At 38.3% G+C, this 120,228-nt stretch overlaps 3 protein-coding genes and 1 long non-coding RNA gene across 4 annotated transcripts; 2 read left to right on the top strand and 2 right to left on the bottom strand.

Moving 5' to 3' along the window:
• Positions 1–17,481: 17,481 nt before the first annotated feature.
• On the bottom strand, positions 17,482–24,590 carry LOC131684499 (cytochrome P450 4c21-like). The gene is made up of 6 exons (XM_058967432.1): positions 24,000–24,590; positions 23,690–23,933; positions 23,506–23,632; positions 18,481–18,648; positions 17,990–18,413; positions 17,482–17,933 (listed from the first exon to the last, which is right to left on the bottom strand). The coding sequence occupies exons 1-6, from the start codon at positions 24,346–24,348 to the stop codon at positions 17,722–17,724; spliced, it is 1,524 nt and encodes a 507-aa protein (XP_058823415.1). The 5' UTR covers positions 24,349–24,590; the 3' UTR covers positions 17,482–17,721.
• Positions 24,591–42,299: 17,709 nt separating this feature from the next.
• On the top strand, positions 42,300–43,715 carry LOC131681553 (uncharacterized). Its single transcript, XR_009303956.1, has 3 exons — positions 42,300–43,058; positions 43,146–43,472; positions 43,531–43,715. It is a non-coding gene; the product is annotated as an uncharacterized LOC131681553 (long non-coding RNA).
• A 13,532-nt stretch (positions 43,716–57,247) lies between these two features.
• Positions 57,248–119,183, top strand: LOC131680745 (cytochrome P450 4C1-like). Its single transcript, XM_058961453.1, has 10 exons — positions 57,248–57,683; positions 57,752–58,004; positions 58,065–58,191; positions 71,776–71,955; positions 72,017–72,440; positions 72,499–72,702; positions 117,344–117,604; positions 117,664–118,043; positions 118,110–118,289; positions 118,602–119,183. Exons 1-10 carry the CDS (start codon positions 57,326–57,328, stop codon positions 119,181–119,183), a joined length of 2,949 nt encoding a protein of 982 aa, XP_058817436.1. The 5' UTR covers positions 57,248–57,325.
• LOC131684496 (cytochrome P450 4V2-like) lies at positions 72,787–74,646 on the bottom strand. The gene is made up of 6 exons (XM_058967429.1): positions 74,328–74,646; positions 74,013–74,268; positions 73,749–73,875; positions 73,497–73,691; positions 73,012–73,432; positions 72,787–72,944 (listed from the first exon to the last, which is right to left on the bottom strand). The coding sequence occupies exons 1-6, from the start codon at positions 74,614–74,616 to the stop codon at positions 72,787–72,789; spliced, it is 1,446 nt and encodes a 481-aa protein (XP_058823412.1). The 5' UTR covers positions 74,617–74,646.
• Positions 119,184–120,228: the final 1,045 nt, after the last annotated feature.

Raw genomic sequence — 120,228 nt, 5'->3', positions numbered from 1 at the left:
CCACAGGTACAGAAAGCCTGCCGAATCAGATATTTCTGTGCAAACTTCGACAGATTCAAATGCTTGAAAATATCGGTCACTTTTCCCTTCCGGTTGGCATTACACTGCTGGCAGTTGAATGACTACTTTTAAAGATTTCGCTTACAGGGCGTACAAGTAGTTTGGGTTCAGGCGATACGTGAGCAACATTTCGCTGTGTTGCTCCTCTTGCTTGGACGACACTTTTATAACTGAAGAGCAAGTGTCAAAATCACAAAATAAAATAAGGGTTTCTCAGATTTTTTTGAATATCGTGCAAAGAAATGCGTCAAGCTTCAGTCGACCAAATTTTGATCTTGAATCCTTTTAAATATCTCTCGGAAATTTTTGGTGATTTTGAAAAGAGCCGATTTACCAATAATTCATATTTATCCAGGTGTCGGTATTGCATGGATTTGTTCGGATCTTTGTCTAGTTTCTCTTAGAATTCATTAAAGAAAAACACATTCGGACAAGTCGGTGCGCACAAGATTGCCAGCCTCCGGAATACATTGCAATAACAAAATGAAAACACAATAAATTAAAAAAGGAACAAGAACATTCAATGAAAGTAGAATTTAAAGAGAGAAAAACAAACAATAAATAAATAAGGAAGAAGCGAGAAAAAAAATAATAAGCAGATAAGGAACAAAACGAGAAATCTGAAAAGTGATTTTAAAATAATGAAAATAGATTAATAAAATACAAATAGTCAAATGCCTACCAATATCAAAAATAATGAAAATCCAAAGCGGAAAACGACAGAAAATGGACAAAATTAAGACAAAGGAAAAGTTAGAATTTGGAAGCTTGTAAAAAAAATTAAATAAATTAATAAAACAGGTTGAATAATTGAAACAATAAAATTAGACGAAGGTAATGAAAAAAGGAATTAGACTAAACTTGAAGAAATAGAAAAAATATCGCAAAATGGTTAATGAAAAATGAAATGAAAAACGGGTAAATGACATAATGAAAAATAAAATATCATAAGTTTGGAAAACAGGAAAAGGTGACAAAAGGAAGGAAAATGAACATTACAAAAAAATAAAATCAAATCTGCAAAAAAAAACAAATATTTAAATGAGCGAAATGGATCCACTGAGTTAGACGTAAAAATTACAATAATACAAAATGTTTAAAATATAAAAAATAGTAACAAAATAAAAAATTAAGAGAATGAAAACATGAAAACGGATAAAATATTGAAAATATTTCAAAATAAAAGGAATAATGAAGAACGACCATAGAATAAATAAATTTTTAAGCTATGGAAAAAAATGGACACATCCTTTTTTTCAAATGAACTAATTTAAAACTGAATGAGTGCAGTGGAGTAATAGAAGTAGAAATAAATAGAAACAATTGGATGGAATAGATTGAAGGAAAAAATAGAAAACAGAGACAAGTGGAAAGAGCCCAAAAACAAAAAAAAGTTAAATCACAGAAAACATGTAAAATCAAATTGGTTTAAAAAGGGAAAAACAGAAATGCTAGACGAAATAGGAAATATAGTAATATTACAATAAAGAAAAATCAGAGTAAACTAAAAAAATAAATATGTAAAATAATAAATAAATACATATAAATTGAAATTTAAAATAAGGTAATAAAACAGAAAAAATGCACAAAAAACAAAAGGATCAAAAAAAAATATTAGGAAAAATGTTCAAATAATGAACAAAATAGAAAACAAAAATTCAATAAAAAAATCATTCGTTATCGAGCACTCAGTCGAGATAGAAATCTTTTGTTGTCAGTCCGTACACTCTATGAGCATGAGCATGAGCATGAGCATGATGACCGTACAATTCGTAGTTGCTACTCCGTGATTGACCAGAACAAGCGAAATTGCACAAAGAACCAACGAATGGAGCCTGGGAGTAGCTTCCCATCCTCAGTGTGCACGTTTCGAGAGTTTCAAATTTTGAAGTGTCAATAACGGCGCCGGCCACGTCCTTACAGTCATCGGGGAAGGAAGGGAATGTTAGTGTGATAACCGTTGTTATGGAGACCGTGTATACCTCTGCATCTCCACGGTTACCACGGAAAGGAGGTTTTGTTAGTGGGATGGGATACATAGTTACATAAATCTGGATTCACCTTGGTATGTGATACAATCTATGCGACTCTCAGAAGCGTTATAAGTTAATAATTGCTCTGGGCAGCCGGCTGCCGAGAATTTCAAGAAGATTTATCGTTTGTTGTATTAATTTGGGAATTCTAGGCTTAAAGAAATGCAACTTAAACTCCGGACAGCCGGCCATCGGGAGTATTGCTTTTCTTTGATTGAACAAATATTTTTATAAGACAAGGGAACTTTCAAGTTTCTTTATTCCGACGAAGATCGAAAATCTTAGAACAATAACATAGAATATGATACGATTGTCTTAACTCTCCGGAGATACCCGTCGTAATGGAAAAGTTGTTACTTGACTGAATATTACTATCTTACTATCTTAGTATAATTATCGAGGTTAAATCGCGATATAAGCATATATACTTTCTTTATACAGTAATGAGGAACAAGCCGATTTTTTGTAACTATTATTCACGCGCGATGTTATGCTATCTCACGACGAATTCGCGCTGGGGTATGGTAATGTTTGTTTTTATTTTTCATGGTTCATCCCAAATGAAAAACCCTAATTTTAAGTATTGAAAGGTACCTTGAAAGGGGGCCGAGAAGTCGCCGCTGGGGGTCCGCGAAGCAAAATATCCCCTCCGAGTGGATATAAAAAATCAAGTCTTGCTTCTCAACAGACTGAAAATGATATATTGACAGCAATGTTTAACCGTGGGGGTCCACAACATCGCAGTGTGATTTCTAAGGGGCCCGTGGCACGAAAATGCTTCAGAACCGCTGATATAGACCGATGCAAAGAATCCCTTCTCAATCCAATATTCCCAACGTTACTCTCAATGGAAGCAAACTACATCCCATCGACTTACAAAATTTTGGACTCTATATACAGACCCGCGAATCGTAAAAAACGCAACCAAAAAGGAAAAAAAACGTTTTGACAGTCCTTCTGGACGTAATCCCCGACACCTCGCAAGACCGGGCGCAAAGAGTCTATAGAAAATCATATCCGCAGAAAACCGTTAACAAGAAAATACATAGGTAATACATGTAGTAATGGATTTTTTACACGATTCACGCATATAATCGATTAATCATTATAGCAATCAAAAAAATCAATAATCGGCTGTCAGTTTTCCGAATATCCAGTAACTCAACCAACTGATATCCGTTAAGCTCCACAAAATACCACAAAGAGGCCACCACCCAAGTTTGAAAATCGCAAAACAAAACGGGAAGACTGTCCAAAAACACCAAGCCACTCATACCTGTACGCAGTAATCGGTTGTTACGGTCTACTAATCGAATACACCAATCGGGCTCTCGAAAATCACTCGACCAGCAGATAACAATTTGTCAAAATCGGACATCACTAAATCCAAGAATTTCGCACAACTTCTATGTCTACTTTCACCCGCGGTACACCCTACACAACACCAGACCAGATGACTCGCAAGCCATCAAAAATCTCGACTCGCACCTCTCCCATGTCGCTTTCGTCCCTGACAGTGCACTACACCGGTGTAGCAGTGCACTACACCGGTGTAGGTGTAGTTTTTAGCTTCCGATGGCCCTACATTTTCTGACAAAGTGAAGTTCAGGAATATTGAGATTTTTATCACTGTTTAGGAAAGCAAAAGTATCATAAAGCTAGTGTCAGGCCTTCATGAGACCTCAAGAAGTCACTTTTGGAGGTATTCGTTAATGTAGATTTGTCGGTAGACGGTTCCAGATTTAATTTAAAAAAAACTAATTTAACACATCTACAGATCGCTTGCAACATAAAAAACTTTTTGTGCAATTTGACAGCTCCATCTTAGGCCAATTCAATAAATTCCCTACATGAAAGTTTACTTTTGTTAAAAAACGGTTTTAAACCAAAGCTGGAGGTTAAACCTTGGCATGGAAGAGCCGGTATATTAATATATGCTATTACTTAGTGTAGAATTAGATTTTGCCCTTTACGGCTATTATACAGCCGCCAGAAGAAACTTAAAACGTTGGTACACAATCGAGAATAGCGAACCAGAAAAGCTGACTATATATCAGTGATTTACTAAATACAGAATGGATAATGGTTATGATGTAAAACCTTAAGGTCCGTCCAGGTTAAGTCTTCGGTACGGAGCAATACCTCGACCTAGGAACTCCTAGCATGTTGTTAGTCGCCTCTTACGACATGGGAGCAGTCCCCAGAGGTTCTATTCTTGGCTGAAATAGTGCAAAAAGATTTCAGCCCGCCGGACACCACACGGCTTATTTGTTGTCGGTCCGTACACTCTATAGCGACAAATAGTGCTAATCCGCGTTCAAGGTTATTTCGCACACTCTACGCCTTTTTGGATACGTGATATTACTTTTAAACTTTTAGCCTGTACACTTGTCGGCTGTTTAACATAATGTGTTTTATTCCATTTTAAAATCTTACGAGCTAACCTAGCTAACCTGACGTAAACTATTCTATGTACATCAAAATGGGAGGAGTCAGTTACAATTTCAAATACATAATTATGTACGGGTAGCGTAAAAAAGGGAAAACAAATCAATGAATAAGTATGGGTGCATCGGTTGCTATCGGTGCTTGTTTGGTTACGCAAGGCTGTTTATTTGTCGCCTCAGCATAATAATGACCTAGTGAGAATGTTGCTATAACAAGTGGTGCGACCCAGAATGGTTTAACTGGAATGCGCCCATCTGGTTAGGCAAGTTGGATTTGAAAACGATCGTTCAAGTAATTTACGATCTGTGCGAAAATATGAGTGTGGCCTGACTAAAGGATATGTTAAATTTGGTTTTTATGACCTGTGACCTGAGAAGGATTCACATTGGTGCATGTAGGGATTGGTTTTGTGGGAATAATTTGTGATGCTAGAAAGTAAGTCCGTTACAGCCTAGTCGAGGTTTCAGTATTTTTTCCCTTCTTTTGTGTTTCTGTTTCTGAGTACCGCTGGCCGGTCAGTGACAAGTGAAGCAGTGTTCTTCTAGTAAGCTGTCTGGATACCGTTACAAACACAAGTTAAATATTAGTTACGTTTCCCCTTCTTGGTTGTCTTACTAACGTGCACTGGGCAATAGACCCGTGCAAAATGACTTCCCCTGACGGAGGTTCATCTTAATGTGAGATGGACGTCGAAACAAAATCGGCTCCCCGGCTCAAACTATATCCAAGCACGGCCACCGGGCCATTGGTGATCTTCTTTCGAACCAAAGATAAAAAGTGTTTGCCGTGACAGAGATATCGAAAATTCGCCCTGATAAGCTTCGGGTGGTTGTTAACAGTTTAAATCTGGCAAATGATATTGCTGGCTACGGGCCCTTTACGAAGGAGTAAACGGGTGTATATTCCAGCTAGCAGGATTGAAGTCAGTGGGGTCGTTTCCGATTCGAGTCTGAATTGCCGTCGAGGACCTGCTAGAATATGGGACTGGATGTTTCAAAGACCCATGCTTAAGCCAGAGAAGATCCTGGTGTGCAAACGTTTGCATTCAGCATCAGTCGCAACTGACGGGAAGGAAACATACGTCAACTCAGACTCTTATCGGGTGACCTTCGCCAGTTCTGCTCTACCCAACTACCTCCTCTTTGACAAGATTCGTCTACCTGTTCGCCTCTTTGTGCCGCGGGTCATGAACTGTACTAATTTCAAACAATTGGGACATACAGCCTCCCGTTGTAGCAATAAAGCCCGTTGTGGGAAATGCGGTGGGAATCATGCGGATGATTCCTGTGGTAGAGATGTCGAAAAGTGTCTCTACTGTGGGGGAAACCCACATGATCTCCCTTCATGTCCCGCGTACAAACAGCGCGAGGAGAATCTTAAGCGATCCCTTCAGGGACGCTCTAAGCGATCTTTTGCAGAAATGCTTAAGATAGCTACGCCACCTGTCTCTACGAACATCTATACCAACTTGTCTACTGACGAAGGCGACTGTGATGAACTCCAGGACGAAACATCTTCTGCTGTGCCTAGAAGCAATAGAAAAAGGAGGAACCTTTCCTCTCCCAAGCTTCGTCGTAAAGGCCAGAAGGTGTCTCTTCATGGTCCCCCTAAAATAACTACTGAAGGAAGTACTGGTGCGAAACCGAAGCAAGTCGCTCCCTGAGCTCAGAAAATGAATTCTCAGCACTTCCAGGAACATCAAAAACCCCAACTGTTCCCATATCTCAGCCAGAGAAAGAAAACAGTGCTGGCCTAATAAATATCTCTGACATCGTGGACTGTATTCTTACAGCTTTAAATATTTCCGACCCCTTTAAAAGCATCTTTATAAGTTTTCTTCTCGCAGTAAAAACATTGTTGATGCAATTCGCTGCAAATTGGCCCCTCCTTTCAGCGATTGTATCCTTCGATGGCTAATTCATCAAACGAGGTCACGGATTTAATCACTGTGAAATTTCAGAAGCATTATCCCGAAAATCGATTCGTTTAAAATCTTACTAAATAATTTGAAATGCGATGCATTTGCCCTATGCGAGACATGGCTCACTTCAGAAATAACCCTACACTTCCACGATTTTAATATTATTCGATTGGATCGAGAAGACTCTTACGGAGGAGTACTTTTGGGGATCAAAAAGTGCTATTCTTTCAATCGGATCGACCTCCCCTCGACACCAGGCATTGAAGTTGTCGCTTGCCAAACCAGAATAAAAGGCAAAGACCTTTGCATTGCTTCCACCTACATCCCCCCCTAGAGCCTGAGTTAGCCACCGACGGCTTTGCGATATTGCGGAACTCCTCCCCGCACCGAGGCTAGTTTTAGGTGACTTCAACTCCCACGGCACGGCATGGGGTTGCCTTCATGACGATAATCGATCTACCCTACTCCATGAGCTTTGCGACAACTTCAATAAGACCATTTTGAATACTGGTGAAATGACACGGATTCCTGCCCTCCACCGCGTACGAGCGCCTTAGACCTGTCCCTCTGCTCGACATCGCTGCGGTTAGATTGCATGTGGAAGGTAGTCTCTGATCCCCACGGCAGCGACCATCTGCCAATCGTAATTAATATTGCTAACGGTTCAGGGCCACCGAATACAATCAATGTTTCGTATAACCTCACACGAAATATTGATTGGAAGAGCTACGCGTCCGCGATATCCGACAAAATCGAGTGTACTCAAGAGCTTCCTCCGGAGGAAGAATACTGGCTGGCTTGATTCTCGATACCGCGATTCAAGCTCAGACTAAACGCGTACCAGACGTGAACTCAAGCGGACGTCCTCCCAATCCATGGTGAGAAAAAGAGTGTCCCGACGTGTATGTGGAGAAGGTCGCTGCGTATAAGACCTTCCAGGACGACGGGCATGAAGCAGTTTGATGAAAGTTAAAAAAATAGCTACTGGTGCTGGTTCGTCGACTGACTAACGAGAGAAACATCGATGAGCACTCTTTGGAGTACGGCCCGGCGTTTACGAATCCGAAACAGTACTAAGGAAAGCGTGGAATATTCAAACCGTTGGATATTCGATTTCACCAAGAAGGTTTGTCCGGATTCCGCCCCGGCACAGAAGATCTACCGCGCCGCGTCCCCTCACGATAACGCGATCGAAACACCGTTTTCGATGGCGGAGTTCTCACTTGCTCTCTTGTCATGTAACAATAAAGCCCCAGGGCCAGATAGAATCAAATTTAACTTGTTAAAGAATCTGCCAGACTCTGCCAAGCTTGTTGAATTTATTTAATAAGTTTCTTGAGGGCAATATTGTCCCTCATGACTGGAGGCAAGTGAAGGTCATCGCCATTCAAAAACCAGGAAAACCAGCCTCCGATCACAATTCGTATCGACCGATTGCGATGCTGTCCTGTATCCGAAAGTTGTTCAAGAAAATGATCTTGTTTCGCTTCAACAATTTGGTTGAAGCAAATGGCTTACTGTCAGATACACAATTTGGTTTTCGCAAAGGTAAAGGGACGAACGATTGTCTTGAATTGCTCTCAACAGAAAGGCAGCTTGCAGATGACGGTGTGATCTCTATTACAGAACCCAAAGCCGTCAATCTGCAAGGACCATTGCAAGATACCTTGGACAATTTGTCTGCTTGGGCCCTCCAGCTGAGTATAGAGTTCTCCATGGAGACAAAGGAGTTAGTCGTATTTTCAAGGAAGCGTGAACCAACGCAACTGCAGCTTCAATTGATGGGTCAAACTATAGCTCAGGTTTCAACTTTCAAATATCTCGGGGTCTGATTCGACTCTAAAGGAACCTGGGGATGTCAAATTAGGTATTGGCGGGGTGGGTGTGTTAATCTTATAAATCCCATTGGCCGGCTGTCGCATTATGAAAAAAAAGTTTTCTGCGTGTGCAAACCATTCAAACAACTTAAACAAATGAAAAATGAAGACTTTCTGTTTAATTGTTGTACGGATCGATAACAAATTCATTTGATTCTACCGACCATAAAACACTAAATCGCTACGAATGCAAACACAGTTCAACAGTCTTGATTTCGTTCACACAAAGTAGGGGAGAGAGGGTAACAATGAAACACATTTTTTCTACAATTTAATTTTGATGATAATACTTGTTATTTGTGTAATCAAAAGTGATACATAGTGCCACTCTGTTGTTAACTAATACATATATTTTTTCCAGCTGGTAAAATTCACGGGAAATAACATTTTTTGGATAATAAACAGTCGGTGGTAAAATGTATCAGTGTGCCCCATGGGTAGGAACTATAAAACACGATGTCGTCTATAGTGAAATATTCTACTTATAAATTTTATTCTTTTGTTTTGACGAAGAATGATCCTAACGCTTTGAATTAAAGTTATATTGAGGCGAAAATCGTTTGTTTACGAAAGAATCCACTATAACATCGCGTAACATTGAACCACCATATATACATATCAGCTGCAATCCTGAAATAAGAGACAATTTCTACAAAACTTGCCCAAATTTACTAATTTTGCACTATATGAGTAGTATTTACTGTTGAAAATCGGAACCCATTCACATTTTGAGACAGACCATAAAAACAAAAAATTATCACTGTTCCCCATACGCCTTCGTTCCACAGTTACCCAATGGGTCTATTCATGAAAATTGTGAAATTACACAGAACCATGAGAGGTTACCAAAAAACTTTGTTCGCGGCATATGTTGAGCATAAAATTTGCTATAAATAGCAATAGACTAAACATTTATTCAATGAATGGTAACTCATAAAGATGGAATAATGTTTTTCATTGCAAATTTACTCTGGCTATCACAAAACAAACAAATATCCATTAAAAGAGATACAGTTATCAGATCTCTTCCAAAATATAGCAACACGTGTAAAGAATTAGAAATCGTGAAATATGAGAGAATGAGACGATTCTGATCATGCATTATGATTTTATTGCGAATGTTTCATAGTTCCTGCTGATCCACTGTTACTCTCTCTCCCCTATGTGCACAAACATGTAGCGTTCTTCGCCCGCAGAACTGCTTAGTGCGTAATCCGAATTGTAATCCCTATCACCGTTTACGATGCACTCAAATTTCTATTGATACTGGTAATCCGAGGTCAAACTTTCACAGTTTGTATACAATCAGAATTTTCACGTCTTATGCATCCCCAAGGCCTAGTTTGAAAGTCATCTGTTAATACATTCATTGTGTACGAAAAAAAAAAAAATTTCTGTCACGCAAAGCCACATATACGAGCGTTCCAAGAGTAGGCGTCCAACCACTTCCACGTCGAGGAGCGCTGCGGCGAACACGATAACTCTTCATAAAATTGTCTGACACAGGAAAATCAATAAGTTTTGTAAAACTTAGACTTGTAGTTACTCGATGAACCAAAAAAATTGAAAAAATAATCGAGTTTCGGATAATGGCTTCATGGAAACCGAAAAATCTCGCATTTTGCTTTAAAATTCGCTCACTTTTCTTTGAAATAATAGGGAGAAAAAAAAATTGTATTCAGTTTTCTGTGGTTCGTCGAGAGGCTACACATTAGACCGGCAACAATTTCGACTTTTTTCGGAACACTGTTAAATCGAACGGTAATTGGCTTCACATGCCATTTACCAAATACGAGCTTTTTTCGAAAACTCTAGTTCACTCACAAGAGTTTGTATGTGAAAATATATGAACAATAGGCAATAGAGACAATAAATTCAGTACAAAATATCAGTATCATCTTGTGCATCCCAAAATCTGCAGATATAAGGTGCAAGGATCAACATTGCCGAAGACTACAAACTGCTCCAGTTTTGCAGTAAAAAGATATTCTCTAATAAAGTTATGTGTTGCCTCTCTTTCTCGCACATGCTTAGAATGGGAAAATTAAAAAAAAATGGTTGGTCTTCAAAGTTAAATAACTTTTTAGGGAAACCTCCAATCAATATGCGATCTTCAACATAGTTGTTGGTTAGAAAATAATCTACGCGACCGTAAATTTTGAGGCATGCAGGGATACTGTTCAATTATTTATTGGAATATGAGTTTTTATTTCCGAGTTTCCATATATATATTACTATAGAAACTTGAAACCTCTTGTGGGTGAACCAGAGCTATCGGAAAGAGCTCATATTTTACATGGGATTACCATTACCAATTACCATTTGAATTAGCAGTATTCAGAAAAAAAAAGTCAAAATTGTTGCCAGTCTACTACACATATTGTGCATTCTCATAAAAAAATCAAGTCAATCCGTTGATTAGATTTTAAGTTATAAGTCGTGTCCCACATAAAAGGGCGTCACGGAAAAAAACGCTGTAGAAAATAACCCAGTGGGTATTTTCACTTTAAAAGTGGGTAGAAGTAGTTTAGAGTGCATTGTTTACACTGTATTTTTATCGTTGGAAGTTATTCGAAAATTGTTGCCGATAGATTGAAATCTGCATGTGTTAAAGCAAATACGCGCGAGGAATGCATGCCTGTTTAAAAGAACTGAAGTTCAGCTTGGCCACCGAGATTGTGGGAATTTATTCTAGAGGTTCAATAGTAACTATTAAGCGGATAAAAAAGAAGTCTACACCAGACGCCCCGTTTAAGCCGTTTGGCAGTCCATAAATCACATTCATCACATACATGTTTGTATAAACATTGACTATATAGATTTTGAATAATGTTGGTTTTTGCTTATCCTGTTATTGTAAAATTTTGAAGGAGGTAATTGCATCAAGAAATTATTGGGTTCCTTTGAAAAAGTGTCAGTGGTTAATCTAGTAAGCCACAGGCGAACTATTAAATGTTGCTATCTCAATTACAACCAGTCCAAATTCATCTACAATAACCCTCCGGCAGTCGCGCAAATGGCCCACTGAACGAGCAGCCGCTGGTGCGCTAAGACGATTTCGCTAGCTTTTGAGAGGAGCGTGCTCAGTGCACTAGCGCGACTGCCGGAAGGTTAAAGGTTGAAACGTTCCCAGTAGTTCTGCTGATGAAAGTCACTGGAATCAGCAAAGCGTGTTTCTAATCATTGTAATAATTGATTTTCTGCTCTAATTACGGATCAGACTGATAATTTCCATTTGCAACTATCGTATACTCTGTAGGAAAGTACACGTGGCATTTCTCACTTTTCATCTTAATTGAAATTCTTTTCACCGATATCCGTGATGCTGCAATACACAAAGCCATGTACCCCGTGAGATAACACATGTACTGGCTGCTGTAAGCTAATCAACCTAAATGAAAACAACCTGCGGTACTAATCGTGATACCGTGGCTAAAGTTAGCTTATAAAAATCTCCTATAGGGTGATGAGCCCATTTTCACCATGTTCCCATTGTCACCCATTTGAAGCTGTTGGTTAGGGCATTGTCTGCCATCTTTGTTCAACGCATTGAGTCAGATGGTAGCGCAACAACAGGGGCACTCGATTCGAGTTTTTGTTGCACTCAAACACGACAATTTCACTGTTTTCAGCGCATTTGTTATAATATTGGTTCCTAGCAAGGAAGTAAAGCTGTTGATGTCAATTTTAGGCCTTCCATTGATTGTAGACTGAGAAATTAATTAATTAGTGAAGCACCCTGCCTAGTATGGTGAAAATGTGCACTTTACCCTATGTAAAAAACACTATTCAGCCCAGACTATGATGCGTTAGTAACTGGAATGATAATCGTCATTAAATTACCTTGTTAGTTGAGTAAAAATCTCGCGAGTGTGCAAACTATTTTTCGTCGGTCGAATTTATCTGGTAAAAAAAATTATGGGTTTACAACGGAAAATAAAATAAAATGGAATGTTTTTCGAAATAGTGTTTATTTTTAAAATCATGGCTGTTTATTTCTTTTGTATGCGTTTGGATTTTATTCAATTTATCGTGATTAGTAACATCGTTCCTGCTCATGATGTGTTTTTCCAATTAAAACTTTATATGACGAAAAGAAAAGATAATTGCAAAATATTTTAACAATTATTATAAACAAATCGAAATGAAGGATACTTATTCGTTTTACGATGTCGGTTTGGTCAAGTATTGTTGTATATTCCATAACAAATCATAAAACCTCCTGCAATCCACCTAATAATTAGATAAGACCTTTCTTATAGATAAGACTGTATGCATGGTTTTTATGTGAACAGAAACCACTCTAATCTAACTATATCGTAGTTAGTTTCTTCAGTAGGGCTAGAACATCACTCCTTGAAACACCACCATTTTTCGACCATCCATGTTTGGATAGCACATCCAGAACCAAAAAGAAATCATTTATCTGTGATCTAGCGCCACAATACTCGTCTCATGACCAGACAACATGTTCGATGTCGTGATACTCCTTCGCCACTAGTTCAAAGACCGTTCTCCACAAGCCCACGGAGGGACTCTATGCAACTTATACTATCCGTAATGAAGAAATAATGGTCTGAAGGCAGGGTGTCAACGATCCCAAGGATATCCATCATCACTCCATAATCTGCAAGTTGCGCTACCGTGTTAAAATTTAGAAAAGATTGATAGATGTCGATTGTAAGCAAATTTTACAAAAGGGGTCTAAGATATGAACGCTGAGGAAGACGCATGCTGCTTGCCTTTTTAATTTTATAAAAATTGTTAAAGATTGTGTGAAATGATAAAGAAACAAGCAAACAGCAGCTTTCTATTTATCCGAATAATCGTTTTTAATTTTTTGTCGGTTTACATGCGTTGGGATGCTTATAGTGAGAAGAATCCAGCAGAACTAGAATATATGAAAGGCGTGTCTAATAAAATAGCAATAAATTTGCTAAGCATGAACAGTTTCCGCTTAAATTATTGAATAATCTGAAGTAATCCCAACAAGAACTCGCTTTGTTTCCAAGTAATCCAGGGTACTCGAGAAATTTTACAGTAATCGAGAAATTAAATATTAATCGGTTTTTCGAAGGAGTAGTCTTCATAACCATGAAGTAATCTAGATATTTTTTTTCGGGAGTGACATGCAATCAAAGCTGTCGGAAACCCTTTGTAATAGCAAATGAAACTTGCTTTTAAACCACAGCACCTAAACCCCAAGTAACAATTTTTGTTTCAACAACTATTTCATAACCAGTTGGTAACAAAAAATAAGTGCTGTTGTGACTGGCATCTAACTTCCTGCGCGATCCAAAAAGTGCAGTTTTAGGTCGATTTTCAACATAATTATGATTGAGCAAAACAGTAAAAACTTGTTTCTTTTCGTTGCAATAACAATACGAATATTGCTAAATGAAGTTTTTATCTGCCGATCGCAGTCTCAATCAATAACGGCTCAAGGCCATTGGAAACAATCAATATTTCGTATGATCCTTACACGAAATATCAATTGGAAGAGCTATGCTGCCGCGATATCCGACAACATCGAATCTACCCAAGATCTTCCTCCGGAGGAAGAGTACAGCTTTTTGGCTGGCTTGATGCGAATCAAGCTCAGACTAAGCCAGTACCCGGCACGAACATACAAAAACGCTCTCCTGACGTGTACGCGGGGAAGGCCGCCGCGTATAAGACCTTCCGGGACGACGGGTTACCCGCTAGCTATCGACAATATGCGACGTTAGAAAGGCGAATGAAGAGTTTGATGAAAGCCAAGAAACGTAGTTACTGGCGCCGGTTCGTTGACGGACTAACGAGAGAAACATCGATGAGTACTCTTTGGGGCACGGCCCGGCGTTTGCGAAACCGAAACAGTACTAAGGAGAGTGCAGAATATTCAAACCGTTGGATATTCCGCCCCGGCACAGAAGATTTACCGCGCCGCCTCCCCTCACGACAGCGCGAACGAAACACCTTTTTCGATGGTGGAGTTCTCACTTGCTTTCTTGTCGTGTAACAATAAAGCTACAGGGCCAGACAGAATCAAATTCAACTTGTTGAAGAATTTGCCAGGCTCTGCCAAGAGACGCTTGTTGAACTTATTTAATAAGTTTCTTGAGGCTAACATTGTCCCACTCGATTGGAGACAAGTGAAGGTCATCGCCATCCAAAAACCAGGAAAACGAGCCTCCGACCACAATTCGTATCGTCCGATCGCAATGCTATCCTGTATCCGGAAGTTGTTCGAGACAATGATCCTATTCCGCCTCGACAATTGGGTCGAAGCAAATGGCTTACTGTCAGATACACAATTTGGCTTTCGCAAAGGCAAAGGGACGAACGATTGTCTTGCGGTGCTCTCAACCGAAATTCAAATGGCCTATGCTAGCAAAGAGCAGATGGCATCAGTTTTCCTAGATATTAGGGGGCTTTTGATTCAGTTTCGATCAACAATTTTGCAAAGAAGCTGCACCAGCATGGTCTTTCAGCGACTTTAAACAACTTTTTACTGAACTTGCTGTCGGAAAAGCACATGCATTTTTCGCATGGTGACTTATCGACATCACGATTTAGCTACATGCGCCTTCCCCAGGACTCATGTCTAAGCCCCCTGTTATACAATTCCTATATCAACGACATTGATGAATGTCTTGACAATTCCTGCACGTTAAGGCAACTTGCAGACGATGGCGTGGTGTCTGTTACGGGATCCAAAGCTGTCGATCAACAAGGACCATTACAGAATACCTTGGACAATTTGTCTGCTTGGGCTATTAAGCTGGGTATCGAATTCTCCACGGAGAAAACCGAGCTAGTTGTATTTTCTAGGAAGCGTGAACCAGCACAACTACAGCTTCTATTAATGGGTCAAACTATCGCTCAGGTCTTGACAGTAAAATATCTAGGGGTCTGGTTCGACTCGAAAGGTATTTGGAGATGCCATATTCGGTATCTGAAACTGAAATGCCAGCAAAGGATCAACTTTCTTCGTACAATAACCGGAACATGGTGGGGTGCCCACCCAGGAGACCTAATTAGATTGTATCAAACAACGATACTGTCGATAATGGAATACGGATCTACTGAATCTACTGTTTTCTTCGACACATCCATGAAAGACGAGATTAGTGAAATTCCGGACCACATACGCCCACAAGTGGTTCCAAACATTGTTTATAAAAAATTCCGAGAAGTCGACTGTTCTAAGATGTTTTATACTGACGGATCAAACCTCGAAGGGTCCACTGGCTTCGATATTTTCAATCAAAAATTCACTGTAACCCCGCTACAGTTTACGCCGCTGAACTAGCTGCAATTCAGTATACCCTTGGAGTCATTAACACATTACCCGCAGACCATTACTTCATCCTCTCGGATAGTCTGAGTTCAATTGACGCTATTCGCTCAATGAAACATGGAAAGCATTCCTCGTATTTTTTGAGGAAAATACGAGAGCTACTGAGTGCTTTATCTGACAAATTTTTCCATATTACCTTGGTGTGGGTCCCTTCTCATTGCTCCATTCCGGGCAATGAGAAGGTGGACTCCTTAGCTAAGGTGGGTGCCCTAGAAGGTGACGTTTATGAAAGACCAATTTGCTTCCACGAATTTTTCAGTATTACTCATCAGAAAACCCTTGAAAGTTGGCAAACTGCATGGAGCAATGGTGAACTAGAAAGGTGGCTACATTCAATAGTCCCTAAGGTATCGACGAAACCTTGGTTCAAGGGGATAGATGAGGGTCGTGACTTGATTCGTGTGATGCCCCCGACTCATGGAAAACCATTACACGCTGGATGCACATCTCCGGTGTATTGGGCTCGTGGATAGTGGTATCTGCGCTTGTGACGACGGCTATTACGATATCGAGCACATTGTCTGGGCGTGCATCGAGTACAGTTCCGCCAGATCTTGGCTTATGGACACCCTCCGGGCCCAAGGAAGACCACCCAACAGGGGAGTGGGCGTAGCGTATTGGTAAATCGATTGCCTTGTACGCAGCGCACCTGGGTTCGGGTCCCGACCCCGCACATAGGGTTAGAAATTTTTCCTAAGAGATTTTTCTAACCCGAAGAGGCGAATGACCTTAAGGTTAAAACCTCTATAATTGAAATAAAAAAAAAAAAAAAAAAAAAAAGACCACCCAACGTCCCGGCTCGAGATGTTCTGGCAAGCCGTGAACTTCTCTATATGTCCCTCGTATACACCTTCCTGAAAACCATCACTATACAAATTTGAACTACCTCTTTTTTCTATCATTCTCAGAAGTGCCCTTTTCCCTACACCCACGAGGGTTTGATGCGACTCCAAGGCGACACCAAATATCTCTGTCGAATGAGCCAACAAACACGGGACCGACGTACAAACCATACGCGAAACTCGAAGTCTTTCCGATCCGCATCTGAGCCGTACTACGGAATTGTCTGGAGAAACCCCTGCCGACTCGAGGAGAAATACCCGGCGTCCCAGTAGATAATTCCTCCTGATGAAGGCCACCCGATTCTGTAACCTATGCCGTTGATCTCCCGATGCCTGAAACTGAAATTCTCCCTTGCCATCTTTGTCCACCCCCCCCCTCTCCTGACTCTTATAACCATAAGTATCACCCCCCATCACCAAATATCTTCCCGAAGCATTTAGCTTTTCCTGTCTCTTCTAATTCTAACTAATATATTATATTATTTCATTGAAAATGCCCAACTCTACAACCACAAAAAATAACTCTAATTAATCTCCCCGAATCTTTACAAAATTAAATCACGCCCTCTAGTTATTCCTAGTTTGAAGATAGTTATAAAAATTGTCCCCCTTAGTTAAAAAATATTTGCTTCAATAATCTCCCTGCTAAAAATTTCAAACCATATTGCCATAAAAACTAAATGACACCCCTAATCTTACGAAAATTATATTACCCCCTTGTGTATAAGTATAATATAGCAATAAATGCTCCTCAATTTCATTTAGAAAAAATCAATATGTAATCCCCTAATTTTAAATAATTTATAATGTAAAACAAAACAAAATTGGTACCTTTAAGCTAACGCAAACCTGCCCTATCAAATAAACGAATTGAATAAAAAAAAGTACAAAGATCAAAAACGTTTCAGGTACAATTACAGCTCTACACAAGAAATCGACCTTGATAAGATGGAATGTGTGCAATTAAAGTTGACATTGAACTACCAACATTTTTCCCGCGTGCGACACCTAAACTTCTTAAAATCTCGACCGCTAATCCGAGCTGACTGGTGCTACAACTGTCGCACACACTGAACAATAATAGTCAACCCAATCCCACTACCGCCAATTATACTCCCGAGATTGCACTGGATTAGCATAACGCAATTGATAGTTAGTGAACGCAAGAAAAGGGTAGAAGAAAGATTTATTCAGCTGATTAAGACGTAACGAGCGGACGCAATTCACCGCCCTCGGCATTTTTTGCACCCGTTCTGCGTCGTTCCAGCGAGATTTCCGGCTCAGTAGATAACCGTAGCATGGCATCGAACTTGAACTGCAGGTCTTCGATGTGCGCATTTGTTCGCAGTTTGAAATTTCTCACCAAGTGGATGGACATAATCTTCAAGCTGAACATGGCATAGCGAGAACCTGTAAGTTTAGAGATGTTAAGTTTTGTTCGTCAATGTAAAAAAAGTGTAATCTACCGATACAATTCCGCGTTCCTCCACTGAACGTAAGATACGCAAACGGATGCCGTCCTTCGACACGCTCTGGAGAAAAATTTTCCGGATCAAACTTATCGGCATTCGGTCCCCAGACTTCCTTTCGCCGATGGGCGTTGAATATGCTAATGCACAAAAAAGTTCCCTTTGGCACTATTAACCCATCCAAATCTACGTCCTTTATTGGTGTTCTCAATATATTCGGACCGACGGGGAAAAGCCGCATAGACTCCTTAATGAACATTTCCGTATACTGCAGCTGTTTCAGTGCTTCGGGAGTGATGATTGGATCGCTAGAGCCTGGGAAGACAGTCATTATTTCTCTGTACACTTTTTCCTGCAAGCCCGGATGCATAGCGAGCATCAGTGAAACGTATCCCATCTCGTTACCGGAAGTATCGCTGCCCTGTGAAATCAGTGTTACTTACAATCACTGTACATACAAATAAGAACAGTTTTGAACAGTATCGTACCGCCGTAATCATCGTGTACACGTTATGAATGATTTCCATTTCCTCGAACTTTTTCCCGATCTGATGGTTCAGCAGTTGGTCAATGAAAATCTGAGGTTTTCGGAACTCGTCACCGTCGTTGCTTTCGATCGTTTCCGTAGCTTTTCGAGCTCTGACGTCACGCAAGATCTGCAAAAGATTTAGTACAAAGCAGCTGTGTTATTTTTTTAAAGTTTGAAAAGGGACATCTTTCTATAGTTTTCGAATAACTCGTTAAGATTTTAAATGAATGTTGGTTTAAAATGCTGAATGTTCGTGAGTACGGTTCCTACCATTCATAAAAATACTAGTTCAGAAATAACAAGATTCGCAGTCAATCGATGTTATTTGCACCAACTGCCGGACATAACAATTACAACAATTTCTTTAGTTTTTCATCGATTATGTATCTCGATACGAACTTGCGCGAAGAAATAGTCGAATGATTGAAAAATGTTGCCGACTTCATATTCAAATCAATTAAATTAAATTTTATTATATTTGTACACATACTATCGATAATGCCAAACGAATGTTACGTTCAGTGATTCTTGGTCTTTCTTGCAAATTCTATTGGTCCCATGCAGGAATTGGAAATCTATTTTTTCATAGTTTACTTCAATGCAGAGGAATTACACGTGTACGTGGTTAATCGTAAAATATGACAATGGCCGATTCGCAGTTGTGTTTGGTTCATGAATTTACATGACTTTCTCTGGCAATTATAATATTTTGACATAAGAGCATTTAAAAAAAAATACGTAGATGATTTTGCATGTAGTATTTTCCAAAAAAAATATGCGGCTACACTAAATCAGTCGCATCTAGACCACCGGATAGAGCAGACGCTTGCTAGTGTATATAAAGAAAGTAAAGTGAGTCTTTTAGAAAGTGACCTTCTGGAACAGAAGGAAATTAAACAATCGAACACACACACCAACACTCGTACCAAAATGGCAACAGCAAACCCGACATTGTCGTCTCCATCTATGTCCACCAGTTTTCGAATCAACACATTTATGATAAATTTCTCGGAAGCATCAAAGAAACCTAAAGTTGATATAGTAGCGGATTTGATTTTCAACAAAATTAGAATGCCATCGGAACGTGTAAAATCGTTCCATTTCAACGGTTCAAGAGGAGTCACATATGTCGAATGCGATAGTTTAGACTATGCTTTAGAAATAGTCAAAAATCATGACAGAAAACACGAGGTTTCATACGACAACATTAAATATACTGTTCCCCTTTTGATGGACGACGGAGCCACATTAGTTCGGATTCATGATTTACCTCCAAGGATGGATAATGAAATTATAAAAAAGTATGGAACAGTATGGAGAAATTTTATCGATCAAAAACGAAACATGGGAAAACCCAACTCAACTGAAAGGAATTCCAAATGGAGTGCGAAAATTAAGAATACGCCTTGCAGCAACAATACCATCCTACATTTTCGTGGCAGGACATTCAACTCTGGTATCATATGAAAATCAGCAAATCACGTGCCGTCACTGTGGACGTCAAGTACACTATGGAGTTAAATGCGCCGAACTAGCTCAGGTCATTGGTGGACAACACAAAAGACTCGGCAGGATAGTCACTGTACAGCATCCAGTGAAGCCATGTCAATCGTGGATTAGGTACATTGACCCTGAAGTGGTTCCATAATCACCAGCTAGAGGAAGCACTCAATGAAATCATCCCACTATAGTTATTGATGTTTCGTCATTTCCCTTTTCATGGGTTCGCGGATTTACAGTAAGACGAAAAAATGCTACTGGAAAGAGAACCCAAGTAAAAGCAAAGTCCCCAAAACGTCTTCTATTTGTATTCTCAGAGGCGCAAAAGGAAATCCTTGGATCCTGGATTGAAAGGTAATTTTAGTCGGGAAGAAACTCTAGTTAACATTGTTTCATCGGCCAGAGATTGGTCCACAACTGGAACCATTTCGATTTGTTCGGCTGCCAAATTTCCTTGAAAATGGATCACTCTGCCGTGATACGCGTAAGAGTCCCATTTACTATCGATTTTCTTTAAATATGGGACTGTTATGCTTATCACGGTAGCACAGGTCATTAACATGTTATGTATGAACGCCTCATGCTTTTTCTCTTCATTTTCCACGTAAGAGAAGAAAGTTGAGAGATTGAAAAAGACATCGGATGGTACAATTGAGGGATTCGAGTATTTAAAATTTTGTTTGTCGTATTTTGCTTGACGGTGAATTTACGTTGCAATTGAGCGACCGAAAATAAAAGTCGCAAGGATAGAACATGCTTCGTAAAACCCGTTTCAAATATATTAGAATATAAAACCCGGATATAAACTTCAAGCATAAAAATCGGACTGGGACTTTCGTTTGTAAGAGTCGGATAAAAAAACATTCAGTGAAAAAACCGGAAAATAATATATCCGATTCTTACAAAGTAGTTTTTGTTAGCCGAATTTTAATCTTGAACATCAAGATATACGGATGCTCCTACGAGCGAATTATTTATTTTTAACCGGTTTTTATACTGGAGGTTCATCCTTGCCGAGTTTTACGGGTGAGAACTTTTTAAACGATTTTTATACTGAAGAATTTCTGTCCGATTTTAATGATTGAAGTTTATTTCCGATTTTTATATTCTAATATCTTTGAAACGGGTTTTGCGAAGCATGTACTATCCTTGCGACTTTTATTTTCGGTCGCTCAATTATGGTTGTGATCGGTCATAACAGCGATTTGAACCAGAGAAAAAAAAGCGAAGACTCAGTAAAGACAAATATTTTACGCTTACAGGACAAAAACCAGGACAAATCAAGCGTTTTCCTTGACATACCAGGACGCCAGGACAATCAGTGAAAAACAGGACATTTACTGGGAAACCAGGACGTATGGTCACCCTAGTTTAAGCAGGAGCAGGATATTTATTAGAATTTTACACCAAATTTAATTGAAAATAGGACCATGATTCTATCGGCATCTTGAATAAATCATAATCTTCAGCAGAATTCTTTCTTGAGAAGGATTCCACCATACCTGTAAGAAGTTTTTCTCTAGATTTTTGCATCAAAATTCAAAGAAAAAAAAGCCGTAGATACCGATAAGGATACAATCGAAATTCTGAAATAAATTCTATTGGAATGCTAAAACCCTGGAATGTATCTAAACAGAATCCTGAGAAGCATGTCATCAATATCCCAAGAGACTGCCAGAAACCGACCGAGCAAAGTAGGAATAATGACATTTTATGCATCAAAAAAGCCTGCAGTAACCGATATGGGTATTACGAGAAAAATGAACTTTTAGTTTAAAATCAAAAGTTGCATATTTGGCAACACTGCCGTTAAAGACTAGGTTTTTTTCTAGATTCTTTGAACAAATCCTTCAAAACCATCTCGCTGATTGATTCTAGTGCGAACAGTACCAGAAATATAATCTGAGGAAAACTTTTTTTTAAACAATTTGTTAAAATTAAGAGTGTTCTAGTTGAAATTTGAATTTTTTTCAAAACACCCGGATAATCGAATCATTTTCCCCGGTTAATCGAATCACGGCTAATCGAATCCCCATAATCGAGTCCGACCTGTATACAGTTAAAGATGTGCGGCTGGAATTTAAATAAAATATACGACAGTCAATCACACGAACACACTAACCCAGCCCAAACTTTTTCAGTAATTTCTTTTGACGACTTGCTCAGTAAAGTGATATTTTTAAGGAGCTGTCAGCAAATTGTTTAAAAATTTGCAGAATAGTTTTCATTTTTTAGCGGTTTTCAGTAATTTTTCGAATAATTTACTGAAACCCGCAATATTTTTCACTGGATTTATCATCTCTTCTGTTTTTTTCGGTACATAAACATTATCCAGTAAAATACTGACTGATTGTTCGGTAAAATTGTACCAACATTACCGAACCTCGTCAAAAACTTACAAAACAGGTACAGCAAATCATCTGTCAAGTCGCCATTTTCAGAGAAAACTGCTGACTGACCAGTGTTTTTTGACGTTTGGATAGAACGGATAGCGGAGAGGTAGGTACCAAATTGTTTTACTGAATTGATTACCGAACGGTTTACTGTTCAAAACTTCAGCAAAATTTTACTGTACCCAGTAATTTAAATTAAGTGTAAACGTCAGTCGAATCTTTCGAAAATTCAGTTTTTGTTTTTTTACAAGTGTCCATCATCGGAATTAAATTTAACGGGTGGTAAAAAAAACAAATATTTAAATAGATTCTTCGGATTGCTGAGTAATAGAGGTTAGTTGAATACCACAATAAATCGTCTGCTCAGTAAATCAATCCACACGTAGAGTTTCTCAGGAAATCCGTCACCTTCAAACACCTGACTTAAAATGATAATACATATATGCATTGAACATTTATGAAAAATTTCACAAAACATTAAACATCAGTGTTTCTGTTGGTGCTTCACGTTAATCATTTTACCCGAAAAAGGCTGAGAAAATTATATTTTCCATGTGGCTTGCAGATTTTCAAAAAAATAGTTTTCGTATTTTTATAAAAGCTGTACATACTTCAAAATTGAAAAAAATGTGAAAAATATTTCCGACTGATGTGTTAAATTTGAAAAATTGAGCAATTTGTGAGGAAATGAGCAAAATATAAGCTTGGTGCATTTTTTATGTCTGCTATTATACATCGTAACGGTAGGGCAGGTTTATTAAACTTTCAATGAATGTGCTGATTTTTGGATTGAATTCAAATTTCAATGATTATACATGATGCTTACTCTGAGTGCTTAGTCTGCCTCTGAGGTGGAGAATCACGGTGAATAAAGGGAAGATACAGCGAAAGGAGTTTTTAGGTTTAGAAGAGAAAACCCAGTGAAATCAGCGTTTTTCTCGAATTCCCAAAATATTGGAACAGACAGTTAAAAACCAAAAATCTCTCTCAGCAATCATTGCGATCAATTGTTCACAAATATCAGTGGATTAAGTTGAAGAAAACAACGTTTCTCTAGAGCTTCTCAGCCAAATAATCAACGATCAACTCACCTCGTTAGCGTACTTGTATGCTTCCTTTCGAATCCTCTGTTCGGTTCTATAATCCTGAGTAAGCCGATAGACGTACTCCAAATGAATAAATACACTCAGTATTCTTCTGGACACGAAATGGAAAATCCTACCGATAACATATTTTAGCAGGTATAGGAGGCAGAATTCATATAAAAAATCTCACTTGTCTATCAAGTAGGACAATTTATCCGCACCCTCCTGCCGATTAAGATCAGTTCCAATCGTGGTAGCACAAACCATCTCCAACGTGCACCGTTGTATAAATGGTATGATTTGAACCGTTTTATGGTTCATCAATCGTTTCGTCAGATTCTGGGCGCAAGTGTCGAAAATCGGAATAAATCCGTTTATAATCTTCTGATTGAAGGTAGGATTCAATGCCTTGCGTTGTCCTTTCCAAATGTCATCTGAGGATGAACTCGAAGAAATTAAACGATATTACAACTTCTCGCTTCGCTCGGTTCATAACTTACAGTGCGCAGAAAACACTCCATATTCCAGCTTAAAGAAATCATAGAAGTATGGCTTTTGCATGCAATCCGGATGGGTAAGGATCTTTTGAGCCATGTTTGTGTCATTGGTGCAGATCATCGGTACGAATCCTATCCACATTTTGAACAACTTGGCGGGATGGCTCAAAGCTGTGTTGACATTAACAAACCTCTTCTCATCACTTTGACCGAGGAATAGCAATCCGTTACCGATGATTGGATAACAAGGCTCAACACTCGGTAGGTTTCGAGCGAAGGACATAGTTCGTCGGATCCTAACATATTGCACCACACTCGCTATCAGAACCACCAATAGCAACACTTCAATCATCACCAACTAGAACAACGATTTGCACCAATTGTCGTAAACACCCGGAGGAGTCACCTTTAATACTGTGTTGATATTCAACTAACTAGGATTATTTATTGTCTCACCACCGACCAGGCACGCGGATGTTGGAAATAGGTCACTCAATAATTAGCTGATGCATTGACCTAGGGTGCCGAACATCACGTTTGCTGATTGAAAAAGATCATCTCCAAATCAGCCGTTTTCCACTGATGCTTTCACAACATTGCACATGGGAGGGTAGATACTTACTATCGTTCTTATATCACCGACTAATGTGCGCTCAACTTCTGTTTGTACTGGAGACCTGTTCTCGTTTCTATGTAATTAAAAATTTAATGACAAACCAGCACGCGACCTTGCAGGAGATATGTCGCTGGCTTTACCCCTATGGGAACCGAGTTCGATCGACGGTCTGGGTGGAGAAATAAAGCGCTTCGTTTGCGATTCGAGTCCACTTTCGTAATATATGAGAGATGGGACGTCCGAAAATTCCTTGTACGCGAGGACTCCTTCGCGTACATGTCTGAGTACTGTTTTCATCCCACCACGGGGTGATAAACCCATTACTGGTGTTCGCACAGGGTATTTATTACATCTGAGTAGCACTTTTTGGTCCCTAAATATGCTCCTTCCTGGTAAGGTGAATTCGATAAAACAAAATATTTTCTCAATTGTTGCATTAACTGCAGTATGAAATATTTGAAAATAACCACCCGGCGAATGCAGCAATTTGATAACAAATGTGCATCTTTTATCTCTTCTTCATTCATATATTAAAACAAAAATTAACACGATTAACCGAACCGAAATGAAATCGCACATCACCCGATAAAAAATATCATTAGGTTCCACTGTTAAGGGGAGCGTCTGGTGTAAAATACTCAAAACGAAAGTTATTTTTTGGTTTTATTGGTCACCGCAAAATTGTTATGTATTTGGTTTAGTGATTTTTTTTCGGTGAAATTAAAAAAAGAAACCTTCTTTCTTCGTTATTACTTTACGTTTCGGCCTACTACGCTTCAGCCATCGCCGGACGCCTACAAACATTTATTTCAAATAATTATTCACATTCACAATAATTACAACGTATTTACAATACATTACAAATTAACAATCAAACTGACATAAATTCGCTCCAAACACACTCCATTCATTCACATCTTCTGCCGACTGACGAACGATTTGTCTTATTCGGCTGTTTGCTTTCACACACTGTCGAAGCTTGGTTACCAGCCCGTCATACCTACGTTGTGCAGAACGTTCAACATTCTCTCTGTAGGTTTACGGTTTTATCTTCCCCCAGCATTTTGATATGGAACATTTCAGCCGTCGCACAGGGGAGTAACTAGAACAAATTTCTGGCCAAAAACCAAAATATTTTTTTCTCGATTTTTAGTTTCGTTATATTTTTTTACATACCTGGAAGCCTACTGAATAACGTGGTAAAATTGGGAGTATGTCAAAAATTGTTACAGAATTTTTGCATGGGTGCAAATTGGTGATATTTTAAGGGGATTCTTAATAATTTTCATTATATATCCAGCAATATCGCTTTCTAGTGATGATGACTGTATTAAATAAGACAATATTATTACAAACGTAGTTCAACACAGCCGTTTATATAACTTAAGCCTAAAATTAACTAAAAATAGTGGTGTTACTGTACATTGCACCAACTTTCAAAAATACGTTTCTTAAACATTTTATTCGAAACTTGAATGAAAAAAAGTTATATTAATCGCCGAGATCCGGCAAAGTTTCCGAAGCAGAATTACAATACAAGATTTCAGATATCCAAAAAACATAAGAACTCTTCCGGACTTGTCCGATCCACAAATTCCAAGCGATTTGAAAATATTGAATTTTTTACTAATTAGAGGTACACAGAAATACTGTAGGGCCAAATATTATGTTTTGAAAAATGTATCCCTATGAAAACCTACACAGTCGTCCCTTGCCCTCTCCCTTTTTCTCTGATTATTTATTTATACAACTAGAAAATCAATTGTATTCACAAAGATTTCCTCGAAATTACTAGTACATATTCGAAAAGATGTAGAAAATTGCCTTTGCACTGGTAGGTGGATATATACCATATGGTTCCAAAATCTAGTTATTGTCTATTTTTTTGTATTATCATATTGAGGCATAATAACAGCAATAGCAGCAGAAAATCAGTCTACTTTCTACTTCTGCCGCAGTCAGACGTACAATCGAGCCAAGTGAACAACAGGCCTCTCGATCTAGTGTGCATTGTCTCGAGAACAAAGGAAATATCGGATTATTCTTGTCATCATGAGTAAAGTTGACGAAAAAGCGCTACTCCGACCCAACGCTGCGGTCGTTGACTTTAAATTTTGTTTAAAACGACCGAGTTTTAGTGAAGTGGAATACCTTCTGAAGGTAAAAATGCAACTTAGGCTTGCGGAAGTCTTGTACCTTCAATATCATCATCTTCGCAATGTAGTGTTAATATCATTCAACACGTTAGCACAAGCCGAGCGTTTCGTTTTGAAGAACAACTTAAAACACGTGGTTGAAAGTGACAACGTTGGAATTAAGATTCCCGTATACATGGAGAATGATTATATAGATGTAAGGTTATATGACCTATCACCTCGTACCCCTCCTGAACCAATTGCAAAATGCATGTCGCAATACGGAGAAGTAGAATCCCTTACTTCTGATACTTGAAGAAACTTCTTCCCGGGTACTCCTAACGGCGTTTTTGTAGTGAGGATGCGGGTTGAAAGGCCTATACCCTCCTACTTGGCAATAAAATTCAATACTCACGGAACTACAATTATGCAAACTACGCTATGCACCCATGAGGGGCAAACTCCTACGTGCAAGTATTGTAATCAGACAGCTCATCATGGACAACTTTGCGCGGAAGATGCAGAGGAAAATGCATCTCAACCGATTGCCAACTCATCTACGGCAAACCAACCTAAAACAGAGTTTTCAATACCAATGCCTGAACCACAAACGGTGGCCAAATTTGTGGCAGCAGTTCAGACCATAATGACAACCGCAAAAGAATCATCCAGCACCCCAAAAGCAACTGTAAGCAACATCGGCAACGAATGCAGTAACAATGACGACGGATTTACACTGATCAACAATAAGTGCAAGAAGCAAGGGAGAACATCTGATCCCGGACACCAAGCCAGCTTCGACCGGGACGTGAAAAACAAGAGAGAATTAAATGACCCCCCTGACGTTGTTTGCCAACAGACCTCGCGAAAAAAGGTCTCTGCTCGCAATAAAAAGTTGCGCGCACGAGATCCAATTAATTAATTCTTGTTCGTATTTTTATTTTTACATGTATTGTAAACGTATAAAAGATCCACTGCTCCGTTAAGCTACCGCTATGAGCCGTGTCAAATAAACGAATTAAAAAAAAATAGCAGCAGAAAATAATTTTAGCCAGGATTCGACCCCAGTTACTCCTCTGTGTGTCGTTCTGCTGTCCTGGTTTTCTATTCGAAGTCGAAGATTGACAAACAGGGAGGAAACTGGAAACGAGGGTAGTGGAGCACAAAAATGACACGAAGACGAAAGATGCCAGAACCGGACTATTACTAAGACGGACACATCTTCGACTTCGCTACTACGCAGATAGTCGTCTACCTTTTCTAGCTTCTCGAGACCTGTACACACGTGCAGTGCAACGCAAAACCATGAAAGGGTTTCTACCTGAGGCGCGCTTCTCGAGCCGAAAACGTCGCATAACAGCCAGCACGCCTCACAGTGGCGGATCTTCAATCAAAAGTCGGACAAAACCTCAAATGTTACCTAATTTGGCTGAAAATCACAATTTAAGCGAATTTTGAGGTGTTGAGCTCATTTTTGATGTCAAAAGTCGTAAAATATTAAATGCATTTTTCGATACAGTGTCATTGAACCTTTCTTATAACTATGATCCCGTTTTCATGATAGATTTTCCGTTACTGTTCACCATTGTCAGCAATATCATAAAAAATGAAGAATACTACTTTAAATCTATTGTATAACATGGTTTATGGTTTACTGTAGATTATCTAACTATTTTAAACAAAACACCATGCGTCTCCATATCAGCAACAAAGCTTCAAAATCTCCTTAAAACTTTTTGCGCACCTAGGCGCAGAACGAGATCATGATATTCGAAAAGTAGAGGTTATTTCCCATAGAATGTATACTATGTGACCGTTCCGAAATGATTCCGAAATTTGTACAGAATACATTAGTGAAAAAAGTATTTTTGACCTGACCACCTCAAACATATTTAAACTAAAAAGTCATAGTTCCAAGCAAATTTACCAAATATATTTTATTCACTAACCAAGTTCTTTCGTTCCTCTACACAATGAAACTAGTTGTGCTAAAATCGGACTAAAATCAAAAGAGCAACATGCATTTGAAGTGAACAGAGCAATGGTGGTTCCGGAAATGAAAATCATTAAAAATTCCGGACTTTGCTACGTTTAAACTCATGTTAAAAATCGTGTTCTTATCCAATGTTCATAAAATTTTGAATATACATCATTCAATATATGAGATATTTAGGAAAAATATAAAATATCAATATTTCAGAAATAAATTTTTGAGGTTTTGGCCAGCCTCCAGCCACTGTGCGCCCCTTCGAATCTGGCCTGAAGAAACTTTGTTTATGCGCCAATCGATAAACTTTTTTAATACAATATAAAAGACACTTATGCCTTTCAAAAAAATGCAAAGAAAAAAAAATATTTTTTTTGAAAATTTTGCATTAGAACCTCCGCTTAAGGGGAATAAGGGTTTCAGCGTAAAAAACACTTTTTTGTGACTTTTGGGTGAAGCGAATTGATCGAAGCTTTTGTACATTATTACATTCTGTAATTTTTCCAGGCAAAAATGTTGACAAGTGACTCGGTGGCGAAGCTTTTTGTAAAATGTCTCTGAAAATTGTGCACATTATGTAAAAAATACCTAACCCCTACGTTGAGTTCATTTTTCAATTGGGGGGGGGGGGGGGTTACTCATTAAATGGCGGAATTCCCATTTTTTCAAGAAAAATTCCGCTATTTTCTGAGTAGGAAGCCCCCTTAATTGGAAAATTATCCAGAAAACTAAACGTAAGGGTTAGGTATTTTTCACATAGAATGTGTATGCAAAATTTGAAATAAATCGGTTAAGTAGTTTTTGAATGGCAGGTAACGCCGCAAATCGTTTTTTTCCCGAGACGTTCCAAAAAAACTTCGTCACTGTGTCGCTTGTCAATATTTTTACATAGAAAAAATACAGAATGAAATGATGCAGTATAATGTCCAAATGTTTCGATCAGTTCGCTTCACCCAAATTTCTAAAAAAACGCAAAGAAAGTGTTTCTTCTACGCTGAAACCCTTACCCCCCCTTAAGCAAACTAAGCACTAAACTGCCAATGATTTAAAAAAAAAAGGAAATGAAAGCTAAAAACTAATATAACAAACAAAATGAATAAAAAGAATGAACTGAATAATTGAGTAGAACGAACAACATCAACAGAATAAATACTAGCTCGATTCCCAACCCCGCACATAGGGTTAGAGATTTTTGCAAAGAAAATAAAGGAAATTAGACAAATAAATAAAACAAATAGAAAAAATTAAATGAATAATGGTATTGACAATATGATTAAACTTGGGGGATTTTGCAAAATAAATTCAACCAATTTAATCATTATAAGTAAAAACAATGAATTGAAGAGTGGATGGATAACATAAATAATCGAATACATTTAACAAAATCAATTAACGTAAAATAATTTCGGGAGAGATGCCGCACTCTCTAGATCTCGTATATAGGGTCGCTTTTATACTGTAATATGATATTGTGAGTTTGTCTTTCGAAGAATTACAACACTGGTGGTGTAAAATAATTCTTATTATTAACTAACGAAACCTTTAGAGTAGAGTGGCTCGACATATGACATTTTTCAGCACTGCACTTTTTGAGTTCCTTTTGTGGTACCAAATGCATGTGCAAAATTTGGGAGCGATCGGTTGCTTGCCGGGTTTGCGCATTGCGTTCAAAGTTTGTATGGGATTTTATATGGGGAAATCAATTATTTTTCATTTACGTTAATAAAGATCGCTATTTCACTCAATATGAAAAACCAACTTTATAGAACTATAGGTTAAACCTTGCTTAAAAGCTTTTTCGAAGCGGTAGCTAGCTACGAATTTTCAAAAAATAGTTTAAACGATTTTAAAACTTATGGTTCAAAGCAAATGCAATTTTTTCCAACACTGCCAGTGCACCACCGACATCGACATTTAAAACTTAAACAAATGAGAATATAGTCATCGCGGAGACTTGGTACCGTTGAATGAAATGTTCAGAATGACAAAAAAAGTTTTCAAATGACTTTCCGAAAAAAATTTGCGATATTTTTTTTTTCTTTTCTTCTGCAAATTTCATAAGTTATATTTATGAAATTTGCAATTATTTGAAACAAATTGAATTTTTTAAAAACTGGCCCAATTTTTTTACTTATTATTTTCTTTAAATATAAAGAATTATATTAAAAAGATTGTGTAAAAATTTGGGAGTGGATATCAAAATACTTTGCGAGATATTACAATTATAAACTTAAAACAAGACAATTTCACACTAAACGCTCAGTGATAGGCCTGTTATAGTTGAATAATAACTCGTAAAATACTTCGAGTTCCATTCTGAAATTTTCACACAATCTTCTGGATATAATTATAAATTATTTGAAAAAGCTGCAAAAACATTTTTTTTTCGGGCTGCCTTAAAAAATTATTTGCTTCTATCATTTGCAGAATACATAAATTACATAACAAAAACAATTATTTTAAAAAAATTCCGGTGAGATCAGGCGAAAACGCAACTTTTATTATTTAATGCTTTTTTCCACTAATCTAATAATTTATAAGTTATCAAGGGTTAAAAAATATCTAATTTTATAAAATTTAAAAATATTTTATAAAATTTCAAAACTTATAATTTGAGTTTCATATGAAATTCAGCTAAAGCCTAAAATTCGTGTCAACAATTTTTAGCTAAAGAATACAAAAAAATTGGAGAGAACTGAAATTGTAGTTGTTAATCTGACGTGGAATGACCCGCATTCTGCAAATTTAAGACTTTTTTGGTAGTATCCAAGTGTTAAATGCAAATATATTTTTTCAAAAGTTGCCCTGAAAACCACTTTTTTGATAACATAAGTATATTAAGAATATTATGTGAAAGTTTCAGAATGGAACTCGGAGTATTTTACGAGATATTTCAATTATAACAGGCTTATCCCTTGGCGTTTAGTGTAAAATTACCTCTCAATTTTTTACACAAACTTTTCTACATGATTCTTTATATTCAAAAATAATAAATAAAAAATGGTCCAGCTTTTAAAAAATTCAATTTGTTTCAAATAATTGCAAATTTCATAAGTTATACAACAAAAAATAATTTATTGCAAATTTCATTTGGAGACCCATATTTAAACGGGCGATATGTATCTAAGTATTGGTTACTTCGGTTTATTCTTTAAAGTTTTAGGCACTAATTTTTGTGAACGCATTGATTTGCAGTGATGTCAATATTGGGATAAATACGAAAATTTCAACGAATTGATGCTTTTCCAAATTGAATTTTTCAAGAACAAACCTAAGTTATATAAATAGAAAATGTTTCTAGAAATGGCAGTTCTCCCTTAAGAAAAGTGAAGGTGCTAGCCGATTTATAGGTGTAATCAAGCTTCATGAAACTCAGCTGAAGACACATAATCACAAAAATATCAACGATAGCTAAAAATACTTTTGTTCGGGTGTACCCCATTAGGCATAAATACGTTAGGTATACGGACGTTTGGCATACGTACGTTAAGCATAAAAGACGTTAGGCATAAAGACATTTGGCATAATGGACGTTAGGCATAATGGACGTTAGGCATATTGGACGATTGGCATAATGGAAGTTAGAGGCTTAAATTATCACATTGAAGTATTTTTAAGGAAATCACTTTTTGGTGGTGATAGCCTCGGGTTGTAAGAGTGCATTTGTTGTAATTTTTTTTGAATTACTCTGGAGGCTGATAAAACTCGATCAACATTTTATTTTATGGTATATACCTCAATAAATCTTCACTCAAAAAAAAGACGCAGAATGAATGAACATCGAATGAACGAATCAACAAATCGCACATCCCTAAAATAGGCTATATACTCTTGCTTAAAATCAGTCTATTTTGTATGAAGGTATGAATAAAGAACATCCACCCCTTCATGCCCATGTTGTTTGTAAACAACAACGTTTTTAAACTGCTAAAGCTTTTAATTTAATTAATCATCCCGGGTTTTTATTTTTGGGTTTTAACCGGGTTTTTTCCCAAATCATTTTAACCCGGACGAAATATGGGTTTTTTCGATTTATCGAATGTATAATGTTCATTTAATGTTTTTTATCCTTTCGGCAGTCGCGCTAGTGCACGCTGCTCTGAAAATCTAGCGAAATCGTCTTAGGGCACCAGCGGCTGCTCATTCAGTGGGCTATAAGCGCGACTTCCGCAGGATTAAAGAATCTTGCATTTACATTTGAGAGACCGAAAATAAAAGTCGCAAGGATAAAACATACTTTGTAGGATCCACTCCAGATATCTTAGCATGTAAAAATCGAATAAAAACATCAAGCGTAAAAATCGGACAGAGATCCTTGAGCATGACAATCGCTTAGAATATTCTCACCAGAAAAAGTCGGCAAGGATGAACCTCCAGTATAATTCGCTCACAGGAAATTCCGTACAACGTTACATTCAAGATTAAAAGTTGGATAAAGAAAAGTCCTTTGTAAGAACCGGATATACTTTTTTACGGTTTTTATTCTGTAGGACATAATCGAAAAGCTCCTGTCCAATTTTGAAACTTGAAGTTTAAATTCAATTTTCACATTCTAATATATTTAATACGGGTTTTACGAAGCATTTTCTGTTCCTGCGACTTTAATTTCGGTCCATTCCATATTCCAACTGGTTTCATATAATACTGGGAACAATAGTCATTGTTACTCTGACAAGTGAAAATTAGAATAATTGTGTGATGCCCAAACTACTTTTATTCTGCTTGTTACTCATTTAGGGGTTGCTATACTTTTAGCGAAATGAGGTAGGTATTCACACAAAATTTAGAAAATACCTATTTAGTTCGGTGAAAAGTGAGTCATATGCAGAATGCAAGTGGCCTTGACATTCGTCATTAGTATGAACCGTAATCAGAACTCTCACAAATCACAATCCGAATTTTTTCGGCATCAACTACATCAGTAACAGTAGAAAAAATGTTTAGTTCGTTTAGGTGGATTCACAGTAAGAAACACAATCGATTTAGCCCAAACATTGAAAAGTTTTATCACTTATTTAACCACAATATTTATAAAAAAAATGTTAGATCACCGCTATGACAATGATTCAATCGAGGAAAACCATTCAGCATTCATATACATGCAAAACTTTATGACAATAATGCTCATAAATAAAATAAAAATGTTTGGATAACAATACATTAATGTTCAATTACCAAAATATCAAAAAATGCAATAAACCCAATCTTTCCGCGAAAAAACCATTTTAACCGGGAAAAAACCTTGCGTTTTTCCCCAAAATTATAAAAACCCGATTTGGTACATCACTGCATGTGAATGATCTGTACTACCGTGATAAGCATAACAGTCCCATATGCAGGCCCGATGAGAGGGGGAGGCAGCCAGGGCAATTGCCCTGGGGCCCGGGTCATATTTGGGGGCCCGCGTTTTTACCCGGAAGATGAACGAACACGTCCGGTATTCACAGAAAAGCAATAAAATAGCAATAGTAATTTCTTTGTAATCATTCGCTTTGTTAAATTGTTATACGATAAAAGTATAAAAACTGCCAACTTTATTTGATAGTTGACATTTGTTAAAACAAACGTTCTTAAGGGAGTTGCTTACTTTGTATACAAGTTAAAAAACGAGTTTTTTGCTTGAATCGACGGAGTACACTACAAAATATTGAGAAGCCAATTCAAACTATTTTCGAAGAAAGCAATAGGGACCATTCATAAATTACGTAACGCGTTTAGGGGGGAGGGGTAAGAGAAGTTGTGACATATTGTGACATATGGTAAGCTAGATCGTTACGTAACATGTTTTTACAGAACAAAAAATTTTTTTTCGAGGAATTTATTACGTAATAGGGGAGGGGGGGGGGGGTTTGTAGAGAATGTTGTGACAATTTGTTACATGGGGGAGGGGGGAGTCAATTTTGGGCGATTTTCGCGTTACGTAATTTATGAATGGTCCCATAGAGCGTCATACAAAAATACGAGGGCACGAACAAACGCATCCGTCTTCTTCTACGTTCGCTTCTTTGCTGGTGGTGCCGGTTGTTGGCTTGGAGACACTGGGCGTGATTGTTTTTGAGTGAATATTTATTCCTGTCAGATCCGTAGATATTGGTTTTGTAGCTGTTTGTGGTTTGGCATAAGATAACGGTGTGCTGTTTACGGTTATAGTTAGTGGGCTGTTCTTAGCTGCTTTTGCACAAAGTTTTCCGTGGTGCAGTGACTTTCTGTAGAATTCCCGCATAGGAATCTACCATGGTTGCCTAACCAGTAATGTCTGATGAAACATCCCATTTTCGGTTGTTCCGCATAAAATGGTGCTGCACGTTGTTCCGAGAAACAAACGACTGTGCTCCTTAATGTTTTATATGGTGCATTTGCAGGGCGTTAACTTCTCCCGGACTGAGCACAATCTACACATTTAGTAATTGTTTCACAAGTAGCTGGTCTTACAGGACATTTCCAAAAATCAACAGCAACACAATCGTCTGCAGTCGTTTTTGCCATGTATCTTTGGCGGAATGATTTTTAGTTTCTACTGTGGGCGAGATGAGAAGGTAGACTGACCTTAATTAATCGGTGATTAAAATGGATAATTTTTGTATTTTTATAACACGTTCAAGGAATTTTTCTTCTAAAAGTGCATTGTATTGAGACGGTTGTACGGTGATTTTGGGCCTCGCCCAAGTAACCACGAAGCATTATTTAGTGGCTTTAGATATGTCCTATATTTGCATACAAAACATATGCTTTACGGCTTCATAGTTCTATATAGATCATTAAAGCACACTTAGTGTGCCAGAATAGAGCTAGTTCAAAAGTACCTTAATGGCTGTCAGTAATGTTAATATAGAGCCGCTTAAAAATAAATTTTCCTTCTTTATCGATACAGCCAAAGAAAAAATAAACGTTTGATAACACACTCACCATTTCGCTCTTTTTTAGTTTGACGTGTCGACTGTTGAAATTGACTATTTAGTGCCTATTGAAATGTGGTTCAATCCAGTCAAAAAGCTCGTCTCAGTGTGGTATACCCGTTCGATCACTGATCTGTGAGAAGATTTGCTTGTATATACGGTTTATTCCAAACTCTATCTAGGTGATTAGTTGATTTTTTTTTCGAAGAATCATACAGAATTTACATTTTCAATTTTACGTTTATTGCACCATCATTTATTACAGGAAGGCATAAGAGTTTAGGTGATTATTGGAATGCATAGGTATATCTGTTATTGTCTGGTGTCTCAAAGCACTATAGTACGAGTGTATGTTCTGTATGTCGATATAGTGCTAGATTTAAAAATACTTGTATACGGCTAGTTAGCAATAAGAATGCTAACTTATAGTCAATCTAAAGCTTTAAATTAGTGCTTATGGTAACTTGGGTGATCAAACGCTTATACCAAATTGAGACGAGGTTTTCGACTGCGGATGGAATCCTATTTCTATAGGCACTAAATCGTCAATTTAAAGTCGGAATGTCAAAAAAAAAAAAAGAAGAGAGGAAGGGTGGGTACATTATCGACAGGTAATTTTTTTCTTTTGCTGTGTCGATAAAGAAGGGAAGTTATTTTGGAAAAGAACACTCTATGGTAACATTGCTGACAGCCATTAAGGTGCTTCTGAAGTAGTTCTGTTCTGGCACATTCTTTCGTCTTTTTCGACACTAAGTTTGCTTTAATGATCTCTAGACAACTATGAAGCCGTAAAGAATATGTTTTATATGCGAATATAGAACATATCCAAAGCCATTAAATAATGCTTCGTGGTCTCTTGGGTATATTCCTCACCCCTAACCTTACCATTTTCCCAATCCTATCCGTCAGAAAAAGCTTGAAAAGACGATTCATGACAAGGCACAAATCTCCGATCAACATGGGGAAAGTACCATTTGAGCTAAAGGCTATAGATTTCTGCATAAACGCAAATTGAAAAACTCGTATCTATGGCAATCTTACCCGATTTGGATACCACGGAATAGGAAGCTGACGAAATTCACCTGTCTGGTACGCAATCTGTAGATGTGGCAATATGAGTTAACCCGAGACTAATGGAAACCATGGTCTCACGAGTTTCTTATGGCTGAAGATGTACTAACTCATACTGAACTAGAGGGCTTAGGTTTAAAAGGACCTGGCAGTAATACAAGCCTTGGGGCCCGACGCGGCTCTCGACGGCTCTGCCCATATGTATAAAAAATCGATAGTAAATGGGACCCTTCTGCGTATCACGGCAGTGTGATCCATTTTCAAGGAAATTTGGCAGCCGAACAAATCGAAATGGTTCCAGTTGTGGACCAATCTCTGGCCGATGAAACTGAGAATACAAATAGAAGACGTTTGGGGGACTTTGCTTTTACTTGGGTTCTCTTTCCAGTGGAATTTTATCGTCTTACTGGAAATCCGCGAACCCATGAAAAGGGAAATGACGAAACATCAATAACTATAGTGGGATAATTTCATTGAGTGCTTTCTCTAGCTGGTGATTATGGAACCACTTCAGGGTCAATGTCAGCAGTACTTAATCCACGATTGACATGGCTTCACTGGACGCTGAACAGCGACTATCCTGCCAAGTCTAGCATCCTACATAACAGGGAGTATGAAGGTCGCGCTCAAACTGATATTATTTACACCAACCAATCCGCTATTTTTCATATAACAATTGATACACTGGACGTGTTTCTAATCAATGGTTGTTTTTGCAGCTGCTTCGATCATAGTTCTCAGATCGAGAGTTAATGATTGTCATTGGAGATTTCCAGCTACTTAACTTAAAATCAAGAATGATGTAGGAATCTTACTTAGGACCGTTGATGTTTCTGCTTTACTTCAATGACCCCACGCCGGTCCTGCACCGATGATTTCAGAATATTTCGTATCATCCGCTAAATTGGTGATAGCCGATGTATCCAATATCATGTTACCTTTGCTGATGGTAAGGTAACAAGAACTGCGTGTGTATAAATCCAAAAAAAGAGCTCGATGATCGAATTCTCATGCAAGACTCTTTGGCTGAGCTATGCCTGTAAGACCCCACAACTGTTTTACTGTCGAATAGAACGTTTTAGCTGCCGAACACGTGGGGAGAAGGCACAATCGATTAAGAGGTGATGGAGGGTGGAAGTCCCTTTTGGACTGTCCTGGGTTTTCACTCACAAAATGTAGCTGAGGCTTCAAACTAACAATTAGGACCTTTGACTGATAAATTCTTTCACATCTATCCACCTAAATAGCGGCTTGCTTAGGTAGGTCCGAATAGCCCCCATTTCATTTATAAGAGATGTAAAAATATCGATTTTCAGAAAATAGAGAAAAGTATATAACTCCTTAACCAGTTCGATTATGTTCAAGCAAGCTATTACGATAAATTGCCCAAGCCATGTGAGGTGATGCCATATGCCATCACGCACGGGAAAGAAATTTGCCTAGCCGACCACTGGGAGCGACGCCATTGCTAAAACTCAGTTCCATTTCTAAATGATGTAACCTTCGATGGAAACAGTGCGTAGGTATACGAATCAGTCGCATACCAAACAACGATTGGAATGAAGCGGCTCAAAGAGACAGATAGTTATTAGAATGTCTGGTTTTTCCACATTGTAACCATGTTACATATTCAGCACATGTGGTCAACAATGGAAACTACCTGTAAGCGCTGGGGCAAGTATGGAATCAGTTATCCGATGGTGATGGGGCTTACCTACAATGCAAGCTCGAGAACTTTGATCGGATGAAACGGACCGGTTCTCGCCTGTGTCATTACCGATCGTGTCCACGGAATGGCGTTAGTCGATTATGGTTGCGTTGCTAGTTTAGTAGCCATTACTGACCAATTAAATGCATAAATTCCTGGAATTTTTTACATCCGATTAGGTTGATGCAGATGGCTTATGGATTCTCGAAATAATGCCCCTTTATTACAAACAATCACTGCTGATGGCATTGTTTGTAGGGAACTGTGCTTAAACCACTCGAAATTTTAGTTAACATTATTCAATCTTGTTCTCCACAGATCATTACATGGTTTAAATATGTTATACTTGGAAAAAAGTGTTGGGGCTAAAAATATGTAATGCTTATTTTGAAATGTGGTCAAAGTCGGCATATAAAGATTAGTTATAGATTTTGTTTTTCGATTTACGCATTTCGCTAGATCTTCATCGTGCAAAAAATGGAAAGAACTCTGATATATTTTTTTTATAAAAACAGTCTACACGAGTGGTTAGAAAATTTTATTTACTGGAGAAGTGTACTGTTGCTTTTCGTAGGTGAATTGTATTTTCTACTAGCTTATACCCATCGCGCGTTGTTGCGACTTTCAACGAAATAGGAGGAAAACACAATTTGTTCCGAAGTGCCATCTGGCGGGCAGATGATCCTCAACCAATAGCACGCCAACACGCTCCATAATAAATGCCTACTATGTACAAATTTTTACGGCAATCGGTTGAGCCGTTTAGGGGTCCATAAATAATATACATGCAACCATTGATAGTTAGATTTTATAATTTGATAACTATTTACAGAGCCGTCTTAAGACCACTCGGGGCCCCTGGGCACAACTGAACTGAGGAGCCCCAATAATTCAACAGGTATAAAATGCTGTAGAGCAGGATGATCTAAAACTAATCCCCAGCATCAGGGAACCATCTACACCACTTTGAGATTTATTTAACTATGTGAAAGTATTAAAAATACTGTAGAAATCAAAATATATGGAGAAAAAAAATTTATGTTTCCATAGTTGTAATTGTCCAGGTACCGACGAAAAACGGAAGATAATTTTGATAGATTTTTAAAAGATATTAGCACTTCTGACCAATTTGGCCGAATTAGGAAAATGACCTAACACACTACATACGGCTGTGGCAGTTCGAACTAAGGTAAGCTGCGCATAGAGCTGCGTTATTTGGGCCCCATATGATATAATCTGACCTTCATTGATCTAAGTCTAAGACGATGTTTGAGGCTGGAGATTGTCTCCGTCGATAATGAGGGATGATGGAGTAAGGCGGGTTAAACGTCAACACTACAATGTCGACGATTCATTAAATAATTGTCCTTACACTATGACAATTTAGGAAAAATATTTAGTAATATGCCAATAAAATCCTATTTGTTAATAGATGACGACTACGTGATTTACAAAAGTTATATTGATTCGTATAATGTTGTTCTCAATTTCTTGCTGTTCCTGGTATGATGCAGCTGGATAAAGTCAACTGCCAGCTTTATAAAAAGCCACATTTTTTCAATTATGATTCAACTACATTTACAGATGACAATATTGAATATTGCAGCCATTGAAACCAATCGATTTTATGTTAAATCAAATTGTGCGATTCGAGATTCATCCATTTTCGATATTCGCATTTTTCCCCGCAGAAATAGAACGATTCTTTGAAATAGTGTCTCTTCCTACAAAAATTGTTGGTGAAGTAGATTTTTGTTACATATTCTGACAGAAGTTTTGTGCTTTCTTTTGTAGTAAACGGTTCTGAGGGGTGAAGATAGCAAACAAGTACATTATAAGTAATATTAATATTTTCATATTTAACGAATTAGTATCCCAAAGAAGACGCTAGTAGCTAAGTGGCAAGTCTCTGGTGTCGGTGATAGGCACTCAGTACAGAAAGAGACCAAAGGAAAAAAAATAATAACAATAATTCGCCCTTTCACCTTTCTAAAGTACAAATATTCAATAACTTCATTGTTACATAAACAAATAAACATGGCAAACCATCGAAATTACTCGAACCTATTAATATGAGCAACACAATTCATTTCAATAATTCACTACCACAACTTTTAGGAGTTCATTCATAATCAGAGATGCAACCATCTACCAACGAAGCTCATCAAAGACGACAATCATATGCTATATCACTTAGACTGCAATATTATATAAAAATGTAAACTCAAGCATAAATTAATAAAAAATTGAATTTAAAAACATCATTTCAATACCAGTCGAAATAGGAAACACATCGAATGCATGCTGCACAAATGCTCGACTACCTACGGAATACGTTCCATTTGAGCCAGTATATTCTGATTCCTGATTCAGACGGCCTAAAATATTTTCGATAGGGCGGATTGTCGTACAAAAATAACATAATTGTTACTGTACCAGATTTCGACGGCATAGTGGAAAATGCCTAATCTGGCCGCGAAAGTATATTGAGACCTAAAGAAGTCCATTCATACACACTGAATTCGCATCGGCAATTTTCCAACAGCAAATTTAGAAACTGAAATCTCAGCAAAGTGAGATTTGTTTGCTGATTTTCGGTGAAATATTGTGCGTGTATCAGCTATCAAACGTCACTTTTACTGAGATCTCAGCAAAAAAATTGTTTACTGAGATCTCAGCTGTTGAGATTTCGGCAAAAGATGCGAAAATAGCAGAGATGCTGCAAAAAAATTAACTGTGCAATCCCTGATATAATGAAGAAATGAAAATTAGCCACATGCGCGGATCGCTTGCCAAACAAGAATTGTGTACCGAATTTCGACTTTCTGTACAGCTTTCTTGTACAAATTTTGCCACCTTGTTTGTTGCCGCTCCTGGTTGGTGCCTTTCGAACTTTCTATATGTTGTAGAAAACGTTTCATTGTTTTTGCTCAAAATTAATTGAAACTTAAATCGATATGTTGGGCTGACGTTTGAATTGGTCCAATACCATCCTAGTCATGCAGTACCTCGTTTCCTGCCGCTACGATCACTTCGCTTGATTGTCTGATGCTCTTAAAATGTCACATGGGTTAAGGTGCAATGTGCGAATTATCCACACGCTATAGAGTTGCAAACAATTGAGTGCTACTATTTTTTGGAACAAAGCCTTCAGAATGATTCTAATTCACCCTAAGTTGGGGGGCCCTAAAATCCCGGGGCCCCTGGCCCTGGCCCAGTGCGCCCATGCGTAAAGACGGTACTGACTATTTAGTGTGACGATGAGTTATGAAAAAAGTACATAACTCATCGTCACAAAAACAGTTAAGAAGTTATAAAATAGAAAATAAAAACAATTCACTCGCGAAAGGTACCGGAATTCAGTCAAAACCGGCGGTAATATATAGTTAAACTTTAGTCGGCTACCTTCCACACATTCACGGACCGAAATAAAACTCAATTTTTATTAAATAGATAACAAATAGTTTTTCTGCAGTCAATCAATAGTTATAGAAGCAATTAGAAAATGCAGTTTTTGTTAAAGCTATTAGTTTTGACATAAACCAAAAATATTTTTTTATAGTTTGTCAATTCTTCGCTGGTGTCCATAATGTTTCTACCTAAGCGTTTCGACGACAACGCGGCTGTTGATAAAACAATTCCAATAGTGCAGAGGTAGGGAAGAAATAAATATAATTGAAAATCGTGCGCACATGGCTCTATTTACCTTCTGTATGGAAATCAGATTTCAGGGAACACAACCTGCGCAACGCTCTACACTCGTTACATCGAAGATCAAAGGTTTTCCTCTAATTAGTAACCTTCACCCGATTCAGAGTTAGTGAGTCAATAAAAGTCCCACATTGTGAAACTTTCCCGACCAGTCTAATAAACAAGTCCAGGTGAAACGGCAGTCAGTACTTAGGAAGTGCGTGATTCATGACGGAAATGATTCCGGTGTTGATCGCGATAATGCTTCTGTTCGGTACAGCAAAATACGTCAAATACAGACAGGCCATTGCTTTCACAAACGATCTACGGATTATCTGTCCGATTATTGGCAATGGATTGATGTTTATTGCTGAAAATGATGAAGAACAATTTAAAAATTTCACTAGTGCTTTAAGCAATTTAGCAAAGTTGTGGCTCGGAGAATGTAATGATTTGCACAAATGATCCTAGTATGGTTCAAAAATTTTCAACCATCTGGATTGTCTAGAGAAACCGCACATTTGCAATTTCTTCAAGGTAGACTACCTACAGCTCATTGTAACTGGAATTGCTGAACAGGTGAAAATGAATAGTTTAATAACAAATGAATTTTCGTTTTGAAATCACATTTGGAAAGTACAACGGAAATCATTGAACCCAGCATTCAATCAGAAAATTTGTAGTTAAGATTTTGGCGAATCATTGGACATTACATATACCCGAAGCGAGAGCCATATAATTTTACACTACACAGCTGTAGCACAATGTATAATCGAAATGGTGGATTGCAGACTTCACCGAAAAACAACCGTTCACGTTGCTGTTTGATAATGCTTGGTTATTCTGAAAGCTAGTTCAGGAAGCTGTAGATCGTAGAGCCAATCAATCTTCAAACTTCGAAAAGAGCTCAAAGTGATAAATTTTAATCGATCAGCTGCTGAACGGTAGGAAATTCGAAGGTATCGAGATTTTTTACAACATGTATACGATGCTCAGTGGGTAATTATCAACCCATTGAGAATGTAATAATCTTCTCTTATTTTCAGCAGGACAGCCACACAACTGGAACGGAGATGAGCTAGAGCTCTACTGCAGTTTCAGTACACGGAGATGTTTCTGAAGGATTGTTTGCGGTTCCTACCGGTTGGTTCATGCATCATGAGGAAACCAATGAAAGACGTGGATCTGGATGGCGTCATTGTACCTAAGGGAACAATTTTGTGTGTTAGTATATAACAACGTCCATCGACGGAAGGATGTCTGGGGTCCGAAAGCCAATAAGTTTGATCTAGAACATTGTACTTCACAGAACAAAACGTAGGAAGCCATATTTGCTTTTCTACCTATCAGTGAGGTCAATCGGAATTGTATTGGTAGGTTTGGTTTCTTAGTGAGTAGAACGAGATTTACTGAAAAAATTAAAAATTTAAGGTTCTCGCTACGTCATAATCAGCATGAAGATTACATTGGTACACATACTGAGAAATTTTAGACTAGAGTGAAATAGGAGATTCGAAAACTTGCGGTACCAATTTGAATCCCTGTTGAAGCTCACCAAGGAATCGGAAATTTTCCTGTAGCATCGTCCTGGAGGGATTTCTTCAACTGCTATTACCTCTGTAGAATTATAAGCTGAATAAATTACATTCGTTAATTATATTGTTAATATTAACTTTCAGTTTACTGTCGATATTTTGTAGCTCTCTATCTGCTGACTAGTAGGCTTTTTAAAAAATTTGTTTCATTTTTGTTTATTTCATGTAGTGTTTTGAGTCTGTTTATATGTTGTTTATAGCAAGCGATTACACACATAAAAATCGTGTACATTTACGTTTCCTGACCATGATATATACGAGCATCAAAAATGACTGAGTTTTGCGTTTGATTTTAATTTTACATGATGTTGAATTTCGTAAATCACGTAATTTTACTCCACATATAGCGTTTATCCTGAATGACAGGAAGTGTAATTTTATGTAATTGAGCATCTAAAGTATATGTTTCATGTAAAATTGAACGGGACACGGTAATGTTCCGTCAATTCTTGAATTACGATTTGGTAAATTGTGTCATGATTGCAATTATGTCAACGATAAAATTCGTATTTTTGGTGTATAGACTTTTGGCTTCGGAACAAATTGTGTTTTACTCCTACTTCATTGAAAGTCTTACCAAAAAAATATAGAATTCGCTTAAATCTTCAAGATTTTTTTCCAAATCCCGAAGGGCCGAGTCTTATGTATCAATCGACTCAGCTCGACGATTTGAGACAATGTCTGTGTGTGTAACGGACAAACTCTTATTCGTGTTCCTCAACAATGGCTGCACCGCTTTTATCTAAACCAATTACAAATGAAAGCCATGATACTCGCACAGAATGCTACTAATTTTTTTTTTTTTGATTCTAATATTTAGATATGGATGTTTGTGTAAATTTTTTTTGCAGTTTTTTTATTACTGTCGAAATTGACAACATAGATAAACTCTCAAATTGATAAAGTCGGAAATCCGTGTTTCCCTATTGTCGTCTACGCAACTGTTTGCTACATCTGCTTGACAACTGCACTCCAACTGCATTGCGTCGATTACTGCGCCACCTACAAACGTTGGCCAAGCGCGTTTCAGTGTCCGATTTATTCGGAATTTCAGTAGCGGGTATTTACACACGTTTTGAAACGAGCCCAAAGGTCTGTTATCTGTGGATAAACACTTTATATATTTTCAGATGGCTTATACGGCCTTTCGAACGAGCTATAATTTGTTGAAATCGGACCACAGGCCATAAAATATTATACGATACGATTATCCATAGAATATGACTCGATTATCCGTAGTCCGACCATCTGAAGAAATTGTTTCGATTATCCGCACATTATTCTTTCTCAAACTAAATTACACCTTCATAATTTATTATTTGATACCAACTAAAGTTTCTGAAAGAATAAATATTTTCAAAAAAATAATGAAAACGTAGAAATGCAGAAATTTTACTTATTTAGCATATAATTTTGAATTCGATGCGATGGCTTACATATTTTCGTACACTAATCAATTACAATTGATGTTCACTACAGTTTCTGGAGGACCAGAATTTTTTGTTCTCAAATATATTCACAAAAATACGTAGAAATACATTTTTAACGGGAAAAAAACTTGCATTGAATACTGACAAAATCTGAGCATTTTTGTTTCATATTGATAGGGACTTGCTAAAGTATGATATAAAAACCTCAACAACGCTTCGGATTCGTTCTATTATCGTTTATCAGTTTTAAAAACCGATTTAATCTAGCTATCAGTGAGATGAGACATTTCTTACACATATCACTGTTGTATTATTCATTAGTTTGCCGAACACACGCAAAGTTGGCAAGCAACTACATATGAGATAAGCACAATTTGGAGTCCTGCACGAATAACATTTCGAAAAAACTGAATAAAGTAAAGAAAAATAATAAAACAAATAAAAATTTAAAATAACTATGAAGCATAAAAATTAAAACCAATTCAAACTAGCTAAAATGAAAATTAAACAATCTTAAAAAAGTTCTGAAATTAAGAGAGTAAATTAAATTGTTTCAGGCTAACAAACTGTCATCCAATAATAAGAAGAACTGACTAAACCGAATTAATAAAATGAAGAAACTGAATAAAATATATGAACTGAGAAAAATTAACATCCTAATAAAATGATTAAAATAAATGAAATAAATAATATGAATAAAACCAAAAAAAAAGGAATTCATAAGATAAATAATACGAACAACATGGATCAAATTAACCCTTTCGTACCTAATATTTTTCTAGCACACAGTTCCAAAACCGTTTTCTTACCCCTTTCGTGGGGTGGGGTCAAGAAACTCGAAAAAACTTTTTTCATAAAGGTAGGTGCTTCTCTTGCAGTGCAGGAAGCTGCTCAATTTTTACCTTCCAATGCTCACTACATTTCTCCTAGAATATTCACAATAGTCCAGCTGCTTGGAAAACGTAGCCAAAAATAGCCTAAATTGATAAGTTTAATCAGTTTCCACTAATATTGCATCATAACTAAGTTATATGAAAAATTCATTTCCGTCGTCAACTTAAACTGTCCCTGGCAGCACTGTTCCATTAGAATTCAATCAGACAAATTGCAATAACTTCAGTTCTACAGCTGATTCTTGAAACTGTTAATACTCAAATGAAAGCCAATAGTCACATTTATTAACCATACTTGTTTTTGTGAGGAAATCTTGCCTTAATCAAAAGTTATAGCTGTTTAAAAACGTTGTTGTCCACAAACAACATGGGCATGAATGGGTTAAAAGTGTAAAGAAACACGAAAAACCTGTTTTGATTAAGATAGATGCTATCTTGCAGTGTGAAAATTTTTACATACCGATCCTTAATACACATCTCCTGCAAAGTTTTCAACGATATTCCAAGACAGCGAAGATATATCAAAATATAATTTTTCACCGATAACTGGAAATGTCTCTGGCAGCACTGCTACACTGAAATCCAATCAGAATAATTGCAGTAACTTCAGTTCTACGGATATTTCTTGTAACTATTAGCGCTCAAATAAACAGTGATAGTCACAATTATTAGTTTCACTTTTTTGTGAGGAAATCTTGTCTAACCCCAAAGTTATAGCTGTTTGAAAACGTGGTTGTCCATAAATAACAGGGTATGCGGAGGGTTAATAAAATCAATACAATGAATAGAATGAATAAAATATACAAAATTAAGAAAGTAATGAAATGTAATAAATGTTTTCTTTCTATGCATTTTATCATTTTTTGAGAGAATGAAATGAATACAATAGATAAAATGAGGTCGAATAAACAAAATGAATCAAAAGGATGAAATGATCATATATTTTTTGTTAAATGTTGTTTTTTGTTAAATATTTGACTTATTAAATATTTAACAAGGAAAAATATATAAAACGAAATGAATGATCTGGAAATAAATAGTATACAGTATAAAATTAAAAAAAAGTTAGTTAAATGAAATAAATGAATAAAACCAATTTCACGAATTCCAAAACCATTGTTTGAGAATATTCTGAAGCGTTTGTGAATATCCCATTTCAAAGAGCACGTTTTCGTTCTTCTTTCCTTGAGGGTGTTTTAAGATTATTTGGTGTTTCTAGTTTATTGATGGGCCTTAATTAGTCATCAGGAAATCTAGAAATCAGTAGTTTGTCTTGGAATTAAAACATGTCTTTTTGGTCACAGATATTTGAAAAAAATATTCTTGTACAGAATAGAATTTTCAGGTCTAGTATTTTAACGCGTAATTGAAAATAGTAAACTGAGATATGGCCACCTGTAAATAGTATTCATTTGCATTGAAGTATATAGAAAAGAGTGTCAAGTGTCTAAGTTATGTTGGCAATTATATTATTGTCGATGGCACAAAAGCCGTACATTCAGTCAATTACAATGTAGTCTCTTTCCACCCATCCTTATCACGTGAGAATTGTTTCGTTCGGAATTCTCATTCTGGAGATATGGGTTTATGAGTCCTACACAATACAATACCATGATAAAGGAATGGTTCAAACAACCAGAATAAGTATTTAAATCCATCGAAAAGCCAGTGGCCATTGAAAGTGTCTCTGGACTGCTTTTGGGGCACGAACATTCTTGGAATTGCAAGTTGTATATTTTCGCAAATAAATATGCTTTATGTCACATTGATCATGAAAAATGTTTTTATTGGGGTTTTCAGTACAACTCAGTATCAGTTGTAGTTACACAGTAATATGTATGACATAAATTCGGTAAGATCAACTATCTGTCTAATGCATAATCTGTGATTGTAATCCTCGCTAATTTACGTGTAGAATAAGGAGTACTCAAACGAAACGTCTATTAAATTATCCAATGCCTGTACTAATTCTGGCATTGAAGCTTCAATTGAAGCGTTCTCAGCATAAGGAAAATTTGGGCAATTGATTCCATCGCTATTAGTTAAAAGCATCCATGTACTGGGATGCAAGTATAGTTCGATAGTTCAGGGGTCTTTGGGCGCCCTTTTCCTGGATATAATTTGTGCATATTTTTGGAATTTGATCCGTTATTTTCCATTACAATGAATCTGCATTTTCGATAATATCAACCCAAAACAGGTGTTCTCAATTTTCAAATGACACATTTGAGCATATGTTTCATTCAAAATTCAGTAGAAATACGAAAAGTTTAAAAAAATGCACGTGGGATGCCACTTTTCAACATTTTTGTCTTCAAACAACCATATTACACAATTTGAAATACCCAAGAACCCGATGGGTTTTGAGTCGGGTTCGGGTTCTGTAAATTTAAGCTTCTCGGGTTCGGGTAGGGATCTGGGTTTTCAAATTTGAAATTCTCGGGAGTCGGGTCAGGGTTTTTGATATTTTGAACTTTCGGGGTCGGGTCGGGTTCGGGTTTTTCAAATTAGAAATTATCGGGGTCGGATCGGGTTCGGGTTTGAACAAAACAACCCAACCATTTCATGGCACTGTTTGCGTCTATACACAAAACACAGTCTTTTTGCCTTTCTCAATAGAAAGGTATTGCAATTGCTCTGAAATCCGACATGTTAACGGAGGCCCGGAGGGCCGAGTGACATATACCATTCGATTCAGTTCGTCGAGTTCGGAAAATGTATGTATGTGTGTGTATGTATGTGTGTGTATGTATGTGCGTCTGTGTGTGTATGTGACAAAAATGTCAATCATTTTTCTCAGAGATGGCGGAACTGATTTTGACAAACTTGAATGAATGGTACAACGTTCCTATAGGCTACTATTGAATTTCTAATGGCTCCGACTTCCGGTTCCGGAATTACAGGGAGATGAGTACGAACACGCAGAAAATGTCGATTTTAATAAATGCTGCAATGAATGTATAATGGTGAAATTTTTCCAAAATATGACCACAACTGCTTCGATTTGTAGTATTAGGTCACTAACATCCATTCAAAGTCTATTTGGCCACATTGGCCACCATCATCGGTTCCGGAAGCCCCAGCGGAAGTATCCAAATTCAGAATAACAGTCACATCGGTTTCTCGGAGATGGCTAGACCGATTCAACCAAACTTAGTCTCAAATGAAAGGTGTTGCGCCCTCGGCTATTAAATTTCATCCCGGTCCGATTTCTGGTTTTGGAGTTACGGATTGTGGCGTGCGATCACATAGCAAATTGCGATTCAAACCGATACTCCGATGAAAGCAAAAAAGGTAAAAATTTCGCTAAAATGTCTCTCAAACAACTTAAAGTTGCAGTTCTGGGTCACCGACGGCCAGCCAAAGTTTCGTTGACTACATTGACCACCATAGACGGTTCCGGAAGCGCCCGGGAAAAGCGGCCATCTTTCAAAATTAACGAACTCACATAAGTTTCCCGGAAATGGCTTGGTTGATTTTCAAATGATAGCTATAATATCCCCACATATAGTTCCGGAAATACAGACTAAACCTTTTTTTTGACTTACATAGGTTTTCTGTATTTTAACGGGGTCATAGTTAGGGGGATAAGGTGAGCCCTTACCACCCCCCCCCCCAATTCATTCACCACCCTTCCCTAAACCGACCTTCCCTCATCAAGTACCCCTATGAAATTCCCATATAAGCCAGGGGGACCCCATGAAATTCAGAAATCGAATTCGTATTTTTGATAACAAACATCTTTAAAATGCATGAAACGTCGAGATTTTATGTTATCTCGAAAAAATTTTTTTATAAAAATTTACTTTTTGGGACTTTCGCTCCTTTTTAAATTCAATAGTACCGTAGCTGTTTTTTCTTTTGCAAAATTTTAGAACTCAAATAATTATTTCTTTTCTTGTATATAGTTGTCAAGTCATGTATAATAAAATTCTAATGTATACATTTGAAAGCTTTTAATAAATATAAGCATCTAAAAATTCTCGTGTTCATGATTGAGAAAGGCACAATTGCACCGCTAGGTGGATTAAAACAGGTTTTTGTAGTAGTAATGACACATAACCGTACAAAATGTTAGCACCTCTGAATCGCTAGAATTCGTCGTATTTTCTGGTGCACAAATATTGTATTTTTTCATTCATGCATAAATTTCCGTCTCTTCAGATTCGCAAACTGCCTGAATTATTTAATTTTTTAAACGAACATTCATGAAAGATCATTCAACAATACGTGTTTCACATCTAAAATCTCTTTGCGTATTATTTTTCATGATAATTAGTAATAAACCAAGTCAACAGGAATTTATCGGAAAATATCGGTTCAACTTTCTATAATGGAATATAAATTTCGACAGGTACACAGCAAAAAAAATCATGTAACTTTACGTCTTGCCAGATGCACATAAAAGGAGCGTCCCAATTCACATAAATTTACATTTTATTGCATGTAAAAATGTGAGATGTTCAGCTTTTTCTAGGTCACTCAGTCTGAGTTTTACATCTAAAAAGTCACAATATTCAATTTTACATTTCATAGCATGTAAAATTCTATTATCGGACAGAAAAATACGTCGCTGCGTTGTTTACGTCAAATGTAATTTTCATTTTTTCTAAGAGTGTACTTTAAAACCGATACTTAGGCCGCGGCGACTTTTTCTCTACGTAAGCGGTTTTGTGGGGTACATTCGTACCCCAGAACTAAAATCGCTCTAATATGTCTAATTGTTATTAAATTTATAATTAATTTGGATAGTTTTATTCTAAAATCATTCGTAAAGTAACCTGTTTAAAAATATTCATGTTTTGACTATTTAATTATGTAATATTTCATTTTGTATAGAACAAGTCTTTAAAATACGTCAAAATTCCCTTTTTTCTTCATATTGCTATTACTCCGGTCGTTTCAAATCGATTTTGACCATTTATACGACGTTGTAAAGCTTATTAAATTTCCTTTTGAATATTTTTTTTTCAAAGACCGGTCAAAAAGTATATTTATTCCGATGCTTTTTATGAAAACCAAATGCCAATACAAATGTTAGAAATACGCAGTAACGGCGATTAAACAGGAAGCCGTCGAAGGAACAGGTAGAGCCGGTGCATTGTACGTGTATATAAAGTAAGAATGTTCCAGAGCCTGGGCTGCAGAAAATAACGAATCGAATGATGTGTCTTGCATAATCATAGTCATAAATCATATTCACGAATGTGTTTTGACTCTTTTATCCGCAAAAGCAAAAATTACGCTACCGATCCCACCGCATTTTCTAGTTACTTTGCTATAGTGCTTTGTTATATCAAATAACAGATACTATTATTCGGCAGAGTTGGAACTTATACAATTTTATACAAGTTTCTCGCTTACTATGTATCGATATTATGCTCTTAAAAAAAGATATAATATTTTTTTTATTTAAGTACACATGATAAATCACTAACGAAACGGTTTTGTGGGGTACATTTGTACCCCAAACAAACTTTAACCCATTATAACCCAGCTATGTTAAAACTTTTGATAATTTATAAAATACTTCGTGAGCCCTCATATTATACCGAATTAAGTATGGGAAAAATAAAATAATTTCTTTGAAACGTTTTGTTGCGCGAAAAACAAGCATATGAAATTTCATACGCTGGGCTGATAGGGTATCAAAAAATCAATACAGAGATATTTCGGCCGATGTCCTTATATTTAACATAAAATCGAATAATATCTTCAACCTTGCGAGAACATTAATTTAGCGGCTTTTTTAATGATTTTAACACTTCTCACCTCTTTCGTGCCGCTTTGTCGCATGATTGGTTCGTTGCATCAAATCATCTTTCCCTCAATCTTTGCAATTATTTTAAGAAAAAGAACATTTTCTTACAAGAATTTACATAAAAGGTATTCTGGTTTTGTAACGTATTAAGCATTTGTTAACCTTGAATGTACTGATTCAACGTCAAAATCGGCGAGAAAGTTTTGAATCCCCTTCGGGTCCTAAAGAGGAAATAATTTTGCCTTAGGAAAAAACATATCGGTGCAGCCTAGCGTATGAAATTTCATACCTTGAACTATCAGCAGAATTTTCACAATTGTTTCTCCAATTTCTTCCATTTTTTCGCACTGAGCCACATCTTTCACACCTTTCATGGCCATTCGTTCTCAATCCGAAACAAGAATTAGTGATTTAGAAGAGAAATTTAATAATATGTATTGTTCATATTTTGATTTTAATTTTGTCTAACTATGACATTCGAAAACACAATTAAATTTTATAAAAAAAGATTATCAAACCTACACATTATAAATTATAGGGTATTATTTAACGTTCACAGAAAACCAGAATTTTGAAAACGCCTTTATTGTATAACAAGTATGATCCTGAAATGTGTTGTTTTTGCGTATGAAATTTCATACGCTAGGTCATAATGGGTTAAGAGAGCACTGTTGGTCAAATGAAACAAATAGATTGTACCTGCTTTAACGGAAGTTTAATAATCAAATTGGTTTATGATAAAGATAGCTTTCAATTAAAATAAACTGTAACGGAAAAATAAGGATTTGAACTCATAAAGTTGGTGGTACGTTGGTGTCATTATGGCGGCTCAAATTTAAAAAGGGCACATTATTTTTGCCTTTCTCCTACAGAAAGGTTATGCAATCGCTCTGAACATCGTGCACCTAATCCCGGCCCGGAGGGCCGTCTGTCATATTCCATTCAACTCAGTTCGTCGAATTCGGCAAATGTATGTGCGTGTGTGCGTATGTGTGTGTATGTGTGTGTGCGTGTGTATGTATGCATGTGACCAAAAATAAGCACATCGGTTACTCAGGAATGGCTGAACCGATTTCATCAAACTTAGTCTCAAATGAAAGGTACAACATTCCCATAGGCTGCTATTAAATTTCATTAAATTCCGAGTTCCGGTTCCGGAGTTACGGGTTTAAGAGGACCGACACACATCAAATTCACATTTTTGCCTTCCTCCTATAGAAATGTTATGCATTCACTCTGAACATCGTCAACCTAATTCCGGCCAATTTTTTTTGACTTACATAGGTTTTCTGTATTTTAACGGGGTCGTAGTTAGGGGGATAAGGTGAGCCCTTAACACCCCCCCCCCCCCAATTCATTCACCACCCTTCCCTAAACCCCCCTTTCCTCATCAAGTACCCCTCTAAATTTTCTAATTCCTCTAGAATAAATTTACTAGTGCAAAATTTGGTTTGAAATGAGTTTGCGTTGAGAAACTAATTTAAAATTTCTTAGTGTTTCAGCGTCGACATATAGCGACTCAAGTTCGTAGCTGTCGATTCATTCTGCGCATGTGTAAATCGCACTGAATATTTAATAGATATTTCCACCTTTATATTAAATATAACCAGCCATGGAATCGTAGTTTGGATAAATGAGAAAGGCACAATTGCACCACTAGGTGGATAGAAACGGGTTTTTTAAAAGCAGATAGTTTAGGCTAAATTTATTTTCTAGAGACTGTCTTTGTTTCATCAGACCTAAACCTAGCTTCACTTCCGCCAGGTTTCGTTGTTCATGACACTCATATGGTGATGGTATAATAGCACCACTATCAAATCAGTGGTACATATATGAAACAAGCACTTTCTGTCTTTCGGGCTGAGCTGTTGCATGATCCGAATTTCTTCATGAAAATACATGAATTTCCACGAACTTAAGGAATAGATCGCAAAAATTTTGTGTGTTCTGTTGAAGCCATTAACCAGGTTTGACCGTTCCAACCAGTAACGTGGGTGACGTCATGTAAACTGTCGAATACGAATTGCCAATTGCCATAGCTTAATTTAATAATGTAATAAATTATACGAAACTGCCTTGCAGTAATGTTTTCTGATAAAAAATTAGAAATTTTGGTTAAGCACGACGGGCAAGGTTGTTGGAAACTGTGACCATTAAGCTTTCTGTTTCCCCATGAGTTAGCCGCCGATTTAACTTAATTTCCGGTTAAGATATCGACGATTTATAAGTTTCAGAACATTACAAATTCGACGTTCAATAATAGTAAATATAAATGCGGATTCTACTCGGCAGTGATTTGTTTTGCCATATGCAGATATAACTCAATGCGTGTGGTGCTACTTCAAATTCGAGTGATTCTACTTCAGATGAGCCTAGGGTCCAGCTCGGGTGCCTAGAATTAAAAATCTTCGAGATCTTTGGTTGATTCTTCGTATTAGCAAGTTGGATTCGGATCGGGCTTCTCAAATTTTAAATTTTCGGGTTCGGGTCGGGTTCGGGTTTTCAAATTTTAAAATTCTCGGGTCGGGTTCTAGTTTTACAAAATTTTCATTCTCGGGTACGGGTCGGCGGGTTCGGGTTTTTAAGTTTTAAAATGTTCGGGCTCGGGCTCGGGTTCGGATTTTTAAATTTTCATGCTCTCGGGCTCAGGTTGGGTTCGGGTTCGAAAAAATTGAAACCCGACCATCTCTAAATTGTAACGATCTCATTTTTAGTTGGTGGAAATTGGTGAGCGAAGAATAAAAATACAAAATGTTTAATATTTTCGCCGTTCGTAAACGGATTCTGACAATCTATAGCATGTTCGAAAGGTATTTTTACAAACTTTCTAACTATGTACCAGAGCTTAAAAAAATTGATATCCCTGCGTGAACTTGGAAGAAAACGAAATTCAATTCATGCCCGCTGCGATGAATGAAAATTTTGGTTCGTTTCCCTCGTCATTCGTTCTCCCGACGCAGCACATTCAGGTACGTACATGTTCGGTTTAAGAAGCAAACTGAATTTTGTTTTGTGCTAGCTCTCAGGGGAATTATTGAGCAAAAGTGCCTCAGATATAGATTACGCAGTTCACTTATGCTGTAAAATGTAAAAGATGCTAACATCTGCCTATAAATTGTTCACATAATAACAAACGAATGCTTTGGTTGGTGAATGAATTTATATTTCCTCTGCAGTCGAGCATTCGATTCTGCATGAAGCTTCAGTCGGTTGGAAAGTTAATGAATGCGGGAGGCGTTGAATTTGAATGTCGGTTTCGGTAAATGCAAGCAGAAATAGGTAACTGGTTTTGAAATTTCTGAACACTGCTATGTACATATAATGCATTGCTTTGTTCAAAAATTATTTGCTTTAAACTATTTGTGTTTTGACAAAATCATCGAGATCTCAGAAAGTAAACAACATATCGAAAAACAAAAATAATAGTATTAAATGGCAACTTTAATCCTTTCATTTGAAACTAATTTCGTTAAGATCGGTTCAGCGGTTGCTGAGATAATAACATGACATTAGTGCACATACATACATACCCACACACACACACATACAGACATTGTCCCATTTTGTGTTACTATGTTTTAATTGCCGCAAGGTTCTACTGTATCGATTTTGTTGGCTATTTTCGGCAAATTTGAGACTAAGACGTTTCTCTTAGTCTCAAATTTGTCGAAAATAGCCAACAAAATCGATACAGTATTGTCCCATTTTGTCGAGCTGAGTCGGTTGGTATATGAGACTCGACCCTCCGGGCCTTGGAAAAAGTTTTCAAAGTTTGAGCGAATCCTATGCATTTTTTGGACTGCACTTCGAACATATAAACTGATTCCACCATATTATTAGGGGCTTGCAAAACTTATGAAAATGGGAACAAAATTACCACCTACTACGCCCTCTCTACCCAAAGAAAAAACCGGTAGACACGATTCGGTTCAGGAAAAATCTTCGATTATTGAGTGTTTTTCCATACATTTCTATTGTCAGAAAGGTAAAAAAAACCTATGAGCAATGTGTAGATGAAGCGATTGCATAGAAAACCACAATTGAAATGAAGCTGCCCAGGACGAGTAGATAGTAAGAGTGTTATTCCACATAGTAACAATATTACATATTCAGCGCGTGTGCTCAACAATGGACAATAACTATCTGTAAGCGCTGGAGCAAGTAGTTCGCATATACCCAGATCACTTATCCGATGGTGGATGGGCTTGCCTACAATGGTATGCTCGAGAATTTTGATCGAACGGAACGGACCGGTTCTCGCCTGTGTCATTACTGACCGGACCAGCCCGGTCCGTGGAACGGCGTTAGTCACTAATGATTGAGCTGCTTGCTAAGTTTAGCAGTAGCCATTACCGACCAATTAAATGCAATAATTCCAAGAATTATTTACACCCGATTAGGTTACTGCTGATGCAGATGCAGGATTATGGATTCTCGAAACAGTGCCCCTTGATTACAAACAATCACTGCTAATGCTATTTTTTGTAGGGAGCGGTGCTCAAACTACTTGATGCATTTCGTGCATGAATGACATTGAAAGTACAAATTGATTTCTTTTCGTATGGGGATTGTTTTCATATTCAATACATTGTTTTTATATTAAATACAAGTTGCCAACAGATTAAAAATTGTATAAATGCACTCTTTCTCAATTCGGAATGGAATTATATTTTAAATGTATGAGAAATTGCTATTTCCATTATTACCTGTAGTGCTTCTGGTTAACTGCGTCTAAATACATAGTTGCAATAGTTCGACCTATCCCAACACTCAGCTATCTACAGATTACAATGACAATGTATCCTGGTTGAGCTTACTGAAACTGATTTCAATCAAACACGAGCTATCCACGTCAATAGTTTTCCTACTTGAATCCGGAACATAAAATGATGACAATAGCTGAGAGGCATGGAAAAAACGATTCTAAACAGATTTAATCGAATACCTTGCGCACATGGCCCTATTTAACCCTTCAATGGACATTGGATCCGACACAATCTAAGTCGAATCAAATTGAGCCCCGACTAAGAACAAATCAGTGAAAAGTTTGACTGTATGGTAGAAAATTGTTGATATATCCTTGTTATTGATGCTCACCCGTTCCCTGACGTTTAATGAGCTACTCCTAATCTGTAGAGAAATTGTCCAATTGAGAAGATTGTGACCGACCTCAACTGGACAACTCGGCTTGAATCTTCTCCGATCGTGTAGTCCAGCATTGATAATCATTATTGCTCATACAAAAACATATTCAATATAAACAAATAATTCTTTTGTCCCAAACATATTAACAACCCCAAACAATGTAGGAAACTTCTGCTCGGGACACCGATCTCAGCGGGTACATCACTAACGCAGCGCTCTACACTCGTCACATCGAAGATCAAAGGTTTTCCTCTAATTAATAACCTGAGCGGTATATGCGCACCCGACGCAGAGTGGCTTAGTCGATAAAAGTCCCACACTGCGAAACTTTCCCGACCAGTCTAAGAAACGAGTCTAGATCGAACGGCGTTCGGTACTTGCGAAGGGCTTTGCGGGTGATTCATGACGGAAATGATTGTGGTGTTGATCGCGTTAGTGATTGTGTTCGTTGTAGCAAAATATGTCAAGTACAGACAGGCCATTTCCTTTACGAAAGAGCTACCGACAGTTGAGCCGTGCTATCCGATTATCGGCAATGGATTGATGTTTCTTGGGAAAAGTGATGAAGAGCGGTTTCAAAATTTCGCTAGTGCCTTAAGTCATCCCGCAAAGTTGTTTCAACTGTGGCTCGGAGTAGTGCCGATGATTTGCACAAATGATCCTAGTATGGCGCAGAAAATTTTGAACCATCCGGATTGTCAAGAGAAACCGTACTTTTACGATTTCTTCAAGTTGGACTATGGACTGTTCTCGGCCCGCTGTAACTAGGATTGATGGTTAAGGTGAAAGTGAATGGTGAAAAGTAATATATGATTTTTCGTTTTGCAGATCACGTTTGGAAAAGCCAACGGAAGGCACTGAACCCAACATTCAATCAGAAAATTTTGAACGAATTTATTCCAATTTTTGACAAGTGTGCACAGAACACGGTTAACAATCTATACAAATGTCCGGAGGGTAAACCGTTTCTAATCGCACCTTACATGTTGGGCTGTGCACTGGAAATGGTTTGTGCAACCACTTTCGGAGTGGATATTACCAAGAATACGGAAGCGGATACGTTTATGAAACTAATTTCAAAGTAAGCTTATTTGTTGATTTGATAAGACAGTGTTGATGGTGTTGTTAATTGTTTCGATAGGATTTTCCATCTGGCTTCGAAGAGGATTCTCAGTCTTCATTTCCATTCGGAGATGATCTATCGGTTGTCTAAAGACTACAGAGATGATGTTAAACTGAGGAAGGAGGCATATCGGATAGCTAACCAAGTAAGTTATGATAACATTAATTTGATAGTACACCCGAAAACCGACCGAAAAGATGATAAACAGGTGAAAAACGAACTTAGAAAATTGTACATGTATGAGCGTCACTCAAGCGAACATTTGTTTAGTATGTGTTGTTTCGGACTCTATCTGCATGCGATCGTTGAAGCTGTACGCACACGAGGTGACAGGACACATGTCACAAACAATATTCACTATGGGTTTTCCAACGCGGCAACAGAAACAGCGTTAGAATAAGTAAAACCAAATCCATAGTGAATATTTTTATGGCATGTGTCCTGTAGCCTCGTGTGCAAGCAGCTTAAATGAGCTTATATTTTTTATTCTTTTACTAAACACAGCTTTGATATGTTTGCAATATGTAAACAAAATGAATAAAAACAAATATTATTAATTATCCGTTGTATCTCGTACACGCAACATTTTCTTGCGAGTGGAGACCTTGTTTCGCGGCGGGAAAACATTTGTCTGCGCCCATACTGCGTCATGGGGGTCATGTAATTCTCTCCCATCTTTCACTTCAAGGCCATCATCGCTAAAGCTGTCGTGGTGCTTGAGAGTAGATGTTCTTCCCTGCTTCTTGCACGTACGGGTGACCATTATACACAGCTGGTCAATAAAATAGGTGTGAGATAAAAATACATGAAATTTTGAGTTTTCTCTAAAAATATTTTTATATTCAAATATTTTATAGTTAGGCACAGTCGTAAATATGAAAAAGAACACTTTTATTTGTAAATTAAATGTTATGCTTTATCGTAACTCTATCTTCTTTATAAAATCCAAAAAAGTACCTGGCCAATGAAATAGGTGTATTGTAATCCATTGCATTAAAATTTGTCAAATCCAATGATTTTAAGACTTTCATATTTTTAACAACTAGTAACCTGCGTAAGCTCCTTATTCAACCAAATTTTATCCATTCGTCTCGGCATTGAGTCATTCAAACGCTGATAAGTTTCCGTTGGTATAGCGTACCATTCCTTTTAAGCTGCTTTCCACAAACGATCCTTATCTGTAAAATTTTAACCGAATAACTTCTTTTTAAGTACATTGCGTAGGTTTTCTACGGGATTGATGACAGGAGATTGGCAGGGTCCGAAATTATAGTTACTTTATTATCCCGAAGTCATTCCTTTACATACTTCGATGTGTGTTTTCGATCAATATCTTGCTGAAACTGCCATGTAAAGGTACGTTATCTTTGGCATAGGACTGCATGATATTCTTTAGGATGTCCATCCTTTAGCATTGCATTCGAATCTTGCCATTATAGTGGTGTTGCGGAAAATAGGACCTGCGCCATTTTACGAAAAGCAGCCCCAAACATCATTGTTCTCGCCTCCCTGCTTTACTACATTTTGCGTGTGCCGCAGATTAAACATTTTGCACTTTGGACGTTTAACGTTTCGTTGTGCATCGGAGGAAAACAGGTTTATCTTCGATTCGTCCCTCCGAAGGATATGTCGCCATTTTTTAATGCCTTCTGAACCAGGCTCATTAACGCTGTTGTAAAGCAAATTGCATATTTCTTCGAAGGATTTTGCTTCGCAATAGTGGAACCTTCTTGGCAATTCTGTCTGGAAGATTGGGATTTTACGGCCTACGGCGAACTGTTCTCGAACCTACCACTTTTCCAGTTTGCGCTGAACTAGTCTTGGATGACGCGAAAGTATCAGATTTCGCTAATAATTCAATACGATGGTCAGCTGCTGTAGATGTTTTCTTGGTTTTTTTGCGTGTTTCCTTTTTTCAAAGGTTTTAAGGCATTTGTAACGAAGTTTTCGGAACGCCGAAGTGTAATCGCGATTTATTTGTACGTCTTATCTTCTTGAACAAAATTTCTTAGCAAAACTCGTTCCACTTGAGTACAGTGAGATGCTCGATCCATTATATAACAAATCTTTGACTTATTCGACATTTAATTACATTTATTAGCACGCAGAATTCAAACTTCACCAAATAAAACGTATAATGGAATTATGTAAAATAATAACCCGTTAATATATTTCACACACCTATTATATTGACCACACGAAAAAGCCTGCGGCAGTTTTGTTTTACATCTTGACAAAGATTGCAAATATAATCAGCGCCAACAACCCACTAGTAACTTGACAGATACCAAGGCTTGTGTGTGCGATAGGTGTGATTGAGACTGCTGTAACTTGGTATGTGTAATAGAGAGAAAAACAAAATAATCTATCAGACACCTATTTTATTGGCCAGCAGTGTATATCCTTCGTCATTGTTTTTGATTTCTACCCCAACATTACTTACAGTTGATTATAAGGTGCTAGATGCTACTTTTGCGGCTGTCATTATGGTCCAAACAGCTGCCACAAATTTGGCAACCGTTTGTGGTTCAGGTATAGCCAGGAGTTGACGCACTGGGTTCTTGCTTCCATGTCGTAAGAAACTACTAAAAACAGGAGTGCTCAAGACAAGAGTGGCTGGCAGGACTAAAATAAAGGGCGAACACGAAATTATTGCGACACCGAAAATGTCATGCCAATTTTCTTATAATGTTTAAAATTAAACCAAAATTTTAGGCCAGTTTTATACATATATTTACTTCAAAAATCAAAAGAAAAGTTAATCGATGGAGCCTTCAGTGTAAAATTGAACGCATTTTCGCTTGATGCCCTCCATCAAAGTTTTTACAGTGTCATCCGGTACCAGTTTCTCAGTTTTTTTTCCATTTTTTTAACATGTCCTTCTCGTCTTTGACTGTCTTCTTGCTCTTCCGAAGTTCCCGCTTCATCATTGCCCAGTACTGCTCCACCGGGCGCAGCTCCGGACAGTTTGGCGGATTCATGTCCTTTGGAACAAAATGGACAGAATTGGCCTCATACCACTCCAGGACCCTTTTAGAATAGTGGCATGATGCCAAATCTGGCCAAAATAGCGGAGCTTCGTCGTGCTGCTGCAAGAACGGCAAAAGGCGCTTCTCGAGGCACTCAGATTTGTAGATCTCGCCCTTTGTCACGAAAGGCTCATTCCTCAGTCCGCAAGAGCAGATGGCCTGCCAAATGAGATATTTGGAGGCGAACATCGACATTTTCTTCTTCTTAAATTTATCGTCCACATAGAACTTGCTCTTGCCGGTGAAAAACTCCAACCCCGGAATTTGCTTAAAATCGGTTTTTATATACGTTTCGTCGTCCATCACACAGCAGCCATATTTTGTCAGCATCTTCTCGTAGAGCTTCCGTGCCCGAGTTTTAGCCGTCGATTGTTGCCGCTCATCGCGGTTTAGGAAGTTCTGTACCTTGTATGTATGTAGTCCAGCTCTCTTCTTTGCATTCTGGACGTAGCTCTGCGACATGCCGATCTTTTTAGCCAAATCACGGCTTGAGACGTTGGGATTTGCTTTAATCATCCGCTTCACCTTTCCCTCCGTCTTTTTGTTCTCCGGTCCCAGTTTTCTTCCAGCTCCTTTGCCGTGGTCCAACGTCAACCGCTCCTGGAACCGCTTCAACACTCTGGAGACGGTTGAATTGTGAATGTTCAACATTTTTCCCAACTGCCGGTGCGACAGGTCAGAAAATTCCAGGTGTTTTGAAAGAATTTGTTCTCTCGACTTGCGTTGGTTCACCTCCATTTTCGTTGAATCGAAAAACACGACTTCGAGTTTGACAGCATGTAAACAATACACATCAATGAGAAAGTGTGCAAAATTTGGTTGATTTTTACCCAATGGTAAAAAAAGTTATGCCCTGTTGAATGTGTCGCAATAATTTCGTGTTTGCCCTTTATGCCAGTTGCGTATGGAATTTCGAGGGTCTTTTTCTTGCTGTGTATTAAGTGAATCTCTAAAGCAGTGGATGTTTGTTTCTTCGCAAATCGCGAAATTCAAATGATGGTCATGTCCCTAATACCCATTTCAGGGTTCGCGATTATAAGCCAACGTGTTTGGGATCTTCTAGTTGGTGTACAATAAGTGATTATGGTTAGAATATCATAAATTAATCTTTAGCATAAAGCCATCCTGCTTTGAGCAGGAAGGAAAAGCTTCTATAGCTTTGGTTTCAGAACCGTTTTTACATAATGGAAACTTCTATGTTGGAAAGCTACTTAACCCTTTCTTCGTAGCTTTTAACGAAAATGGCCTAACAAACCCACGTGAAATGCCTCGTGCATGTATACTTGCGAAAAATGCTATTTATCCATGTCCTATATCCGACCTCACAACTCGCGATATTTGTACTGTCACAGTCAATATGACAATTGGTAACATAAAGACGACATACGTCTATTATTCGGCATGTTTTCTGCATAATGAACCATCACCTCCTAATGATTGCAAAAGGGTTGTATCATACTGTGGCAGATATGGATTTCCTCTCATAATCGGCAGTGATGTAAATGCCCACCACATAATTTGAGATAGCTTAAGAGGCAGCGAATTGATAGAATACTTTAAGGGGGGGGGGGGTACGGGTTTCTATGTGAAAAAAATACTTTTTGTGATTTTTTTTAGAACTTTGCGTGAAGCGAATTGATCAAAACTTTTGTACATTGTAGTATACCATTTCAATAACATGCTGTAATTTTCTATGCAAAAATATCGATAAACAACTCAGTGACGAAGTTGTTTGTAAAACGTCTCTGGAAAAACATGATTTGCGGTGTTACCTGCCATTCCAAAACTCCTTAATCGATTTCTTTCAAATTTTGCATACACATTCTGTGTTAAAAATACCTAACCCCTACATTGAGTTTTTGAAAAAAAAAATAATTAAAGGGGTTTTTTACTCATTTTAAATAAAAATTGCTGTTTTTCAGGAAAAATTTCGCCTTTTTATGAGTTTTATAACACCCCATTAAATGAAAAAAATATCTCAAATCGGTTAAGTAGTTTTTGAATGGCAGGTAATACCGCTAATCAAGTTTTTTCCAGAGACGTACAAAAAGCTTCGTCACCGAGTCGTTTGTCGATATTTTTGCATAAAAAAATTACAGTATGTTATTGAAATGGTACACTATAAAGTACAAAAGATTTGATGAATTTGCTTCACCCAAGCTCTAAAATAATTCGCAAAAAAGTGTTTTTTTTTCACGCTGAACCCCCCCCCCCCTAAAGTAGTACAAATCTACAAATACACTTGATGTAGAAAATCGCCCAATATTTGCACGAGCTATCAGAGAAGAGGTGTCAGATGTAACTCTCTGCTCTGACAGTATTACGCATGAGTTGGCAAACTGGCTCGTACCAAACTAGCTCGAACCGTCATTATCTGATAATAAGTACATCGTCTTTGATCGTTTAAACGTCTCACTAGATACCGCCACATATAGAAAACCCAAATCTACGACCTGGGATCCCTTCGAAGAGGGCTTGGTGTCTTGGTTTTACGGGAAATCTTCCGACGATTGAATCTCCAAGTGGCTTGGATGAGGCCGTGAATAAATCGAACTCACTCATAGTAGCAGCATACCAAGAAACTTGCTCGCTTCGAGTTATGCGTGCTTCTAGAGGAACACCCTGGGTGGAATACCGAACTTGTTTGACTCAGCATGGTTTGTAGAAGAGCTAGTAAACGCATACGCTGGGTCGGAAGTATTTAAGTTTGCTTGCAAAGCAATGCTCTTCGATCCTCTGAGCGAAATGGTTGGAAAAAGCTCGAGCAAATGTCTCAAGTCACAACGAGACTAGTTGATTAAATAAGTCAGTTGCGAAATCGAAAGATTTTCATGTCAGCTCAATTTGAATTCCCAGTAGTGGTAACTCGTCTGATGAAGATGTAGTACTCAATTTTCTTTTTGGCACACAGCCATTACTAACGACTGCCCCTGAGTTCTCGTCAGGTAGTTCTGATTCTTAGGTAATTGCTCGCAGAATTGTGACTACCGAATCGATAAGACGGACGATTGAAAGATTTACTCCGTTTTTAACCTTCCAGGAGTCGCGCTAGTGCACTGAGTGCACGATGCTCTGAAAATCTAGCGAAATCGTCTTAGCGCACCAGCGGCTGCTTGTTCAGTGGGCCATTTGCGTGACTTCCGGAGGGTTAATTTTATCTCAAGGAAAAGATGGAATCATTCCCGTTCTGCTTCAAAGAGTATATGATGACGTCAAGCATATTTTGAAAAAAAAGTTCTTACTTGTAGTCTTGCAACATGATACATGCCATAAGTGAGGCGGGAACTATTTCTAAGTTCATTCCTAAAGGTGGCCGCGTTACTTATGACAAAGCAAAGAGCTAAGAGCTTTAGACCGATCAGTCTTAACTCTTTCTTTCTCAAATCAATGGAATGATTGATCGACCACTACATTCGGGATGTCAGATCAAACGAGCACCAACAGTATACACTTCAACATGCATATTGACGGGGGAAGTCTACTACCACCCTGTTTTACAATATTGTCTGAAATATTGAAAAAGATTTTTCGCGAAAGCTATAAAGTTTAGGAGTTTTTCTTGACGCTGAAGGTATTTTAGACAACGTGTCTTTCGAACCCATTTTGGAAGCAGCACGAGATCATGGAGTACCCTCATATATCACGAACTAGATACACGCAATGCTTAGCAACCGACATCTGTGCTCATCGTTAAGACAAATAGAGATAAGGAAACTGAGTGTCTGTGGATGTCCTCTAGGTGGTGTGCTGTCACCACTTCTACGGAACCTTGTCGCCGATGGCTTGTTGAGGAAACTTAATGAGCTTGGGTTTACGACGTATGGTTTCGCCGATGACTATTATATAATGATCACCGGTATTTGCATTAACACACTTTTTGATTTGATGCAACAAGCCTTATGTGTTGTTAAGCAATGGTGTCTTCATGTTGGGCTATCAGTTAATCCAAATAAAATATCAAAGGTTCTTTTCACGCAACGAAGGATTACAACCGGAGCTCGTCCATTGCAGTTCTTTGACTCTGAAATTATTATCGCAGGTCAAGTTAAGTACGTTGGGGTAATCTTGACTCAAAACTTAATTGGACAGCTCACATCAATTTCAGAATCAAGAAAGCTTGCATGGCCTTCGGCCAATGTAAACGAGCTTTCGACAAATCTTGGGGATTCAAACCTAAGTACATTCAGTGGATTGTGGAACAATTGTTAGACCAATACTGGTATACGGGTGCCTTGTTTGGTGCCAGAAGGGAGAAGTTATGACAATCCAATCAAACCATATTCAGAGGATGATGGTCTAGAGGCACTCTTGAACATAAAGCCACTATATGTGTTTCTAAAACAAGAAGCACCTTGCATTCCGTCTTAATGCTACTGGGCTCTGGAACAGTAACCGAATAGTTCGTGAAACTAGCCTCCCTAGAATGTGGCCTTGGGATTGGGATGAGTATACACTTGCTCCCAGTGACCTTGCACTCACATGTAGTTTTCCTTTTAAAACTTTCAGTGTGAGAATTCCTCTTCAGGAGGAATAGCTGTCTGGCTAGATGGAGCGACAACTTGAAGAATACGTAGTTTATTATATTGACTGTTCTTTATTGGAGGGTCGAGCCGGTGCTGGTGTCTATTGTAATGAAATGAGATTAAACCAATCTCATTCGCTTGGTAGATACTGTACCGCATTCCAAGCAAATATCTTTGCGATTCTGTCTGGCGGACAATAATTCAACAGGGAATTTGCGGTAAAAGAATCTATTTTTGCTCTGACAGTCAGGCTGCCCTAAAAACATTTAGTTCGGCAGATTCGAGATCGAAATTAATAATCGCATGTCGAACTCAAATCGAAGAACTTACCATTTCAAATGCTTTCTTCCTATGTTGGGAACCCGGTCATTCCGGGATTACTGGAAATGAATGGGCGGACGAATTCGCTAGAGTGAGCGCTGCGACCGACTTCGTTGGTCCAGAACCAGTTCTACCACTGTCAATTAGTTGGATAAAGCTTGAGATTCGCTCTTGGGCGGTATCCGAACATGCCAACCATTGGTGTAGCTTGCAAACGTGCTTTCAAACAATAACTTTTCTGCCGGATGTGAGTTCGAAAATGTTAAAGAAATTTTCTTGCATTTTTCCAAACACAATTGCAGTATTCTAGTCAGGACACTGATTGGACATTACCAACTCAATTAACACATGGCTACTATTCGGTTTATTGAGTACTATTCGTGCGATCTTTGTGAATCCGTTTACGGAACTTAATATCATTTGATATGTACTTTGCGCAAATCTCACTCACTGACCGTTCGAACGGAGGCACGCACAGTGGCGGATTTGGCTAAAAACCTGGCCAAAAGTCGAAAATCGCATGGTATTACTTTGGGGTCTAGTACATATATTGTCCTTCAGATGGTGCTGCTGCATGCTATTTTAAGTGAAACACTCAAAAATTTCCATATTTGAAGTGTTGACACATCCAAATAGTTTAAACCATCGCATTTTGCTCATATTTTTCATCGAGCTCCCGAAATATCAATATTATTCAAGTGTAGCTAGATTTTGATAAAAGTGTCGGTTTCAAATGTGTAAGTTGTAATGGAAAGTTATGCTGACGGTATGTACTTTATTTATATGTATTGATGTCAAAACATATTATTTTGTTTGTCTATAGAAAATGTCAATAACTTTCACGCTTTTGTAGCAGACGGTTTCAACAGACATTTTTGCTAAATAATTAAATTACTTTTTTTGTCCACGTATGTCCACTATGTTTCAAGGCAATTTGTGTTCCTTGAACGATTCTCTATTTGGAACATAATAGAATTCTTGCCCGAATTTGCCCGTTTATGAGTAATCTTTGATTAAGTGGAGAGGGAGATTGATTATAAGATTTTCAGTTTAAAATTTGGACTAGTACTTTTAATTACTGCTGCACTTCCTGTTGTCATAGCGAGTCGAACAATACGGAATTTTGATCAGGAAGAGTTGTGTATTTAGTGGTGAAAATTTCATCGAGACTCATAAACATGTTCAAAAGTTATCAAAAGTGGAACGCAAAAGACGTAAATAATTTTGGTTGTTCATATTGCCATCTAACGAGGTCAACAGAAGTAATCGCCAAAGGCTCCAAATATCAAAAATCGATTATGAATACCATGATTAAACGTTTTCGGGGAACTATGACCTTTGATCATGCAAAACAAAATAAATCTAGAGGTGGAATATATGACTGGATACTACGAGCGAAAATCAGTAGAGTAGTGCAACATAATACTGGGATCTCCGGCCGTTATTTGGACAAAGAGCTCACTGTGGCGTACACTCCAGTTTGTCGAATTGGTTTGTGAAAAGGTTGACAGTCGTAGCATGTCAGCAACCATGACAACAAAACGTGGTTGCACAAAACTATAACAGGAAGTAGTACTAGTATGTTCTGACCAAGTATAACGCATTAATTTAAATGGACGTTTCATAGTATAATAATATACTTTGGACAAATCCTCGGCCAAATTTAATTTAAATAAAACTATCAATCTTAGTGAATTTCACTTATTTTCGTATTTTTCTCATATTTATTTTTAGTTACTGCAATTTGCATGCAAACTTGTTGCCAATTTTCACTCCATGCATTTCGTCGCAGAATCGGCTTATTTTCTGAATATTAGAAAAACACTATTTTTCGTTCTTTGAGAAATATGTTCATCAGCAAATGAGCAATAATCGTACAGAGTTTGAAAGTTTTGTAACTATGTTGCATAATATTTCAAAATACATAGTTTGAAATGACTAATAACATCAATTCTCATAATAGCTACATTATCTAGACACCCAAACCTCTTAATGCGTTCAAATCAACAAATTCTATCATTTAGCTACACACTATTTAAAATTCGATACATTATAAACATTATTGGCATACACTGGAACCATTAAATCTTCATTCGTGAAAACTTACTTATATTTAGATTAAAATGTCGGCCATTTTGCATGCGCCATTTTGAATTTTGAAAAATCTGACAACCATTTTCGACTTTTGGCCAGGTTTTTAGGGAAATCCGCCACTGTGGCACGCTACAAACGACCTTGTTTATCTGCTGCGAGAAAGAGTCTCAACGACGAACTTGAAAAATTGGAAACGACAAATTTGCAGAAAACTTGCGAATCATGCCCCATGGCGTCACTGCACTGATCTTGATAAAATAGTGCAGTGACGCCAATCGTGGCCTAATTCAATGTGTCTGATTTAAACGTTTATTGCGACGAGTGGGTTTAACAGCCATACGGATAAAGGATAGTATGACAGCTATATTGTTTAGCATGAACAAAACGACAACAGAACACACAAAAATTCTCGATTCCTTGAAAAAGGTCCAATAAGGACCGAAACGTTGGAGAAAGAGAACAACGAGTGTTCTTGATTTTTATTGACTGAAACGCCGATCTCTAAATCATAAATTGTCATCATATCAGCGTTGACTCATTTTGCATCGTGCGCTTGGGTTCAATGTTTGGGGTGAATGTGTTGGTAGGTAGGGGAACTGGCGGTAAAATGAACACGTTAAGCAAAGTCATTATTTTCTAACTAATAAGTGAATGAGATATTACAATCACCTTATATGTTTCTTGTTAGGCATGTTTTGTACATATCTGGTAAAAATACTTCGTCATAAACACATTTTTTCAAACATGATTCTTGATTTCTAAACATGTCCAAAAATGAGACATGTTTATAGCGAGTGGGTAAATTGAACATGTGGCGGTGGTAAAATGAACAGCTTCTGGTGACTTGCAAAATGTCCTGTATGTATGCAATGCGCAGCGATCAATGCTAATATCCCAACAAATCATGAGCTTTGCATACACACAGGGCATTTTGCAGGCAAAAAAAATTGTCACGGAAGAATTGAATTTTCATGACTTAATATTAACCATTTTACAATCCTGTGGCATCGAAACACATCTACAAACTTGGGGTTGTCCAAGGGTGTTTGAACTTTTAGGATCTGTTTGAGAGCAACTAGAAAGCTTGGTCTATACATGAGATGTGATTATATTGTCTAAAATTTGATTTTTCTTCACCGGTCCAGGTGTTTTTCCCACACACTAAGTACTAAGAAAATAAATATTTTACATTAAGTAGTATAGTCCTACGTCTACAGTTCGTGCAACCCCATAGGGCTGCCCCTTCTAGTTTTTTTAATCATAGTTCAGCGGAAGTGGCAACTCTACTGAAAGTTCGGTAACAGCGCTGTTGCGACTGTTGATGACTTCTAAAAAGTAGTCGCAGAAGAGAGTTAATACCTAGTATTCGAATGTGGGCTTGAAGATGCAGGCGTTCTTGAATAGTAAAGTAATCTACTCTGGCAGGCCGAGACGAGTAGTGCTCCAGAGCTGTCCTTCCGGATGCTGAGGTGTATTAACTGGCGAACGGTTTTCGTTGCTCGGCAGTTGGAATCTGTTTCGCCATGGGAGATGTCGAAGGGTAAAGCGTATGAACCGGCGTTGGACAGCCTCGATTCTGTCAATCCCGTTCTGATAGTACGGATGCCAAGCAGAAGAACAATATTGTAATGTTGAGCGGACCAATGTGCAACAAAGCGATTTGAGGCAGTATACGTCCCAGAAGTATTTTTGCTATTCGGAAGATGAACCCAAGCTGTCTTGTCAACAATATATGAAGTATGTGATTTGAACGTCAGCACTAAATTCAAGATGACTTCAACCATTTTGACGTTAGAGAGTCTTGGAATGCTCGAGTCGAACAGACGGTAACTGAACTAGATCGGATAACCATTCCGTGCAAACGTTACGATTGACCATTTGCTCTAGTTGCAACCAATCTGTTCAGATCATACCACGTACACTATTTGTGTTTCTTTGAAGTAGTTCAGTATATGTTTAATCCCGTATCTGTCGAAAAATCTTCATATCGTCGACAAAGGAGAGGCGAGATCCTTGCAGGTTGATATAGACGTCATTAAAATAAAGGAGAAATATTACTGGGCCGAGGTGGCTGCCTTGCGGGATGCCGGATATAGTGAGAAATAGTGCAGATTGATAGTCCTTAATGTTTGGAGTTGCTTTTCATTGAGATAGGAATGAAACCAGCCAAGAAGCTGACCGTGAATACCGTGTTTATCTGGCTTGGTTATTGTAATATCATGGTTGATTTTGTCGAAGGCCGCGGATAGATCCATCCGGTTTGCAATCCGTCAGTAGCTCAATCGAATGCACACGATGTGAATTAGAGCAGGTTGGTCGTTGTCGATCGTTTAGGCAGACAACCATGTTGGCCGTCGGCGAAGTAGTGCTTACAGTGAAAGGGATCGTAAACAACCAGTTCGAATAGTTTGGATACCGTACGAACACGAAATTCTTCGATAAGTATCTATGTCCGATTTGTTTCCCTTTTTATGGATCGGAAACATGTGGGCCGCTTTCCAACAAGTAGGATATATTTCAGTATCGAGAAACAGCTCGAAACTTGTCGAATGGGTTTAAGAAGCCCGCTGATGCACTTTTTGGCGAAAATCGGTTTGATCAATTTTTAAGTTTTCAATAACATTGCAAAATAACGAGCTGATACTTGTAACTGTTAGTGATCCAATGAAAGATAATAGTCACGTGAAAAAACCGAATCATATTTCTATTTGTTTTAAATCATGTTTAAAAAAAAGTAGGAATATTTAACATTTCTTAAGCATTTTTTCGTAGTTTTAATTCTGGAACTTAGCTGCAAAAAAGATGTGTAACTTTTCAAGCAACAAAACTATTGTATATATTTAAACAAGTTCAACATATTTCACAAACCTGTTTAGGTTAACCTTAACAATAATATTAAAATACTTATTGAAAAAATCGCAACTTTGTGAAAAATGGGGGAGCACATCAGAAATAGTTAGTGAATATCAATATGCTTAGAGAAAAGGGGTCGGTTGTTGGCACCCCAACGTAACATTTGACTTTTGAGAAAGCAGGCATGCTGTGAGCCAAAAACAAAAGGGTGCCGACAACAGCACACATTCCCCTATAATTTAATAATATTAGGGGAGTGTGGGTTACTTTTTCTCTTTCTTATTAGACATGTGGCGTTGTCTCTATGTAGTTGAGCCTTTCAAGTTCGGTGTAATACATTCTCTAATGTGTTTATGTTGCATTACTTTCTGTTTGGTGGATGTTGTAGGCGATATTAGGTTTTCAACCGTAGTAGGTGAAGTTTTTAAATTTCAACATTTTTTGTTTTGTTATACGCTACCTAACGCTACCTAACGTATTAAACTATTCTACAAAAGACCATTTTTGATTTTGCTTTTTTATAAAATGTGTGGCCAGGGCTACTTGACAATGGTTACCACTGTGCAAAAATAGTCCTAATTTTTTCTGGAATTCTCTTTAAAGAAAGACAATCTTAGTTGTGGAATTTGCGTTTCGACATCGTCTCATCAGAATTCGATATTAATATAGTGACAGGATTTCGTTAGGGCTGAATTCACGCTAGCTTTCCAAAAACGAAAACACTATTTGTGTTTCTGATCACCCCTAGTCCTAAGTGATGTCCCCTGGGTTTTTTTTCCCAAAAACACAAATATTAATATTTTCTTTACACAACCGATTACATTATGGTCAGTGGGGGATGGATTGCATACACACAACCGATTACATTTCCCTTTGTAAATAAAATATTTGCTAAATATATTCCACCAGATAATTCAGGATGCCGTCAATCGCAGAGCTAATCAATCATCAAACTCGGAAAACAGTGACACTGAAAGCGATGGTTACCGCAAAGCACAAATTTTTGTCGATCAGCTGCTAGATTCCCAGGACGGTAGGAAATTCGAAGACATCGAGATTATCCACAACGTGTATACGATGATCGTAGCGGTGCGGTACCATTTCTAGTCATTTTCACTGACCTGACAATTGAACGTCTCATTTTCAACAGGGCAGCGACACAACCGGAACGGAGATGAGCTATGTCGCGCTGTTGCTTGCAATGCACCCTGACATGCAGGAGAAAGTGTACAACGAAATAATGGATGTGTTTCCATCCAGTTCGAGTATGGTGTTCACTCCCGAAACTCTGCGACAATTGCAATACACCGAAATGTTTCTGAAGGAATGTTTGCGGTACCTTCCAGTTGGTCCACACATCATGAGGAAACCGATGAAGGATGTGGATCTGGATGGAGTGGTGATACCCATGGGAACTATTCTATGTGTCAGCATATACAACGTCCATCGACGGAAGGATGTCTGGGGTCCGAATGCCGATAAGTTTGATCCGGAACATTTCTCGCTGGAGCAAAATGAAGGACGTCATCCGTTTGCGTTTCTACCGTTCAGCGGGGGCAATCGGAATTGCATTGGTAGGTATGGTTTCTTAGTGATTAGAACGCATTTTATTAAAGAAATGTGAAATTTTAGGTTCTCGCTACGCCATGATCAGCATGAAGATTACATTGGTTCACATACTGAGGAATTTTAGACTAAAGACCAATGGGAGACTCGAAGACTTGCGGTACCAATTTGAATCCCTGCTGAAGCTCTCTAATGAACCGGGAATATCTCTAGAGCATCGTTCTAGTGGGGTTTCTTCAACTTCTACTACTTCCGTAAAACTATTAGCTGAATAAAGTACCTTTCTTAATTTAATTGCTAATATTTATTTTGAGTTTCCTAGCAGTAATTAAAACCTTTCTTTCTACTCCAGCTTTACCGCCTTTCAAGCCGAACGAGGTGTTCAAACGCCAACTTTAAGGTAAGATCGAACCTGTACCGTAGATCCGTTTGCCGCAGGTCGGTACTTAATTTGAAGGTGCGCAGCAAATATATCAACATCACCTTAATGCTTATCATAGCATATCTCCATCCTGTGTTGGTGAATGGTCTCATATTTCATTTTATCAATTCAAAATAAAATCATTTACAGTTACCTACCTATACAATTTCGAGGTCCCCCGCTGAACGGTAGATAACCGTAAGGGTGCCTTCCCTTCGTTCGATCTGGATGGAAATTCTCCGGATCGAATTGGTATGCGTCTGGTCCCCAGATATCCTTACGCCGGTGAAGAGCATAGAAAGACACAACAAATATGCTACCTTTCGGAACACGCTTGCCATCGATCCAAACATCGTTCACTGCCTGCCTTGCAATGTTCGGTACCACGGGACAGAGTCTTAATGTTTCTTTGATAAACATTTCCATATATTCAAGTTGTTTAAGATTGTCCGGTGTGATTGGAGAATCTTCGCACGGGTAGACGTTCCGAAGTTCCGCGTACACTTTGTCCTGAATGTGCGGATACATGGCAAGGAAAAGGCAGCTGTGAGCTACAGAAAGTGCCGAAGTGTCGTTACCCTTCGAACAAAAAAATGATTGACAATTATAGTAAACTAGAAGAATTCATTTTTTGTAGTATTACCGCTAATATTATCGTGTACGCATTGTGATATATTTCTTCAACGCTAAATTTTTCTTCCTCTTCATTGGATTCCTCCAGCAGTTGCTCGATGAAAATTCGAGGTTTTCTATAATGGCTTTCACTGCCCAACTCATCGCAGCAGTTTCTGTTGCAATCTTTTCGACTGGAGATACGTTTCTTTTGCTCGTCAATGAGCTGTAATGAATCGTATTAATAGAACAATGTGATGCTCAAACAATTACAAGTAAAAACCTCGTTCGCTTTTTCAATGCAAATGGTTCGTAGCTTGCGGTCTTCTCGGTAATCTTTGGTAAATCGATAGACCCAATCGAAATACAGATGAAGGGTAAGCATTCTGCGGGATACCAGATTGAATAATCTAAAAATAATTACAAAAAAAAATAAATATCCTGTTATCACATATTTTCTAAAATCCATAATCGGTGCGTCCATCGATTTAGTAACGATTGGATAATAGACAATGCTCCAAAACTGTTGCTTTATCCAATCACTTACCGCTCAACATAACCCAGAATTTCCTTTTCATTGCTTTGATTCGTCACGTCTATACCAATCGTCGTCCCGAAAACCATTTCCAGTGTACATTTGGAGGCACAGTTCATGATATTAACCGTAGGTCCGGCCGCTGCAAGCTCGTTCAAATCTTCGATCATTTTCCGACAGCAGCTCTCGAATATTGGAATGAAGCTGTACAGGATTTTTAAATTAAACGACGAATTCAACGTTTTCCGTTGCTTCTTCCAGAGCTGATCTGTAGGAGAAATATATTTCGTTAACTTCGACAATAGCGAGTTACACATTCGTACGTACGTTTAGCGCTCAACAATCCGTTTTCCAGACCGGTAAACCGGTAGAAGAATGGTTTCTCCAAGCAATCCACGTTCGATAGAACCTGCTGAATCACGTCCGGGTGACAACTGCCCAAAATCTCGATCGGCCCAAACCGGGTACGGAACAACCGATCAAAGTTACGAAACAGTCCAACAACCGCACCAAACCGTTCGATGTCATTTCTTCCATACAGTGCTAAATATTCACCACCTCGAACGACAATTATCGCCAACAGAAGCACTATCACCGCGACTAGAAATAGCCACATCTTCACACTAACCGCTACTGCACGCGCGTTTCAATCCTAGCCAAAGCCAGCGAGAAACTGATCTAAGATTCCGTAAGATTCCCTAACGAACATTGTTAGACCCACCACGAATATGAACACTGTCACCGCACCTTACCAACACTGGCTGTTCGATTTGGTCTGATGGAGCATCTCTTCTGCTAGGGGGGCAACATGTTAATTGGGTTAATAAATAAAATAAAGCGCGATACGATAATGCGGTTCAATTTTTCAATGTTGTCATGGTCTACGCAAATCTCATTGCATGTTGGACGATCGCAATCATTCCAAGGTTTCGAGCGGCAAGGTCAAGTTTAATCTAGTGCGCATGTATGTACGCCTTCTGCGGGAACATATAACAGGTACAAGTGTATGATCATGAAAGAAAAGCAACGATGCAATTTTTAGTTGAGGATGTAGTAGAAAAAACAAAACATTAATTACATGTTCACGGTCTGCCGCTACTTGATTTTCAACCTTTTACTGCCCATACTGCCTATAAACAACAACGTTTTCAAACACTTTTGGCTCTGCCAATATTTTTTATAAAAGCATGTAAGGCTAACAATTGGAACTGCATACTGCTTATTATTTGACCACTGACACTTATTAGAAATATCCGTGAACCTGAAGTTTTTTAAATTAGTCTGATTCGTTGTCATTCGGCGTATTGAATTCCGTCATATCGATAACACAGTGCTAATAACGTCCAGTAAGTTGACCCAGGTGTTAAAACTTATTTGGCATAACAACCTGAAACACGTGCTTGAGCTTGACAGCAAAAGTGTATTACGCATCGGAAGACAAAAATTGAGCAGCTTCTTGCAGCAAGCATTTGCAAAACAGAATTTTTTGAATGTTTCTGGATCGCATATTTGGATATTTTAGGCAAAAAAAGTTTTGGAATCCTATGTGCACTAGAAAAAAAGTTGGGCCTGAAAGGGTTAAAACAAGATGTTGTTTTCACTGCAACCGAAATTGTGTCACAAAATACCTAAAGTAAAAACATGTTATATTTCACCCTAGTGGAGAAAAATACTGGTAAAATCATTTTGTTTTCTTTACAAGAGAAACATTGTTAAAAACCATATTTGCGCGTTAAGGGCAAAATACCTATAACTAAATTGGTTATGGAATTAGCATTTCGAGTTCGTCTCAACAGAATCCGACACTAACTTAGTGACAGGACTAAGCTAGCATAGGATTGACGCCATCTTCTAAAAATGAAAACACGATTTGTGTTCCTGAGCAAACCCCAATTCCAGCGTTATTTTCCGAAACCAGCTTTCATAGTTTTAACGCCTCCTCAATTCATTCGCTTCGAAGCTGACTGAAATTTCACGCAGAATTGAATACCTTCAGTCCAGAGCAAATTTAAATTCATTCACTAGGAAAGTCACGGAATAGCCAAATTGCAGACAGATGGTGGCATCATTGTCTTTTTAGAGCTTAATTAAATTTCGTAATCTATGTCGGATGCATTTTTGCTCGATAATTACACTTAGAGCCGACATAGAAACAACTTTGCAACTGAAGTTTAATTTTAACGTAACATAACTGAACGATAGCGCTGCACCTAAAGAACAAAGAACGAGATAACCAACTGAATCATTCCATTCAGCACGGTGGGCATGAATTGAATTTAGTGCCTCTTTCTAACTTACCTAGGGATGTCAGTATTTATGAGCTCTGATCACGGTGCTCTATTTATTGACGTTACAAGATATTTCTAGGTGTTTCTGCAAAGTTTGATAGCGATCAGTTATCTCTACGAACCCTACGGACTCTCCAAAATGTTTGAACATATTGTAATTACACTATCCTATCTTCCCCTTAGTGGAGAACAATTTAGGTAAAAGCTATTTTTCTCCATTAAGAAAAAATTGTATAAAACCATCTTTGCGCGTGAAGAGCACAAAACCTGTGACTAAGTTAGTTATGGAATTTACCGTGCAGAGCCCATCCACCGCTAGGCCTCCATTTACCGATCAATTTGACGGCGAAATTGTTTTGACTCGAATATTGCACGGAATTTAGAAATTATAAATAAAGTTAAATATGGAAATAGTACTTAGAACATCAATATAATATACACTTTCATTATTCATCTTTTCGTATTTTTCCAAATAATTATCCTTGAATGCTGCATTAAATCCGTTGCCATTTTTCCGCTTTTTTCCCTTAACTCAAAGCCAACTGTTAATAAAACTGTGTAAGGACAATATTTCTAAGTGAATTATACACAGACCATATGAACAAAGTCTGCAACACATGTTTGGAGCTAATTTGTCGGTAACAAAAAATTATAAACCTAGAATTTTCGGCAAATGGATATCTATTACTTGTAGTGATCGGTGAATGTCACTCTAGAATTGTTGGGCTTTTCGGCTATTTTGCACTGTCTGCCAATTCATTTACAAATTTGTGTATTTTTTCTTGATAGTTGATTAAATATTCTAGTTGAAAACGAAGATCGAATTGAAATGCCTTTAAGCATTGTTTTTTAAAGAGCGTTGGAAGTAGAAACCACTGTTAATTGATCGGTAGATGGGTCTTGTACGGTATGTTTCGACTTCGTCTCATCAGAATCCGACACTAGCTTAGTGGCAGGACTAAACTATCGCCGAATTACCGAATTCTTTTGCACTACTCTACTGGTTTTTTCGCGTAGTATCCAGTCATATATTCCACCTCTAGATATGTTTTGCTTTGTATGATTAAACGTCAGTGTTTCCTGGACATGTTTAAGGATGGTATTCATAATAGATTTTTGAAATTTGGAACCTTAGGCGATCACTTCTGTTGACCTCGTTGGTTTTCAATATGAACGACCAAAATTATTCGTTCCACTTTTGATAACTTTTTAACATGTAATGAATCTCGATGAAATTATCACCACTTTATACACAATTCTTTCTGTTTAAAATGCCCTATAGTGCGATTCGCTACGACTACCGGATGTGCAGCGGTAATTAAAAGTACTAGTCCAAATTTTAAGCTGAAAATCTTATAATCCGTCTCCATCTCCACTTAATCAAAGATTACTCAAAAACGGGCAAATTTGGGCATTCTATAATGTTCCAAATGGAAAAACGTTCAAGGAACACAAATTGCATTGAAACATAGTGGACATACGGGGACAAAAAAGGTATTTCAATATTTTAGCAAAAATGTGTGTTGAAAACGTCTCCTACAAAAGCGTGAAAGTTATTGACATTTTCTATAAACAAACAAAATAATATCTTTTGACATCAATACATATAAATAAAATACATACCGTCAGCATAACTATCCATTATTTAAAATTCAAAACTGGCACTTTTAGCAAAATCCAGCTACACTTGAATAATACTGATATTTCGAGCGCTCGATAAAAAAAAATATGAGCAAAACGCGATGGTTTAAACTGTTTGGAAGCATATGGGGCAGCATCATCTTAAGGACAATATATGTACTAGAACCCAAAGTACTACCATGTCATTTTCGAATTTTGGCCAGATTTTTAAGCAAATTCGCCACTGTGCATCGCGCTGTCAGTGTGCGGGAACTGTTTAAGGGTTGAGACTAAAGGAGAAATCTCTTGGTAGTGTGGTCGAAACTAGAGAACGATATGAAGATGAAATGTGGCAGAAAATAGATAGAAAACGGCCGTTCTAAAAAGGTGGATTAAAGGTTGTGAAATGATGTTGATTTGCTTTTCTGATTAAAATAAAGTTTAAATATGAAATGGCTGTTGTGGACCGACAGCCGGCCGGATAAAATTAAATTGGAGTTTAACATTCTGCTACAGAGCCGTAGCAATCCTGTTTCGCGCGAGGGGGCAATTTTTTCGATTAATCTTAACGTATATTTAAAGCAAGGGACTGGAAGAAAAATTATTTTTATTATTAAGAGCCACAGTACTCAAGACGATTCTGACTGACTGATATAATGTACAAAAGGTGTTATTTATATGGTACACTGAAAAAATATGAAAATAGGGTTGTCTACCAAACGTTAAATATAATGTGAAAGCTGAAAAAATGAATAAAAGTTGGAATGTTTATTTCAAAAGGCCATATCTCAATGGTTTGTTGACCGATTCTAATTATTTTTTTCATTATTGAACAGGTAAACGTTTCATTGTTAATTTACATTAAGAAGAATATAAAACAGAGTCATCTACATCAATAAATAGGCGATATAGTTGATCTCAACTATATGTATTATCATTATTTAGTAAATATTTTTGTTTTAAAAATAGCTGCCTATCCATTCTTATATACTAATTGATTGCAATTGCTGTATAAACATCTGAATGTCAAATTCTCATGACAAGTTCAATTCGACAATAAAACTGACAATAGTTAGAGATATAAGCAGATGAACTTGTACTAATAACATCCCCTTTGACTAGTTTTAACATCTGTCAACCCAACCAGCGATTGTACAAAATTTCCAACAAAAACCGTATCATAACATAAATTGACCTGAATCAGCAAATACCTTCATATTTTTTAAATTTATGGTTTTATTTTTCCATCATTTGTAGTTTGCGTTCGTTGCATTCAACTAATGTATAGGTCATCGTTTTGAATACAAAGATATTCACTAAATGGTGATAATACATATAATTGAGGATAATTATGTTGTCTATTTTTTGAAGTAGGCAATTCTATTTTATATTCTTCTTAATGAAAATTAACGATGAAACGTCTACTTGTTCAATAATGAAAAAATAATTAGAATCGGTCAACAAACCATTGAAATATGGCCTTTTGAAGTAAACATTCCGACTTTTATCTATTTTTTTAATTTACACATTATATTTAACGTTTGGTAGACAACCCTATTTTCATATTTTGTCAGTGTACCATATAAATAACACCTTTTGTACATTATATTTATGTAATTAAATGGTCAGGTTTTCCTTTAAAAACCGCGGCACGTATAAACGATCTAAATAGTCAATGGACATACATGGATTCACGCTTGAAGTCTGGTATAAAACCCATCTATGACCGCATACCACATCCAAACCGTTATAAATTTCGATTCCGTCAATGAAATATTTTCAAACTTGCAGGAGATATACTTGATTACTATATCTTTCGAATGCCATGTACTAAATAAGTGGACAAATATTTTTTTGTTTATAGAGATAGGACCAAACCCATGGGTGTTTGCTGGTAGCCTTATGAAACGTGTCATAAAACTTCAAATCGCCATTTCTCTCGAATCTCTCGATGGATCATTTTCAAATTCACTGAAAAGATGCTTGGATACTGTATCTTTCGAATGCCGTATGGCAAATTTATGGTCATTTTTTGTTAATAACGGTTTTAGGAACACCGTGATATATGTTCAGATCTTGTTTATCGTCAATACATAATGGGGATGAGAAAATCGGTCATTATATTCATTCCAATTTTTTTTTTTCGTGGGTTGTCCTACTAGAACTGTAGAGCTAGGTTCTCGGAAGGGCTCCCCGTCCGAATCATATACTACAATTTGCAGACGAGACAGGCAATGTCGCCCACTAAAACACTGCATTAGGCCAATTGTAGCGGGTCATGATTCTGAATGCGATATTCATTGTACGGTTCAGGTATTTGCGGGCGTAGGGACTCGCGATCGCGTGTATCATCACGAAGGGCTCGAACATTTGTACGTTCACATGCTCGATCGCGTGTGCGTTTGTATGTTGCGTGTGCTGACGTGTATGTAACTTCGCGTGTATAAATTCTATTTCATAACCGTGTGCCTTTCGCATATTCGCGTGTGTTCTAGAATGATAGTGCGCGGACCGCGAATCTGATACGTAGTTTTTTGTGTACGGTTCAGATTCCAGATGAAAATGGGTTCTTCCATATCAATAGAGTTCCCAATCATGTCGCCGTAGACCGTGTGGTCTAGTGGGTATGTGCTTTTTTATATATTATTTTCTATTTGATTATATTGTTTTGTTTGCATTACATTTCTAATTTAGTATATTGGGTGTTCAGCCACAAGTGGTGACTTTTCATCCTTATTGTTTACATGATTCAGTTAATTATTATTAAGTTATAATATGCTTTCGCAGTTATTGTATTTTTTTTCAATAAGATGTTTTAAACCCACTTGTCTTATGAATAAGGAGTGAAAAAAAACTTATAAACTAACTTATAAACTATAAAGAGAGCTAATCGTTGCAATTGAAGATTGCAACGATTTTTGTCGGAAGTTGCTTATAATACTGTTCGTCATAATTTGTAATGTTTCTATGTTTGCGAGTCTGTGCAACTCATTTATGCTAAACCAGGGAGGAGAGGACACTTCAAAATCATTTTCAGAATTTTATTCTGAATCCTTTGAAGCGTTTTTTTTCCTAGTAGCACAACAACTTGCCCTGATTGGCACTGCATATATCATAGCCGGTCTAAATATTTGTTTATAAATTAATAGTTTGTTCTTTAGGCGCGCCTAGAATTCTTATTTATAAGAGGGTATAAACATTTTATATACTTGTTGCATTTTGTTTGGATTCCTTCAATGTGATCCTTAAAAGTGAGTTTTTTATCGTAAATTAAACCCAAGTATTTAACTTGATCTGACCACGTTAAATTCAAACCATTAAATTTAATAACATGGTTACGATTTGGTTTAAGAGAAGAAGCTCTTGGCATATGCGGAAACACAATCATTTGTGTTTTTGCCGCATTAGTGGAATTTTTTCATTTGTCAGGTAATCATTGAAAATATTTAAGCTTCGTTGCAGTCGACTGCAGATAATACGAAGACTCCTACCAGTGGCTGAGATGCTAGTATCATCACAGAAAAGTGACTTTTTACAACCTGTAAGTAGATTTGAAAGATCAGAGGTAAAAATATTATATAGTATTGGTGCGACGCTTGAACCTTGAGGGACGCCTGCTTTAACGGGTAGCTTAACAGATTTACAATTCTGATAAGAAACCTGTAGGGTACGGTTAGTAAGATAATTTTTAATTATCTTTATTATGCAAATTGGAAAATTGGAATCTCACATTTTGGCAATTAAACCTTTGTGCCAAACACTGTCGAAAGCTTTTTCGATGTCTAGAAGAGCAACTCCAGTGGAATAGCCCTCTGAGATATTTGCCTTTATCATGTTAGTTACTCTTACAAGTTGATGAGTAGTTGAATGTCCAATACGAAATCCAAACTGCTCAGGAAGAAGTGGGTATGAGCTTTATTTTTTTGATTGGTCCAAGTGAATGTATGGACCTAAATTGCTAGAATGAAGGCTAAAGATTTCCGGACGTGATCGATTCATGATCGCGCGCGTTTGCAGGTTCGCGTTTGAGACCGCGTGTGTAACTTCGTAAATACTAAAACGTTCACATACTTACCGGAGTGTTATCAAGTTTGCGCGATCGCGGGCATAGGTGTGCGTAGATGATCGCGTTCGTATGTTGACGTGTTTGTCGCGTGTATGTGACTTCGCGTGTATAAATTCGATTTTGAAACCCTGCGGCCATTCATATATTCGCGGACCGTTATTCTGATATTTAGTTTTCGGTGTACGGATCACATTCTGACAGGGAGTGAGTTACCCCATATCACTAGAGTTCCCGGTCATGTCGCCATGGAACATTTTTCTAGTGGATATGGGAGTTATTTTTTCTTTATTTTTGAATATTTTTTTTTTATTAATTATCGTGGACCTAGACTGTTGGTACCGAGGATAGAGATTTCCGGACGATCTTGATTCATGATAGCACGAACGCGGGAGTTTGTAAATTGACGCTTGAGATTGCGCTGGTAAGTTTATGAGTGCTGAGACGCTCACCTTATCACCGGGGTATAATCATGTTTTCGAGTTCATGGGCGTAGGTTGCTTGGAAAATCGCGAGGGGCTCTAACGTTTGTACGATGACGTGATTTTGTAGCATATTGTTATTGTAGCGTGTGTTCTTGAATGGTTGCGCGAACCGTGAGTCTGATATTAAATTTTCGGTGTGCGGTTAGAATTCTGGCAGAGAGTGGGATCCCTGATATCGATAGGGTTCCCGGTCCTATCGCTAGGAGACGTGTTGTCTAATAGGTATGAGCGTATTTTCTTAATTGGTTCAGCTGAAGGCATGGACCTAGGCTTCTAGGATCAAGGATAGATCCTAGAAGCCTAGGTCCATCCGGACGTGACCGATTCGTAATCACGTGCGCGAGGGAATTTTCGTAGGTTCCCGCTTGAGACCGCGTTTGAGAATGTGTGAGTGTTAAGACGTTCACTATCACCATCTTTGCTGACCCAGCTGAAGGCGGGTGTAGAATGGCTGTATAGGACTCGAAAGGAAGAAATAAAAGACAATATATGAGAGACGTGTAGATTAGATAGGTACAGGTGAAGTTATGATCATCACATGAAAAACATACATTAGTACTTCAAACTCTACCAATACTTGAATAGCCAACCACCACACATAGCACATCCTTTCTCAATTTTCTATTTGTTACTGTTTGATTGTTGGTTATGAACGGGTAAATAGAGGAAGACTATAGAACAGAAAAAAGACCCATATCAGCCCTCCCGGCCTCCTCGATACACCACTATTGAGGCGTATTGTAATCAACATCTTGAAGCGGACTTCTTCTATAAATAAAATCATGAGTAATCATAATGATTGGTGGATTATTAACATGAGAACTAATTAACCTCTAGTAGTAGAACTTGGTGCAAATAGAAACTAAAAAGAGCGAAGGTTCTTATATTTAGATAACTCTATTGAATCTATTGTGGCTTGATGATTTTTACAATACCCTCAATCTCATCAACCTACGATAAAGAAATAGATATTACATGCATCTAAACTACTTTTAAGTGTTTGGTGATGTGGTTCACGTGGATTGGATTTCTTCAAAAACTACGTCTTTCAGTTTATTAAGTTGATCTAGTTGAGCAGTAACTAGTGGCTGAACAGTATGTTTAAGGGAACAAAATTTAGAGGAATTGTTCATCTAGGGTCAATATATAAAAAGCCAAATTTTTGTGACAATTGAACCACCCCTCGGGTCATGGGAGCACCCCCCGTTTTGGCAAATTGCCAAAACCCTTGATTTTCTTTTGATCATATCTCTGGTTCAATTTACTCTAGAATCAAACCACCAGATGACTTTTGGAGAAAATTGTTCAAGGAGTCTATAAAAAATATTATTTTTTGCCGACAGTGTTGCCAACTATGCATTTTTTTCAGTTAAATACTAAAAGTTAATTTTTCTCTCAATACGTATATTTTAATTTTAAAAATTTTAATGCCATCGCGTTCCTCAGACATTTTTACATAAAAAACACTTATCATCCCAATATAATATTTTCGTGAAGTAGACGAGAAATGATGAAAAACTACGTATTTGGTTTGCTTCTAGCAGATCATGGTCGATTTTTATGACAGTTTGAAGATTTTCTCAATTTTGGCCAATAAAAATGGATTTTTATATGAGAAAATCGGAGTTTTTCCCTTCAAAACGGTATATCTCAGGATGCGCTCATATTATATTGGGATGATAAGTGTTTTTTATGTAAAAATGTCTGAGGAACGCGATGGCATTAAAATTTTCGAAATTAAAATATACGTATTGAGAGAAAAATTAACTTTTAATATTTAACTGAAAAAATTGCATAGTTGGCAACACTGTCGGCAAAAAATAATATTTTTTATAGACTCCTAGAACAATTTTCTTCAAAAGCCATCTTGTGGTTCGATTCTAGAGTAAATAGAACCGGAGATATGATCAAAAGAAAATCAAGGGTTTTGGCAATTTTCCAAAACGGGGTGTGCTCCCATGACACGAGGGGTGGTTCAATTGACACAAAAATTTGGGTTTTTATATATTGGCCCTAGATGAACAATTCCTCCAAATTTTGTTCAAATCCGTGAAGGTCGATTTCAAGTTTGCATCTTTTTTTGATCACTTCGCGTGGAATGACCCATATTCATTCTAAAAATTACAGAAAAATCACTGATTTTAAAATTTTGTTCTTCTGGTAATTATAGCTGGCATCTACAGGAAATTATAGTTTGTATCCAATCTATTAGGTGCATAACATTTGCACTGAATTGAAAGATTTGTTGATTATATGAAACTTCTTTATTTTTCCATATTATTGTAATTTTTACGAGAGTTTAAAATTTTGTGCTTCCAGGAATTGTAGCTAATATCAATTTCTATCGATTTTTGTATTTAATAATGGGATATATTTTTTTTGTGAAAAATGCGATATTTCTGTATGTCTGTGTATTTTTGTTAATATTTTTTGAGAACATAAAATTCTGATCTTCCAGAAATTGTAGCTAGTATCAATTGTAATTGATTGGTGTACGAAAATATGTAAGTCATCGCATCGAATTCAAAATTATATGTTAAATAAATAAAATTTCTGTATTTCTACGAAGTAATCATTATTTTTTTAGAAAATAGTTATTCTTTCAGAAACTGTAGTTAGTAGCAAATAATAAATTATAAATGTGTAATGTAGCTTGAGAACGAATAATGTGCCGATAATCGAAACAATTTCTTCGCATTTTCGTACTACGGATAATCGAGTCTACGGATAATCGAGACTACGGATAATCGAATATGGCCTGTAATCTGAATAGCCAAATTGTAGACAGATCAGATCATTATCTTTTTAGAGCTAAATTCAGTTTGCAACAGCACGGTTGGCATGAATTGAATTTAGTGCCTCTTTCAAGCTCACCTAGGGATGTCAGTCAGATGAACTCTGAGCACCGTGCTCTATAATCAGATTTCACACGTGGAAACTACATAAAGTTTTCCCCAAAATATTGGCAGAAATGCAAATCGTTTAAAGTTACACAGTATGGATTACGTACGATGAATTTTTTACTAGTCTGGATAGCATTCAAATAATAGACGCTTAACTCGCCCTACTCTATCATTCCTGATTCTTGACGGAGGCACTCTTTATCCTCAAACAACGCCTTACAACTATGAAGATCGGATTACACTGCACAGTGATGCAGAATGCGAATTTAGCAGGAATTTTAACTTTTTTCTAAAATTAAATGACAGCCTTACAACATGTTTGGCAAAGTTGTTGTACTTTGCAAGGCCCTTCTTTTTGTTTAAACCGATGCTAGGGTGGTTCTAAATTTAGCAATATTTAAAATAGAACTTTTTAACGGTTTGAGATAGAGCTTTACTGTCTTCGACGAAGTTGTAGAGCAACACATTCTAGACAAATTTGCTTACGATATGCAAGCTCTAGCTTATATATTTTTTATTGCACGAGAAATTCAAATGTAAGCTTTAGGGTGTTGCTTAAAAAAGGTTTTATTTATATAACTTTTTAAGTTTTTATTTACGCTAAAGTACCCTTTGGATAACTTGAAGATTATTTTAGGGCGAATAATTTGCTTTAAAACACCAACTAACTTTTTTCGTTTAAAGATTATAGGAACTTTTATATAAAAAAATAACTTTTTCAAATAGAATTACACCCAGGTTTTTTTACGCGGGGGATACGTACCGCGTAAAAAACCGCGGTGATTAGAAAATCCGCGTAAAAAACCGCGTTAATTGAAAAATCCGCGTAAAAAACTGCGTTAATTGGAAAACCCGCGTAAAAAAACCACGTTGATTCGAAAATCTGCGCAAAAAAAAACTCTCAGCAAAAGACTTAGAATATTTTTGGAAGTTTTTTTTTTGCGCGGATCTTTTTGGAAAGATGGAAGAGACGGGTCTGGAAGATTCCTTATGGCCCGCACCCCAACAATATGGGTATTTTCGGAATGGTCTTGAAGAGTAGGTTCCAGAAATTGACTATTGACGCCATTTTGAAATAAAAGATGGCGACTTCCGGTTTTTGCGAAATTCGCTATAACTCAATCAATACGGATATTTTTGGAATGGTCTTGAAGAGTTGGTGCCAGAAATTGATTTTTGACGCCATTTTGCAATTCAAGATGGCGACTTCTGGTTTAGCGAAATTCGCTATAACCCAATCAATGCCCATATTGATTGGGTTATAGTGAATTTCGCTAAACCGGAAGTCGCCATCTTTGATTTCAAAATGGCGTCAAAGATCAAATTCTGGCACCTACTCTTTAAGACCATTTCAAAAATATCCATATTGATTGAGTTATAGCGAATTTCGCTAAACCGGAAGTCGCCATCTTTGATTTCAAAATGGCGTCAAAAATCAATTTCTGGCACCTACTCTTCAAGCCCATTCCGAAAATACCCATATTGTTGGGGTGCGGGCCATAAGGAATCTTCCAGACCCGTCTCTTCCATCTTTCCGAAAATCTTCTGTCTTTTGCATTCAAAGGACTTAGAATATTTTTTGCCAAAACCGTGTTAATGGAGAAATCCGCGCAAAATAAAAACTGCCAAAGTTCTTTGCATTTAAAAGGACTTTGAAATTTTTTTCAGAAAAAAGTCTAAGTCTTTTGCATTCAAAAGGACTTAGAATATTTTTGCAAAAACCGCGTTAATTGGAAAATCCGCGTAAAAAAACCGCGTTAATTGGAAAATCCGCGCAAAAAAACCGCGTTAATTGGAAAATCCGCGTAAAAAAAATCTCGTAAAAAAAACCGCGCAAAAAAAACCGCGTAAAAAAACCTGGGTGTATCTTCGATTCGGGCACTGAACATTAAATATTGTTGCTTTCATATGAAATAGCATGCTTAGTAGTATAGATTATCAAAAAATGGCAAATACGATATTTTTTTATATCTTTGAATATTTTCTCAAAAAATAGTTTATTTTAAGTAAAAAGTATATATAACTTTCTAACGAGTAAAATTAGAAGTTAAATACATTAAGACAAATTGTTCTCCTTCAAAATATCTGAAAGTATTTCTAAAGTGATCTTAATGAAAAATCAAAACTGCAAAAGTTATACAAAGAAAACCATTTTTTAAGAAACACCCTAAGTTTTCAGTGTCTTTGACAAAGTTTTAAAAAATTTCATTTTCTTCAATTTTCTGGAAGTCAGCAAAATTCTATCTCGAACCATTAAAAAGTTAGTATATTGTTCACCGTGAAAGTAATTTAAAATATTACAAAGAATCAATTCATGAAAAACCACATAAAATTTTTAATATAAGTTTTTCAGTTTTCATTTTTTCCAAGCTATCCTTTAGACGTTTTTCAGAGTTTTTGAAGACGAACATTTTCTTCTAATACATCAAATTCTAGCTTTTATTGTTCAGAAGATATAAGTACTTAATATTTCAAAAATAGATTTTTTTAAATCAATTTTATGAAAATTCAAAAAATATCGTATTCGCCATTTTTTGCTCAATTATAACTCTAATTATGACCTTATTTATAGTTAAAAAGAATCTTTTATTTGCCCCAAATGAGTGATATTGTTATTCCAAAAAACTCCATTTTTGGCGAAAAAATGCTCATAACTTTTCAACGAAAATAGCTAGATATATGGTGCGATGAAACAAATTATTCGCCCTGAAACAATCTTAAAGTTGTCTGAAGACTACTTCAGTTTTAAATGAATACAGCAAAAGTTATTAAAATTAAACTGTATTTCGAAGAAACACCCTAAGCTCCGACTTTAAATTTGTTGTAAAATAAAAAGTATGACAGATGGAGCGTACAAGTCTTCAGCAAACTTTTCCAAAATTTATCATTCTACAACTTCGCTCAAGGTCGTTTGGCTCTAGCTAGAATGAAATTAGAACCACCCCAACTGATGTATTAACAAAAAGAGAAGGCTCATAAACTACGAAAACTTCTCCAAAGAATTAATAAGGCTAAGTTGTTTAGTTTTAGTAAAATCTCAAAATTCCTGCTAAATTTGCATTCTGGACCACTGTGCACTGGCCGGGGAGAGCATGACGTAGTTGGTAAGTCGATTACACTGTTCGAACTTCCACCACCGCACTATTGCCTCTATCGGTCAGAAATCCTAATAACTTTTTAAGATCTGCTCAAAGTGTATTCCGTTTTTCGACCGTACTTGAAAGTTACAGGAAATCTGACTTCGTGTTTCTTCTCTATATATTTTGATTGCCACAGGCTGGCATGGAGTAGAAATGACTCCGTGTTGCTGTGGATCATCTTTGATCATCCTACCCTACGGTATTGCATACCTATTCAATTATAGGGGCTACTTAGCCCCAAGTGGCGTTAAGATGGCCCTGGATTGACTCAATCTTAGTCGTTAATAAAAAAGTAAAAAAAAGAAAAGAAAAGGAAAAAAGAAAAAAATTTGAATGTGAGAGCAGTATCAATAATGATGGCACAAAGGAATTTATTCAACTCTTCATCTTCAAGATATATAGTGTAGCCTACACCGCCACATCCATTTTTACATAATCAGCTATTGACATTCGCGCATCATTCTCGCCGCTCTATGCTGATCATGTACCCGTTGCGGATTCGCATGATAGCCGACAGATACAGCTTGATGTCAGTAAACTTCAGATCCGTAGAAAACTTGTAGCATCTTACCAGTTTGGCTAGAACGATTTTCAGCGATATGTACGCATACTTCATACCGATACAATTGCGATTACCGCCGCTAAAACCAAGGAAAGCGTACGGGTGCCGTTTGGTGCAGTTTTCCGAGGAGAAGTTTTCCGGATCAAATTCTTCGGAACGCTCACCCCAGATGTGCCGATCCCGGTGTAACTTGAAGAGTAGAATCAAAAGCTGCGAATTGGCTGGAAGGGTGTACTGTCCAACTTGAATTTCCTGTTCACACACTCGGGCTATGGCGGGAACCACCGGAAAGAGACGCATCGATTCCTTAATGATCATTTCCAGATAGACCAGTTTGGAGATGTCGTCGTAGTTGATGAAGTCATCTGGAGCAGAATCGATGATTTCTTGATGCAGCCGCTGTTGTACATTCGGGTGCATTGCCAGCATAAGCAATGTGGTCGAAATGACGGCCGCTGTCGTGTCACTGCTGGCGAATACAAAAGTGTCCAAATTTTGAATCACTCCTTCCTTGTCCAAAATGCCTAACTCATCGGATATCCGCTCTAAATTATCAATGAACAACTGCGGTTGACGGGCTTCGTTCTGGGCAGATTCGGAATCGAAATTTTTGCTTTCTTTGCGTTTTTGAATTACCTGATAGATGGTAGGAATTTGCATAGTAAAAATGTTTTTGGCATGAAAAAATTATACCTATTTACTTTTTCCGACATTTCTCGAAACATCGAATGACGTTGTGACTCCTCGTGAAAACTGCTGGTTAGCTTGTATATTAACTGGGGGTGAAGCCAAGCTTTGTAGACGCGGGTAAACATCAGAGTAAACATCCTGGGAATAAAAAAAACCTGAATATGCATAACCGGGTGAAAGATTTTTTTAAGACGGTCGTTTAATATGGGTTGATTTAGTTTAAGATATGTTAATGGGAACGCGAATGAAAGCTTTTTTATCCCTATTTTAAAAAAAATATGTTTTACGTTTCCGATGAACGTTTCGATGAAAAAAATTCTTCATCGTCATGACCAAGCGACTAGAAAAAGTTTATTCATAGAGTAGTGTATCGTTAAGATTGTTTTTTTTATTTCCAATTGTAAACTCCACAACAAAAATGTACTTAATACATCTCACTCATCACTTTTTATTTTTCAACTCCAAGCTTTTGACTGTTATCTCTTGCACCCTATATTTCAACTATTACATCTTTTACCACATTTTCGTTTCTCAAAGGCCAAAAACAGTTTCAATAGATCAGCCAATTGGATCACATTGACTCAAACACCTTACTCACTTCTCCGCATTTTCCAGATATCGTTTCTTATAATCGCCTTTTTCATCATCCAAATCCAAACCTAAATTCGCCACCGTTGCAGTAGCCAGCGCATATTCGCCAGCTTTGTGCCACATATCGAACGATCCCCGACCCAACATACCGCTCAAACGGTCTACCAACCGGTCAGCCTTTTCGTTGAACGTGGGCACAAAACTTTTCAAATTACCAACCGTAAACGATGCATTTAGTGGCTTCCGTAGCTTCCTCCAGAGGTCCGGCGATGCACCGATCAACCCGAGCTTGATTCTAAAAAAATCATAGACGTACGGTCGACCGAGGCAACTCGGTGAATTTAGAACCACTGCCAGATGTTCCGGTTGGTGTAAGGCCACGAACAGCACCGGTCCAACCCAGGCCCGTGCCGGTGTCGAAACGGTGTGCAGGAACCGGATGAAATATTGCATAATGTCCGTGGGACCCCTCCCGATACCGATGTGAATGCTGCCGATTAGTGGCAGATCAAACGGACCCGGTAGCTTTGCCGCCAACTCGTACAAACGTTTGCGCGACCGTCGGAAGTGCAAGTAATAGTAGCTCACGATCACAGCCGTGGCGAAAATGAGCAGAACGGTGTGCATGTTTTATTCTTCCTTTCCAACACACTTTCGATGGAATTCCGTTGGTAATATGCTGGTAGGTATATTAACTGCGCTATCGCTCGAGAACTGTCAACTACTCCGTGGGATGGTTAACGAAAACTGGGTTTACCGTAAAGATTTTCACACTATTGACCTGATGGCTGATTTGAATCAGTAAGTGCAATCATAGATGCAAAGATTGTTGCAAATTGTACGTTATTAATGGGCGGTTTGTTTGTTCCGGGAATTGTTTGTACTGTTTTGTTTTTAAGAATCAGTGAGATAATTGGATCATGCGTGGAAGCTACATTAAGTATTACGCAGGCGAACTATATGGAACTATTTCACGTTTTTCTGTAATTTGATTTCTTCGATTGGACAAAATATTAAATAAAATATCAAACATAAAAATCCAGCCAAGCTGCTTCTTTACAATGAACCCAGCATGGATTTTCAAGGCCTCCAGCGTGCGTCGGTTTCAGGAGCCATCCTATCAAATACCCCACGTGAAGCTGCCTGATGTAAAGCTACCTAGTTTGGAATTAGAAATCATGGCTCATTTTTCATGACCTTTTCTTGTCACTCATCAACTTCTTAGAAACATCCTCTTTGGCGAACGCGCCTTGCTCAAATTGTCACGAGCAATTTCTCTTTGCAATACGGAGTGTCATGGAATATGCTTGAAGATTGGTTTTTCAAACGTCTCCTGGAAGGGGGAAGAGTAGTGGAGCGACGAGTGCTGCATCTAATAGCACCAGTGACCCCCCAGCAGTGGTAGGAAATAGCCCTACCAACGCACTGGACGGGCCACTATCCGCGATGCGCAAAATGGTGGAGCAGCTCGATTCAATAATCGAGTTCACTAGCACAAAGCAAAACATGAGCAAGGAGTTGAAGCAAAGCCTCCTGGTGCTCCGGGAAGCTGTTCGTGTCGCAAAACAGGAACAGCAGGCTTACGCTAAGAGGGTGGAATGTCGGGAGAAGTCCGACAGAGAAACCCAGACAGTGGCCTTCAAGAGGGAGGGAAGAGAGAAGGTCGATACAGGTACTCAGACAATGGCCTTCACCTTCTATGGAGCAGCCATGTCGCTCGAAGCGGCGGCCGAGTTCCCCTCGAAGGGAAAAGGCAAGGGCAATCGCAAGACGGCGTCGAATGCGAAGCGCCCTAGGAAGTCGCCAGGCGAGGGTGCAAAAACCGACACCACACGGCGTGCAACCGTTAAGGCCAAACGCCGTTTGGCCGAGGTAAGCGAGGGCGAGAGTGACCTCGCTGGACAGAGCGATGGTACCAGCAACCTGGCGCAACCGGGGCAGGGGGGTGTAAACCCCTGGACGCTGGTCACCAAGAAGAAGCCGGCACCGACACCGGAGGTACCGCGGCCCGCGAAGAAGGCCAAGGACAGAGGCGAGGCCTTGTGGTTAAAAACCGACAAGGACAAATACGCCGACGTCCTAAAGTCGATGAAGGCGGCCGAAAGCCTCTCGGCCCTTGGGCAAGATGTGCGTAGCGTGAGACGCACCAACACGGGAGAAATGCTTCTGGTGCTGAAGCGAGGCGCACAATCTAGTGCGGTGTACAAAGCTTTGGCCCAAGAGGTCCTTGGTGAAGTCGCCCAGGACAGGTCGCTAGGGGCGGAAATGACTCTCCAGTGCAAGCATCTGGACGAGTTCACGACCGCAGAAGATGTCGTCGCAGCCGTCAAGGAGCAATGCGACGTGACAATCGAGCGGGCCTCTGTGCGTTTTAGAGGGGGACCCTCTGGCACCCAAGTAGCCTACCTCAGGCTACTGAAGGCGGATGCCAAAAAGGTAACCGAGAAAGGTAAGCTGAAGATCGGCTGGTCGGTATGCCCAATTAGCATACCCCAGCCGCCTTCAGTGGATAGGTGCTATCGGTGCCTTGAGTCCGGCCACAAATCCTACGAGTGCAAGGGCATAGACAGGTGCAAACTATGTCGTCGCCGCACAAGTGCCTTATCTGCACCGCTAAGAAGCAAGCCCATAAACATGCTATGGGCGGACCTTCGTGTCCCTTCGGTGAGGTAAATAAGAAGAAGCCGTGAACGTCACACAGCTAAATCTTAACCATTGTGCAGCAGCCCAACAGCTGCTGTGGCAGTCGGTCTCGGAGTCGAGGGCAAATGTCGCCCTCCTATCAAACCCGTACAACATCCCTGCCGGCAACGGCAATTGGGTGTCGGACGGATCTGGAATGGTGGCGATCTGTACAACGGGACGGTTCCCGGTTCAAGAGGTAATACACTCCTCCGCCGAGGGTGTTGCGATTGCCAAGATCAATGGTGTGTTCTATTGCAGCTGCTACACTCCACCAAGATGGCCAATAGAACAGTTCAACCAGATGTTCGACAGTCTCTTGTCAGACCTAGTGGGCCGGAAACCGGTAGTCATAGTGGGAGACTTTAACGCTTGGGCAGTGGAGTGGGGCAGCCGCTGTACAAATAGCAGGGGTCAAGCGCTAATGGAGGCGCTTGCGAAACTCGATACTGTGCTAGCTAATAATGGCTCCGCTAGTAGACTTAGCAATCCGCTTTAGGATCAACTATGGTATGCAGCATCCGAGGGCGGGAGATCCCTGTCAGGTACGCGGGTGGAAGTCCAATCACTTCGACAGCGAAGCTTTCACCGCGGCCCTGGGACTGGAGGCCAACACCGACAGTCTAAGCGGGGATGCGCTGGTAGCTGTTCTATCACGCGCATGCGACGCCACTATGCCGAGAAAAACACTGCCAAGAAACGGTAGATGCCCGGTATATTGGTGGAGTGCCGAGATTGCAGCTCTACGGTCAGCCTGTCTCAGAGCTAGACGTAGGATGCAAAGAGCTCGCACCGAGGATGCAAGAGAGAACCGCCGTGAAGCGTTTCGAGCTGCGAAATTAGCCCTTAACAAGGCTATTAAAAGCAGCAAGAGAGCGTGTTTCGACAACCTGTGTGAGAGTGCCAACGCGAATCCGTGGGGTGACGCGTACAGAATCGTGATGGCCAAGACCAAAGGGGGCTCTTCACCCCCAGAACGGTCTCAGGACCGGTTGGCGACGATTATCGAAGTACTCTTCCCGTCTCGAGCCATAAGCCCCTGGCCACCTGCACTACGAGACAGTGCGGGTATGGCCGAAATGATGGCTCCGGTGACGAATGAAAAACTACTCGCAGTGGCTAAATCCCTAGCAATGAACAAAGCTCCAGGGCCGGATGGAGTTCCAAACAGCGCTCCCAAGGCAGCGATCATAACGAACCCGAACATGTTCAGGCTAGCTATGCAGAGGTGCCTTGACGAGTGCCGTTTTCCCGATAGATGGAAAAGGCAGAAATTGGTGTTGTTGCCGAAGCCCGGGAAGCCGCCAGGCGACCCATCGGCGTACAGACCAATCTGTCTGATCGACACGACTGGCAAATTGCATGAGAGGATCATCCTCAACCCCGTACGCAGAAGGTACGGACGGCCTGCCAAGCAACCAGTTTGGCTTTCGGAAGGGTATGTCCCCAGTGGACGCTATCAACTCAGTGATAAAGACTGCCGAGATAGCGATCCAACGAACAAGGCGAGGTATTCGATACTGTGCGTTAGTGACACTTGACGTGAAGAACGCATTCAACAGCGCAAGCTGAGATGCCATCGCGCTCTCGTTACATCGGCTTAGCCTACCGGTGGGTCTGTACCGGATCCTGGAAAGCTACTTCCAGAACAGCGTACTGCTATACGGGACCGATGCCGGTCAGAAAAGGGTTCCGATTACCGCCGGAGTCCCACAGGGCTCGATGCTAGGCCCGGTGCTATGGAACCTCATGTATGACGGGGTTCTGAGACTGATGTTCCCTCCTGGGGTCAAGATCGTCGGCTTTGCTGACGACGTAACCTTGGAGGTCTACGGGGAGTCAATCCCTGAGGTAGAACTAACCGCAGAACACGCGATCAACACGGTGGAGGAATGGATGAGCGCGAGAGGCGTGGAGCTCGCTCATCATAAGACGGAGGTAGTTATTATCAACAACCGCAAATCGGGACAACATGCAGTTATCCATGTGGGAGAAGTCGCAATCACTTCACAGCGAAGTCTGAAGTCTCTCGGAGTCATTATAGACGACAATCTGACCTTCGGCAGCCATGTCGACTATACATGCAAGAGAGCGTCGACTGCTGTTGCGGCTCTATCGAGGATGATGTCCAACAGCTCAAAGGTGTGCGCCAGTAGACGTAGGTTACTGGCAGGCGTTGCCGTATCTATCCTCAGGTACGGCGGCCCGTCATGGTCAAGAGCACTGAGGGTAACCAGTTACCTACAGAAACTGGAGAGCACCTACCGCATGATGTGCCTCAGAGTGATATCTGCCTACCGCACGGTATCACACGATGCATCCTGCGTGATAGCGAGCATGATGCCAGTCGGGCTGGTCATTCGGGAAGATGAGGAGTGTTTCGAGCTACGTGGAAATAGAGGAGCCCGCGAGCGCACCAGGGTGGCTTCGGTCGCCAGATGGCAGCGTGAGTGGGATAACTCCTCGAAAGGTAGGTGGATCCACCAGCTGATACCTAACATATCGAGCTGGGTGGACAGACCCCATGGGGAAGTTACCTCCACAGGTTCGGGCACGCGGAGGTCCCAGCCTGCCCGGACTGCCCAGGTGTAGACGAAACTGCCGAACACATACTATCCGTATGTCCTCGGTTCGACATCGAAAGAAGAGCAATGCTTGACGTCTGTGGCTGGGACACAACCCCTGATAACCTTATTCAGCGGATGTGTCAATCGGTGGAAAAGTGGAACGCAGTCTCGACTGCAACCACCCAGATTACCAGCAGGCTACAGGGAATCTAGCGCACCGAGCAACAGACGACGGGCACGACTAACTAGTGATTGGTTAGTTGGAGCGAAAAAGACCGAGCGCAGAAAAGTGAGTAAATGGTCTGTTCATGCTGAGGCAGGTTTGGCGCAGCGACTGGCAAACGCGTAAGGGGTAAACCCAGCCACTCCGAAGCAAGACAGAAGAGCGAGTGTATAGGCGTATATGTGTACTGCCTCATGCCAAGACGAGAGGGTCGTAGCGTAGTATGTTGGGACTTAGTTATCGATGCCTCATGGCGTGGCAGAGGAGTGAAAGGGTGAGCATCCAAGTCAGTCTCACACGGCATGTTAAGGGTGAGCACAAAAGTCAGCCTCGCATGGTATGTCAGAAGTGGGGCCTAAGAAAAATGTCCCACATGGAATGCCAGGGGGAATGACAGAGGTATAATAGAGTGGCACGATCGTCAGCCTCACATGGTATGGGTGTGGCGAGCACAAAAGTAAGCCTAGCAAGGAATGAGTAAGGTGAGCACACAAGTCAGCCTCGCAAGGAACGAAAAAGGTGAGCACAAATGTCAGCCTCATGTGGGAGTGTTTGAGAGTGAATCAAGGTGCGATAGAGAGAGCACCCAAGTAAGCCTCATACAGGACGTATGAACGCGTGAGTGAGAGTGAATGAGTACATTAAGTACAGCCATCCCCCCAGAAGTAATACCGAGAGGTAGTTCCTGGGAGGAATGATGGCGGAGCCCAGTGGAGTTTAGTCGGTATTAATGGCAGTGTCACCATTCGAGCCCGACACGCCACCAGTGCACCCCGTGCGGTAGCTTGGACCCTACCAATAGCACGTGTACTGAGCTAGGATGTAAAGGTCTTCTCCATTGTAAAAAAAACATGGCCTCGCAGACATTTTCCGATCTCGACAAACTGATTTCAATAGTGTATGACACTCGGCCCTCCAAACCTTGGTTAAAAAGTCGGTTTATGGAGCAATTGCATAACCTTTCTATACGAGAAAGGCAAAAATTACAAAGTATCCCAACATATATAGATAATGACAGTATTGAAATGAAGCTACATGACCTGGCACCACTAGTCCTGCCGCTATCACACAATACATGTCAAAATACGGAGAGGTGGATAGTGTTAAGGAAGATACTTGGAGAAACTTCTTCCCAGGACTTCGCAACGGCGTTCGTGTGGTGAGAAAGCGTCCAACAAAATCTATTCCCTCCTACTTGATCGTCCCATGCCGATCAGCTCTAGGTGTTGCTTATTCTCTACGAACACTACAGATTCCTACGTGCCAATACTGTTATCATTCGCTACACCACGGAGCATATTGTGCATAGGCTGCTAGTGAAATTCCCCCTGTTGTGACCAAAGCCGGTATACAGTCGTCGTATGCTACACCACAACCGGTTATTGAGCCAACAGCTGCGAACCGGGCAGTAACAAACACCAGCGCAACAACAATTTGGGCCTAGTACCACAAAATCAACTGTCATTACCAACAGCGAAGTAACAACGATTGCACCAAAGACCTCCAAACCAACACCACCAACAAAGAATCCAATGCCGATGAAGAAAGACTTACAACAGTGACCTGTAAGTATAATAAACAAACAAAAAACCGCCCGTGAGCACCATGAAGGCAGTACCGTTGACATGGCCGTTAAGGTTAAACAGAGAAACGGAGAATCATCGAAAACGAAAAAAGCAGTCGATAACTAAGAGTACGATAAAGACCCGTTTTTATCAACCCGTCAGTGTGTTTTACGCTGACAGAATGAACATTGAACATTGAAACATTGAAAATATCGGCATTCATTTTTTCTTTCTTTTTAATAAACTTTAATAATACTTTGGTCCCTAGACAGAGTCTCGTAACCCTTTCTGATTTTATAGTATACACTTAAAAATTATTTTTACTGCATTTTTTGCTTCCTTACATTGTATTGATGGTATTGGTTCGTTTGCTAGGCGAATTACGAGTAAATGAGGAATATTGATGTTGGGAACCCTAACAATATAGCTATTTTAGAACGGGCTTTCTTACTCCTTTCTAGCACCTGAACCATACACTAGAAATTAAGTATCAGGATCACGGTCCACGCTGGATCATTCAAGAATAACCACGAATATGCAAATGGAAAATGTGTATAAAATCGAATTTATATGCTACCACACGCCACATACAAACGCCCACGTGATCGAACACGTTAAGTTACAAGCGCCCGAGCCCTTTGCGGTGATACACGCGATCGCGAAGTTCATGCGCCCGCATATATCTGAACCGTGCAATGAATATCACATTAGAAATCACGGCCGGCTGCTATTGCAGAGCCGTCTTAAGACCACTCGGGCCCCTGGGCACAGCTGAGCTAGGGGGCCCCTATAATTGAACATATATAAACTGCTGTAGGGTAGGATGATCTAAAAATGATCCCCAGCATCAGGGACCCATCTATGCCACCTTGAGTTTTATTTTTCAAATTTAAGCCAAATCGTGTGAAATATTAAAAATACTGTAGGAATTAAAATATATGGAGAAAAAACTTTAGATTTCCATCACTACAGGCAGCATTGTAAATGTCCAGGTACCGTCGTAAAACGGAAGATGATTTTGATAGATCTTAAAAATATATTATCATTTCTGGCCAATCTGACCGAAAGTGACAATGGGCGCAACACACTATATGCTGTTGTGGGAGTTCGAACTTACGTGAGCTGCGTACAGTGTAATGGACTTACTAGCTGCACTATTCCCCCTCCATATGATATAATCTGACTTTCATAGTTGTAAGACGTTGTTTGAGGCTGAAGAGTACCTCCGTCAATAATGAGGAATGATGGAGTAAGACGGTGTAGATATTTTATTCAATAATAGTCCCTGCACTATGACAATATAGGAAAAATGTTTAGCAATATGCCAATAAAATTCAACTTGTTGATACTGTACTTTGATGTGGTTCGGGGACGTTTCCACCAAAGTAGTATTACAGTGATTATATCACAGAAACTTAGTATACGATTATTTTATTTTTAGTTAAGCTACATTGTTGTGATCAATTTTAGTACTTAACTTGGCGACCTTTATTATCCACTGCCATGGTCAAATAATATACAATGTGAGTTTAGGGCCCAATTGGGTCATTAAGCTATATCTAGTTTTCCGTTCTATTCGATAAATTTTAGGTCCAATATACATAATATAACATTATTTAAAAAAAAAATTCGTTGGAATACGTAAAAACGATTTTTTTGTTTTTTAAAATAAATCTTATGTAAACTTGGCAACCATACATAGGAAAACTGCGGTTGTTTACATCTGGCCTATCAGGACAACACCCAAAATGAAAAAAAACTATATGCAATGGATGGTGTTTATGTCAAATAAAAATAACCCTGCGGGAAAACCGAGAAAACATGCCTTAATTTTTTCTGACAGGGCATCATTTGTCGTGAAATTCGATATGTCAAATCCTTCCCATAGTGTCAAATCCAGACTGTCAATATATTTCTTTATTTTAAATTTTAATATTATTTTCACGTTTCCTGAGTTGGAAAAAAACATTGTTGCAATCACCAAAATCAGCTTTATCGATGTAAGTAATAAAAAACCACTTTTTGCCTTTCTCATATAGAAAGGTTATGCAATCACTCTGAAAAACGTCAACCTAATCCCGGCCCGGAGGGCCGAGTGTCATGTCCCATTCGACTCAGTTTGTCGAGATCGGAAAAAGTCTGTATGTGTGTGTGTATGTATGTATGTGTGTGTATGTGTGTGTGTATGTGTGTGTGTATGTGTGTGTGTGTATGTATGTGCGTATGTGTCAAATAATGTCACTCATTTTTCTCAGAGATGGCTGGACCGATTTGCCCAAACTTAGTCTCAAATGAAAGGTGCAACCTTCCCATCGGCTGCTATTGAATTTTGGATCGATCGGAATTCTGGTTCCGGAATTACGGGTTTCAGAGTGCGGTCACACAGAAATTTCTCATATAAACTATAGGAAAAATTAAAAATAGAATTTTTATTTTTGATGCTAAATGTGTTCAAGGTGCATGAAACGTCGAGATTTGATGCAAACTCGAAAAAAAAATTTGACTACGATTCACTTTTTTGGATTTTGGCACATTTTTGCCTTTCTCATATAGAAAGGTTATGCAATCACTCTGAAAAACGTCAACCTAATCCCGGCCTAAATTTTTTTTTCGACTCGTTTAGGGTTTCTGGATTTTAACAGGGGCGTAGTTGATGGTTTACGGAGAGGGGTTGCACTCCCCATCTACTGTTCGCGCCCCTCCTTTAAAAATCTCCTTAAATCACCCCTCAGACCACCACCCCATCCAGCCCTCATACTCCTCCCTTTCAACCCCATCATCTTTAAACCACCACTATATCACAAAGCATACCAATTTAAGCTGGTGAGTCGTTCGTTCATGGGACTTTCGCCCTCTTCACATACCCAGCCCCGCATGACAAAATGAGTTAGCAAGCAGATAACATTGATCTAATGCTGATTAGGCTAATGGAGTATGATATTTTTTTGTTTCAAGTGTTTCACCGTCGACACGTAGCTCATCAAGTTCGTGGCTGGCATGCCATTGTGTATAAGTGCAAAGTGTACTAAGAATGTAATGAACATTTCCACGATTATGTTGAACATAAAAAGCCTCCGTGCCATAGTTTAGAGAAATGAGAAAGGCACAATTGCACCGCTAGGTGGATTAAAACAGGTTTTTTCTCATTTAATGACCTAATTTTCTCTGCTGCAGGCACCCTTCTTTTGTTATATATATATATATATATATATATATATATATATATATATATATATATATATATATATATATATATATATATATATATATATATATATATATATATATATATATATATATATATATATATATATATATATATATATATATATATATATATATATATATATTAAATTAACACTAACACTCACTGACACAAATTGCTTATTGTCTCATATAGGGGTACTGGGGGTAAGACGGACATGTTAAGGTTATACTCAAATAAAACATAGCAAAAGCATGTTTTTGTCAACATGAAATACTCTATGTTGTAGCTCCATATGTTGGCTTTCGAGTGCCCAGAGGGATTATGTTACAAAAATCAACAAGTATCTTTTTTGAAGGAAATAGAAAACAAAGAAATATCTGCACTTTTTCCAGACTGCGGGTGAAACGGACATATGGTGGGGGTAAGACGGACATGTCGCCGGAAGGATGATCACAATACGAAATATTAAAATTTACTGTTTCTAACGGATGTTTTGGATAGTTTGTGGTTCTTCTTAATATATATGTTCAATTCGAGGTGAAAAATAACGTTTTGGGGTTCAATTTAAAGTTGAAGCAAATGATGTATTTTCTAATAACGTTTTTTTTCCGTTTTCATAAAGAGGCTATACAATCAGTTCCAATGATCAGTCAAATCATTTATACAAAACTGGAAAGTTACATATTAAATACGCAATTGGTAACATCAGTTCCTCGATTACACATAGCCAGAATACGGGACCTGCACAAAGTCTTCTACCTTTTCCAGGTCCTAGGAATTCCGTATTCAGCCTCGGTCACATTAACGTACATCTTGCAGTCTACTACATGTGAGACTTCAGCTAACTGGATAATTCTCCAGGTTTGACTGCTAGAATTTCGTTTCTACACGCCAGACATTCATATAAGGATGAATCAATAGAATTAATCGAGACTGGCCGTCTTGCCCCACCAGTACACATATTTTTTAAACGCTCGCACTTATTTACTCGTATAAGAACTTACCTGTTATTTTCCGCGAAGATGTCATTTAAGAGTTACATTATCGAAATACAAGAAAAAATCCACGAAAAAAATTATTTTTTCCTCGATAAACCTTAAAATCAGAGTCGTAAAAATTACATCCGCACGAAGATGCACTACTGATTATCAATGTTCACTTAAATTTATCGCTTTTAACAATATTCAAGGCCTACTGAGTGCTTCATAATTCAAGGATATCTATAAAGAGAGAGTACTCATATAAAGCAATTGGACTTTATATGCTATATGCCTAAAATAACCATGTGTCCGTCTTACCCAACCTGTCCGTCTTACCCACAGTTCCCCTACACTCACAATCTCTCATTCCAAACGTACAAACGTGACCTTCGCGATAACACAAACCTGGTCACATATGCGAACGCCCGCGATCTCGCCAACATTCAAACACTCCGGTAATTAAGTGAACGTTTGAACCAAAAAATTTACTAACGCAGTCTCAAGCATCACCCCACCGCTCGCGCAATCATGAATCGGCCACGTCCGGAAGTCTCTGCCCTTGATCCTAACTCATGCTTTCAGTTGGACCAATAGAAATAAAAAACTAGACAAGACATCCACGCGCAATCATTTAAGGATACGTGAACCTGCGAATGGTCACATGCTTATAAAAAGTAATGTGTCCACGCGAAATTACATACACACTAGCACACGCGACAAAAACGTCAATATACAATCGCTCAAGTCCTTCGCGATCATCCACACACAACAGCACGCACGATCTCGCATTTATAAATTCACAAACGCGGTCTCAAGAGTGAACCTCCAAAAGCCCATGTTCGCGCGATCATGAATCAGTTTCGTCCGGAAATCCATATTCCCGACCCTAGTAGCATAAGTCCAATGCCTTCAGATGGACCAATTACATAGGTGATGCCCATATCCACTAAACTACACGTTCCATGGCGACATAAAAATCTAATTTTTAAACACGAAGTCACATACACGCGGTAAACAAACATACATACGCTTAAACCTTTCGCGATCATCCACGCAACCTACACCCGCGCTTTCGTAGACATGATAACATCCCGGTGATCATATGAACGTCTCAGCACTTATAAACATTCAAACACGATCTCAAGCGTGGCGACATGACCGGGAACTCTAGTGATATGGAGTAACTCACTCCCTGTCAAAATGTGATCCGTACACCGAAAACTAAATATCAGAATGACGGTCCACGTGGTACACCCGCAAACACGTCTCAAACGCGAACCCGCAAACGTGCGCGATCATGAATCGGTCACGTCCGGAAATCTTTACTCTCCATTCTAGCAACTTAGGTCCATACATTCAGTTATAGCCATCAAAAATAAAGTTCATATCCATTAGACCAGACGTTCTATGGCGACATGACTGGGAACTCTAGTGATATGGAAGAACCCACTTTGTTCTAGAATCTGAACTGTTCACGAAAAATTAAGCATTAGATTCACGGTCCGCGCGCGATCATTCTAGAATGCGAATGCAAACGGTTTTAATATAAAATTTATGCACGCGAAGTTACATACACGTTAGCACACGCGACATACAAACGAACACGCGATCGAACACGTCAGCGTATAAATACTCGAGTGCTTCGCGATGATACACGCGATCGCGGAGTCCCTACGCCCGCACATACCTGAATCGTACAATAAATATCACATTCAGAATCACGGTCCGCTACAATTGGCCTAAAGTAGTGTTTTAGTGGGCGCCATTGCCTGTCTCGTCTGTAATTGTAGTGTGTGATTCTGACGGGGAGCCCTTTCGAGCTCCAGTTGGACAACCATCGAAAAAAAAACTTTCAATCATAATTCAACTATATTTACAGTTGGCAATATTGAATTTTGCATCCATTGAAATCAATCGATATTATGTAGATTCTAAGTGCCGATTCGAGGTTTTGGATATTCGCATTTTTCGCTGTAGGAATAGAACGAAATAGTGTCTCTTCATGCCCAAATTATTGGTGAGGTAAATCTTTGTTATAGGGTAAACGAGCCCTTATTCATCTCATTAGTCACGATGTCACACTATTTCACTGATAGCTCGGCTTATAGTGAATGGATTGCGCTTAGACAGGTATCAACATCTTTGCTTCGTTCTTAAGAAACAGATCAACAAAACATCTGGACTGGAAAATGTAAAATATTTGCGTTTAGGCAAAGCGAAAAGTCGAGTACAACGCACACTTATTCATCCTACCATTTGAGCTTATGCGTTGAATAAAGATAGCAGACACTGCTCTAACTAATGTGTTCTAATGGGTGGGATGAATATAGGTACTAAGATGAATTAGGGCACAATAACCCTATATTCTGCCAGAAGTTTTGTGGTTTCTTTTGTAGCGAACGGTTCTGAGAGGCGACGATAGCAAACAAGTACATAAGTAATATCAATATTTTCATATTCAACGAATTAGTATCTCAAAGAGAGCACCGATAGTTAAATGGCAAGTCTAGTGTTTTGATGGTAGAGTCGCCACTCTGGTGTCGGTGATAGGCATTCAGTGCAGAAGGAGACCGAAGGAAAAATTTTAATAATAACAATAAATAGCACGGTGTATTTATTAGAACAATTTTATGCAAAAAAATTCAGCATCTCTGAAACTTCGGAATATGAAAGAATGGGCTTTCCCCTTTCATTTGAAACTAAGATCAAAATAATCCGTCGGGGGGTCCAGAGCAACTTTTTTTTTTGAAATTTTTTCGTATCAATATAGGTTTTACTACTGGAGATAGTTCATATGTCTGTCCCTAGATGGTGCTTTATACATTCGAACAACATTAAAAGTGAGAATTTGATAGAAAATTTAATTGTCTACAAGTTTGTTGACCACTAAAAATTGATCTGAAATCATCCGGAAAAGTTGTTTAAGATTTTAACAAAGTTGTATCTAAGATAGTTTTCACACGAGGCCTAGTGGTTTGGAAATATGTTTTCTCGCACTTATTACATTACCAAAAAAATAATTGGGTTTAGTGCCATGAAAATATTAGACGGGATTCATTACATTGACAATTCTAATTGAACTTCTGACAATTAGGATGTTTGACAGAGCCAGATAACTATTTGTGCTTTTGGTTTGTAATTTTTCCCGATAGGTTTGAAGGGACTACCATTCATCGGAAGGTATTGCTTAGTTACAAGGGTTTGCTTACATTTATGTTTTGTTACACGGGTGTTTTAGAAAGGACCATACGACGTATAATTTAGGTTATGATCGCTTAACTCAACTATTATAATTCCGTTCAAGACGAAATGTTGGGACACACCGTTTCTAATTTAACGCAAACCACAACAATAACTGTCCAAATTAGTGGTTAGCGTGAAATGATTTATTCAAATTTTCTCCGCAAAGCATATTGTGGAAGTTGGATTTTACGGCCATTTCCTATCAATTATGCGAGATATCGTTGCTAAATTGATCCTAGATTATGCGATATGTTTTGAAAACAAAATATGATTTGAGTACAACAATAACCTTATATACATAGAAGTCCTCGAATATATCCCAAAAAAAATTATCTTGATCCAAAAACTCAAAGTTTTTTGTTCATTGTTTGTCACATTGAGTTAATTTTGAAAACAGGTAATCAGCGTTTTTAACCAAGCGTTGCAATGAAATCCGCGAAATATTGCTATGGTGCGTTAAAAGTTTCATTGAGTTTGTTCAAATATAAAGGTTGAAGTTCAGGACAAGTCAATTTTATACGAAGATGCTAACAGAGTAGGAGATTCAAGTAAGAATAGTTATCAGTCATCCCTGAGAATAATCGAAAAAATGAAAAAGAAGGCATACCTAATTGAAAAAGCTGTTTCTGCGGGAGGAATCACTTACCATCATGAAAAAGAATATTAATATCATACTAGTTTGGTCAACACTTATCTAAAACTTCTCATCCCAAAAATATGAATGGTTCCCTGTATCAGGGAATTACAATTTTCAGTTAAAAGGTAAGACTTTCCAAGCTCTCAAATTCCGCTGAATTCACTATTGAACTAAACACAACTACTTGGCAAATAAAAAAGTGCTTGTGAATTGACAAACCACTAGGTCTTCTGTGAAACTAGTTTAGACTTAGAATTCGTTAGAATATTAAACTACTTTTCGGGATAATTTCAAATCGGTTTTCAGTTGGAAGCAAAGTTGTAGACATTTAAATAATCTAGCAGAATCTCACTTTTAGTGTTGTTCGAATGTCTAAAGCACCATCTAGGGGCAGAAATATGAACTAGTTCCATTGTAAAATCTATATTTTCACGAAAAAAAACTTCAAAAAAAAAGTTGCTCTAGACCCCCCGACGGATTATTTTGATTTTGGTTTCAAATGAAAGGCGAAAGCCCATTCTTTCATATCCTGAAGTTTCAGAGATGCTGAATTTTTTTGCATAAAGTTGTTAAAAAAAGACACCGTGAATAGCCTTTTCACCAGTCGAATGTACAAATGTTCAAACCTTCATTGTTACGCAAACAAATGAACATAGCGAAACATCGAAATTACTCAAACCTATTAATATGAGCAACACAAACAGAAATGACAATAAATTTACCAACGAAGCTCGTTAAAGACGAAAAGCAAATGATATATCACTTAGACTGCAATATTATACAAAATGTAAATAAATGAATAAAAAACTTACGTTCTGATGCGAAAATTTTTGGGGATTTTTTTTTTGGTTTTTTATAAGGTCAAATTTGTTACAACATTGGAGGGCCAAGATGGAGCTGATGTATATTGTCGTGAAATGAGATTAGACTAATCCTATTTGCTTGGTAGATACTCTTCCGCATTCAAAGCAGATGTCTTTAAAATTCTGTGTGACCTACAATCGGTGCTTCACAGGGAAATTACAGGAAAAGAAATTATTTTCACTCTGACAGTCTGGTAGCCTCAAAAGCATTTAGATCGACAAATTCGAGATCGAAATAAATTAATAATCGTGTGTCGAACTCAAATCGAAAAACTTAGCGTTTCAAATCTACCTTTATGAATTATCTGTCGTTCCGGTATTACTAGTAATAAATAGGCGAACGAATTGGCTAGGAAAGGACGGTATGGCTGACTTCGTTGATCCAGAATCAATTCTACTACTGTCGATTAGTTGGATAACGCACAATTTCCGCGCTAGGGCTACGTCCGAACTTGCCGATAATTGACGTAGCTTGGAAACTTGCGTTCAAGCAAAAAAATTTCTGCCAAAGGTAAATCCGAAAATTGCAAAGGACTTGATGCATTTTTTTCAAGTACAGTTACAGTATTCTAGTCAGGGCACTGACTGATTATAGCGTGCTCAGTATAATTCTTGTGATCTTTGTGAATCCGATTACGGAACTTCACATCATTGCATTCTGTTATAAATTTATTTCATGCTGATCGGGACTGCCCTGAAGTAATACAATTGCGTTTCCGAATTTTTGGATCATTGAAGCTTCATTATTGCTAGAACCGCGAATAAGAAAAACCACAATGACCGATACCTGCAGAAACGATTATTACAGGTATTCGCCATAATACGGTTCCGGACTGATTCGACATCCTGCTACTAAACCATGGATAGAATTGTAAATGGCATGGTGTACCGAAGTAGACGAATCTACTTAACTGCCCGAAATCACGTCTTTTCGGGTGATATTGAGCTTTCCTAGTGTAAACAAGCAACTAGAGAAAATATCGAAAATCTTGGATACAGGCAGCAAAGCCCTATTGGTTAATTAAAAATAGATATTCATCAATACCCCAATTACTTTTGATTTTAATGACGATGCACAAATGAATTAATAAATTTTTATAACATGGCTCGTAATGACAACAAATTTGTTTTATTTCAAAATTGAACTGTCCAGATTTTATCCCAAATTCCTTTTATTCCTTTTATTAATGCAAATCGAATGTTTAAAAGATGGTCGATGCGTTACACCAAACTTAAATTGTAAGTCACTGATTTTCAGGTGAGTACTCAATTTGAAATTCCGAACAATATGCAAAATCATCAGTTTCATACTGATCATCGCGTAACGCATACCTAAAAATATTTTGGATGAAGATATTTATACTTTATATGAATAATTTCCAGTTACCAATACAATTCCTAGCTCCGGTGCTAAATGGCATAAAGGCTAACGGATGTCGGGCCTTACACCGTTCCGGAGTAAAGTTCTCCGGATTGAACAACTCTGCCTCGGGTCCCCAAATGTCCGGGCGCCTGTGCAACGCATAGATCGAACAACCTAAAATATTCCCCGCCGGAATCAGTACTCCATCCAGCTCAATCGGAACCATGTTCTTCCGGCCAATATGCGTAACTACGGGGCATACCCGGAGGCATTCCTTTAGAAACATCTCGGTGTATTCGAGATGCTTTAAAGATTCCGCCCTTATCTCGATGTTTTCGTCTTCTGGAAAGTACTTGGACACTTCGGCAAATACCTTTTCTTGCATCTCCGGGTGCATAGCTAGAAAGAGGCAAGCGTGTGCTACAGACAGAGCGGTAGTGTCGTTTCCCTGCAACAGGTGAAAAAGCGTTAACGGAAAATGGGCTATTTTCTAAATTAAGAAAAATCTAAAATAAACAGAAATATAACATTGGTAGTTATCGATATCAAGCTGGACAGACCTACCGCAGCCATCAATGTAAATACATTATCAACAATTTCTTCGTCACTGAACTTTCGAGCAACCCCGGAGTTAGAAAGTAGTTGATTGATAAAAATCTGAGGTTTTCGAAGATTGTCCTCTTCCAAGTCTGTGCATTTCTGAAGCTGGTTATCTCTCTTATCTTTGATGATCTAAAACGAACAAATGTCCAAGTTTTGTTAAACTATGCCAAATTCAAACTTTACCTGTTCCACAAACTTCTGGCATGCTTTTCGAGCAGCTCTTTCTTCGCCACCAGTGTTCGTCAGCCGATACAATAATTCCGGATAATGATGAATGTTAACCATCCTCGCCGAAACCAAATCAAAAATCCTGGTGAAATAGAATTGTTACTGTCTACCATCAAGTTAAATACTCGAATTAAACAAACTTTACAACACCCGTCAAAAGGGAATCTTTTTCATCCTTCTGTAAGCAATCACTGCCGAGAGTGGTGCTACAAACCATCTCTAAAGTACACTTTGAAGTAAATTCGATCATGTTAACAATTTCACCATCCCCGCACTGGCTTAGATTGGAAACCAACTGTTGACAGCACGTCTCGAAGATGGGTACAAAACTATGCAATATTTTTGAATTAAACGTTGGATTCAAGACTTTTCGTTGAGTCTTCCACAACTTAACTGTAAAAGTCATAAATAACTGAAATGATGAAATCCCATTTCATTCGGAAAACAACCTACACTCTGCGGTGAACAGCCCTTCCTTGTACCCGAAAAAATCGTAAAGGAACGGCTTCTCGAAACAATCGGGATGCGTCAGCAATCTGTGTATCAGGTCCGGATGGCTAGCTCCGACCATCATGATCGGTCCAAAGTGGAACGTGAATAGCCGATCGTGCTGCAGGAACATGGAGCAAATAGTAGCAAAACGGTCCTCATCGCTGAGCGGTACCACGGTCAGATCAAGACCCAGAACCGACAGTTTTGCGATGTGTTTCGGAATATTTCTGGCGAAGGCACGTTCCACTTCAAGCTGGCGGTAGAGTTTCCACAAATAGAGTATCGCAACTGTTGGCACTAACAGTAACGCCAGTAGTGCAAGCATGCTTTTCGTGTTGTACGATTGCTGACTAACGACTGAATGGATCTGGATGACGTCCGAAGCAAAGGTTTTATTGTTTGTCGGTCAGGCAGTTTAGTACATTGCCCAGCCGAAACATTAATAGCTTTGACTCGTGTTAACCAGTTTGTTGTTGGTGTTTAGTGATTGTAAGTAGCGTGAGATGACACGGCACATTTTCATAGGGATTGTTGTCCTTTCATCCGGATGATTAAACCATGAATTGGAAAAACGGAATAAGTTCCTAAGCTTGCGAATACTTACTATTAGCCAAACATTTTCCACGGTTTTGTGACGTTTTCTCTTGTTTGTACTGTGTAACTCCAGATTTTCTAAACATTGTGAAACATTTCGAACTCAAATATTAATAAATATAAAAATTATGAATTTTCAACGTCAACGTCACGTATTAACGTGACATGTAGTTTAACCTTCCGGCAGTCGCGCTACACGAGCAGAGTCTGATAACAAATTGAGAACAAATTGATGTTGTGATGTAGTAGGGAATGATTGCTCAGGTTGTTATCATTTTGGTCGTTTTAACGGTTAAAAGATCAAAATCGAAAGCAGAAAAATTGCACTATGACATCAAACAGAAAACTATTTTGCTATCAGTGAAAGCCAATTGAAAACTCATTGAGATGGTGAAATATTTCATTGATAACAAAATAAGTAATCAATTTGATGTTTGTCAAAGAAATAGAAACAAACTTTTTTTTCTTAAAATGTAAGCACATCAAAATGAGATCAAAATATGATGTCATATCTGAAAAAGTTTAAACTGATATTAAAGTAAAATTTCAATTTGATGCTTAATTTAAAAATATGTTGTATATTTGCTGTAATTTTGATGTTGGACTTTGCTCGGGTAGTGCTCTAAGTGCACGCTGCTCTGAAGATCTAGCGAAATCGTTTTAGAGCAGCTGCGGCTGCATGTTCAGTGAGCTATTTAGGCGACTTCCGGAGGGTTGAATAGCATGTGATTTCATGACTTTATAAATAATTTATAAATTTGGGTCAAAAATTCTTAGTGCATTTTTCAATATTCATACTCATACTCATGGCCTAGTTGATATATACTACAATGTTCTGTTTCCGTTGGTACGGTATTGATTAAAAAAATGATTTCATATAGACCTTATTATAATATATTCCACTCATATTTTTAATTCCTTGCATGATCTTCAATAAGAGCGAATCAGTTATTAACTTAGAACAGAAAACAAAGGGAATTGTGAAGAAGCTTTTGTCTGCTATTGGTTGAGATCCGTTGGCCACGACAACGTAGTCCGCCTCCTACTTCGGCCATCAGCAGGGCCACACTTTATTCCTGAGTGAGTAGTGAGATTCGGAGTGTAAGTGAAAATGATAATTTCCGGATAATAGTTGGCGGCTATTTGGAAGCACACGGAAAAAAATCCGTTCATAAATTCATGTACAATAGATCATGATTTCGTGAACTGAACGATTTACGAAAATCGTGACCAAATTCCTGAAACTGTGAATAATAAACCTCGTGTTTGTGAAACTATTTGTGCTTCTAAAAAACTAGTTCACCCCGAATATATACCTGGCGTTACATTAGAATGTTTTGTTGAGTTACTGTTGTTGTTCCCTGGACATGTTTAGTTTTTGTTATGATTCTCGTTCATAATTTGGGAAAACACAGCCGACAGTCAAACGATGTTCATGATTTCAGCAGTTTATTCGCAATTTTTGTAATTTTTCATCACGTTACCGTGCTATTTTATTCATGAGTTTACTATCAGATTTTTCTGTGAGACTGTTGGGATTTTCGTTCATGATTTCAGGATCATAGTTGCGAATTTCTTAATTTCTATTCACGTTATCGTCATATTTTAGTCATGAGTAGAGCGATTCATGTTCTTGATCTCAGGATCTTAGTCACGATTTTGAATATTTTAATCACGAGGAATGTGATTTATGTTCATGATTTCAGGAACTTTGTTATGATTTTTGTGATTTCTATTTACGTTGTCGTGATATTTTAGTCACGAGTAGAGATTCATGTTTATTTATGTTCTTGATTTCAGGATCTTAGTTACGAATTTTGACATTTTTGTCGTGAAAAATGTGGTTAATGTTCATGATTTCAAGATCGTTGTCACAATTTACGTAATTTCTGTTCACGTTATCCTGATATTTTATTATAGAGCTTACCAACTCGATTTGTGGTGCTCAACGCAGTTTTATTTTCTGTCAAGACATCACACCGAACCTTATCAAACGAATAACGATGTTCGAGGCCCCAATAATTTTCTTATATCTACTGCTCGTGGAAGTGCATGGAAGAAAAAAGTTTCAACGAAAATTACCCCAAATTTTATTACCATTCATTTCGTTAGCATGTTGCATGAAATTGAAAATGAAAAGGTATATATTTTAAATATTGCGAGCAGGTAAAATATATCGTAAATCATGTACTATGAATCATGAACTGGTTCACGAATCTATCAATAATATTTCATAACTTTGTAAACTATTTTACGAGCACGAATTATCAAACGTATACTAGAAATCATGAACCGATTCACGAATACATGAGCAATATTTGATTTGTGAACTATTTCACGAGCATGAATGGTAAGTCGTGACTATTACACTACGATTCATGTACCAATTCACGTATACATTAAAAATATTTTATAATTTTGCGAATTATTTCACGGGCACGCATGGTCCGTCGTGACTATTATACTAGGAACCATGAACCAGTTCACGAATACATGAAAATATTGCGATTTTGTGAACTATTTCACGAGCACGGATATTGGATCTCGTATAATATATTAGGAATCATGTATTAGTTCACGAGGATTATAGGGATTCGTGAATAAAATTCCGAGTTTAGTGAACCAGTTCACGAGAAAATATTCAGAATGTTTTGATTTTGAGAACTATTGTTTCTAAATCTATGAACAACATCACGAGTTAACCTTTGGATTTGTGAATAATATGTGACTGAATTTTTCAAAACAAAAACAAACAATTTTTCTACACGTTGCAACGCGTTGTTGGCTACACAGTGCAGAGCAAACTTGAAAAACACATACCAACGTCTCCATGCTGTCCCGCATGTGATCGCTGCTACAATGATAAGAAATTTATATAGCTCATTCGAACAGCTATCCATCGTGTGTCGCTATGGTCTACGGTGTAAGTAGGCATTTTAACGAGTAGATGTTTGTCGGTTCGGGCTCAGATGCTACCCGTTAGCTTTTTTCTATTATTATTATTTCCTGATTATACATCATATTAACATGATTTAATCTGTTCCACAATATATCGCCACGTCCCTCGGTCAGTTGCTGCTTGTCTCCAACCTCTCAGGTGCCCGATACTCGCCAGGTTCCGCTCCAGCCACCGGAAACGCTGCACTCCTCTCCGTCTTGTACCTGCCGGGTTGGAGGTGAAAACCCGAGCAGCACCGCTTGTTGATTAGTAGTTTCTACAACAAAACTTGTTGAAAAGAAGCGTACATAAACCATTATTCAACTAATTTAGCAACTGAAAAAGCGCACCAGCAAAAGTATATGGTTATGCAACAAACCGCGGCCATTACATGTTGCAAGTGTTGCTTGGGAACCAACTTGATGGGGTTGTTGTCCGGCATCCTCACAACATGCCCCGCCCACCGTATCCTTCCAGCTTGAGCTACTTTCCGGATACTTGGCTCACCATAGAGTCGCGCAAGTTCGTGGTTCATCCTTCTCCTCCACACGCCATCCTCCTGCACACCACCGAAGATCGTTCTCAACACCCTTCTTTCGAAGACTTCGAGTGCTTGCTGGTCCTCCTCGAGAATTGTCCACGTTTCGTGCCCGTAGAGAACCACCAGTCTAAAGTCTCAAAGTTTTATGGAGCCCATAGTAAGAACGACTTCCAGAGATAATACGCCTTCTGATCTGCCGGCTGGTGTTATTGTCCGCAGTCACCAATGAGCCTACACAGAAAAAAATATTTTGTAATTTTAAGTTTATTTTCATGAACATATTTGGAGCATGAATATAAATGTAAAATTAAGTTCCACCACAAATACACACGACATGTCGTGCTTTCTTCAACGAATTTTATTGTAATTTTACACGTGGATTGAAAATTACAATTTCTTTAAACGGAAAACCAATGCACTTCAATGAGTTTTTACTCGAATATTGCTGTAAAATGAGTGACATGTAATATTACACGAATGAAAGTGTAAAATTGTATGCTTTTTGATGCTCCAATTGAGTGCATTGATTTTAACGTAATTTTCAATCAAATTTTTGATTCAATCTTTGTATGTTTGCATTCGTATTGATTTACATGTCTTTTAAATTTCATTATTTTTTGGTGTATAGAAAGATGAACCCATCCATCGTAGCCTTAAGTAGTATGTATCAAACGGATTTTTCGATTGATGTGCAGCCTGGCACTGGTTTTACACTTTCGAACAGACGTGCAAAAAGCAGGACTATTCCAGTAACATTTCTGCTCAAAAGTGCAAAACCGATACACTCCTACAGACTTACAATTTTGTCCCGTCTTGTGCGCATGCCATTAAATCTCTTCACTAACTGAAGCATTTCCTTGAAACAGACAGCCCCTACCTCAGTAGATTCACACATAACGAACTCGGATCGGTGACCACACCGTCGATCTCAACTATATGATCGGGCTTGTAGACGATGTAGTTCTTAATAAATACCTTCGACAGTATGTCATTTTCTTGTGTTTCACTGCATATCACAATTCCGAGCTTATCGGTACGAACTTTCGAAATATCTGTCACGGCGTTATCAAATTAAACATCTAGCGTCAACTGATTTTACGATTATATAGTTCCAGCTTTGTGGCTCAATTTACATGAAATAAGCGACATCCAAACACAAACAAGCTTCGTGCAATGTTGTTTACAAGTTTCCAACCATAAATTCTTCGGGTTGTTGTATGATAAAGAAGGAACGAATTCGCTAATAAATCATCTGCTCAGATGTACGGGTATAGTCTCTCGGAAAAATGCTTCGTTCGTCGCTTTCAAACACAACAGATTTAACGAAGCTTCCCAAAAAAATAAGAGCCGTAGCAACTCTGTTTTGGTTGGGGATGGCGCAAATTTTCTGTGATTAAATTTAACGTAGGGAACGGCGGGGAGTTGTGAACATAGTTTTATTTTCGGGTCATAGCTACCATAAATATTGGTCGATTTTCAATGTTGGACCTGGTATTTGTTAAGGACACTTTCATACATCCACAGGTTAAAGCAATTAAAAAAAATCATTGTCTTGTTTGAGATATGACAGAACGCGTGAAATGCGTGGAATCGGCATTTTTTAGTTTGGTGGGGAGTCGTGAACCGTCGCAAAAAGTTGAAGATATGGAATATTTTTGTGATTTATTTTTATTAGGGCTATACAAGATAAATGTTAAGATATTTCTAAATTAAAGATGAGATGGAAAAGTGATCTGATTCGCAATGAGTCGGTGACAACATAACTCGCGCCAAGCCACCTGAATTCGCGGTTGTGACACGGCGAAATTGAAATTGTTGCTGAATGATGTTCTTCACATACAATTGAACATTTTTGTATCATAATATGTATAATTCATCCCTGATTTTCGAATTATGCTACGGTTCTATTTAAAAAAAATACTATAACCTACTGAACTTCACAACTCCCCACTAATGGTGGTTCACAACTCCCTACTTTACATATCTTCGAAAAATACGTATCTACATCGACACACGAAAGGTTCATCCAATTTTTTTTGTCGTTGGAAGCCAATTACCCAAGGAATGTTTTGCACTAATTTACTTTGAAATCAGCTACATAAAGGGACTCCCCATAGCACAAATACAATTTAGTAAACAAAACTTTTTGTTTAGTATATTTAGTCGCTAGTTACCTGAACATGAAGAACATGAGTTAATGCAACATTTGCTAATGAGAAAGTGACGTCATGACAGTAAAAACATTTAACAGTTGTTACCACATTTTTATCATCTATAGCTTAGCAGAGATTGACGGTGTTCACAACTCCCCATGGTTCTCAACTCCCCACCGTCCCCTATATTTGAATGCTTTGTGTTGCAAACAACATTCAATTAGCAAGGGACTGGAAGACCTAAAATATTTTTTAATATTAAGAGCCGTAGTACTCAAGGAAAATGGAGACGGTTCTGGCTCCTGCGGTAGAAGACAAAGAGTTAAGTCGTCGGGAAACTCTAAGCTTGCCCATATGACTTTATTTCACGCTCTTCTAAACTTTCACCCCTCACTGTCTCGCTCATAAAAAGAAAAAAATTATTCACTCTTAGGAAAAGGAGAGAATCATTGCCAGAAAGCTGAAGCTTCCAACCCGGAATTTTTTTACCGGGAATCCCGGAAATTTTGATTTTCCCGGGATACCAGAATCCCAAGAATTTAATTACTTGCCGGATTTCGAGAATCCCGAGAAAACAATTTTGCCTTTCTATATATAGAAAAGTTATGCCTGCTCTGAAAATGGGCAACATAATCCCGACCCGAAGAGCCGTGTGTTATATACCATTCGACTCAGTTCGTCGCAATCGGAAAATGTCTGCGTGTATGTGGAAACAAAATGTCACCTATGTTTCTCAGAGATGGCTGGACCAATTTGCACGAACTTAGTCTTAAATGATAGGTACAACCTTCCCATCGGCTGCTATTGATTGGATAAAGTGATACATAGTTCCTCTCTGTTATTAACTAATTCATATATTTTTTCCAGCTACGGGTAATTTTTTTATAATAAACAGTCGGTGGTAAAATGTACCAGTATGCCCCAGAGGTAGGAACTATGAAGTACGACGTCGTTTATAGTGAAATATTCTACAAGTAAATTTCATTCTTTTGTTTTGGTGAAAAAAGATCCTAACATTTCTAATTAAAGTTATATTGAGGGGGAAATCGTTTGTTTGCGAAAGAAATCGCCATATCATCACGTAACATCGGACTACCATATATGCAAATAAGCTGCAATCATGAAAGAAGATATAATTTCTACAAAACTTTCACAAACTGAGAAATTTTGATATAGATGAGTAGTTTTTACTGTGGTAAATCGAAACCAATTCACGTTTTAAGAAAATTTCATCGCTTCACGGTTACCCAATGCATCTGTTTATGCAAATTGTCAAATTACACAGAACCATAATAAGGCACAAAAAAAATTTGTTTGCTGCAAATGTTGAGCATAAAATTTGCTATAAATAGCAATAGTCTAAACATTTATTTGGTGTACGGTAATCTCCAAAAATGGAATAATCTTTTTATTGCAAATTTACTCTGGCTGTTACAAAACAAACAAATATCCGTTAGAAGATATAGAGTTATCAGAAGTCTTCCAATATAGCAACACGTGTAAATCATAAAATATGAGGGAATGAGACGATTCTGTTCATACACTATGATATTATTGACAATGTTTCATAGTTCCTGCCGTTCCACCGTTACCTTCTATCCCCAACTCAATTGGATGAGCTATATGAACAGCAGTCAAAAAAGAGCTTTGATTTTTTACAACTCTGGGTATAACACTTCAACGGTACAGTGTAGGTCAAAACTTATAATATACGTCATAATAGTTATTACAGTTTACGCGACATCGTTAAATTAACCAGCTTAGTGATGCTTTTATTACTCCCAACCAACACGGTACATATCTGAATCTGACAGTATCTACAGTACAGATCAAGGATAGATCTTGTGACGTAATGATACCATCCAAAAGCTGCCTAAAAGCTTTTTATTTCCAGATTTATACTTGGTTGGTTAATCACCTCTTTTAGACTGTTTTTATTATCATAAACGAACAGCAAGGGTTACCACCTGTAAGGCAACATAATTAGCAGTACAGTCCACGCTCTTCAGCAGTGTAGATCGTACCTCACACTAATGGGTGTCACTGGGCCAACGGTACTTGCTGTGGTGATCATACTATGGATTCTATATTTGTGTTTGTGGAAAAAATCTTTTGGAGCAGAAATACCCGGACCACGATGCTACCCGCTGATAGGCAACTCATACTTATTTTTCGGAAAAAATCAACGCGATACTTTTGAGATCGTCTGTAAACATTTTTCCCAATTCCCAACAAGCTTCAAGTACGATTTGGGCCCGAGGAGACTGATCTGCTTATCCGATCCTGATCTTGTCCAGCAAGCACTAACCAACGCAGACTGCCAGAATAAACCGTACATGTACAAGTTCCTTGCCGTTGACAACGGGCTGATAGCGGCGTCCTGTAAGGGAACCCACTGCTAGATGACTATCGCGTTGATGCTATCCATTCCTCTTTTTCAGACGCAGACTGGAAGCTTCCCAGAAAGCTGCTTAATCCCGCCTTCAATCAGAAGATACTTGTCGGATTCGTACCCATATTCGAGCAGTGCTCGAGACCAATGATTCAACGGATGTCCGTTCACGACCGAGGGGCTGAATTTGACGTATACCAGTACGCTTCCCGCTGTACAATGGAAATGATCTGTCAAAGTTCACTCGGGAGTGATGCGGCTGTTCAGCCTCGAACACTGGAGTTCTGTTCGCATCTGGAAGAGTTGTTGGCTTTACTCGCTCAACGATGGTTTCATCCGTTATTACATAACGATTTAGTGTATAGTTTGACGGCTATGTTTCGCCGAGAGCACGGACTGAGGAAGAAAATGCGTAGCTCCATTGAACCGGTGTGTGAGATCAAACATTAACGATTTTTTTAAAATTTGAATGCTATTTATTCAATACTAATTCAGGTAATCGCTGAAAAACGTGAACAAATGAGGCGGAAGAAAAATGCTACAATTGATTGTTGTGAGAAGGAATTCAATCGGAAACCAATGATTTTTGTGGATCAGCTTCTGTCTATGGAACGAGATGGACAGGAACTGAGTTTGAAGGAGATCGAAAATCATATTGATACAATAATAGCTGCGGTAAGAATTAATGTTGATGTAGTATAGGTTCTTAAATTACAGTATTTTAATCCAATGCATACCAGTCCCATTAATATAAGGTTCTTCGCTTGGTTGTATCGAAGACTTGTGGAAATCTTTTAAATGGAATCCAAATCACTCAAAAAAAATATTTCCGAATGGTGAAAGTTTTATATAAGTCAGACGAACAAATCGCTGAAATTCAAAAGTCTTCTGAGATAATTTTAAAAAACTCCTCCGCATTACAATAATAGAACTCAAAGATAAACCATGAAAAAGCTATGAGTAATGTTTGAAAATTTCCTCTTCCAGGGCAACGAAACGTCCGCCTTGCAAACGTCCTACACCTTGCTACTACTCGCCATGCACCCCGAAGTGCAGCAAAAAGTTTTCAATGAAATTCAGGAAATCTACAAATCCTCCAACGGGAAGCTATCGTACGAATCGCTTCAGCATCAACGCTACCTAGAGCTAGTAATCAAAGAATCGATGCGCCTATTTCCGGTGGCCCCGATCATAGGTCGTGAAACTATACATCCCGTCCAGCTGGGAGATACAGTGGTCCCAGCCGGCATTACCTTGCTGATGAACATCTTCGTCCTTCATCGTCGTGCGGATCTCTGGGGAACGAATGCGGATCGCTTCGATCCGGATAGGTTCCAAGAAGAGAACTCAACAGGGCGGCATCCCTACAGTTACTTACCGTTTGGCGGTGGACCTCGGATATGCATTGGCTACCGATATGCGATGCTTTCCATGAAGTCGATGATAACGCAGGTGGTCAGAGAATATCGACTGGAAACAAGGATGCGCCTGGAAGATATTCGGCCTTCGCATGAAATTACTTTAAAACTGCCAGAAGGGATTCTGATTAGTGTTGCAAAACGGGAATAGATGATATCAAATTAAATCAGTTAGTTTCTTTTCAGTTTTAGTTGTGGTAGGGTAAGCTCATAGCTGTCAATATAACATATTAATTGAGAAAACACAATTTCCTCGGAAAATAAAATGTTGCTGCCAAAATCATTCTGTTGTGAAGCGTGTTCTTCTTCATTACATCTGTTTGTCTCTGTTAAACGAAAGCAAAAAATAACACAGCATGTTTCCCGCTCTTTCACATAACAGGGGCTTTATTCTGCGCGGCATGTGACGTGAGGTGACTAAACTCACCTCACTTTACGTGACTCGATTCTTAGAGTCGACTCGGGTGAAGTGATATTATCTATTACGGTTGAATGGGCGTCTCACGTCACCCGAAGTGACTCTTCAGAATTGGGTGAGAAAAGTCACGTAGAGTGAGGTGAGATTAGTCGTCTCACGCCACACGCCGCGCAGAACAGGGCCACAGGGCAGTTGAAATCAAGTATTGGTAGAAAAACTCTAGAAAGAGAACTGCGGAGACTCCATTTTGGATTGATTGGATTCGCGTGTAGCTGTCAAAAAATGAATCCAATCGAACATCGCCTATCCTTAAAACATTGGACGTGTTGCCATACTATGCCGGGGCATACGTTGCCAAAAATGCTGTTTTTCTCTCCGCAGTTCTTACTAGAGTTATTCTAGTATAGGCTAAATGCCAAACTGTAAAAACTTCCCCAATCGATCGGGTAAGAAACGATGTTGCCTATGGTCAAACTCTGTACCCGAGCAGGAGAAAATAACTGAACAATAACCCGAGCATACTATTTTTTGGTATTCATACCAAAACTTGGTATTAATTGATTATTATACCTTTTTGAGGTATTAAGCAGGTATTGAAGAAACATTTTTCAATACCTGCTCAATACTTCAATGAGTGAGTGAATTTTGTCACTGGAAGGTTGAAAAATGTTTTATTATCATTCAGGATTTATAATAACTCGTCTCATTATCAAATAGTTATTTGTAGAACACATCTGTGTTATTTTTTTGGTATTTTACCTCTTATGTAGAGCTCATT

The sequence above is a fragment of the Topomyia yanbarensis genome, chromosome 2, assembly GCF_030247195.1.
Source record: "Topomyia yanbarensis strain Yona2022 chromosome 2, ASM3024719v1, whole genome shotgun sequence".
NCBI classification, from domain to species: domain Eukaryota; kingdom Metazoa; phylum Arthropoda; class Insecta; order Diptera; family Culicidae; genus Topomyia; species Topomyia yanbarensis.
This window is presented reverse-complemented; position numbering and strand designations above follow the sequence as displayed.

Excerpts from the sequence above, each read along its gene's own strand:
- LOC131684496 (XM_058967429.1), bottom strand. The coding sequence starts at position 74,616 with ATGTGGCTATTTCTAGTCGCGGTGATAGTGCTTCTGTTGGCGATAATT. Across the intron at positions 73,433-73,496 it reads CGTACACGATAATATTAGCG|GGTAACGACACTTCGGCACT; the intron begins GTAATACTACAA and ends TTTTGTTCGAAG. Across the intron at positions 72,945-73,011 it reads GGGACCTCGAAATTGTATAG|GATGGAGATATGCTATGATA; the intron begins GTAGGTAACTGT and ends TCACCAACACAG.
- LOC131684499 (XM_058967432.1), bottom strand. The coding sequence starts at position 24,348 with ATGATTGAAGTGTTGCTATTGGTGGTTCTGATAGCGAGTGTGGTGCAA. Across the intron at positions 23,934-23,999 it reads TGGAGTGTTTTCTGCGCACT|ATGACATTTGGAAAGGACAA; the intron begins GTAAGTTATGAA and ends GTTCATCCTCAG. Across the intron at positions 17,934-17,989 it reads AGGAACGCGGAATTGTATCG|GTTCTCGCTATGCCATGTTC; the intron begins GTAGATTACACT and ends CTAAACTTACAG.
- LOC131680745 (XM_058961453.1), top strand. The coding sequence starts at position 57,326 with ATGACGGAAATGATTGTGGTGTTGATCGCGTTAGTGATTGTGTTCGTT. Across the intron at positions 57,684-57,751 it reads TGGACTGTTCTCGGCCCGCT|ATCACGTTTGGAAAAGCCAA; the intron begins GTAACTAGGATT and ends TTCGTTTTGCAG. Across the intron at positions 58,192-71,775 it reads CATATCGGATAGCTAACCAA|ATAATTCAGGATGCCGTCAA; the intron begins GTAAGTTATGAT and ends ATATTCCACCAG.